The 115,722-nt window shown below is 37.3% G+C and overlaps 5 protein-coding genes across 7 annotated transcripts in view; 2 read left to right on the top strand and 3 right to left on the bottom strand.

Moving 5' to 3' along the window:
- Nucleotides 1-7,436: 7,436 nt before the first annotated feature.
- LOC136261805 (uncharacterized) lies at nt 7,437-66,832 on the bottom strand. 2 transcript variants are annotated; one of them, XM_066055869.1, is made up of 9 exons: nt 66,673-66,832; nt 47,743-47,820; nt 47,486-47,691; nt 39,477-40,030; nt 35,704-35,759; nt 33,067-33,174; nt 32,863-33,008; nt 32,665-32,789; nt 7,798-7,958 (listed from the first exon to the last, which is right to left on the bottom strand). In XM_066055869.1, exons 2-9 carry the CDS (start codon nt 47,804-47,806, stop codon nt 7,934-7,936), a joined length of 1,284 nt encoding a protein of 427 aa, XP_065911941.1. In that variant the 5' UTR covers nt 47,807-47,820; nt 66,673-66,832; the 3' UTR covers nt 7,798-7,933. The 2 variants fall into 2 exon arrangements, with proteins under 2 accessions (XP_065911940.1, XP_065911941.1); XM_066055868.1 differs by having other exon boundaries at nt 7,437-7,958; nt 32,665-33,008.
- Nucleotides 66,833-76,477: 9,645 nt separating this feature from the next.
- On the top strand, nt 76,478-77,475 carry LOC136260663 (uncharacterized). The gene is made up of 3 exons (XM_066054487.1): nt 76,478-76,725; nt 76,858-77,082; nt 77,141-77,475. The coding sequence occupies exons 1-3, from the start codon at nt 76,549-76,551 to the stop codon at nt 77,324-77,326; spliced, it is 588 nt and encodes a 195-aa protein (XP_065910559.1). The 5' UTR covers nt 76,478-76,548; the 3' UTR covers nt 77,327-77,475.
- A 3,586-nt stretch (nt 77,476-81,061) lies between these two features.
- Nucleotides 81,062-99,440, bottom strand: LOC136261718 (seven transmembrane domain-containing tyrosine-protein kinase 1-like). Its single transcript, XM_066055764.1, has 2 exons — nt 99,279-99,440; nt 81,062-82,285 (listed from the first exon to the last, which is right to left on the bottom strand). Exons 1-2 carry the CDS (start codon nt 99,289-99,291, stop codon nt 81,477-81,479), a joined length of 822 nt encoding a protein of 273 aa, XP_065911836.1. The 5' UTR covers nt 99,292-99,440; the 3' UTR covers nt 81,062-81,476.
- Nucleotides 99,441-99,484: 44 nt separating this feature from the next.
- On the top strand, nt 99,485-106,693 carry LOC136260558 (uncharacterized). Of its 2 annotated transcripts, XR_010703608.1 has the most exons (7): nt 99,485-100,041; nt 103,353-103,921; nt 104,043-104,098; nt 104,421-104,528; nt 104,694-104,833; nt 104,908-105,034; nt 105,994-106,135. XR_010703608.1 is itself a non-coding variant. In XM_066054347.1 (6 exons), exons 1-6 carry the CDS (start codon nt 99,703-99,705, stop codon nt 106,414-106,416), a joined length of 1,836 nt encoding a protein of 611 aa, XP_065910419.1. In that variant the 5' UTR covers nt 99,485-99,702; the 3' UTR covers nt 106,417-106,693. The 2 variants fall into 2 exon arrangements, 1 of the variants encoding a protein (XP_065910419.1); XM_066054347.1 differs by having other exon boundaries at nt 104,694-105,034; nt 105,994-106,693.
- An 8,755-nt stretch (nt 106,694-115,448) lies between these two features.
- Nucleotides 115,449-115,722, bottom strand: part of LOC136261848 (uncharacterized) — an 11,264-nt gene continuing 10,990 nt past the window's right edge. The window contains exon 4 of the mRNA XM_066055927.1: nt 115,449-115,722. This exon is cut by the window's right edge and continues 388 nt beyond it. Within this exon, the coding sequence (XP_065911999.1) occupies nt 115,691-115,722 (32 nt within the window). The 3' untranslated portion in view covers nt 115,449-115,690.

Here is a 115,722-nt window from a genome sequence, read left to right as displayed (position 1 = left end):
ATAGCTACACGTACAGTTACCTATAGTTTGTTGATTATTTATGTCTTAATGGTCTTGTTATTGCTATAACTAACAGCTATGATGTGGCTATGTAGAAAGAGAAATAGCAACACTCTACAAAGACAAAAGACATCCAAAGACCTATCAGCTATGCAATAAATTGTGACAAAGCTATATTTAGGGAATTTCATCAGCACTTGAGTCATAGCAACCATACATGTTCTGTATCATGAACCACAGTATAGTGGTTCATAACAGAGGTTGCCTATGTATTTCCGAAATCCTAATAGAGCACTCCACTAAACACCATCTTAGAAATTTCTTCTAATCTCAAAAGAAGCCTTAGAAGTAAATTTGGAAGAAGTTTAGGTCCACTAGCAAAGGTGAAGTCTAAAGGAACTGATAAAAGCACTTTTAAATAAACTGAAATCTGAAATTTTGAGCCATTTTGTTCATCTTATTTTTTTCCACAGGGCTATATAGAGCAAAATGTGAGCACATTTTTTGAGGATAAAAATTACATAACTTTCCTTCCTATGTCTTTCTTCATGTCCATGCCCTATTTTTAAATAATGTTAACATCCATTTTCAATCAAATTTGCTTCTTGTAAGTTCACTTTGCTACTGATCTTCTAGCTGACATAGTCTCTGTAATAGGAACCAGTGTGTTATTATGTGTTAATAAGTATCTAATCTATTCACATTAACATGTTCATTTGGAAACCTTACGTCATTACCTATATTTTAACCACAGTATACACTGTATTAAGTTCATACCAGAGTAGCAATGGTGTTGTATACCACTGCATATTTGACTTACTGTGATCACCTAGCTGCACAATGTCAGACGCCATACTACTGACTACAGAATGTCACTACTGCTGACCACAGCATGCTATACTGTGCCTATAGTTGGATATATCAAAGCTGTATAGGACAAATGCATTCAATAGTAAGGAAACAATATACATTGGTGTTTGTTAACACTGATAATTTTAAATAACTATACTTAACATCTAATGTACATGATACTGACTTGATAAACATACATGTTTTGTAAAATCAAGCACCTTTTATTATCATGTTAGCTATCCATAAATGGATTTATAAAAAATAAACAAACTAGTGTAAAAAATTTTTTTTTAATTCAATATAAAAAATTAAGACATGGGAATGGAAATCGCTGAAAGAAGTAAAGAAACAAGAATCAAACGAACTAGCATGCTAAACACACAGAGATCTCTATTCATACTCAATGGATATGGTGTAAAAACAGTTTTCACAAATCAGGTCAGCTCAGCTAAGTACTGAGACTGTTTCTGAATTTGAGTCAAAAGAGAGATCTCTGTGTGCTTAACATGCTGGCTTGTTTGACTCTTGTTTCTTTATTATACTTTTTCAGCAATCCCTATTCCCATGTTTTAATTTTTACACTAGTATGTTATAATCATACAGAGATCTGAAATCTTGTGAATGTAACAGTAACTATGTCTTAGGTATAATGCCTTTAATATCTCAATCTAGTGGCTATATAGGCGACATACAACATGTTGTGAATTTAACAACTGCATGTAGCTATTGTAACGCATGTGTAGTCTGGTTGATTGTATTTCCAGTTTGGTATATTACAGTTATGTACATAAAATAAAAATAAACAAATGTGTGAATTCTTACCATTGAGATTGTCTATTTATTGCTTGGCCGGCTGTTTGCTGTGCTGCCTATAAACAAGACCAGATAAATTTCTGAATCTTTAAAAACAGCAGTGACATGTCTTTGGTAACTAGCACAGCTTGATTCATACACAAATACTGACTGTATATATTCCGTCAATGTTTAGGTGTTGGAACTAATAGTCCAAATATTCTATATACCTTGGCTCAAACAAAAACAGACCACAGCCCCCGATAGTGAATAACATTAGAGTCATTTATAGATTTGAGGTTCATTTTGTCTTGTTATAGGGAGTTTTTAAAAATAGCTGTTCCAATACTGAATAAAGACGGGGTTAGAATATGTAGTATTGGAACACTATTTTTGCTGTGCTAGCTCCCTGAACTTTCTTCCTCTTAAAATTAGACAGCAATGTGTTTAGTTAGTAAATATCTAATCTAAAACAGCTAAGCTGTAAAAAAGAGTGCGGCCCCCAAAAAGGCTAGGGTGAAAAAAGATGTGAAATCCAAGGTGGCGGCCAAGAAATGGCTGCGATGGTAGGTTAATGGTAAAAATTTTAATAACGACAATTCAGGTGAATTTTTGTGCCACTTGCTTGGCACAAAATTCACCTGAATTGTCGTTATTAAAATTTTTACCATTAACCTACATGTACCATCACAGCCATTTCTTGGCCGCCACCTTGGATTTCACATCTTTTTTCACCATAGCCTTTTTGGGGGCCTCACTCTTTTTTTACAGCTTAGCTGTTTTGGATTAGATTTCATTTCCTTTTGTATTTGTATACCCCAAAACCGGCCATATGCCGGCTTTGAGGTTTTTTAGCCAGTCTTTTTTTCTTTACCACAGGAAGAAGAAAAGATGAAACAGATGCTGAATACTTTAAATATTTCTGATTTCATCAGTAAATGTACATTATTTTTATATATGTATATAATACATATATTTATTACAGAACTCTCCATGGTGGTTTCTTTGTAACTGAACACTCTACAAGGTAACTTCTTCTAACTGATCTCTCTACAGGGTGAATTGTTTGTAGCTGAACTCTCTACAAGGTAACTTCTTCCAGATGATGTCTCTACAAGGTCACTAGTTTGTAGCTGAACTCTCTACATGGTGGTTTCTTTGTAACTGAACTCCCTACAAGGTGACTTCTTCTAGCTGATCTTTCTATAGGGTGATTTGTTTGTAGCTGAACTCTCCACAGGTGAGTTGTTTGCAGCTGAACTCTCTACATGATGGTTTCTTTGTAGCTGAACTCTCTACAAGATAACTTCTTCTAGCTGATCTCTCTACAGGGTGATTTGTTTGTAGCTGAACTCTCTATATGATGGTTTCTTTGTAGCTGAACTCCCTACAAGGTGATTTCTTCTATAACTGATCTTTCTACAGAGTGATTTGTTTGTAGCTGAACTATGTACATGGTGGTTTCTTTGTAGCTGAACTCTCTACAAGGTAACTTCTTCTAGCTGATCTCTCTACAAGGTGATTTGTTTGTAGCTGAATTCTGTATGGGTGATTTGTTTGCAGCTGAGCTCTTTACAAATGGTTTCTTTGTATCTGAACTGTCTACAAGGTAACTTCTTCTAGCTGATGTATTACAGTGTCAGTAGCTTGTAGCTGAATTCTCTACATGGTGGTTTCTTTGTAACTGAGCTCTCTACAAGGTGGCTTCTTCTAGCTGATCTTTCTACATGGTGGTTTCTTTGTAACTTATTAATATATAATAACTCTCTACAAGGTGGCTTCTTCTAGCTGATCTTTCTACTTGGTGGTTTCTTTGTAAATGAACTCTCTACAAAGTGATTTCTTCTAGCTGATCTTTCTACAGGGTGATTTGTTTGTAGCTGAACTCTCTACAGGTGATTTGTTTTCAGCTGAACTCTCTACATGATGGTTTCTTTGTAGTCGAACACTCTACAAGGTAACTTCTTCTAGCTGATCTCTCTACAGGCTGGGGCGATTTGTTTGTAGTTGAACTCTCTACATGGTGGTTTCTTTGTAGCTGAACTCTACAAGGTGATTTCTTCTAGCTGAACTATCTCTTTCCGTAGTTGAACTCCCTACAATTAAGAAAACTTCTTCTAGCTGGTCTCTCTACAGGGTGAATTGTTTGTAGCTGAACTCTCTACAGGGTGATTTGTTTGTAGCTGATCTCTATACAGGTTACTTGTTTCTAACTGATCTCTTGCATTCTCTTCAGGGTGACTGCTCTATTAGGATGACTGCTCTATTAGAGTATCTCGATCTCGCACTTGCTACACCAAGTTGGATTTCGTGTTATAACTCCGTGGCTTTAAGTTTGATTCTTCTACACCATTGAAGAGCCTTTCTAAGGTGATTACTCCATCTGTACAGCGAATTTCAAAGCATTACCCCAAGCGGTTTATCTGGTAGGCGTGGCAAGTAGTCGTTTTTTATTAGCTAATCTCGATTGCATAATTGTTACACACTGTTGGTTTTTTCGTTGTATCTTCCTGGTTTTAAGTTCGATTTCTTTCAAACCACAAAAGGTTTGAGGTTCAATAGTTAACCTATTCACCCACCGATTTTCAGCTTCTTCCCATACGCGGTTTACCCTATAGGCGTGACAACATATTGGTGTTATTTGTCGTTAATAATCGCTCATAGCTCTTTGCCTGTTTATCATATTCCAGCCAAAGTTGATACCGAGATGCACCTTTATCTCCCCCTTCTGTGTGCAAACTTTCAAGGCAATTGGATATTGCGTTCGCGTTTTATAGCGGTTTTTGTAAGTGTGCGAAAAGAGGAAGAAAAAAAAACGAAGAAACTAAGCCAATTTTTGAAGTTGCATATCTCGGGAACGCTTGAAGCGATTTCGCTCAAATTTGGAATGTGGAGTACTGAAGTTGGAGTGAATGTGCACAGCAAAAATCTTCTTGTTTTATCAAGGCAGCACAGAGTTACGGAGGTTCGAAAATTTCGTTTTCTTTCTTCCTGTCAATATACTCACGGGTGTTGCGCGCCGGCTTCTTGGGCCGCACGACACACTACCGTGTGTCTTGATTCCTCATGTAGTGATATTATGGTGGCTGATAGATTGTGACTAAACAGACAAATGCATTTGTATATCAATAATAGTCTGATCTGGCACAGTGGCGGATCCAGGATGGGGCATTTGGGGCAAATGCCCCCCCCCCCCCCCCCCCTTCAAGAAATTGCATGCAAGATCGAGATACTCTAATAGAGCAGTCAATTACTCTAATAAAGCAGTCACAATGTTCATGAGGCAGTGTAGCTTACCTATGAAGCTACAAATAGGATTTTATTTTACATAACAGACGTGATATAGTTGGTAAGGATAACTAGCTATTATTGTTGTGACCTTTTTTTTTTTTTTTTGGTCTTCAACTGGTTTTCAGCAAGTTTTTTTGGTCTTCAACTGTTTTTCAGAAAGGTGCCCCCCCTCTTTCGAAACTCTGGATCCGCCCCTGTGGCATATGTAAGTAGTTGCATAACCATGCATTGGGTTTATATGTAAGTAGCCATGGATGCATGCACGTTCTGTGAATTAGAACATTGCTAGCTATGTGCGTTCCTGCATGTACCACTATATTGAAGTTTCAAGCAGACCATTTTCAATAACAAAAAAAAAATTATTACTATTATGCATGCCTTTATTAATGCCAGTTATTAAACTTTATACCAAGCTTAGTCAGTCAGCACGGTATGCATGTTAATTTTTACATCACAGGTGGTCACCAAGCAATGGCTGTAATGATGTTAATTTTAGTAAATTAAGTACTGCAAAATGATGTTCTGACAGACACATTTTATAGCTCAGTAATTCCCTTGACACTCATAGATAATGGAGATTCTAGCCATGATATGAGGGTACATACTATTTATACCCTGAACTTGTATCACCTTGTCACCAAAAAATTGATGTAGCAGGTGCAGCTACTGGCCATGGATTATCAAACAATGTAAAATGTATGACAATACATGACGTTTTTCATAATAGAGCAAGTGAAATTACAGTAAAGTCAAAATACCTTTTATGTGTAATGATAATAGTTTTACAGTCAATTTGTGTTCACATCGGTCACCCCTTGTTCTTCCTTGTTTCATGTGCCATCTAACATTTAGTAGCACTGTGAAGCCATTTAAATCTTGGAACCATCCCCTTTGATGGGAGCTAGCAATGGCGGATCCAGGATGGGGAATGTGGGGCAAATGCCCCCCCCCCTCACCTTGTGGAGGAGCCAGCCATACTTCTGATTGAAATAGTTAGCTAGCTACTAAACTTTGTCAGGCCAAGATCAGTTTATAAACTCATGAAAATAAGCACATTTTACTAGCATTTATTACAAATTCACTTGAAACCAAAGCGAACCAAAGTCAAAATAGCTCACCCAGAACCTTCGTACGTACTAAGCGCCTCTAAAAATAATTATCGTGTTGCTGTTGTATAAGACATTCACTTTTAATGACTTCACAACCATCTGAAAAGGCCAAAATGGCAAAAACAACAGTGAGACACTAGTAAGAGGTGACTATTTGCTACTTCAAAAATACAGCACTGAACTACAGAATCTGGTTCTCTCCAACCATCTACAACTTGGCCTGTTTGTGCCCCTCCCCTTGCCAGCTCCTGGATCCGCCCCTGGCTAGGACAAGTGAGTCATGAAGCTTTGAAGTACCTCATGTTTTTATATGGGAAATTCAGGGTGCAAACCATGAAAAAATTCTTGTTCCAGTACAAAAAAACCATTAGGAGTGAACACATGTTACAGTACTATTCTCGCAGAGACTCAGGTGAATGCAAACCAACTATAAAACAGCACTACCAGATATGAAAGTTGAATTCACAACTGACCAGGATACTATCAAAAAATATTAGCAATCTGTTGGTATGTGGAATTGTGGATGTACATGCAGGGGCGGATCCAGGGGGGGCTTTGGGGGCTGAAGCCCCCCCCCCCCTTCACATTTAGGCTTTACTTGATCAATATGCTGAGTATTATAATGAAATTTTGTCTTAGCATAATTATATGATCACTAATAATACAAATACTCATAAAACCACCTCATAAACATCTTTCCAAGGTATTATCAGTGGATTTATGCTAAAGTTTATGCAACAAGGACCCGGATCAGCATTGGAGGTATACAAGATCGAGATACTCTAATAGAGCAGTCAGCTAACTACTCTAATAGAACATTCACTGGAAACATGTAGTTGGTTCTGTTATGGAATTTTTCCAATCTCCCTGCACCTATACATACAATGATCAGTACATTGGTTTGTTTAAAGGGCTTTATTCTTCCACTTGTGTAGTTAATATATGGCAATACTTAATTCAGGTACACAATTTCCATTGAAAATGCTCTCAGATTCAATCTTGTATTGTTCGAATTTCAAAATTTTCCATGTTCAACATTATTATTCTAACATGCACCTATTCAGTGTTGTGCAATTGTGAGAGGGGTGCATCATGTACTTGGTTGTCTGTACCTACCCAAACTTTTCCATTAGCAAAATGCTTTAGAGAGCCATACCTATAATCTAAAGGCAGTATATGAAATATCTACAGGCAGAAAATATTATAAATTTTATGTGGAAATGTCTCCAAATTGCAGTATTTTAGCATCTATTTTTCAAAAATTTCCTGGGTGGGCATGCCCCCAGACCCCCCTAGTTCCAGCATGCTTTGCACGCCTCTACCCAAGAGATTAGTACCTTGAGTTAGCCCCCCCCCCCCCCCTTTTATAAATCCTAGATCCGCCCCTGTACATGTACACATTGTCAAAAATTACAGGAATGTATTTCTACTACAAAACAGAATGCATAATACAAATATTGTGTAAACCTAGCCGCTAAAACTACAAAACTACATAAAGTCAATGTACATGATATCAGGCAGTATTCACAGCCACAGTTGTGCATTCTTATTACAAACCGTTTGAGCTAAGATATCTACTGACTTTGTCTTTTAACTTTTTTACATCTTTGTACTGCAGCACAAAGAGTAAATTGACCATATTAATCAAAGCAATGAAAAATGCTGATTCAACTGTTCTCTATATTCATCACACTCAGGTTGGTCACCACCAGCAACACACAAGGCAACTCTTGTTACACTATCAATTTTAGTGTTAATGCCACGTAAAGTAACTGCTAAAGCTACTAATATTAAAAGATTTGTAGCAAGATAAAATAAAGAAGCAATCATCAATTTAGCTTCTGGAGTGGAATACTTTGCACATAATGTGGAAGATTTTGATGTCTTTTTCATCCGACTTGCAGTATTATAATTCTACAGAAAAATAAAGACAGTACACATATATTGTAATTAATCAATATACAGTATATATACATGTACACACATACACATAATAATAGTATGCTAGCAGCAGCAGTATATCTTACCTATCATGCATGACAAATTAACCCCTTTCAGTTTGAAAACTTATGTACTGACAAATATAAGTCATGTTAACTGCTTATGTATGGGTCATTCCATACCAAATCAACAAAAAAAAATCCGGACCCCTTTTGATTTTCGTGAAATTTGGCACAAACATGGACCTTTTCAAGAAACTTTCTCACACCAAAATCTGGCTCATTTCATAGGTCTCCCTTTAAGTTATGACCACTTAAAGTTTATGCTGAAAATTTTGTATTGCTTACATGTCTTCAATAAAATGGCCATAACTTTGTTTGTGATTGACGTAGAAACATCTGGTTTAGAGTTTTGAAATGCTTATTAAATTCTCTTTCAGTTGATGTATAATGTTTTATAATTGCTCAAAGGAAAAGGTCAAACCACAAAAATGTAGCCTTTTTCTTTGATCTTAATTTTCTAAAATATATATTCTTTAATTAAATTAATTTTTGGTTTACATGTTGCTCTAATACTTACCATTCATCACAGTGAGTTTAAAGTTGGGACCAATAGTAGATCATGAGTTATAAGTGTTAATGTGTAGCCTTGTAATCACTGCTGTTTGTATGGTTCAAATACGCTAAGATGCAATACCAATTGCAAGTAACTTTATATAATAGTACGTCACAATTATTTTATACATTGTTGGTTTGTAAATAAAGTTAATTTGTTTATGTTTTGTAAGAAAACCCATTAAAAGCTTGTAATTAAATACATATACTCAAGTAATTTACCCCTTATCAAGCTTGTATATATTGTTTCTGATTATGACACCAAGTCTATTGTATAGTAGTGAAATATTGAACTTGATGACATTTTCACTAGCTACAGTAACTGCTACTGCTACTGTTAGCATTTAATGCTGATTGTTGATATGCAAGTACGTATTTTGATACACAAATGTAGCTATAGTGGAAACTGTCTAAGCCAGTAAGGCCAATTTTTTTTGGCCTTAATAATGTAGGTGGCTATTTATATAGTTTGATGTGAACAAATCTCTTACTTGAACAATTTAAAGTTGGCCCTTAATAGAAAGGTGGCCTTTCATTACAGGTGGCTGCTAAGACAAGTTCCACTGTAATTTGAAACACTTACAAATAAAACAATGTTATGTAGCTGCATTCACACAGGCATGAATGTTTCAATATTGTAATCTACTAGAGCTTTTCTAACAAGTAGTAATGAACGACTGATGTAGTATTAACAGTCTTTTCAACTTATACCTTCAAAAATTCAATTGTGTACTGATATCAATGTATCAAGTTTCCGTGTGAATGATTGTAGAGACTGTCATGCAATATGCACCAGTTTCAGTCTCAACTTTTACTATAACACTTTGATTTAACTTTGAAGTTAGTTGCCTTGACCCTTTCTTTAATCGATTGTTGGTATATTTCACTTAAAGCTATAGATATGCATCAGTGTGTAATTGCTGTAGTGAACCTTTGTACAATGTAATTTCTATGGAACATTTCTATGATTCTATGATTCTCAATTATAGAATCAAATTATGAGCTACATTGCTATTTTTATCATGATACAGTTGATGTATGGAGTTAAAGCCAGTTACCTTAGGGCCAAAATTTATGGGCCTTAATGTGCAGGTAGCTGCTTAATACATTTGCATAAGTGTACAGTAACAATTTAAAATTGGCCTTATTGGAGTGGTGGCCTTTCTATACAGGTGGCCACTTTCCACTCTATTCCATCAAATTTTTAATTTGACGAGTAAGACAATGCATAGTGGTTTTAGAAGTGTACATTTTTCCAGCAAAGGCATTATTTATAGGTTCAAACATATAAAGGTGGCCTTTAAGTGGCCATGCAGTAGTAGGCATTCACTTTCAGAGTATGATTAAGAGTGATATACAGTGTAACATATCTTAGCAGCTACCTTAAAGGCCACCATTTTATAAAGGCCAACTTAAAATAGAATATTTCTACTCTAATGCAACTATACGAAGCAGCTATCTAGGTATTAAGACCAAGAAGCTTTGGATATCACTAAGACATGACATTTCGATTCCACTTTACATGTACATATGTATGAATAACTGTGTCGTTTGCATCCATTATACACGCATATAAGATTGGAAACTATCATCCTAATCTGTGGCCGAATATTATTGTACAGTAAGTAAAATTGAAAGAATACATTGGAATATCATTAGTTATACAGTAAATCCCTTATAAATATAGCTACCTCTATAATAAGACCACCTCTATTTTATAGGAGGACACTGAACTTACAGCAAAAACATAATCAGTGATTCTTTTATTAGGCAGCCTTATTATTGCTCCAACTTTCTTAGCTTTAAAAGTGGCTCTGTTAGTATGGTTTCAGTGTAGTGAGCCCTTGTCAATACAAACCCTAACTATTTTAATGCATAAAATGATTTTTGACATACTAATATAAGGTAACTTGCAATTGGTATTGGAAATTACACTGAAAAATACCATACAAACAGCAGTGATTACAAGGCTACACATTAACACTTATAACTCATGATCTACTATTGGTCCCAACTTTAAACTCACAGTGGTGAATGATGGGTATTAGAGTAACATGTAAACCAAAAATAAATTTAATCAAAGAATATATATTTTTGAAAATTTAGATCAAAGGAAAAAGCTACATTTTTGTGGTTTGACCTTTTCCTTTGAGCAATTATAAAACATCATATATCACCTGAAAGTGAATTTAATAAGGATTTCAAAAATCTAAACCAGATGTTTCTACATCAATCACAAACAAAGTTATGGTCATTTTATTGAAAATGTGTAAGCAAAATAAAATTTTCAGCAGAAACTTTAAGTGGTCATAACTTAAAGGGAGACCTATGAAATGAGCCAGATTTTGGTGTGAGAAAGTTTCTTGAAAGGGGCCACGTTTGTGCCAAATTTCATGAAAATTGAAAGGGGTCCGGATTTTTTTTTGTTGATTTGGTATGGAATGACCCGTATGTATATATACATATTATAGTTAGGCCTGCATCAAATATGCCAACATAATAAAAAGCATGCACAATAGGCTGGAGTACTATGCCAACATAATGCTAGCATAATAGGTGGGTATTTCAAATTATGGAGCTTTATTCCATGAAAATAAATTGATACTCTCTAATAGAACAGTCAGTTGAAACTGAAATAGAGCACTCACTTCAAATGCACTGTAATAGCTATCTCTTTAGATCGACACACTCCAATAGAACAGTCACTTTGTAGTGAAATACTCTAATAGAGCATTCACTAATTAAAATCTTCCAAGATAATTGTAAGAAATGTTGCTAATCTAAGAGCATAATGAGAATACTGAAGAGCATAATAGATGAAATTTTTGGGATGTTTGACCCAGGTCTATTTATAGTATATTAAAATAATTGGACATAACAAGTTAGAATGCCTGTTCTATCATATAACGATCATAAGTCTTATCCCATTGTTGGAACAGCGTACCAGTCTATCCATGACTCCATCAGAAGGTGCCATTACAAGTAATAGTTGTAACACACCCATAAGGTTTGTATCTGATTTATTAACATGATTCCCGAGGGCTACATCCCTTGGGCATCATGTTTACAATCGTGTCGATCAACAATTATATTGTTATTTGTTAATATATGATAGTGTCATATTTACAAATCAGATAAAAACAGAATGGATGTGCTACTGTATAACTACTGTTTTATGGTATGAGGCGTGGTAAAATGAAAGGCGCAACTTTCAAGAAGAAAGAATGCTAAAGCTCTGGCTAAGGCTATAGAGCAGACACTGGCTATAAGTGAGAACTGTGTCCAAGGTATGATGTTACTGTCTTGGTGGTTCACTAATACAATGGTAATTTGTTTCATATAAACCAGCATGTAGTGTATTATGTTTTTCGAAGGGTGTGACACTGTTCATGATTTGAAATATCCGAAACCACCTGATTTGTAATTTGAAACTTGATTTGAAGATTACTATAGGTGACCGAATTTTGGAAAACCGTCGATATATGCACAAGAGTACTTTTGTAATAAAACGCATTTAAAAACTATGGGTAACAAGTTGATGTTGTGCTACTTCTAAAAACCAGGCGCCATGCAGCTGGCTAACTCATCTGGAATTAACCATAGACAGTATATACTACTATGAATTAACCAACTATGTATTACTACTTTACAATAGGGTAGTTTTGGGTTGTGCAATAATATTATTAGCTAATTCTCGTATTTCGTAATTCATGAAATATTCGTAATTCGTTCAATTACGTTGCTATGCACTGCTAAGGAAGACAAACCGCTTTTACCAACATATTACGCTCAAAACTATCTTCTAAACTGTTTTATAGTGTGGCTAACGTGTTTTTTCCCAAAAATTCTCTCGACAAAGCCTCAAAGTTGCTCTTCATTTTCGTTCGCGTACGTAAGGGATACGCCCCCTTTCAACTCTAAGCGATAGGCTATTCCTGGTAGTGTACGAGGCCTGCACCGTTGTTTTTCAGTTGCTAAATGCCTGAAAACCTCACGGGGAAGGTAGTCTGAGGAAAGTCACCACACCCGTATTTCAGTCCGCCGAAAAGAAACCACCTCAGAGCAAAGTTCATCTGTGCAGAAGTTTAATACAGACTTCATTTCACTTTTACTTCTTACGTAAAAGCTGCTTTTACCTATATTAAACGATTTTGCTCACGTGGGTGCGTACGGACAAACATAGATAGGTAGATAGGTACACACACACACACTTTTGCGAAAACAACTGATTTCAGTAAACCAGGCGCACGCCCACAGCCGCCGAAGGCCGGCTATGGGCGTGCGCCTGGTTTAAAAAATGCAAGCTCCAGAAAAAAAATTACGCAAGTTATTATCGCCTCACTGGTGGGCGAATTAAGCTTCCAATGGATAAATCCTGGGCATCATCGTGTTCGCCTGTTCATAGGGAGTGCAAAAATCTTTGTTTCAATCTCCACACACAAAAGGATTTCAAAGTTACAGAGCTTTGTTTACGTTGCAGTGACGAAAGATCAGAATTTACTGTGACCGACGATCGTTTTTCAGTGAATTTGCCTTCCTTCTCGAACACAGAAGCATGCCTGGGGAAAAACTATACCTTGGTGGATGCACAAATTCATGGCGAACACAATGAGCGAAGTTTCAATTCCGTACGCCATTGTATCAGTAAGTTATGATGGTTTATGTAAGCGCCAGTAGATTCTTTTCTCGATAGCTTCTGTACATATCAATTTATTTGCTCGTCCGGCTTTCTAGTGCTGTATTTCCAACGCTACTTAACTTAGGAAGCTGAAACTTAGCTAGTCCATTCCTCTGTCCCTGTAGAAAACAAAGAACAAATAAAATGCATTTTGAAAATTGTGCGGATATCGACGGTTTTCTAAAATTAGGTCACATAGTGTGATTGGTGAGGTTATTGCTGGGTCCTGAAGACAATAATTCAAAATTAACACTGGTCTTGTGTCGTTGTGAGCTTGTATTGCTTAGTAAAGTTTTTGCATTTCAGGGATGACAGCAATTAGCAATGGATGGCTATTTTTCAGCTGTATATATATATATTTAACACACAGTTAGACTGGTTTTCTTCTAATTATTTGTGTGAGCAAAATTTGCTTGTGATTTATTGATTTGTGATTGCTAGCTGATAGATGATATACATAAATATATTCAATGCAGGGCATACCGAGGGGGGTTTCCAGGGGTTTCAGGAAACCCCTTTGGATTTTAAGAAATTGAAACTTCAGGTTTCCAGAATCTGGAATCTATCATGGAACAGGACACATTTTAAACTTTTATCTTAGTTAAATAATAGTTTCTAACATGATAACAACACTTATAGCATTGTTTTGAATTATGATTTTGGTGAAAAGATCGAGATACTCCAATAGAGCATAACAGTCACTTTGCTGTAGTGGAAACCCCTTTTCAAATTCCTACATACGCCCCTGCAATGATAGTTGTTCCACACTATATATACAGTTCACACTCCATGCATCTCTCAACATTATAGACTAAACAATCAACAAGCACAAACATGCAGGCATCACAGACTAAACACTTGGCAGCAGAACCTCTCAATGTTGCTCCTAGATGCTAGTATGATTGCTATCCCTTCACAGTCGTCTTTTTACACGGCTGCACGGATTAGAAGGCTTGGTCCTCTAACTGCTTTCATCTCTTTCTCCACTCTGCTCCTGATTTTCCTGCGATCTGACAAGATCCAGCAAGCCTTCTATCCAGTTGCCATGTGTCTTTGTCCCATACCCGGTCTCTATGCCAGGGGGAAATCTCACTCCAGGATTAACAGCTACAGCACTTGTCTGGTCTTGCTGGATGCCTTCAGTGACTGTGCTCAAATTTATTGGTGGTCAACAACTAAGCTCCTAGCTGTCATGGAAACCTCTGTTCATATCTTGGTAACACTTTCGGGATGGGGTACCCCATTACAGCGCAAGGGCTGGAACCCTAGACCACATGGCTCTTCCTTATACTGTTTATATTGGTGCATTCCAAATACACTGCATTCATGTGTACAACTACACGTTATACACAACTAGTCCACAGCTCTGTTACATATTATAGTATATAGTCTTTCTTAGCTTAATGCATTGGCAAATGTTTTTCTTCCTTTTCTTCCTTCTCTTTTTATTCTTTCACGAGTACATTTCATATCCTTTGGAACTTGTTAGTACATTTGCCCCAGTTTCTCTTGTACTTATTGCAGCTCTCTTTTTGGGAAATGATGCAACATACTGCACCAAAAACTTTGATGAGGAGATGTAAGGGTTGCACTAGAGGGAGTTGCACTAGATGATGGCGGTGTTGATGTATTACTAACTACAGGTGTTACATCGTCAGAGCTATGGGAGCAATCTATTGATCATGCAGCAGTGGTCAATGGAATGGCCAACAATATAAGAGTTGGAGGAGTGACTTCAGTTACAGTTGGATGCATAATTGATATTGGGTAGTCAACAGAGTTACAGAATGGTCAACAACATAGGTTGGAGTCAAACCAGTCAGTTCTCATTGGCTGAAGGTCAGTATTCTCACATTCAGATGAAGTTGAATCCATGGTATTCATATCTACAGGTTAAAAAAAATCATTGACTTAATTCTTGACATGGCTTTGTTGGATGGTTCACTTTAAGCCGCACTAAGTATCTAGGATCAGACCAGGTACATCATATCCCTTCTCATACCTTCTGGCAAAGAGAAACTCCTCTTCAGGAGTAAATTCACTGTGACTACTGCTGCTGGCATTGGATAATCACACTGCAATGTACTTGGTCCACTGGATTGGAAATCACTGTTTGCATTGCATGGGTCACAGCTTTAGGATTGAAGGGGCATACCCCCTTCCAGGATTTTTTTAATGTAGCAATGACAAGCCTCTTTCCAACTGGTATTAAAGGCTCAAAGACTGCAGTATCCAAAGGCTGCATTTTGTGTGTAGTGTGAGGTACCAGAGTAAAAACGATGACATCATTTTCTCGTACCATGGTGCATGATGATGTCCATATCATAGTGTGAGCAGTGACCATCTAAAAGTAATAACAATGGTCGTGCTGATCCAGTTAGGCCTGAGCCTAATATGCTCAAAATTTTACCTATTATTCTTTCCAGAATTTCCCTAAATTTTCTCCTATTATTCTTTTTTTATTCTTTTATCTAGCCTATTATTCCATAATAATTACTGCTCACTTAGTTTCTGTAGCTATAGTCACTTAATTCTCAAGATGCTGATATAAGTAATTTTGTCAGAATTAATAATAGCTAGCCATAAATGAAGCATTCCACATTACACATAATGGTTATAGCCATTACAGCAGACCTAAAATAGCTATTGGGAGTGTAACAAAAGAGTTTTCAATTATCAGTGTATTAAAACTGTAGCTATAACTACATGCTAAGTTTAGTGGATAATGATATCAATATGTTTGTTGAAAGGCTTAAAGGAGATACACTGGTATAAGAGTACAAGTTTCAGAATTGCAGATAATCATGCAGTTAAATCCCTGATGCTGTCTATGAAACGATCTGACTGCTCTATTAGAGTATTTGAGCGTTCTATTAGAGTATATCGATCTTTTAGAGGTTTTTCAGCTCCTTTCAGCCAGCACTCGTATAATAATGCCATCTGTCTATCATTCTTAGTAGTTTAGTACTTTCTTCTAGCTAATCAAGAATAGGCACGCCCCTTAATTCCACTGATTATTCTCGTGAACGTCCGATAATTCTAACATTATTCCTGTAACCATCCTATTATTCCGGAATTATTCTCACGAAATTGGTGACCTATTATTCTCACAATTATGCCGGCATATTAGGCGCAGGCCTAGATCCAGTATGCCATAAAAAATGATGAAAAAACCATTCTTTGAACAGTATCATGTCAATCTAGCTGTTGCTGCTTAAACCATATGTAGTACCAGGGACTTCATCTCTTGTCCAGTCTACACTTAATTTTTTTTGCATCAAATATGACAAGTACACAGAAAAATTCGGAATTTTCAACTAGAGTAGTGACCAAAGCACATCGATAAAAAGTACTGAAACAAGCTGGAGTAGTGCATGATATTAAATCACAGTAAAACAATAAGAAGTGTTATATCCCTACTGGGCTTTTCCATTATGGTATCTTGAGCACAGTAGGGATATAACACTTCTTATTGTTTTACTTTTAATATCATGCACTACTCCAGCTTATTTCAGTACTTTTTATTGATGTGCTTTGGTTCCTACTCTAGTTGAAAATTCCAAACTTTTCTGTGTACTTGTTTGTTAACTTTTTTTGAAAATATTATTATGACTGTGGTGAACCCACGCATACCACTTCTGAATTTACGCCACGTGCCCCAGCTATATCAATAATCGTCTGAAAAACAAAGTATCCATTACGCTTCATTGTCAGCTATGTTCAACCTGTTACACAGCATTTTGAATCAAGAACTGTTTGAAAAACACCTCTACAATCCACGCATACCGAAAGAAAGAAATGGAGCTGCGTGCCCCAGTTATATCAATTATTGTCTGAAAAGTGAAGCATCCATTATGCTTTGTTGTTGGCTATGTTCAACCCATTACACAACAGTATGAATCAAGAACTGTTCGAAAAGCACTTCTGCAATCAAAACAGCCACTATTAAAAATACGGACGATTTCCATTATTAAGGGAAGCCATCACGTGCTATCACCAAATTGATACTTTTTGCTGTCAGCAAAGATGAATACGACACAAAGGAGGACACCGGTAAGTCCATGAAGAATGCACTGTACGCACTGCGGTATGCCAAAATGCACCTCTCAAGCTGAAGCGATGTCAAACAGTGAAAAAATCAAGCCCATAGCCTTAGCCATTTTTGAGTTACATTTGTCTGAAGGCATCAGCTACAGTCAGTTACTCAGTCAGTCAGTAGAAAATTCTGTTAAATAAATTATTTTTTAAATTCCGTAGCAACTTGTTGAAAGTGTTTCGGGTCAGTCTGAAAGCTTTTTTGGGCTTAGTTTTACCTAACCAATACAGCCTCATCATCATCTGGAAAATTGAGGCTGTTTTTTTGATGATGTTATTTCATGGGCCACGCCTACTCCTTTGTGGTCCACTACTATCGTAGTGTATGATAAATGGTGACATACATTGACCAGTGGCTTTTACACAGACAACAACTGTCACTTGTGATTTGTTTCCAGATGTGCAGTATCGTACCTTACATTGTCCTTTTTTAGCTATCACTAAAAGCTCCAAGGATGCACTGGATTCATTTACATTATATAAAGTGATGCCTAGCTGCTAACTACAAATTCTTTTAAGTGATGCAAGTGTTTATTCCTTTGAGAGAATACTTAGCCTAGCTATACTAATATACTAGCTATTTAAAAAAATAAAAATTTCAAAAGGAAGTAGGGGTTGATATACTCGCTACAAAAAGTAAGGAAATAAGCTCAAAAATGTTACAGCTGAAACGAGAAATAATCCAGCAGTAAAAGTAAGGAAACAAGATTAGACGACTACTTGCTAAAATGAGACACACTTTAATGCCTAGTTTTGGCTAGCATCTTGAAATGAAACCATCATATTAGCCAAAAGTAGGGATTAAAGTGTGTCTCATTTTAGTCGTCTAATCTTGTTTCCTTACTTTTTACTGCTGGATCATTTCTCATTTCAGCTGTAACATTTTTGAGCTTGTTTCCTTACTTTTTGTAGCATGTATATCAACCCCTACTTCCTTTCGAAATTTAAAATTTTTTTAAATAGCTAGTTTGTTTACTTTTTTGTCTAGCTAACTAGCTATATTATACTATTTTGGTTTTCCACATAGTATAAATATCACTTGAAGTAGCTATCTTTTACCTTCGTACGCAATAAGCGCCTCTAAAATAATTATTGTCTTGTCTTCTAAAGCTATTACAGCAACTGTTTAAGGCTTCAGCTGCATTTCTAATGGCCTAAATGTTGATGATTTTAGAGTAAAATATCGCTGGAGAGTCCGCCATTATAAGAGTGGAACCCTCGCTTTTAGAAGTCTGGATCCCGAAGTAGATCCGCCTCTCAAAGACATTATTAGCTAGCTACCTCGCAAAAAGACGACTACTCAGCGTTAACAAATTCTAGAGACAACTCTTTGGGTACTACACCCATTCGAAACTATTAAGAGCCGCAATTATTAATTACCGTACGCAAGGAAATTTTGACGTCAAAAAATTTTGACGAATTTGACGAATCAGTTTAATTCGTCAAATTTAAATTTGTCAAATATTTATAAGCGCCCTTAAAAGTACAGGTTTTGCCTACAATTTCTTGATTTTTGTCAACATTTTATTCGTCAAATCTGCTGAAGTCTGAATTCATCAAATTTTTTTGACGTTAAAATTCCTTGTGTACGGTATCCTTCGAGAAGAACAAAGAAGCGGATGAATGATGAAAGCAAGCAGCATGGTGCAGTGGACAGAACGTAATCGGAACAACTGATTCGTGAATCCAACGTCATTACCTTCACTGTCTGAAATTTCTGGAGCCGTACACCTAGCGCTACTGGGTCTTATGCACTTGTCAATTTCATGCCCCCCCCCCCCCCCCCTGGTGTGGGGTGTGGGGGAATACAGGGGATTTGACAAATCGTGGTGTCAAATTCCCCACTAGTGGGGCAAAATCGGCTGTCAAATCCCCACTATGTCCCACCCCCTAGTAGGGGATTTGACAACTCAAGGTTGACTAAGCGCCGCATATTTTATGCATGCAACTAGTATTTAAATAAACCTGGTATACACCTGTAGCTAGTAAAATTATAGTGAGTGTGATTTTATTGTTTAGAAGAATGCAACTATACCGAAAATCAGTCAGTGGATTGGACAACTGTCAATTGCCCCAGAAGTGGGGACAAGAAGCAATGTCAAATCCCCACCTGGGGTGTGGGGATGCCCGGGGGTGGGGCATGAAACTGACAAGTGCATTACAGCAGGCAGGCTGGCAGATGAAAGAAATGATTTTAAAATTCACTGTACATCGAAACATTCAACTTTTTGCTTCGTTTACCCAAAGTACAGCATCATTATAACAGTACTAATGCATTCCAGGTGGTTTTTCGGGTAAAATTTATTGCAAGGCCATTTTTTAAGGTGCGAAAATACAGAAACCATATGATTTCTACCAACTCCTACTATACAGTACTATCGTACTGTATGATTAGAGTCTATGCTAAACTCACACCGATTATGTAATTACTACTTGAAGCACATCAATATAGAATCAAAGGGACTAATACTTCGTAGTGTTCGCACTACCTCAGCATCAAAGGCATTTATAGTCAGAGATATATTATGATATCACCCTGTGGTCAGGGCAATATGTGAAATATCATCCTGTGGTTTTCTTCATATATATAATTTATAAATATGTAAAGCTGAAAACCATTATGCCACTTACTCACCGATCTCAGTGTGAATCGACACAATCACTGCTGATAATGAAGCACTCATCATCCAGCTACTCTAAAATTATTATCATGAGCTTCCATTTGTTCTCTACAGTGTGTAGAAGTCCAAGCTTGAGCTACATTCCTTTGAAAATTACAGCACAAACTGTTCAAGTGGTAGAACGCCTGACAAGCATGTAGGAGGTAATGGGTTTGGATCCACATGTTGGCACATTTTTTCTTTCTAAACAGGACTTTTTTCTGCACATCTTTTTAAAACTCAATTTTTAGCTCATAGTATCTTGGCATGCAAAGCACGTATCAACGTGGGATTTTAGCAAAATCAAATGTTCATCATCAAGTAACTCAAGTTATAGCTAATCAATATGTGCTTTTTTTGTACTTTATAGGGCAATGAAGGCACTTGTGTAGGAAAGAATCACTGAAAAGTTGAGTTAAATTCCTGTCAAAACCACAGATAGACAACTGTGACGATTTGTGCACCTTCCTTAACCCCAAGTCAATCTGGGTTCGCTACCTGCCTAGGTTATAACTTTTCTTTCACTTTTGCCTTTGATACACCTTTTTGTTCTACACTGTATGTACATGACCACCATTTTACGCCACAGCAACAAGGAATGTGTCTTTTGTAGTTCCGATGAGTGTCTGCCTTCTGTGCTTTGCCATTTCTTTTATCTTATCTGTTCCATGCATTTTTTCATTCACAAACTCTTATGCTCACAGATTTTCAGAACTACAGTAGTGTATATACAAAGACTGCCTTACTTCATAGAGACTTTTGTGGTATGAGAGGCGAATTGCCAACATATTTGTCCATCTGTGTGTTTGTCCAGTGTCTAGGTAAGAGCTTCTTTCACTTAATCTGTATGACACTTTGTTCAGATTTACCTCATTGCTGCTGTAGAAAATAAGAAATTTGCATGATTGGGCAGGCACTACTGAGCATCTGAAAAATGAGATACTGTAGTTTACACCAAAGAACTGTGTCTGCAATTAGCACAACTATTTCACTAATCCTGCTTACATCCTTTCACTATAGATCTGCTTAAATAATCACACATTACCTTAAAGTCATATAGGACATTCAATGATGATATTTAAACACCTGGGGTTTTGCATGGTAAGAGATAAAACTGTGCATCACTACAACATTAAAACTGAAGTGCATAGCATAAGGCAAATTGTGTGCCTTTGCTTGCCGCCATTACTATAATTGCAAATTGTGATGGCTTTAAATTTTGCTCAAGTTCATTTCTTTTTGTTGATAGTAAGATATTTCTCTTTGTTGACAGTAAGGTAAAACTGTGCTATATGTACACCACCTGTCACGTAGGTATTATATACAATTGCTTTAGCTTGCATGTAGTTCAACTAACCTTGTATGCTCATCATTGTACTTAAAAGTTGACATATGGATCATGTACTTTAAAGCACCATGCTACACAGCAATCATAGGGTACTAATACTTGGTTCTCAATGTATTATTAGTTCTCCTGCATGTGAAGCAGGCACCAATGCTTTTTAAGGCACTGGTAGAGAAGACTCATTGAATAATTGAGCTACATTCCTGTCAAAACCACAGATGAACAACTTTGGTGTTCTGCATCATTAATGTTAGTACAATTGCAGGATGACTTCATGCTCTTAAAAACATAGCTACAAGGGCAGTGCTGGTATTTAATGCTTGGTCTCTGTGTCCTGGCATTAAAATGTCTAATGTAGAGATGGTCCTGCATGTAGGGTAAGTACCAATGCTAGCATATATATGTAAGAATTAAAGCACTGCCACAAGTGCTGTACGTCAAATATGACACGGAAAGAGGGGATGAGAGACAAATATAGCATGAGACAAAGCCAAGAGTACTTGAGGTATTTGCAAGATACACGAAACAATTAAAAACTCACAGAGAAGTTATGAAATCAATTATCTTTGGTAGAATAGGCATTGTACTCTTGTTGTACTTGCATTATTTTTGTTCTGGACTTGGATAAGTGTATTCCATATTCTTAATAGCCAAAGTTTTTGCTTGTGGTACTTGATAAGCATATTTCCATTATATCCCTAGGACTCATCCATTTATGTCAACAAAATGCTAACCACAAGCAACTATCATCAAAGTCTTCAAGTCTATAAAATCAATCTGGTTGGGCTGACTGGTCAGGCAGTGGAGTGTGGGCTATTAGCCTAGACTGACTGATGGCCAGAACAGGTGATTGTTTTCTCAACGGCTATTAGCCTACATATAGATCCGGGAACACTAGTGTGTTATGTACAGTTCTTTAACTACTTGATATAGAATATCAAAAGTACTTAATATACAACTAGTGTAATCTCTCAATTATTGGCACATGAATCGTAACTTACGGCAGGAACGTCGCACAAATTAAAACTTTATAGCGTCAGACATGTTTAAAGCGCCTCTACAAAATAGTCTGGTTACAAGCGCAGGCCTTAATCTGACAGACGTGTAAGTACTGACAAGCGATTTTCAATTATCAGCATGCGTACTCTATTATCGGCACTCCATTATCGGCACTCCATTATGATTCATGCTTCAACTTCCGCAATTAACTGCCTGCTTACTAACCTTACAAGCCTAAAAAAAATTCCCAAAAAATCCCCCATACTTTGCCAACCACACCCATTAATTACTGAAAAAACAGCAGCTATAAAACGTTTTACATTGGAGTTACATTTTTTTTTCAAATAACACCTCCATCTATAACAAAATAAAAAGTTACAATAGTATACTGTCATGTGACATGGAGTCTATAATACAACAGTAACATCTAATATGGAATCTACAACACAGCAATATAACACAGTAAGGACAAAACAGTTCCCTTCCAGATTTGTCCATAACTATTTTGGAATACCAGTATTCATGTACCCATATTTTGCAAACACATTGCACTCAAAGAAATTTATGTGGTTCTCTTCATCAATTTGAGAAACACGCTCAACACTGATTATCAGGATCAGTAGTGTCAGAAATCTGGTCTATGTGGTTTTCTTCATAATCCAAAAACATACATAACACTAGGGTCAGTAGTGCCAACAGTTCATCATTTATGGTGTCGTCTTGTACTGAACAGGTCGAAGGATGTAATAACACAACACGGGAAACTAAACCTTCATAAAATGATCACTGTCATCATCTCCTTCCGTACATTACCTCTTGTTGCTAATGGCGCTAGCAACACTGTTAATTTATCTACTTTACTTAATTGTTTCTCCCTCAGCTACCCTTCTTGCTGCTTTGACACTTTTTGGGTCTCACAACTTTCTGTTCTCAGTTTAACAGCTTCCTTCCTTTCTTTCCTACTGTTCTCTTTCTTCTCTTCAAGTTTGAAAGGTGCATTCTTCACTTGTAAGTATTTGAGCACCAGTAGCATGTGCACAAGCTCAGAGCTGTTGCCAGGTAGGGACATATTGTACTGACTAATGTACGAGTGTTAATTCACCCTTGTGGTCAGCACTCTGAAGTAACACCAGGTACACTTCCACCAGTTGTTGAAACACCTAGAGATGACTGAAGTGGTTCTCTATAGCACTGGAAGTGTCAGATGTCTCACCTTCAGTGGCTTGCAAATCATTTGAACTTGCTTTCTACACTGATCACACCCTGCCTTAGCAGTCTGAGTATACACTAAAAGTTCTACCATTCAGTATGTGATAAACATGGCTTAGACCAGGATTAGCAACTTGAACAACCTGCCCCTCGTTCTATCTTGTGGTGTCTAAAAACATTGTACTGTTTTAGTGCCACTTGCCACACTTTTTCCCGCCCTTAACAACATCACTGTCCACTGCTTTTGCTTCTTCGGGGCGTTGCTTGATGTTAAACTGCTGGAAGTGTGAATGCGGTCTTCCCCTTCTCTGTCCTTTTCTAGATCCGTTCTAGGCACACTTTTGCTTCGTGGAATCTCAGAACAGTGCTCACTAGTGCCCCCAACACTGGACCGGTACTGGTCTATATCAACCAAACAAAACAAACAGTAAACATTTTCTACAGCTAGTAAGACAGTTTTCAACTTGAATTAAGTTCACCACCTGTTTAAGAGATGCCGTAAATTATTGAAGTACTATACGTAATCTAGTGCCGATAATTGAAAATATATATGCCGATAATTGAGTGCTGCCGATAATTGGGAGATTCCATCATTTCACTTCTCCCCTTTATGTGTTGAGACCCTGGGTACTTGGGGATCATGTGCACGCTCATTACTGAGGCGGACAGGTTCCCGGGTGATGGAACAGTCTGGTGATAATAGGGCCACCCAATTTTTGATTCAGAAGGTTGCCATTGATGTTCAACGTGGCAATGCTGCTTCTGTAATGGCAACAATACCATCATCCCAGGACTGGGAAGAGTTTGCCTCTATGCACACTGTTTAAGTGTTTATTTATATTATCATTGTCAAAACAAAAAAAAAAATTGGGAGATTACGCTACTGTTGCATTCTGTATAGCTAAACAGTTTTTTTACCCATGCAAGGTTCTATTATCAAGACACTGATGCAATAGTGTGTTGTGTGGCTAAGTACAGCCAGTGCAGGCATGCATGTATTTTACAGGAACCAAGAAAATGTCGCTTTCACATGTCTATGGCTCTATAGTTCCTGAACGAAAATTATTCAAGTTTCTTGTGAAAACTCGAGTGGAGGGGAGCATCCTCTGTTCCAACATTGAGCTGAATCTGTCCAGCCATTGCTGAGATATAATCTTTTGAAGGAACCCATCCGCTATTAAAACTTGGAATTCCTTACCCCAACACATGATCAAGTCACATGGTAGTGTGTCATGCGGCCAAGAAATACGGCGACCCCACCGTGATCAAGACACACGGTAGTGTGTCGTGTGGTCAAGTACTGTGTGTCATGCAGCCAAGAAAGCTGGCGACCACACCGTGAGTATATTTACAGGAAGAAAGAAAACAGCTTTTTCATGCGTGCATATATAGCTCCATGGTCCCTTCTCCAAAGCACGCCATTTTTGCATTATAGCTGTCCCCCAAGTAGGGTACTCAACACAGAAAATTTGATTAAATTCGCAACAGCCATTTGCGAGATATGGGCATTCAAAATTTCATTTTAATCTCTTCGTTTTTTCTTCTTATGCCGTATAGGGAGCTTCGATTTATTTTTGCACACTTTGCAAAAATTGCTATAAAATGCAAATGTGTAACTCGATTGCCTCGATCTTTGGCACAAATGAACAGCGTGTAACGGTGGATTCATGTACCAAGTTTGTTGTGAATCTGAGTAATATTCAAGGAGTTATGAGCATTTATTCACGTAAAAAAAGATCTAACTTCTGTCACGGCTACAGGATAAACCAAGTATAGAAATAACTTGAAAATTGGTGTGTAGATAGGCTGATCATCGTAGCAGTACCTTTTGTACAGCGACAAAGTTATAAAGCAAAAACTAAGCAAGTGTAAAATCACGGGATCGAGATACTCTAATAAAGCAGTCACCACGGGGTAATAAATGTGTGCAAAAATGTTGAAAAAAAAACTTACCAAAGTTCGAACCAGGGACCTCCATTCCTAACACCTGCATCCTTAACCACTGAACCACTGCTACCTTAGCTGATAACCTCACTTAATTTCTGCTTTATAAATGAAATTTCTAGTTGAAATCTGCTTATAATCAAATGTTTGTCATTTCATAGATCTACCAATAGAAGTACTAGATTGTTCTAGAACATCCTATGTATGTTCTATTAGAAGTCCTCAAAAAAATGTGCACTCTATTAGAGTATTACATTAATATTATCAAATATTGAATTAAATCATGGAATGAAATACATTTATAAGTCTGATCATCATTGTATCCACATAGAAAAGAAGAAATGTGAGTAAAAACAAACCTCAAAGTCAGGTTTTGGGGCTTTATGAAGTACAAAAAGATGTGAAATCCACACAAAAACAGCCAAGCTGTGAAAAAAGGTGCGGCCTTAAAAAGCCTGGGTGAAAAAGGTTGTGAAATCAAAGGTGGCTGCTAAGAAATGGCTGCAATGATGTTAATGCTAAAAAAATTTAATAATGGCTGTGTGCATTGTTACAATTTATTAGCATTAACGTCATTGCAGCCATTTCTTGGCCACTACCTTTGATTTCACAACCTTTTTCACCCAGGCTTTTTAAGGCCGCACCTTTTTTCACAGCTTGGCTGTTTTAGTGTGGATAGACTTAACAGAGATTGAACAATTCAAGCTGGTCTAGAGACTGTGTAACTAAGAATGATATAATTGTACTATTGTTTTGTTGTTTTTTTCTTTTTTTTGCACCAAACTCTTTTTGAGGTCTGCACAATATAATAAATCATGAAAAGGTGGTGTCATTTTTTCATCAATTTTTCCTTTAAACACAACTTGGAACAAATGCTATATATAACTTACACTTGCTTCAGTCGATTTACTTCAAATTTAAGGAGATTGATTTGTTGTCAAGGCTGAATGGTTACAAGAAACATGGTAGAAAAAAGTTTATAGATAGATTACCCATCATAAGGCAACACAAATTCACCTGAATTACACTGTATCTATCAATTTTCCACTATCATCCATCTCTTTGCTACCACTTTATTTCACAACTTTTACTTTTTTTACCCTGGCCTTTTTTTGTGAACTGCACCCTTTTATACAGCTTGGCTGTTTTCGTATAGCTACATAATATACCATAATTTGCTTTATTTTTGTGCAAAAAAATTCATGATAAAACTTTTCATGTAAAAAATATATTTGTATGATTTACGTAAATAACTGCTCTATTAGAGTATCTCAATCTTTTGCAACAAAATTAATTTTCGTATAAGAGATTTGTATATAATTTTTGCATACAAAAACGACTTTACAATGACAAAAAAAATTACAGTTGCTATATATAGCAATCTTGGTTGGATTAATGTATTGAATAAGAAAATCCCTGAAGGTACATATCTCAGTAATGGCTGGGCAGATTCAAACTCAAATTTGGTATAGTTGGTTCCCTACCCTGAAGGAGTTTCTACAGCACATTTTCAATTTAGGCATTTTTGCATCACAGATGCATGAAAATAGCATTTTTTGGTTTCTATATAGTACACATACACATGTGCCCTCACTGGCTGTACATGGCCAACACAACACACTATTGTATGCTTTGATCAGGCCACTTTTAATTATGATCAAGTACATTACTAACAAGCAAAGCAGCTACAGTATGTGTTAGTTGAATTCATTTCAACTATGCGCTGTCAGTTGCAAGACTGTTCCATGACTTTTTCACACACTATTATTGTTTACCTTGTGTTGAAGGTGACTCTCTATAACACTTAAAGAATTGTATTGTTCATCTGTACAGGAAATATAGCACTCAGAGAGTAGTCTTGAGATGACATAATTTATAGCACTATATACCACTTTAGCGTGAGTGTTCAAAGGTGCCGCTCGGTGTTTAACTCGCACATTTCCCGGGCAATATCATGGGAAAGCGGTTTGCCAATGACTTTGATACCCAGCCAGTTCAAAGAATCGATGCGCTTTGACTCGTTATATTGAGCGACATAGAGCTTTATATTGTGGGACTCGGTTTTGTAGAGGTTGCTAAGCTTAGTACATAGGCTAAGATAGAGTAGTTGGTTGTTACTAAAGGATAATGAAGGCACAAAATAATTGTTTGGATGATTGTGAGTGTCACGATTGTGAGTGTCACGATTGTGAGTGTCACCATCTTGGATCACGTGCACGTTCACGTGATCCAAGATGGTTGCGAGGTTCATTGCCTCTTCATTGAACTACTTTTTCAAAGGACTCTGGCCTGTTTTATGGACGTTTTGTCTTGTGATATTGTTGTCATATGATGTGGAGTTAAATCCTGGACCTGTGCGTTATCCATGCTCGGTATGTTACAAGCCTGTTCGTGTTAACCAGCGGGCTTTACAGTGTGATGTTTGTGCCTACTGGTGCCATTGTGTTTGTTGTGGCGTGGATGCTCGATCTTATAAAGTTTTACAGAATACTAAGACTTTTAATTGGACTTGTCCAAAGTGTATTGCTGATGCTTTACCGTTTCATGACTGTTCGGTGCTGAGCTCTTCTTTTACTAGTGATGTATCTGAAATTGCTGACAACAGCAGCTTTGTTGAGTTACCCTTATCTTCGCCTGCTGGGCTGAGAATAGCCAATTTGAATTGTCGCAGTTTGTTGTCAGTCGCTGATGAAGTGTTTGATCTTTTAACTCAAAATCATATTGATATATTTGCCGTGACTGAAACATGGCTGGACTCTTGTATTGGTGATTGTGAGATCTTTCCTTACTCTTCAGGTATTAGTATTGTTCGTAGAGACAGGAATCGTCATGGTGGAGGAGTCGCTTTTCTTCTTTCACCTAGAGTTAAATTTGTTGTGAGAGATGAATTATCTGATGGTCAAATTGAGTCGGTTTGGTTGGAACTTTTCCCTGGAACTAAAAGGAACATGCTGATCTGTTGTGTATATCGTCCTCCATCCCAACATGCTTTTTTCGATAAGTTTTTATCTGAGTGTGAGGCAGCTCAAATGCATTGTCCTCGGCTGTCAGTACTTGGTGATGTTAATGTTGATCTCTTGAAGTCGTCTTGTTCACTGACTAAATTGTTCTTGTCCATCATGAAACAGCTACAACTTACTGATCTTGTGTGTGTGCCAACTAGAGTTACCATTAACAGTTCTTCACAGATTGATGTTCTTCTCACTACTGATGTACATTGTTTTGATGCTACAAGGGTATATCCTTTTAGTGGCAGCGATCATTGTTTGATTGTTAGTCACTTTTATTCCAGGGGGTTTCGTGCTGACTCTCCATCTCACCGGATTATTTCTGTTAGAAACTATCAAAAGCTTGATAAAGATAAGTTAGATGAAATTTTTATGTGTGATGATATCTGGGATGATGTCTTATCGAAGTTTGACAATCTCTCTGACTGTTTGGAATGTTTCAATTTAATTATTAATGGGTTGCTATATAAACTGGTACCTCTTAAGAATTTGAGAGTTCGTCAGCGGGATTGCCCTTGGCTATCGAATGCTTCTCTTACTAAGGCGCGTCGTCTGCGTGATATTGCTCATAGAAAAGCCTTGAAATCTGGCTCTCTGTCGGACTGGTCATCATATAAATCTCTTCGTAATAGAGTGAATTCCATGCTGCGGTCTGCCAAGGCTAAATATTTTGAAAATCTATCATCTTCACTTAAGAGTACTCCTACCAAGTTTTGGAGACATTTTCGATCATTGTCAAGGAGCTGCAAGCCTTCAAATGGTATACAACTTTCTGTTTCTGCAGATGTGTTCAATGAGTACTTTCTTTCAATTCCACACAAAACAATTGCTAACGTGACTGGTAGTGTGCCAGCTTGTGAGTTTCTAGAAAATTTCTGGAGAATAAGTCTGTGCCTCAGATGCGGTTCTCTTGTGTTGATGTTGGGACGGTGTCATCTGTTGTTACTAACCTAAATGTTCATAAAGCTACTGGAGCTGATGGGGTCTCTGCTCGGTTTGTTAAAGCTTCTCCTTTTATGGTGAGGGTGATTACTGTGTTGATTAATCGATGTATTGAAAGCTCCACTGTTCCCAATCAGTGGAAGCAGGCTATTGTGACCCCAGTGCCTAAGGTGAAGCACTGTACTAGTATGTCTCACTTTCGTCCAATTTCTGTGTTGCCTACTTTATCTAAGATACTTGAGCGTATCCTGTATGATCAAATGGTTTCACATCTGAACAAGTACAATCTACTGACACCTCATCAGTCAGGATTTCGTTCTGGTTATTCCACTCATGATGTGCTGCTGTATGTAACAGATAAATGGATTAGGGCTATTGATAGAGGTGAATACACTGGAGCTGTGTTTTTGGATCTGGCTAAGGCCTTTGATACTGTTGATCATGCGATTCTGTGCTCTAAGTTGCAGTGTTATGGTTTTCACGGAGCTTCTTATGCCCTGTTATGTGACTATCTGTTAAATCGACAACAATGTCTGGTGTTTAATGGTAACACATCAGACTGGGGCACTGTTACAATTGGTGTGCCCCAAGGATCTGTTTTAGGTCCATTGCTTTTTGCTTTATACATCAATGATTTGCCATCTGTCGTTGATTACTCTACTATGGACCTGTACGCTGATGATGCTGAGTTACATTATAGCCATTCAGACTTGGGTGTTGTGGAAGCACAAGTTCAATCTGATTTGGACAAGGTAGCTCGGTGGATCAGTAGTTCTCATTTATGTCTTAATGTTGTGAAGTCAACTGCCATGCTTATTGGAAGTCGGCAAAGAATTTCGGGCAAAAGTTTTAATGTCTCAATTGGGGGTATGGCTTTAAGCCAAGTTGACTCTGTTCGATATTTGGGTGTTATAATTGATCCCACATTATCGTGGTCCTTACATATCACTAATATAGCCTCTAGAGCTAGATCAAGACTCTCATCAATCTTTCGGTATGGAACTTTGACACCTGCAGTGCTATGTTTGCTTTATTCAGCTTTTGTCCTACCATTGTTTGATTACTGTGATGTTGTGTGGTGCCCCACCACCGCTAAGTTTACTGCACTGATTGAAAGAACTCACTCTAAGTTTATGAAAAAATTGCCAGCATTGTACCAGAGCAAGTTTTCCTTTACTTTGGTGGAACGTCGTAAGTTTCATACAGCTATACAGATCTTTAAATCTATTCACCAGAAGCTACCTTCGTATCTCCACAATATATTTCACTATTCCAGAGATATCACAGGTCATATTGGTCGAAACATTAATAGACTCTTTGTTCCTAGAGTAAACAACAATTATGGGAAAAGAAGTTTTTATTACAGGGGAGCTATGATATGGAACAGTTTACCATCAACTGTTACTGAAGCAACCAACTTATCTAAATTTGTACGGTTATATCATGATAAATTTAGTTGATTGTATCTGTGTAGTTTTGTGTACTGTTCTTTGTATACCCTTTTGTGTTGTATGTTTATGTATGTATGTATGTATGTATGTATGTATATATGTATTTGTGTATGTATGTATGTATGCTTGTTTCGCAGGGCTCCACTGAAAATCAGTGTTTTTCACTGAGTGGAATCCCTGTTTAAATATTACAATTACAATTACAATTACAATTGTGGATGCGTATTTCTACCCACCGCGTATCAGCCTTTGAACAGAACATGGAACAGCAAAGCTACTACTGCTACGTTGAAATAGGTTAGTAACTTACAGTTCTAAGTACTTAACTTAATATAATAACTTACTTACTGTCCCAATAGCGAAGTTAGTTGGCTTAACTTAGTACAAAAATGATAACAATATAAACTCCATCCCACAATCGCAAGTTTTCTAACATTGCGTGTTGAAGCATAGTAACGTATTAATGATGTTTTAACATATGGACAACGTTTTGATGGCTATTAGCCCACGCTATTAAAACCACAATCGATATTCAGATGCTACTGTATAAAACAAATGGGATGAGTCCTCGTTAGTTCTTTCACCTATTAGGTGAGTACGCCAGTGATATATATCACTTGTACCATGGCTGCTTGGGATTTTGCTGACATATACACCCACAGCCCTCGGGCTTTGGGTGTATATATCAGCAAAATCCCTTGCAGCCATGGTATAACTATTACATATTTCATCACCCACTCTTTTACATGCTATATTTTGCATATATCACTCCAGGGGTGGATCCAAGAGGGGGGGGCTTTGGGGGCTGAAGCCCCCCCCTTCATATTTAGGCTTTACTTGATCAATATGCTGAGTATTATAATGAAATTTTGTCTTAGCATAATTATATGATCACTAATAATACAAATACTCATAAAACCACCTTATAAACATCTTTCCAAGGTATCATCAGTGGATTTATGTTAAAGTTTATGCAACAAGGACCCGGATCAGCATTGGAGGTGTACAAGATCGAGATACTCTAATAGAGCAGTCAGCTAACTACTCTAATAGAACATTCACTGGAAACATGTAGTTGGTTCTGTTATGGAACTTTCCAAATTTGCCTGCACCTATACATGCAATGAAGTGCATTGGTCTGTTTAAAGGGCTTCATTCATCTACTTGTGTAGTTAATATATATGGCAATACTTAATTCAGGTACACAATTTCCATTGAAAATGCTGCCAGATTCAATCTTGTATTGTTCAAATTTCAAAATTTTCCACTTTCAACATTATTATTCTAACATGCGCCTATTCAGTGTTGTGCAATTGTGAGAGGGGTGCATCATGTACTTGGTTGTCTGTACCTACCCAAACTTTTCCATTAGCAAAATGCTTCAGAGAGCCATTCCTATAATCTAAAGGCAGTATATAAAATATCTACAGGCAGAAAATATTATGAATTTTATGTGGAAATGTCTCCAAATTGCAGTATTTTAGCATCTATTTTTCAAAATTTTCCTGAGGGGGGCATGCTCCCAGACCCCCCTAGTTCCAGCATGCTTTGAATGCTGGGAAGTGTGTTTTGCACGCCTCTACCCAAGAGATTAGTACCTTGAGTTAGCCCTCCCCTTTTATAAATCCTAGATCCGCCCCTGCACTCACAGCAATTCTTTAATTACATAATTATGGTAAATGACAAAGTCAGTTCCAACACAAAATAACTTAGTAAAAAAGTCATGAAACATACCTTATGCAGGATCCACAAAGATGCCAATAATATACACAGACCAAATGTTGATGCGAGGGCATATGGTAATGTGAAGGTATAAAACAGCACAGCAGTATCTGAAACATTGCAAGTTGGCGGAAATCCTGTAAAGGAATATCCTGAAGTACTGAGGATGGCAATACTTGGTACAAATCCACATGCTATTACTACCACTACTTCCGTCAAGTGGGAGAACCTCCAAATACAGTCAGATTTCATTAGTTGCTGTGCTCTGAATGGGAAAGCTAAACTGAAAAATAAATGACAAAGATGACATAGCCAAAATCCAAGAAAGATTAGCCCTCCAGTGTGTATAACAGCTCCTGGAATAAGAACCACCATTATTATGTTACAAAGCAATGTGAACATATACTGACATACCTTGAATTTTACAAAATGCTGTGGGGTTAGCACTTGCCACAACTAGGCTAGGATGAGAGCACAGTAAACTATCAGTTCCAATTATGTATGGTGCCACTACAAAGTATGCTGTAGACAGCAAGAAAGAAATGTTGCATTTGCATAGTTGCATTATATAACCATGCATCCAACCTAGCTACCATATAGTAAAAACCTTTGGCAGTAAAGGCGAATAGGGATTCGATCACCAAAGTTTTTCCACCAATTTTTTATAGCAATCACATGAGTAGATATAGCGAGAAACATTGCATCTTTGCTGCAATATTTTAAACTACTAGCTACCAAGAGATATGAAAGATGGCACAGTTCATGATCATCACCACATGACAAATGCTTTGGTATATCTGGCAATGAGCATGGGTTCACTGTACCGGAGTGCGAGGTTCACTGTAAAATTCAACATTGCCCTCAACATTCATTACATCAGCAAATGGCACACTTGCACGTGGTACTTTCATGTAGAAATAGCTTACTTACATGCTCCTTACATTCTATCATTCATTCAATCAGATAATGCATACATTAATAAAGGTAGAGTCCTCATTCGCCAAATGCCAATTTTTCAATAGAGGGTATTTGCCGAACTTTTTTACCACCAAAGTTTTTTACTATACAGTACAGTATACACACAACACACACATTGGCTATTCAGTAATGTTTTTTTGGAACTGCTAAAGAAGTAGCATACACTTGTAGCTGTTCACTTTTAAAGTTCAACTTTCAAATACTTTAGATGCTTACAATATTCAACCTCAGTGTGTACAATTACAGGAGAACTGCTGAACTATTGATGGATACCACAATATTTGACCAGTTAATAGCCATGGCTCATATATGGGGGCATAATAACTGTCCCAAGATAGTAGCCACTCCACAGCCTAGAATTATTGTCATAAGAGCTGTCCTCGGATAGTAGTTGCAGCCGCAGGGTTTTCCTTGCTGAAAATTAGGCCAACAATTGTAAAGTCCTTGTTTCTCATCCTAGTCAGACAAAAAATACCATGCAGGCAGCTGGCTATTATTTATTACATTGTTTAAAATTATTATTTAATAACAAGGGTATTAAAGGGAGCCCATTAACTCCAAATTGCATTTTCTCTTGAATTCAGGAGAGCTAGATTCAAGGTTAGTTGTAACTTGAAAGATTTTACTAGATTAAAACCTCTAGAAGGTTATGCACCTATCAATGTCATTCCCCACCTACTCCAGGTCGGACAGCAGGTAGAAATTTGTAGGGGATTCGTCACCCAAACTCGTCCCCAGGGTAGGGGAATTTGCAACATGAATAGTCATACTTGGCCATATTGTTAGTGATTCCCGGGATAAATACTACGAATTAGTAGGGGATTTGTAACTCTGAAGTTGTCCCCAGGGGTTTGTCATCTAGCATTTGCAAATCCCCACCTCTGCCCGACTTGGAGTAGGTGGGGCTTGACATTGATAGGTGTATTAGATTTAAGTGTTGTAGTGTTTCCTGAGCAGCCAAAAGGCATTTACGTATAGAGCTGCTGGGTTTTCCATGCTTGTGGTGACACATGCTAGCTAGCTAGTACTGTACTTACTAGCCTGACTATGTACCATCAACTTTAACAGTACTATAGTACGTTCGCGTTGAGCTGAATCCTCAAAAACATTTAATAACTCATGGATGCAATAACACACGATCTTGAAATTTGGCTCATTTGCAGTACTGCTTGATCCACTAAAAATATTTCAAAATCTTGTTGTTCAAATGTTTGACATAATATTTACGACCAATCTAAATTTTCATAATACATTTCCTATGGAGAAGCCATATAAGTACAGTGTCCATTAGAGCCCTTTCCTGAACTTGTAATGGAGCCAAACCGTACGTGTCTGTTGTTGACACCTTTGCTGTTACCAATAATCATCTGGTTGGCAGAGATGTTAACTCTGTTGAGAAAAAATCCACTTTTAATTTTTAGCTGTTTTTCAGGGTTCAGCTCAACATGAACATACTATAGTATGAATTTTCCGAATGTTCGCACATTAATAGCAAATTGAGAATGGGACTCGTGTTGATGCGCATCTCAAGTTTACCAATGGCTACTTGAAGAGATTCACTTCTAGTAGCCATGCACTAAATAACATCAGAAACTCACATCAGAGTCCACCTATCCAATAACCTATAGTCTTCATCCCAATGACACGACCACACAACTGAACTCCCTGCCAGTATTAATATTTAGGTCACGTAACTATCAAATGCAATAATAAATTTGCATGCGGCTCTAAAACTACCATGCGGGTGACAGGAAACAAGGAATCTACAATTAGTGGCCTTATAGTAGTCACAGCTATTAATTGGAGTAATATGGTACATGGAATTAGGTGCAAAATGTCCTCTTGTTATTGTAATAATAAGTATTAACATATAATTAACCTTTATAACTACATGAACCATAATGCAATAGCTGTGTAAATCACTTAAGGAAAATAACACATACACACAATAAGTATAATAATTATAATTATTATGTCCAGACATTTACAGTTGTGTCCAAACATGGTTAGTCAGTCAAATGCCTCATAACACATTTCTACTTATCCACAGTAGTTCCTACAAACAAAACTTACAAATAATCTGAAATATAATTGTGTAGTACACCACAAATATTAATGGATGGTTGAACCTACAGGGCAATCATTAGTATGACTACACACACACACACACACACACACACACACACACGCACACACACACACACACACACACACACACTTATATATGTAACTAATGGCAGCAAGAGTGAAGTAACTAGAAATTTTATATACATACATATGTGCATCTGTTAAATAAATCAAGTTACAGCAAAGTACAGTAATATACACAAACCTACCTATATAATTCAAACAGTATAGTAGTACTTTTTAAGTAGGGATCCCCCAAAACTGATACGTACTGCCTAAAATTCCATCTTTAAAAATCATCTTAGAAACATCTTACACCATGAAAATCACCTTTATAGAATAATATTAGTCCATCTAACATCAAATACAGTATTAAAAACAAGAAAACACCTAACAAGCTGAAAAATCACCAAAACTCAAATTTTTCTCTACCTACCTGCCACCCTGTCTAACCACAGTCACAAGGCTGGAGGCCAAACGAAGCAGTGCACGGCCACCATTTTACACCAAACTCACCAGTGGCATGTGCCTTTTAGGGTTCTGACGAGTGTGTTCTCTCTGTGCCTTGTATTTATATTTTTATTTTATTAAGGCTTTACAGCACAAGAGTTGAAGGTCTCTGGGAGACCTGGTCCTACAGCCTGTTTAAAGTTGTCTTTCCTTTTATTCTGTTCTTCGTTGCAATGAAACCATATTGAGGTGTTAATATTCCCTATGACCACTTTCCTTGAGCAGCATATTTAGACTGGTGTGGCAAACTTACTTAAGTGCTTACACTCGGTAGATACCACACCTATTAATGCAATCTTGGTTTAATAATAACTATCGAGCACCAAGACCACACCTCATAACAATCTACTCGATCATGATGACACACCTTTTTCAGGATGATAATTAAACACCTTCATTACACAATGTCATGTTGCGAGTTGTTAGCAAATTCCAATTGCGTTGTTGACAGTAAGCAATATGACGTGGCATGATGAATGTTAACCAAGTGTTTAATTATCACCCTGAAGCACAGGGTGTCAGAATTCATGTCAAAACAACTTCGCTATTTGAACTACTGTATAGCCTAAGTATTTCAAGGGAGGAAAGTTTCGCTGATTTCACAGTTTTAAGGGTTATCAGTGAAAATTTTATCCTTGAAATATTTAGACCTCCATTTAGTCTAATACATTTTGGGAGTGCTTGCAAATCCTCAAAAATTTTATTTTTACAACATTGCTCAACTCCAAAAAAATTACCCTTTGAAATATTTAGGCTAACCCTACCAGACCCACTCGCAGCTAGGTGCTTATCTTATCAATCAATCAATAAGCACTTCCCGAAGAGTAGGGTCTGGCCATGCGAGACTAAGCTAGCAAGTGCGTGACCGAGATACTCTAATAGTACAGTCACCCCACCAGAGCATTCGGTATCGTTAGTAAGTTATGTCACCCAGCAGAGAGTTCAGCTACAACAAATCACCCTGTGGAGTATTCAGCTACAAAAATCCACCCTGTAGAGAATCCAGCTACAAACAAATCACCCTGTGGAGAGTTCAGCTACAAAAAGCTATCCTGTAGAGAATCCAGCTACAAACAAATCACCCTGTGGTGAGTTCAGCTACAAACTGTGGTGAGTTCAGCTACAAACAAATCACCCTGTGGAAAGTTCAGCTATAAAAAGAAATCACCCTGTAGAGAATTCAGCTACAAACAAATCACACTGTGCCACTGTGTAGAGAGTTCAGCTATTATAAGTCACCTTGAAGAAAGTTCAGTTACACACAATTCATCTTGTAAAGAGTTCAGCTTCACCCTATAAAGAGTCTAGCTATACATTAGAAATCAAAGAGAGTTCAGTTACAAACAAGTTACCTAACTTAAAATTTTGAATTATGATGTCATCATTATGACATCATCATCATTGTGACATCATCACCATGACTTCACCATGCACAACATTTATCAAATACTTCATTATGTTGATATCACAGACTAAATTATGTAATTGAGTTTTAAAAATATGATTTACAGTAAAATACATCAAAAATTGCTTGGATTTTACTTGAACCACTTACATATATTCCCAGTGAAGCCACACTTCAAAGCGTTTACTGGAACAATATGATAGTTATAATAGAGTACGATAGTACTGTATAGTAGGGACCACAAAGGTGTGGACGTGGCCCATGAAAATACCTCACCCAAAAACCAGCCTCACTTTTCCCAGATGATGATGAAGTAGCATTGGTTAGCCCAAACAAGCCCTCAGATCGACCCGAAATGCTTTCAACAAGTTGTTATAGAATTATACATAACAGAATTTTCTACTGACTGACCGAGTAACTAACTGACTGGTTCCTTCAGACAAGCATAACTCGATAATGGCTATTGCTACAGGCTTGATTTTTTCACTATTTGACATCGCTTTGGCCTAAGAGGTGCCTTTTGGCATACCGCAGCTAGTATGTACAATGCATTCTTCATGGACTTACCAGTGTTCTCCTTTGTGTCCCATTCATCTGTGCTGACAGGGAAAAGTGTCAATTTGGCAGTAGCATGTGATGGCTTTCCTTTGTAATGGAAATTGTCCATTTTCCAACTAGAGTAGGGACCATACCACATTGATAAAAAGTACTGAAACAAGCTGGAGCAGTGCACGATACTAAAACACAGTAAAACAACTAGAAGTGTTATATGTCTACTGTGCACTTCCATTATAATGGTACCTTGAGCACAGTAGGGATATAACACTTCTTATTGTTTTACTGTGATTTAATATCATGCACTACTCTAGCTTGTTTCAATACTTTTTACCGATGTGCTATGGTCCCTACTCTAGTTGAAAATTCCAAATTTTTTGTGTACTTGTACAACTACCATATTCTCTAGTAAGGCGTTAAACACCCAATGTGCAATGTTGAAAAATGTACTGTCAAGCATGATGTGTTCATGCAAGCTGAATATGAAGCCATATACATCAAAGTACTGACAGACTTTTACTTGGACATAATATAAGCCAGTTCTATCCCACTGAAGTCATGCATCAAAGTAGACAACTGGGAGTATATAGTGGTTAAACCCCAGTACATATATGGAAATACACATTAAGTTAAAAGAAGTGCAATAAAAGCAAATTGAAGCCATACACACCATAAAATTTACACATCCAGCAAAATTTGAAGCCATACACACTATAAAACTACATTTTCAGCAAAAAATTGAAGCCATATCATTACAAAAACTGCATATTCAACAAAAATTAAGCCATACACAACTGACATGCTTATTAATACATTGTTATGAACTTGACTACTTCAAAGTGTGCTAGTTAAACCCCACCTGCACTCGTAGGATATCTAGTTATCAACACCTCTGCTTCGCCTCTGGTTGATAACAATGATATCCTGATATCCTACTGGTGGTGGGATTTAACTATAACTTATATCACAACACTCGTAGAATATCTTACAGTTATTAACACTTGTTCTTGGTTTCACCTTGGACCTAAGATGCTGCAATATAACTATAACATAACTATATATAGAGCATACATTTCAGCAACAACCCGTGTGTGAAATATGCACACTCATTGAAACTCTATATCCTAATTATGAAACCATGCATGCAATCACTTGCTCTTCATGCAATCACTTGCTCTTTCTGTACACTAGCTGAAATGAACCTTGTTGGTTTGTTCTAACTATAACATACATTTAAATTTGAACTTACATTTTCTTTCTGTGATAAATACAAGCAAATAAAGTGGCAATTCCACTGATGATAGCAATGCTATGGAATATGATATTTAGTACTCTGTAAACAGTAGTAGCTGCTTCAGTAAATGAGGAAACTTCAGCACATAATGGTTGACAGATGGACCCACACAACACTCCATAACCATCAGGACATGGTAAAATTGGAGCTCTTGAAAGTGAAATGCTTTCAGCATCATTCAAACTACTACAGTTTAACAATGACAGGTTAAAGAATGTCTCTACTAATCTCCACTCAGAGGCACAGCTACTGTCTCTAACTTGCATACACTCTGTATCCAGACTAATGTTAACGATATCATCATCATTTATAGCATTGCAGAAGAGGGAAACAACAGTTTCACTACATGGACTGTTCGCTGTGAAAAGGCTGAGGTCATATACTGGTTGTAAGAGATGAAATACTGGTGAAGTATTGTTGATACAATCATTACAATGTCCAAGTGTAATGCAGATTTCAAGCAATGATACACTGGGTGCAGCAGATTGAAATACCTCTACATTGCTAAGCTGAAGAAATATTGTACTTAATTAATTAAAGAATCATAATAATTGTATGACGCACATACATTACACAAACTAGTATGATAGTTCTGCACAGCAGGTCACAAAGGCCCAACCAAACAATATATATCAACAACTGAAACCAGTCTCACAAGTGCCTTGGCTTTATTAGTTGGGTACAATCAAGCTTATAGACCTGTCTTTAAAAAGGTCTGAAAGTTATATTTTATATAAATATATATATATATATATATTATGGTATTGTCTATCCATGCAAAACACAGCTTGGCTGTATAAAGTGCACATGCACATGAAAGTAAAAGTAACTGGCAACTGAAACAGTTGAGTGGCCAAGAATGAATGAATGTTAACACAACTAATCATACAGTATGATAGTACTGTATATTAAGGATCATGGAGGTTTGTACTTTCTCACAAAAAACAATATTGACCAGAAACTGGCAACCTCATTGCACCTTGGTTAGGTACATAGAATCAAGCCAAAAAGTGTTTTCAGAGCAGCCAAAAATGCTTTTGATAAGCTGCTATGAAAATATATTTATTTAATAGCTATTCTACTGGCTAACTACCGTATAGCTGGAAATTTTTGAGAGATGAAACTTTGCGAGTAATGATAATAATAATGTTATACATTAAAATAGTAAACAAACCAAGGAAAATTAGGAATTTTAAGTTTGATTAGAAATAAAAGTAGTAAAACAAGGGAGGTCACCTACACCTGAAATATACTTGTGGACATTTATGTAATCCCTAATCCCATGGGATTAAATGTTCACTTGATAGTATATCTTCAGGTGTAGGAAACAAAGGTAAATGTCAACTAGTATAATTTATCTTCAGGTGTAGGCGGCCTCCTGCATTTTACTACTTTTGTTCCTTTGATCCCTAATAGAGTTTAAAATTCCTAATTTTCTACAGACAATGCCCTGATTCCCTCACCACAGGGTAATATACTGAAACATTCTTTTGATCTACCCATGCTAAGTGTTACATTACTCATGTATAATACATGGATGGGGTCTATTAGTACGCACTCAGATTTCATTATGCCAGCACCTTACAAAGAACACATAAAGGTGATTGGCTCATTGTACTGTATAATTATTTTGCTTGGAAAAACTTGAGAGAAAACGTAGTATACTTTCATAGTGTGTTTATATGAAAAGTTATGTTGTGCTCAGGCAGTAATACAGTTTTTTTCAAAGTTATAGTAGGATTAGGAGTTTGTGAATCATTAGCTACTACACATACAGGTTTAGAAATATAGATAGAAATATTGTATACTGTATGACTTCATAATGAAGAAGATAAACTTACCTGCAAAGATAACAAGTACAAGCAAAAATTAGAAACCTTAAGTTTGATTTGGAATCATAGCAAAACAGTATTGAAACAAGGAAAGTTGCCTACACCTGCAGATATATTACTGGACATTCAATCCCCAATTCAGTCATGGGTTTAGACTAATTAAGTATATCTCCAGGTGTAGGCGACCTCCCTAGTTTAGCTGGCTAATCAAACTTAAAATTCTATTTATCCTTGCACTTGTTTGTGTCCTTTTTTCTAACATTGTTATGACTCGTGAATCTATGCATACAGTATCAAAAGAAAGAAATGGCACCGGACTCATGTGAACATGTACCCAACTATCAATTACCTGCTCAAAAGTGAAGTGGAGTCAGGACATTATGTTTCGTTTCAGCTATATTCAGCTCATTACCATGACTTAATTGTCAATGGATGACTACTACCAAGAGTTCATAATATTAGAAGAGGGAGAGTATCAAACGCTCAATATACCCTGTACAAACACATTGCTACAAGTTCACCTTTTGATGAAATCAATGCCTCTCCTAGTATGGAAAGGCAATGATTGGTGTTTAGTACAACTCTGCTGGTAAGAGAGAACTGCTGATAGGTGTTGAATATGGTGAAGCCTCTATTCTGCAGAACAAAGTGAGGTGTTGATATTGTACTACTGGCAGTGCGTTTGATAAATGCATCTCAGTTAGATACTCTCTCTTACTACTATATTATGAACTCTTGCTACTACTTGATAAAAATTGTCTGTATATTTTCCATAGTGGCTAGATGCACGTCTTAAAGTGTTCTTCATTTGTAATGCTGTGTGATGAGCTGAACATAGCTGAAATGAAACATAATGTCCACTTCAGCCAGTAATTAATACCCCCAAAAACACCTTTGCTGTAAAAAAGGTGCGTCCAAGAAACTACAAGTATTTGTAACTCCATGTAAAACAGATAAGCTGTAGAAAAACACTCCATGAAATTAATGGGTAACTGAAAGAGCTGATATCTAGAGCGGCAAGAATCAATAATGTTACTACAACCTACTATGATTACCAAAGAACACCTTGGCTGTAAAAATAGACAAATAAAAGTAACTGGCAACCAAAACAGCTGATATCTGAAGCGGCCAAGAATAAAAGTAAAGTTGATACAACTTACTACAATTATTAACTTGCAACATTGAATCTTAATCATTCAACTGTGTTCTATACATTCACCCTTGCTACATCCTAAATTGAGTCTTTGTAACTCTAATTGGCTGGTAATTTGGCCACCTTAAATTAATTCTTTGTAACTCTAATTGGCTGGTAATTTGGCCGCCTATTGAGTAAAGAAAAAAAGGCATCTAAATTACCAGCCAATTAGAGTTACAAAGAATTAATTTAAGGTGGCCAAATTACCAGCCAATTAGAGTTACAAAGAATTAATTTAGGATGTAGCAAGGGTGAATGTATAGAACACAGTTGAATGATTAAGATTCAATGTTGCAAGTTAATAACTGTAGTAAGTTGTATCAACTTTACTTCTATTCTTGGCCACTTCAGATATCAGCTGTTTTGGTTGCCAGTTACTTTTATTTGTCTGTTTTACAGCCAAGGTATTCTTTGGTAATCATAGTCAGTTGTAGTAACATTATTGATTCTTGGCCGCTCTAGATATCAGCTCTTTCAGTTACCCATTAATTTCATGGAGTGTTTTTCTACAGCTCATCTGTTTTACATGGGGTTACAGATACTTGTAGTTTCTTGGACACACCTTTTTTTTACAGCAAAGGTGTTTTTGGGGGGGGGGGGGGGGGGGGTATAACTAATTTTTCTCAGTTATATAATTTACAGACCCAATGTTCAAGCCATGGCCGGGGAGGGGGTGTATGATGAATTCTGCCTTGTAGAGGTGTTGCAACCAAACACAAATCTACTGATAGGTGGTGAGCATATAACATACATTCCTATAGTAGCTGTTAATTTTTTATTAGGACAAGGGCCAGTGGAAATTACTGGTCATGCCAAGCAATAATGGCTACAGTCAGAGTTATCAAAGATGTGTGTAAAGCACTGATTTGCAAAGCATGCTTTCTAGGTGATCTTGGGGAATGCCACCATCTTGAAATAGCAACTCTGAGATTGCATCTGGGATCTGGGAGTGTTTTCAGACAGAGATGTAAATATTCAGCTATATTGTTCAATGATTGTTCTGAGAGGACTGAATACTACTAAATATTTTTTTATATTGTAACTGGATTTCAATGGAGTGGCGAAGCATACTTTAACTGATTTGAAACTAAGATACGTACACCGATTGAAGAATTCGAATGGATATTAAAGAATTGCGAGAATACTGATGTACTCAGCTCTTCGTGGAGGTTCAGTAATGAAAAGAGGAGTGGAGGTTCAGTAACGAAACGAGGAGTGGAGGTTCAGTAACGAAAGGAGTGAAAAAATGACAAAGTGCCACATCTATTCATGCTGATTAACCATGTGTATGCGATTGGTTTTTAGACTGTCAGACGTCTGCACTGACTAGTGCAAATTCACTGAGACCAAGCTGGAAACTTCTGTGATGGTACCAACTTGAGTAGCAGCAAATGCCAATATTATCCCACTTGAAATTATCTCATGGATGGATTGTCAACAAGGTGTACTCGTACAGACCAAACAGCTTTCAGTATTGTCACTGTAGTGCCAATTTAGAAGTCCCAGTCTCCCAGAACTGTAGGTGGAAAAAGTAAGGTAATGTACATGATGCTTGTACAAAAAAATACTCTTTCACATTGCATACTGGTCTTTATGTACAGTGAAACCTGTCTAATCAGGACACCGTGTAGTAAGGTCACTAACAGGCCAACTTGTGAATCTTCAAACGTATTACCTCAAGGGTGTGATGAATTTTCAGATCCCCAAATCTGTCATTTGTGTAAAAAGTGACAGATTTTTAGCTGTATTGTATTTAATGCCCTGTAAATTTTACAGGTACAGGGTACTTGGTCATAGCATGTGGTTCTCTCACTAGCAGTGGTACATATGTAACTGGGCAACTAAGATCAAGGTTCAGGGGAGTAAGTTTATATAGACAGAGGAAATATATAATTTGTGTGTGCTCTTTAGTTCAAGTGTACATGGACGATGAGGCCTGGTAAGATCTTGGCATTATATCTCAGTTGATTATAATCTTCTGAATTTCCAGGATGAGGCGTACAGTTGTGATGGGACTAACTATCCCATTTTATTGTCAGAATTTTATTGTTAATGTCACAAACAATTAATGTGATATATTTTGTTATGTAACATGTGTATTAATTAAATGACATGCATGATGAAAGCCACAATGGGAGTGACTACTTGCTGTTAGGGTGGGTAATGCTATGTAACAAGCTGGTTTGAGCACCACCAGAACACACAAGTTATTTTAATACACCATGTGTGGTGTGGCAACAAGAATTATGCTTTGAACACCTTCTCTAGTGACGCTATGTTCTTGACGCTTTCACACTTATTTATAAGACATCTGCCAATTATCAATGCACACATGAGGCATGGCACTAAATGGAGTTTTAAAGATTTCTGCTTAAAACACCTTCCCTAGGGAACTTACGGTTCTACACCCTTTTACAACTTGTTTATCAGACATTAGGGCTTGTGTTCACATTGTGTCTTTAAAAGTTATTATAGGGATTAGAGGTTTGATCGAAGAAAATGCGCATATGAACAAACCAGGATTAGATAGTGTCAGTGCTAGATGGACTGTACAAACATGGGTAAGTTGACTGGTATAAGGTGACGCTAGGTGTAACACAAGGTTGAGAAATAAAGTGAAATATGTCTAAATACGCATTTTAATACCGGTCACAAGAAAACTACAGTACTACTACGAAAAAAAATTTTTTATTATGTAATGCAATACAAACCTATTGAGAGATTTTGTGTAATCCAGGGCTAACATTGCAAAACCGGCCCTACACATAAATAACTCCGCGCGTCTTTTAATTGGGTGTGCGCTTTGTAGTTTCTTGGCCGCATGCCTCACTACCGTGAGTCTTGATTTGGGCACATGCAAAGTATAGATTTAATTTGAGGATGTGCTATAAACATCTGGATGAGCTTGACATAGGGCAAATTTTACCAAAATTGCACAACTTGCCCAATTAACTACTTAAAATGGAAGTCATTACAAAAGACAACTGTAAAACCCAGAAAGTATAACTAGCAACAAGGTTGTTGTTGTTGTTAGGAGTTCTGGTTCATATTATTAGGCTGGGGTGTGGTTACTAGCTGCCTAAGCTTTACCAGTCTATAGAAGGGTAAGGAGTTTAGCTAACACTGTTAATACCACTGCACAAGACTGATGTCAAGTGTTCCAATCACAATAATGGTGTAAATCATGTGAGTGTGAGATTGATTTGCCTATAAAGTGCCTTTTAATTTTACTTTACAGCTCCTGATGGCAGTAACCTTACTGTTAGCTATACTTTATGGACCTTATTGTTGTTTAATGCTGAGATTCTATTGTTAAGCAGTTGAGTGAGCGTGTTATGTGGTCAAGGTGTGATTTTACCCTATTTTAGGTTCACCTAGATGTTTAGCCATCTTAAAAGTTATTATACTTTATATGTGGCTTCTTTGTTGATGGATGACTACTCCTGTGATGTATGGAAGTTTAGGCTGCTGTTCATCTGGCATCTGTAGACAAACCCCTGTTTCTGGCATGGAGCCAAAAGTATACTAAAAATTAATGATACGGTGACAGAAAACCTACTTCACCAATCAAACTACCACTATGTTTAGGCGAAGGTTTGCTCACATTCACAGAGGAAGGTTGAACTCTAGTGTTGTGAGTAATGATCAAGAGTTTCAGCTGATTATCTCAGATTTTGGAGGTTATTTTGATTGATTTCTACGCTATGAAGGTAAAGGAATTTGCAGCTGTATTCAAGCAAGCGTTGGTCCAACATGTAACAGCAGTTAGTATATTGGTAACCCTATCAATGGGAGGCAATTAATAAAATCATTACATGGCCTACCTCTTCTAAAGTTCTAATCATACAGTATGATAGTACTGTATAGTAGGGACCACAAAGGAGTAGGCGTGGCCCACGAAATAACATCACCCAAAAACCAGTCTCAATTTTCCCAGTCAATGATAAGGCAGTGTTGGTTAGGTAAAACTTAAAACTAAGCCCAAACAAGCTTTCAGATTGACCCAAAACACTTTCAACAAGTTGCTACAGAATTGTTTTTTAATATTAAATGGAATTTTCTACTGACTGACTGAGTAACTGACTGAATGATGCCTTCAGACAAGTGTAACTTTATAACTTCTAAGGCTACGGGCTTGATTTTTTCACTGTTCAACATCGCTTCAGCCAGAGAGGTGCCTTTTGGCATACCGCAGTACATACAATGCATTCTTCATGGACTTACCAGTGTTCCCCTTTGTGCCCATCCATCTTTGCTGACAGCAAATAGTGTTCATTTGGCATTAGCACATGATGGCTTCCTTTGAAACAGAAATCATCCATAATTTTCATAGTGACTATTTTGATTGCAGAGGTGCTTTTCGGATCATACTGCTGTGTAATGGGTTGAACATAGCTGACAATGAAGCGTAATCACTTTTCAGATGATAATTGATAGTACGGCGCCATTTCAGATGCGGCTGGTATGCGTGGGCTCACCAATTATAATAATTATTTACAGAAAAAGTTAACAAACAAGTACACAAAAAAATTTGGAATTTTCAAGTACCATAACACATCGATAAAAAGTACTGAAACAAGCTGGAGTAGTGCACGGTATTAAATCGCAGTAAAACAATAAGAAGCGTTATATATCCCTACTGTGCATTTTTATTATGGCATCTTGAGCACAGTAGAGGTATAACACTTCTTATTGTTCTACTGTGATTTAATATCGTGCACTGCTCCAGCTTGTTTCAGTACTTTTTATCAATGTACTATGGTCCCTACTCTAGTTGAAAATTCCAAATTTTTTGCGTACTTGTAATAATAATAATGTGTCATTTTCAGGTATTAGATCCAGTTATTAATCCCGTAACAGCTGAAGAATATATTAACCATAATGCAACATCAATGTACATGCATGTGCGTGGGAAATCACACCAATATTGAACTTACAGTGCAAGTTCCGAAGTCAATATTGGAAAGTAGAGGAGAATCTGCTGTAGATGGAGGTGCAGTGTAATAAAGTATGGTAGGAATCTGTAATATGATTATACCAAGAATCATCAGTACAATGACCAAGGTACATGAAACAGTAAGGTTATCCTTTGGTAAACACTTCAGTAGACCAGCCATTTTCTTCTTTTGATGAGTGGTGTTACCTTTATCAGATTTTGATTCTAATTTCATCAAGCATATATTATTAGACAAACCGTTTGGACAATCAGCAGTATTGAGATCATCAGTGGTCCGGCTCTCATTGTCTGTCATTTCCATTACTATTAGTCTCTCTGTACAAGTGATTGAAAGCTCAACACTACTAGCTATACTAATGCTGGTATACATATACACAACAAGGTTTGAGTGTTACCAATAATACACTATCATACACATAATAGGTTGATAAAGTCATCAAGTACAATACTGGTGTAAGATGTACATATTTGTGCATTGAACAATGGAGGATTTTGCACATGTTGCATTTAACAGATCGAGATATTGTAACGAAACAGTCACAAAATGCAGGGTAAGAGGTAAGATTTAGTTGTGTGGGGAAATGCAACCGAAGATAGATATACTCTAATAGAACAGTCGTTACATTTTGATATGTATGTCGTGTAGCATTACATTTACAGTGTATTTGACAACATGCCATTTACAATGTGTTATTGGCTGTAGAGGAAATTGTTGATATGAAGAAGTAGAAGAAAATAGTATTTGTAATACATCAGGAGTGGATCTAGAAAAGGGTGCTAAACTGGAGAGAAACATAGGTAGCTAGCTGTATTTTCAAGGAGGATACAAAGGTTTCTACTAGTATCTGTGGTCTCAGGGGCATGTCCTCTACTCCCCAGGAATCTCTAAGATTGATCTGAAAGAGTAACAATGTCATTTTGCTTTTCAATAGTGCTACATATTAAGGATCATGGAGGTTTACACTCTCTCTCACAAAATAATGCCCACCAGAAACCAGCCTCACAATACCTTCTTGTTACCTTGGCAAATATAGCCAAGTCAATATGATTAGAAATTCTTCCAATAGGTTGTTACAAAATTCAGTAGAATATTTCTGCTAACTGGATAACTGATGTCTTTAGACGAAACTTTACTCATGTAAGCCATGTTAGACATAACTTCAGCCTTTAGAATACCACAATACATGCATTAGACATGTCTTTGTCCTCCATTGTGTCCCAATTTCTTTTCAATGACAGTGCAAGATGTAAATTTGCAGTAGCATGTAATGGCATCGATCCCTGTATTTGTAACAGGATCAGTATAGTGACTGGTTTTTTTACAGAGGCACTTCTACTGTTTTTCATAATGGATTGAACATAGCTGACATATGTATAGCATAACAGCCACTACACTTTTTCAGTAGTTGATAGTTGGGGCACAAAAACGTCAAGCATGGCACCATTCTTTCTTTTGATGTAGTATATGCAAGGGATCACCATTCAGTCATAATTATGTTAAACACACAAGTACATGGAAAAATAAGATCACAGAAATAAAAGTAGTAAAACAAAGAAGAAGCAACCTTGCCATTAAGCTGGAAAGAAGCTACAATAACACCAATATTTAAAAAAGGTGACAGGAAGCTCCCAAACAATTATCGCCCTATTAGTCTAACTGCCATCTTCTGCAGACTTTTAGAAGCCATCATCAGGGACAAGATAATGTCATATTTTGCATCTAATAATTTCTTTAGTAATGAACAGTTTGGGTTTAGAAACAAAAGATCCTGTGAAGCCCAATTGTTGACAATTATGAAACATTGGAGTAGAGTTATTGAAGATGGTACAAGTATTGATGTAATCTATTAGATTTTCAAAAAGCATTTAACAAGGTGCCACACAGACGTTTAATGACTAAATTGAAAGCTTATGGGATTCAAGGTAATGTGCTTAATTGGTTAGAAATTTTTTTGTCAAACAGAAAACAGAGAGTCTCAGTTCGTGGATCTTATTCTGACTGGACTGATGTAATTAGTGGCGTCCCACAAGGTAGTGTTTTAGGACCTACCCTTTTCATCATATATGTTAATGACTTGCCAGATGCTTTACTAAGTTTCTCAGGTCTGTTTGCTGATGATACCAAATTATATCGTCCTATCACCTCACCTGTTGATACTGATCTGTTGCAACAGGATTTAAACTTTGTGCTTGAGTGGTGTGGTACTTGGTTGTCATTTCTAAACTTCCCTAAGTGTAAGCATATGAGTATTGGCCCAAAAGCTACATCCAGGCAGTATTACTTTTACATAAACAATGATGCACACCCTATTAGTACTGTTCAAGAGGAGAAAGATTTGGGTGTCACATTTGATGAAAACTTACATTTCAAGACGCACATTAATCAAATAATACACAAAGCCAACAATGTGTTAGGCACCATTAAACGAAACTTTAATTCCAGAGATCCTGTTGTAATACAATTACTTTACACCACACTTGTAAGACCAATTCTAGAATATGCCTCTACCATATGGAATCCTCATCATTTGGGAAACATCCGTGAGCTGGAAAATATTCAAAGAAGAGCCACGAAGTTGATACCTACCCTTCAAAACTTACCCTATTCTGACAGACTACAAAGCCTCAATTTACCTAGTTTATCTTACCGTCGAAATCATATGGACTTAATTATGACATATAAAATTTTGAATGGAGCAGTATTAGTAGATAAAAAATATTTTTTTACAATGAACACCAATTACAGTACTAGATCTAATGGATTTAAGATTTATAAGAAATTTAATAAGACTTCAACACGACGCTTTGCCTTTTCACAGAGAATAATCAATAACTGGAATTCCTTACCCTATGAAATTGCCACTTCACCCAATGTACTAAGTTTTAAGACTAATTTAGATCATTTTTTGTATAATCAACATTTTTCATTTGTATAATTTAATTGAGATTGGTTTTATAAGACTCTGTCTTCTTTTTGACCAATTATACATAATAATAATAATAATAAAAAGGAGGTTGCCTATGCTCGTAGAAAATAATAGAAATACTGGTGAGGACTTGATGCGCACTAGTATATCTGCAGGCATAGGTGACCTCCCTTGTTTCACTACTTCTATATATATAACAAATTTAAGGAAAAATTTAAAATTTTAAGTTCGATTAGGTATCATAGAAAAAAAAAGTAGGGAAACAAGGGAGGTCACCTACACCTGCAGATATACTAGTGAACATTTAATCCCTAATTCAGTCTATACCCCAAGACCAAGACTGAATTAGGGATTAAATGTTCACTAGTATATCTGCAGGTGTAGGTGACCTCCCTTGTTTCCCCACTTTTTTTTCTTTGATACCTAATCGAACTTAAAATTTTAACTTTTCCTTAAACTTGTTTGTTTACTTTTTTTGTAACATCATTATGATTGGTGAACTCACGCATACCGCATCAAAAGAAAAAATGGCACCAGAATAAATGTTTTCATCTGAATGCACACCCCAGCTATGAATACTGCTTAGAAAGTGCAGTGGCCATTACGCTTCGCATTCAGCTATGTTCGGCCTGTTACACAGTGCTACAGATGAAAAACAGTAGAAGATGTTCCTCTGCAACAATCCCAGACACCACGAAATATGATGATTCGCGCGCCCTCAACTATCAATTATTGTCTCGAAAGTGCAGTGGCCATTACGCTTCACTTTCAGCTATGTTCAACCCATTACACAGCGTTACAAGCAAAGAACAGTGTTAGAATCGTCTATGCAATCAGTCCAGTCACCACGGAAAATATGGACGATTCCCGTTTACAAACATACTGTAGGGAAGCCACGCATCATGTTATCATGGATCGACACCTTGGGTTGTCAGCGAAAAGAAATGGGACACAAAGGAGGACAAAGGTAAGTCCATGATGCGTGCATAGTACGTACTGCGGTATACCAAAAGGCACATCTCGGTATGAAGCGACGTTGAACAGTGAAAAATCAAGCCCATAGCCTTAGCCGTTATCAAGTTACACTTGCCTGAAGGCATCAGGCAGGCAGGCAGGCAGGCAGGCAGGCAGGCAGGCAGGCAGGCAGGCAGGCAGGCAGGCAGGCAGGCAGGCAGGCAGGCAGGCAGGCAGGCAGGCAGGCAGGCAGGCAGGCAGGCAGGCAGGCAGGCAGGCAGGCAGGCAGGCAGGCAGGCAGGCAGGCAGTAGAAAATTCCATTGAATAAGTTTTTTTTAAATTTTGTAGCAATTTATTGGAAGCCTTTAGGATCATACTTAAGGCACTTTTGGGCTTGGTTATACCTAACCAATACTGCCAAGGTGCCAGGATGGAGTTGTGAAGCTGGTTTTTGGATAACTATGTAGGCTAGGAAAACCCAAATCTCCATAATCCCTAATATACAGTACTACTGTACTGTATGATACCTGTAATCATAGTAATCAAAATTAAACAGAACCAACCTATAACAAACCATGGCTAATTCAAATTGATGTAAAACTTTTGTATAACTCACAGGTGTTGGTCACAGTACAAATAGACACTAGAAGATCTGCTGGACCTTAAGCTGATGCAAGTCCTCCATTAGCTGTTCTGTAATTGCTATCCCACTAGGGACCTGTAAGAAGGCTTGCCCTTTTCTGCGTCCCAGTTCTTTTTGCTGGCAATAATTATATACAAGGTGTTGATTTGCAATAGTATGATATAGCTTCCTTAAGGCTAACTATCATGCTTATTGTCTGTATTTCCACAGCAACTGGATTAATTACAGAGACACTTAGCTATTGTACTGTTCTTCATTTGTAATGCTGTGTAATGGGAGGAACATAAGTGGAAACGAAGTGCAACTTTTCAGTAATTGATTGGATGCAAAATTAAATTTATGTGAAGCCGTTCTTTACTTTGATACGGTATACGTCAGTTTAGTAGCAGAGTCATAACTTTATATATTAATATAATTAAATATGTTATTAAACAAACAAGTAGAAGGAAAATTAAGAATTTTAAATTGGATTAGGGATCAAAGAAAAATAAGGGAATAGCTAATGAAAGAAGAGAGACTGCCTATACCTGCAGGGCAGACATACTAGGACCTTGTATTTCAGTCTATAAACCATGACTGAACCATACCTGTGTATCTTAGTGCACTGTATTGTAACAGAAATTTATGTAGTTATTTTGTAAAAACGTTCCAAATCGCACATTAGAAGTTACGAGAGATAAACGGTTTTAAAGAATTCAAGTCAACATAACTTGCCAAGCATAGCAAGCACGTATATGAAATTTACACAGGAGATGCATCAATCTATTACCTTTCAGGCCCTTTCAGTACTTGTAGCTGCTTATAGAGTTTCCTGCCAAATTAGACAGAAAATCTGAACAAGAGATAGGATTCAAAATGGAGGCAGACCATGCTTGAAGTCCAGACATGAGATTACAGGGCTGCGCTGGCTTTTAGTAGCTGATATGCAGCAAAAAAAATCAAAGAAAAATCATTTAGCCAACATTATCAGGCAAGCCACTGTGTCTTGCCAAGCCAGGGCTTCACAAGGCCTGAAACTGCCTTTTGAGCTCTCATTACCACCCAGAAAGACGTCTGTTATCCACCTAATACAGTGGAACCTCAGTTATCCAGACCCCACTTATCCAGATTCTCAGCTAACCAAACTATAAAAATGACTGCTCTATTAGGGTAGTTGAAAATACAGATATTTTCAAATTTTTTCTTTATGCTATTTTATACACAGTTTCGGAGATATGGACTTTTCAAAACCACCCTTGATTCCAAGGTGTTTGGATAACTGAGGTTTCACTGTATGCTAGCACTATGCTGGCATAGCACTCCAGCCTATTATGCTGGCATATTTGACGAAAGCCTACTCCCCAGTCTAAAACAAGATGTCACACCAGTGGCGGATCCAAGGGTGGCACAGGGGGGTGCATGCCCCCTCCCCCCATTTATACAAGATCAAAGTACTCTAATAGAGCAGTCAGCCAAATACTCTAATAGATCAGTCACTACACATACACTATTGAGAATCCTACATAGTTGTTGAGTATAAAAAATAGCATGATATCCCATGCATGGGCAGGCATGCTTAGCCTGATAAGAATATTTTGCAAATGAAATGCACGTGGTCTTGTGTATTCCATTCTTTATTATTATTATTATTATTATTATTATTATTATTATTAGCACTTTACAGTGACCAGCACTGAAGGTCTGACAGCAACATGTACTGCAGCCTTAGAATTACCTAACCTAATTTCAGGAACTTAGACCTAATGACTTGACTTACTGACTGACCGATAAGGTGTAACAGAAAAGGGGCCAAAGTAAGGAAACAAATCCCTTGCAGCTATCAGCTTTAGCTAGCTGAACTATATTGATTGATTTTTATTTACCCTCACAATAATCTGCAGGCCGTTCTTCCCTACTGGAGCACACATACATACAGGGGTACAATAGCAACATAAACAATACAATATTTTAAAAACACATAAACTTAAACTAAGGCTTTAAGATAGAAATCCATTGCAGAGGATGCAAAAAAATTATAATTAAAATTTACTGGAATAGTGGGTTGACTAACTATATATAACGAAGTGCGATTGCATCACAAAAGTCACCCTTATGAAGAGCAAAATCATGGCACTCCAATAGCAGGATGGACAGCCAGAGGATGCACCTTTCTCACTTGCGAGTTTCAAAGATAGCTGGTTGAGTAAAAAAGATGAAAAATTGTTGGAAAGATTCTGATGTTTGATAGATAAAGCCTCTTGCTTGATGAGAGTATGTGGCTGTTGAAAAATAGAACATGCAGTCAAAGGATGATAGCTGGTTTAAGATGGCTGAGGCCAAATAAGACATGATGGAAACTGAGTTATCTTGAGCAGATATACAAAGAAATGCCAAGACTTCCAAGCTGAATTGGCAAAGCTAACATTGCCATTGGGAGGATGGAGGCAGAGCTTGAGCAATAAAAATAATTGAATAGCCCCTTTAAGTGTTGCCAAAAAAGAGACAGATCATGCACAGTCCTTGTTAAAAGGTCCAACGGGATGATAAACCATGAATCATGGCAGAGTATGCAGCATGGTTCTAGGCAAATTGGAAAGTTCAGGACATCATCCCCCCACAGAGACACTTTGTCTTGAAATAAAACTGGATATAAATTCAGGAGAACGCAGAGGAGCTCCAAGATAGGGACAACCTTCAGTGGGGAGGTACCAGCAAATAAATGACACACAGCATCATAGCAATCTTCTTTTAACAGCCAACCAAGACTTTGATGCATTTACTAAATACCCAAAACCAGATCCCAAGGCAGACAGTCGCTTCCACCGAGCCAGCAAATCAACAAGAGACCCAGCAGCAGCATCATCATTAGCAAGTCAAACTTGAGTTGCTATACCATCCAACCTTTGTATAAGAGGAACAGTGTGGACATATATAGCCATTGGATCACCCTGAGTGGTTCTCTCTTCTGATAGCAAACATTCACAATCAATAAAGAAGAAACATCCTTATACACATTGGTAAGAGTAACAACAAGAGGGGGCAGATATAATGTGGGTTATGCAATGAAGCATGTGGACTCAAGGAATTGAAGGCATCAACACATAGCACACCCTGAGTAGTAGAAGAATGGAAAAGGCTATGCATGACTTGAAACTGTTGCTTCACATCCAGCTTCATGACCTGCACAAAGTAGAAGATATCCCACTGCCTCAAAAATGTCAGTCTTCACCATAGCTTTAAAATGATAATGACGGATCATCTCACCTATCCCAATGAGACGAACACCTCAAATCAATGTAGTCCACTTACTGTAGAAAGTAGTATGATTTATATATTTGTGCATAAACCACTCTACATTGATCTTTTTAGTCCTGAAACATATGAAAATTAGCTTCTGGGGGGCTGTGCTCCCCCCCCCCCCCCCCCCCCCCCCGACCCCTTGCTCCATATACCTACTACCTGGATATTCCGTTGCACATTTCCATTTGTCAATCCCTTATTCATTCAAATACAACGCTTTTCAAATAAATAAAAATAAAAGTGTTTGCCTTCACAAACTGTGGACAGATAAGTAAATGTTGTGTTGACGGAATCATTGCCATTACTGATGCGGCATTGCCATGTTGAACATAAATAGCAATGTTCTGAATCAAAAATTGGGTGGCCCTATTATCACCAGATTGCTCCATTACCCAAGAACCTATCTGCCGCACTAATTAACGAACACATGTTCACCAAGCACTCAGGGTCTCAACACAAAGAAAGGAGAAGTAAAAAGAAGAAGTAGTTAAAGAACACTTTCTTATCTTTGCTGACTCTGCAGAGTTTGTCAGCCAGGTGGCACCACTTGCAGAAGTAGACAAATTAGATGGAGCAAGAGTGTCTGAACAGGTAAAGTCCCAGAGCAACCCCACCACCAAGAAATCAAAGACATCCATCTGGCCTCTTACCACCATCTTGACAGACACTGAGAACAAGATATATCGTTTCATTCACTGGGAATACGGCCTTCACTACGACTGCAAGACAAACTGTTAGTACCAAAAACATCATGTGTTGCTAAGATAATCTTCTTGAAACAACTGCAATCAGTGCAACACCCCTACAGGCTGCAACTACCCCACCTGCTGAAGCCTCCTCAACAAAATCACATGATCCAGAGAATCAAATACTTTCCTTAACTCAAGGAAAGCAGACCTGTATTCAATAAATCATTATCCACCCTCAAGCTTGATAAATTTGTAAGAATTTTCTTCATCATTATTGCCTGTATACTAGAGAAGTCATACAACAACAAATTTGTGGGATTTCACTGGTATTTCTTGGATATTGTAGTATTATACATTTTAACAAAGGTGTTACACAGGTTTTCTTTGTTCTTGCAACAGTGTTCCTGAAGCGAACCACACACGCATACGAGTTAGCAAATGTAAAGGGAAAATATGGGGTCTGATTCAACTACCAGTCGAAGATATGGTTGCTGAATCATAATTGGACAGCAACCTTCACCATTACCTTGATTTTGCACCAGATGCCATATTATTTGTCCTGTAGTCACGTACACGTGTTAGCACTTAAGCATGTGTGGAAATGCCTTAGGTAACATTGTTGCAAGACAGCGGTTGTGATCTTGCCACTTTTAATACACATGCGTATACTTTTAAGCTGTTGCGATTGAGTTCAAGCCATCCAAGGCTAAAAATTTTTGGTGTAGAATCATTATAACAGAATTGTACATCATTGAAAGGCTACATCCTAGTGTTCAAACAGCTCACATGGCTGTTTTAAATCCATGCATGTGTATTTGAAAATGTAAAGATTATAAGAAAACGCTGGAACAAAGACAACCAGTGTACAGAGGTTTTTAGGTTGGTTGTCCATGACCACGTTGCACAAAAGTATGTGCAATGAATGGCCAACAGTGTTGGGCAAGTTACTTTGTAAAAGTAACTAGTTACATATTACATATTACTTGCAACTGAACTATTTAGTTACAGTTACATATTACCCATAAAATAAAGTAACTGTAATAATATTACATATTATATTACTTTGTGTCCACAGCCTTAAGCTGCCATGTGTGAAACTACCAACTTATCACGTGACATGATTGCATTGTTGGACAATATGCAAATCTTGGTTATAAGTAAGAAGCTGGTGAATAAGCTTCATTCAGTAGACCTCGTTACTTCGTTGTGGCTAGGCGTTACTAACGAGACTAGTAACTTCGTTACTTGTAGTAATAATATTACGTAATATTAGACTGGTTACAGTGACTATATTACTTATGTAACGCGTTACATTTGTAAGTTAAATAACTTGCATTATATTACCTGTTTTTATAGCGTATTTCTTTATATTCCTTTGTTACCACAAAAGTAATAATATTACATAACACATTACATAAGTAACGCATTACTCCCAACACTGATGGCCAATGGCATTTGAGCAGCGAATTTGAATTCAACAATGAGTAAATTTATTCACATGATGGCTTGGCTATTTACTGCACATGTGCTACATAGTTACAGACAACCAAGAACTTTAACAGTAGCACAGTATCATTTTACTTTAACAGAATTGCAAAACTCTACAACTACTTACCAGCTATAAATATCTCATTAACTACCAACATAATCAAGCACCGAATAACCGTTTAATTTGGAACTACTTTTCTAACAATTTCAACTCCAAAAGAACCTGCACATTTCACATTCTATGTCCATGTTATTAATGTTTAAAGAACCCATTTCCACATACTTTAATCATTTATTATCTTTTTTCACTCATGGATGTCAGCACTAGTTGCTGGCATGCCTTCAGTATACACACCAATAATTTAATTGTACATGCATACTGTAAAGCCACAATAAATAAATGGAAGTGGTTACTGAACCAAAAGGTTTTTTTGTGGATAACAGACAGTTATCCATCTTCACGAGTATCAAACAACTAGTTGTATGTTAGGGTTGGTATTCCCCGAGTATTCAACTTTAGGGCACGTGTCTAGTAGTTGCCCCAATTATTTGACTTTAGGACACACATCCAGTGGTTTCCCTGAGTATTCAACTTTAGGGCACATGAAAAGTAGTACTAGTGTTAGGGTTAGGGTAGGGTTCAGCTTAGGTTTCTTCTTCACCTTTATGTTACATTCTTCTTACTATATACAGCCTACTTCTTGAGTTACACTTGAAGAGAAAATGAATAGCTAGCAGCAGTAGCACAGTAGCTAGCACACTGGCCTTACATACTGGTAGTCCACGGTTTGAGTCCTGGATCAGTTTTGTGTGTGTTTTTAGTAACCCTTTTTGTCTGTCGGTTCAATAGCCACTGGGCAGTACAGCCTTTTGAACCGACTTTCAGTTCAGCGTCCACTGCCTAAATAAACTGATAAATAAAAAACCAGCCTGAAAACCTCTGTAATTGGCTTCTACTGTAATTTTCCAGTTCATTGTCAGAAATAAACTCCACACATGCTCATCAGCAATGTTGCACGTGATGCAAATATTTTCTATACATCATAGCAGATGAAAGGATAAATGGTTCACTATCTTTAATTAACTGAATATTAATACTGGTACTTTTATTCGCTAAATTAGGGTCTGCAATCTGAAAAATCTACTTTTACAAATCAATTCCCCTACCATTGTGGGATGTTCATTGTAGTATTCCATTGTTAGACCCACCATGAAACCGGAGGCATGTTTGTTGACTTCACAGAAGTATCAATTTTGGTGTTTCGCGAGACTGATACAAATTTTTTTTTTAATTTGTGTGTGCTCCTTGCAAAGGACTTGCTACTTAGCTAGATATTATCTAGAGTTATTGTAGTTAAAAAGTACATGCAGTAATAAGCAAATTATTCACTGGGTTCCTGGCACAGGGTTGCTTCTTTCAAAAATTTGGAAACGAACAAGGGGTCCGCAACTCCCTTGAAATCTCATACAGCCCTCTTTGAAATCTTGTTGAAATCTCTCATTTTGAAATCTGAAATCTCTGAAAATGGTTGTAAAGTTCCATATTTATTATTATTTTTTAAAATTTATTTATTTATTGATTTGCAAAACCCTTCGGGGTAACACACTAATGTACAATTACATTATTAAAGTAAATAAGTACGACCTAAATGTGTCTGTGTCAATCTCAGGATAGGGTAAAAAATTCCATTCAGTTTGGGGAAAAAAGGAGTTTCGATAAATTTCTGTTCTTGATTGGTAGTGAGAAAATTTTAATTGATGGTTAGCTCTAGTGTTTGGAAAGGATGTAGACGGCAAGAAGTGGTGCGGAACAATAAGTAGACTATTTACTAATTTGAATAAAAAGATTAATCTATTATTTTGCATCGATCTTGTAGAGTTTGCCAATTTAACAGATGTAGGATATTTCCTGTATACTTCGGTATTTGTAGCATCAAGTATAGTACAGCCAGCATCCCCACAAGTTTGCAGAGAACTTGAGAAGAGGGCTTATGAGTCACGCATCTGTGAAGTGGAACACAGTATTTTTACCCCATTAGTGTTCTCTGCAACCAGAGGTATAGGTCATGAGGCCACGATATTTTACAAGAGATTGGCTAGCCTGTTGTCCGAAAAATGGAAGGAGCCTTATGCTTCTTCAGTGTTGGGATGGATTAGGTGTCGTTTATCATTTTGCTTGTTTCAATCAGCTATACAATGTATCAGAGGGGCCCGGTATTCTCAAGGCCATTACATCAAGTGTGCTCAGATGGACCTGATCCAATCAGAAACTCAATTCTTAATCTAGTGTTGTAATCTGTTTGCTCTGTACCTTGTGTTTGTGCTGATATTACAATTTTTGTTTCTGTGAAAAAAAAACTTGAGAAAGAATTCCGCCTATTTCCATATACTACGTATCACGTGATGCTATTATTCCGGATATCTAAGATTTCAAATGTTCTGAAATCTTGAAATCTGGCATGATTGCTTGAAATCTTTAAAAAATCACAAAGATTTGAAATCTTGTACAGGATTTTTTGGAGTTGTGGAACCCTTGGAAACAAAACACAAATTTTCAATTTCAAACTGCGCTACCAGCCAAGACAAGAAAAGTCAACTCTTCCTCATAGTGATGTGATAAGGTTGGATGCATAGTCTGTCTATACTGTAAATCTTGTAAGGATCTGGGACTTCTCAACATCTGGGTGAAAAGCATCAAATTTTCTTGCATCATTTCAAGGGATTCTCTCAATGGTGCCGAAGTCCTTTCCAGTACTTCTGATACCACACTGATCACCTAATTTTGTTTAGAATGATGATAAATGATGGTACAAAACGTTTAATAGTAGTAGCAGTTGGTGTTTTGGTGATTTCACATGATGAAGTAGCTATACCAGCAGCTCATCAGAGCTCCACCCAGCTCAAATCAAAAATGAAAGATTATGTGCTTTTTTCGGTTTGTTTTGGGATATTTTGCAGGATTTAGGGTAATCTAGTAAAGATTTGAAGGTGCTGTGGAGCGTGAGAGGTGAAATACAATTCTTGGATGATTTAGCTGCCTCCCATGGAGCATCGCTTAGAATTAGGTGTGGAAGCTGTAGATGAAATAATAATTGACAAATGCTGCTATGCACCAAACATCCAGAGACATCTTTTGCCACAGCTTAAGTAACGATTGTTGTGGCTACAGAAGTGCTGGAAATGGTTAGAAAGCGCGATGCAATTTTCTAATGCTGCAGAAAATTTTGACACTTGTCACCCAGATGGTGAGAAGCCTCAGATCTTTTCCAAACTAACACCATAGCACCCAACCATATTGAAATACTATGAGGATAAGTTGGCTTCCCTTGCCCTAGGTGGAAGGGCAGTTTGAAATCAAAAATTTGTATTTCTTTGTCTGTTTTTTTTTTCAAAGAAAGCAACCCTGTGCCAGGCACCCAGCAAATCATTTGCTTATTCCTGTGCGCACTTTTTAACTACAACAACTATGGATATGATTTGGCTAAGTAGCAAGTTTTATCCAGTCCTTTGTGTGGAGCACAAAATCTAAAAAATAAATTTTGAATCTTGCAAAATACTGAAAACGATATTTCTCTGAAGACAACAATCATGTCTCCGGTTTCATGGTGGATCTAGCAATGGGATACTACAATGAACATTCCACAATGGTAGGAGAATCGATTTGTAAAAGTTGATTTCGGATTGCGGACCCTAGCTAAATACTCAGGAGAAGATTTGAATTTTACTGCACATGCACGAGAGTGAGTTTTTTATTTGACAATGAACCGAAAAACTACGGTACAGAGGTTTTCAGGTTGGTACACTGCTGATTGTACAAATTTCCTAAACATTATGCTGGAGACACATGTGTGCATGCGCACAACATATTTACAAACATTTCGTTTTACAGAACATCATTACTTACTCATTTACTATGCAAAACCTCACATACACACCTGTAGAGTATAAAAAGCACAGATAAAAAGGTTGCTGATGTATGGGACCATGCGCCATGCAATTTTATAAGGTTTTTTTGCAATCAGCAGTGCTTCGAACCCATGTAGCTATAGCGTTGCGGGTATAAGTTTCTCCATATGGGGTATATTATCTATGGTTGCTCAAAGTTCACATATGCAATTCGCTAAGAGAAGCCATTTAAATAGCTGTTAAACCACAATTCCATAGAGTGCCTGTGATTCCTATGTTCCATAATTTAACCAGTAATTCATTGTGTGGCACACTATCAAAGGCCTAAAGTCAATGTAGATGGTGTCTATTTCTTCCCTTGAAGTGATTAGCTGATGAAAGTAGATGAGAAGTTGTTGCTGAGTTGAAGTGTTACTTTGAAAACTAAATTGATGCAGAGTGATGGAGAGAGCTATTGTATCAGTCTATCACTTTGTCATAAACTAATCTTTCTAGCAATTTTCTTTAGAGATGACACAAAGGAGTGAAATTGGTTGATAGTTGGCAACAGAAGTTTTGTCTCCATATTTGAATGCAGGAATTATTTTGTGTGTGTTCCATTCAGAGGGCAAGTTCCACTACATAAGCTGGTTGTAAAAAGGTAGAGGATGGGTAAAGCAAGGGCAAAAGCACAGTTCTTTAAGATGACAGGTGCGATGTTGTCAATCCCTCTAGCCTTGTTCAGATTGGGGTTGTTGAGAGCATCTATCACTTCTTGCTCTGTGAAGTAAATCGAGTCCAGGTCATTTACAGGAACAGTTAGTTGAGTTGTATTTAAGTGCATTCATCGTTCGCCCTGCCTCTAGCTGCTTAGCAGCACTACATGACTCCAGCTTATATTCATTGTCATGAATTTGTATTTTCCCTCTCCACACAAACCTCAAAGGGGGGATACTAGCTAGTTTTGTTAATTTAATAAGGCTTAGAAATTAAATGGTGTCATATTGTCTACCCACAATTTGTAAACATGCATACCTCATGTTGACCAGATGTGCTGTGCCTCTAACTACTCATGCATGTACAAGATAACTTATCTTTCTAATAGTCTACCTTAGTCCTTTCCATAATTATAATCTTTTCCAAAACTTGTCCATGCACCTTCTGCAATTTGGTACAGTGTATATTATTATGCTGCGCTTTGTGATGTTGTGCTTTGCTTTATGGTTCATTTTGTAATTGTTTCAGTAATTTTGTATATAGCATTTGTTTGTCTCAGTATGTAACTATTCTGTATACTCTGTAATGGAAGAACGGCCTTGGCTTAATTCCAGCAGTTATACCCATGCAAGGTATTTATTTATCAGTTTCCGTACTTTTGCACCGGCTCATTTCATAAAATATATTGGTGGGCATGAATATAAATAAAGAATTGAAGGTATCCGATAATATACCTACCACCAAAAATTATAAGGTTCAACTTCTTCTGTGTTAAAGATATCGAAACCATTTTTGGCCAATGATATAACTAATAAACACAGGTATAAATCTGTAAAAAAGGGCATTGTTTACTGGTAGTAGAAATCAATGTTCAAAAAATGGATAACATGTTCAAATATTTCATTAATCGGACCGCGTACTCATATACTTAGTCTATAGCTATTACCTGTGGCTCTCACACCCTCTTATGCACTATATATACCTTAGGATGTATATTCTTGCAAAGAAGGTAGCTATAATTGCTGCTTAGTGCTGCTTTGTAGTACAATAACCTAAGCTAATGGGTTTTCATGAAGAGAGCGCAGGAGCTGTTTGACATCATATGAACAAACTACCTCCAGGAATAATATTAATTTAAATCCTGCACTTTTCATACTGTCTGTCATTGTTATTAATGTTCAGCTCTTCCAGTTTCAGTTAATTCCACACATTTATAACACAATTAACTCTAATCAATGCAGGAGCAGATCTAGGATTTCCCTGGCAGGGGGGTGCGCGCCTTAAGTGGTGTTCACTTTTAGTGGAGACAAAATGTGGTAACTGGTTGATAGCTAGTAATGCAGTGTGAGAAGCGCACTCAGCATGCTTTGTCTAGGGGCTGGGTTTGGGGGCATGCCCTCATAAACAAATTTAGCTTTCTGATTGAATTTGGCATTAACATTGACTGAATTAACCTTATTGAATAAGCATTAAGAGTCACTTTTACTAAGTGAAATCATTATTTTCTAGAAGTGGTAACTATAAAGAGAAATTTATTTAATAATACTTTACAAAATTAATGGTTTGAGTTCAAAGTTGAAGTTCATGAGTAGTTGCTCTTTAATGATGGATGTTCTATCATAGCAGTTGATCGTCCTATTGGAGTACTTTTTAAAAATGTTTAGCAGCTTTTTAAAGCAGTTTTACTCTTTTGATCCCCTCTAGAAGAGATTAGCTCTTCTCTCCATGTTTTCATTGCCCATGTATATGCTTTAGATACAACTGCACCTGACGATGAGTGTACTGTAGTTTCTACTATCTTTTTAGTTATAGCACATAGTGATATTTTGGAGGGGGGAGAAGATGCTTCAGCCCCACATACATCCCCCCTCCCCCACCCTTGCAATGATTTGTAATTCACTCATGCACATACTGTATGTAGCTATTAGTCTTGCGTGGCCAGACTGCATGTATTGGGTGGGGAAAAAAGGGTCTGGTGCAACTCCAATAGCTGTTTACTTCTGAGCCGTCCCCAGTGTCTAGGGATGCTAATTGAATAACAATGGTCACAAAGGAGGTACCAATAACGTCAGTAAGTAAACTCGAGATCTGTTTATCCTTTAAATGAATCTTAATTTGCTCCGATGTCTTTTTTATAGCCTCTTGAAAGTTCATCCTCATCGTGTAACAAGACTCACAACCGGAGCAGGAGTGTAGGAATACTTCATTGTTTTACTGACGTCATGGCACCTCCTTTGTGATCAATGTTATTCAATTAGTGTCCCCAGAGTCTGGGGACGGCTCAGAAGTAAAGCTATTGGAGTTGCACCAGACCCTTTTTTCCCACCCAATACACGGAAAAAGTGGTCTGGCCACACAAGACTATGTAGCTATAACTGCATAAGTAGCTATTAATTTAGCTAATTGTTTTTTAGGCTACAGGGCCGGGACAGATGAATTTATATCAGTTATATAGCAGAATTTATATAGCAGAATATTATATAGCAGAATTTCTACAAAATGAATTTATAGCTATAGCATTAGCTATAATATTATGTAGCAGTATAGCCATGCAACCTAAAACCTATACACCCACCTCCTCTTCCCTCCCTCCCCCAACCAAAGCCAACCGAATACTTGGCATGATCAAAAAATCCAAATATCTTGACTTGGGTATGTTGTTTAAGTTGTTTACCACACTAGTTCGACCCATCTTTGAATACAGTAATGCCATTTGGAGACCACCATTTACCCTTGATCAGAGAAAGGTTGAAAAGGTACAATGTAGAGCTACCCATCTCCTCCCATCATTACATGACGAATCCTATACTGAGAGGCTGTCACTACTATCCTTACCATCACTGTTGTATAGACGCCAGAGGGGTGATTTAATGTTTCTATACAGAAATCTTAACTACTACTTCAGCTCTGACTTTACTAATCTATACACCTACTCCACTACTATACTACCATCAGGGAGCACCAGTTTAATTGTTTAAGCAACATTCAAGATTATTATGCAGATCACATTACTTTATGAACAGAGTGATTAATGATTGGCCAAACATTTTATACCTACCTCTGTTGTAGAAAGTACTGACTTCAATTAACACTTTTAAATCACTGTTAGATAATTATTTAGCTATTAGATTTTAGATTTATTTTTGTATAATGTTAATGCATTGATCGGGTATACAGACTTTGCCTTTATACCCATATTTAATCACTATTAACTTCAAACCCTGGATCCGCCTTTCTTGGTACATGATATCACTTCATTCTGCGTGGGTTACTGTCAGAAATTTACGAAATGAAGTTAGCTAACTCAATACCCCACAGCTACGCATTTTTATAATTTGCTGTGCCGTACGAAGTACCCAGCATTTCCTGGCTAACTCGAATCACTCACAGTTTGGTACACTGTGTGCTTGTTGCTAATTGGTTTTGTTGCATCATATAAGTTATGAACCCTAAATTAATAGTCATGTCCATTAGCTACCTTACGTATAATCATAGCTACAGTTAGGCATTCCAGTATCCGAGATTTTTTAATAAAAAAAAATTCTCCGAATATTCCCCAATAAAACCCTGGCACAAAATAACAACTCATGTTTAACTTGGGATTACTCCATCGTCCAAGCTCCAATGAGGATGAAAATCGCTGTGGGGTTTATCCACACACTGATCATCATGAAAATCTTAGTTTTATCATGTGCATTACATATAAGTAAGTTTTGTGTTGTTTTGTAATCTTTTCAAGCCATGCAATGTATGTAGAATATTTTAAAACTTTTAAAAACGTACTGTTGGGTCGAAGGTAGTCATTGGTGCTTACTTTAAAGTGCGTAGTTACTTCACTTGGGTTAGCAATTTTCAGCTCCAGAGCAATTTTCTGATGGCTGTGTCATCAGCTCAAAAGCATAAACCACTTCAAAGTTGGCATAACAATGTCATAATTGAAACCACAACTCCACCTTAAGTATTGTTGCATCATTGTGGCACCTCCACTTTAGTTGTTTACCTCTACAAGTTGTTAACTTGATGTTTTTACTTACTTGAGACAGCCACTTGCCTATGGGTATACACCATTGTATTGAGAAGTGTGCAGTAGGTGACGGAAACATATTTGCTCACCACAAAGCATACAAAGGTCATTGAGATCCGATATGATCTGAAGTTACTTTCATTACAAGTACAAACTTGCAGCTAGAAGCAACTGTAGTTTCAAGATAGTCCAGATTGCTAGGTGGCTTCCTGATGCAATTGTGCCATTTTCCCCTTTAAAATGTATGGGGAGCCCTGGAGAAAAAATGTACATTTTTTTTCAGTTTTTAGGCACTGTGCATGCCAAAGTAGCTAATTTCAACCCAACAAACTATATATTTCTGAGATCAGCAATCAATACTCTATCTATTGAGCATATAAAAAGCCCATTATCCAAAAATCGGACTGGAATGCCTACTACACAGTCATGTTCAAGTTACCAGCCTGAACTCAAGTAGCTAGCTACTGAGCTGGGCTATGCCGGACCAGCTAGCACTCCATGTAATACATGTATGTATTAGCTCTAATATCTATGATGCCATTAGTTATACATGTACATACCGTCTGATCACGGAAATCCGATTCACAGTTAACTAGTCCGCTAGATTAGTCAGTTATATAGTGTCCGGCGTCACAAACTTTCTATTCAGTTAAGCGAGGAATCGTAGCCATACAGTTGGAAGAATTAATAGCCGCTATAGACTAGTAGCCAACGAGTATACTAGCTAAACTTGACAGATATACTGATTGCGAGGGAGTGCATGCTATATATATATACGTATAGCTGAGTCCATTCTACCACAATTTACATAACATAACCCGGGACATAACCATTAACCAAGCCAAACATAATCTGGCGCGGCCTGCAGGAAGCCAACATAGTCTGGCGCGACCGACCCTTCGCTTGCAGATTCGACCCTTCTGCAAGCGAAGGGTCGGTCGCGCCAGACTATATTGGCTTCCTGCAGAATACAGAAAGCCTTCCTACAAGCGAAGGGGCGTCCACGCAAGACTAGCCATGGGGTGCCATTTGTCTCAAAACCCCAAAATTTCCTTAAAGAAAAAAAATATTATCATCGATATTTACTAAACAACGACGGCATTTGCTATAAACGTCGACGATGTTTAGCAACCATACATGCATCAAAGCGTAAAATATGCTGCAAACCTCGCGTTTTAATTTTCTACGAGTCCTTGTACTATATTATAGGCGCTTATTTTGTACAAGAATAATTCGATTCTCTTGCTGATAGTTTTTTTTCTTTATAATTGACTACACGGAATTTCAAAAGGTTGCACATGACTGTAGCTAATGACAGATGCCTTTACCTTCTCCAAGAGACCTGCGCATAACCACTCCAAATAAATTCTCTGTTTCCCGTCCTGGACCGCTCAGGCATAGTTGCATGCGGGCGGGCGGGCGGTTATTCCATTAAAAAAATTAGCAGCTTTTCAAGCCATTTACTAATTGCCTGGCACAACCATAAAAGCTGCATGCTTAATAGCTTGTACCTTCCTTTAAGTTACAAAAATAACACAAATGTAAATTTATTTATTTATTTGTGATGCACAGAACTCCCGCAGAACTCAAACATGAGTGTAGCTATGTGTGCATAGCTACCGTATAGCCGGAAATTTACGAAACTTTCGCGAATTTCGCGTGTGATGATAGTCTAGCTTCGTGAAAATATAATCGTGAAATGTTTCGGTTTACACACATAGCTATCACCCGCTTTCTAGACTTTCGTGAATTTAAAAACGTGCTATTTTGCACGGTTTCGCGAAAGTTTCATCCCTCGAAAATTTCCCACTATACGGTATATAAATTGGACAAATTGTTTGTAAACTCATGTAAACTAGAAGAATTAACTGGTAGAGAGTTCCATTCACGTATAGAGGCTAGTAGAAATGAGTGATGATATGAGTTTACCCTTGCTTGAAGTTGGTCCTTAGTTGATGACCACGAGTTATTGATCCAGATGGGTGCAGATATGAGTTAAAATTAACTTCCACTATCTTATGAATAATTTTATAGAACATAATAAGTCTTGACTGAGTCCTTCTATCTTCCAGAGAGTTCCACTTTAGATTATTCAGCATTGATGTCACACTTGAATAGGTTGAAAAGTCATTACATACAAATCGAACAACTTCACGCTGTACTCCTTCCAAGACAGTTTTATCACAGTTTGTGTACAGGGACCATATTACAGACGCATATTCTACTATTGGCCTAACTAACGCTAGGTAAGCTTTTGATTTCACTGATATTGAACATTGCCTTAAATTTCTTTGAAGAAAACCTCGAACTGAATGTGCTTTGTTCACAACATTAGCAATGTGCTTACTCCAGCTTAGATTATTAGTAATAGTGACTACAAGATATTTGCAGGAACTAACCTTGTTAATAGTACAGCCATCAATGTGATAGTCAGATAAGATAGGTGAATGTTTATTCGCTAAAGTTAAATGCTCGCATTTTGATAAGTTAAAAGTCATTAGCCATTTGTGCCGACTTGATAGCACTGCTGGCACATGAGCTGACACTGTAACAATGGCTATTACTGAGCCTGTATAGAATGCACTGAGCCTGTATAGAATGCAAAAATAATCGGAAATAATGGAAGAATACAGAATAATGGAATATTTGGAGCTGACAGTAACCAGATGTGGGCGGTGTACAGGAAAACGGAATTTTATTTGGATTGGTCTAAAGCCTAAATGAATAATATTAAAAATCACATACCAGTAATATAATTCTCAGCTTGTTTCATTATATAGCTAGTCAGGGAATATTAGCAAATTAGTGTATTTAGCAAATCTGGGAATAAATTCCTACTAACAATTTTTTTTACCACTGTGTTTGTAAAGGTGTCCACTAACACTCCTCAAAAGATTTAAACACAACTCCCCTAGGAGAATTTGTGACAGCTGCTGGAAGTTGGACTACCCATGACCTTGTTTGGGAATGGTTTATACATCACATCGTGTGGTTTGAGAGGTCATACTTTGTATACATTGCAAGCATCATTGTATACATTGCATGCTTAATTTTATTATTATTTTTATTATTATTAGAATTTTACGGTGACCAGCATATATTTGTTAAGGACTAGTTTAACAATGTCTAATGCCTCAGGAGTCCATGTCTGGGTCTTCTCTGGATTATCCATCATCAATGCAATTCTTGCATGCAATGCCTTTGCAATTTCCACATGCTAAGATGCACTTGTCGTCATTCTTCTTGCAGCTGCACCATTAATTGCTACAATCTCTTTTACAATTGCAGCTATTGAACTTTAGGGGCTTCTCAGGTGCCACAGAGTCTAATGTTGGAACTGGCTCATAACCATTACTCCCTACTGTCCATCCATATAGCCACTGGAGTACAAAGACATGCTCTGCAACAGCACCCAGTTCCAGGTTATTAGAGAAGCGCAGAGAGAAATAATCAATGTTGTATAGCTGCGTGCACCTTCTGTGTTTCTGGTTTGATTAGCCCAGCTGCTGCCTTTCGTGAGAATATGCTGTACAGAGTCGAATGTAGCTAAAACAGTACCTGGTGCAGAATAAATGTACTGGAAAATTGAAATACTGCAGCTGCTTGTGATCACCGCATCCTTACTAGTCTGTACATCAAGGAAGATGCCCATGTGTTGTTCATCAGTGTCCCCCACACTGTCAAATAGAGTGGTTTTCCCATGGCCAGCAATGGCAGAAACAGTATCACAACCAGTGAAGGAATGACAAAAGAGTAGGTAGCATCTCTGTCTTTCAAACAGAGATTCTTACTAGATCCTCCTGACATAGCAACAACCCTTCAATGTGGTAAAGTAGAGTGGCTGATTGGTGCATGAGCTGTGGTGTACCAGCACATCAGCATCTTCTGAAAATAATAGTCCTAATAGGAAATGTTGGAGAATAACAACACAGCAACTTCACTGACCTCACGGAGTCATCCTTAGCAGCAGCCAGTGTGCATAGGTACTTTCACAATTGAAGTGTTAACATCATTATCACACAGCTCTGCAGTAATCTGATGTTTTGGAATGCTGAAGAAAGGAGATGGATGATTTCACTCTTGTTATGAGTGTTCTCTAGGAACTTTTCTCTTGGTGTCAAATGTATATATCATAATTATTTGGTCAAATCTATACGTCACAACAGAAGCTCTTTGTATACCAGATGTGGTCATGATTTTCTGGTGAGCTGCTGCAGCTGTAGCCATCAAACACCACAGTGATCTTCTGAGAGTACCTGCCAAGATACTATATGTAACTCAGGTATGCCAAGTATGGCCTTCACCATGTAGAGAAGCCATCCACCATCACACTGGAGCAAGTTGAGGTCAAGTGGGTCAGTGAACACCTTCAGGCTAGTGTTTGAAAAATTGCTTTGTTTGCCTTGTTCATTAATAATATTATTTTTTATGATCTTTGTTACTCAACAAGAACAACAGCAGAGGAGCCAGTTCATACTTTAAGCTTGTCTCAACAGTTATAATATTATGGCTATAATTATCAGTCAGTTGAAGAACTTAGGTGATTGAACTTCACAACCATGGTTGAGGTTATACTGACTGTGTTCTTCTGCATCTCCCTCCCTACGTACTTTAGCCATTCTCTCAGTGCTGAATCCATCATTTGCAGTACTTGTGAATCCTGTTGAGATGACACAAGCAACTGTCTGTCTCAATCATGGTCAAAGGATCATTCTCCTCAAGCCATGTGAGAACAAGTGTAATTGCTTCAGCATCATGCTTTACTCATGTTTTGGCCAAATCTTTGTTGATTGAACAATGTTTCTTGACGTGCCTATCTACAAACCCAGGACTGGAATGTTGTTACAGAGCATGTCTTTGGACCCCAGGCCAGTGGCTATGTCCATTAGGGATTAATGATTATGAGCCAGTTCCAACGTTAGACCCTATTGCACCTAGCCTGAGAAGCTTCTAAAGTTCCAATAGCTGTAATTTTAAAGGAGATTGTAGCGATCAACGGTGCAGCTGCAAGAAAATGATGACAGGTACTAGGTAGGGACCCGCCGATTATGCTGGCATAATTTTGAGCATAATAGGTACCTAAAAGCATTGAGCATAATGCCAGCATAATAGGTTAAATATTTTTACGATAGTATAAATTCTTGCTGGAAAATGACAATTGCAAAATAAGATCGATATACTCTAATAGAGTAATCAGTAACTCTAATAGAACAATCATCAAACTGACTGTTCTATTAGAGTATATCGATCTTTTCTCTTACATGCAGCAAGAATTTATTATTTGTGTTCCGGCCACTCATTTTTTTCTTTCTATACAGTGTTAAACTAATAGCAAAGTATATGAACTAAGACATGAACATTGAGCATAATCGAGCATAAGGCCACTCCAAATAAATTCTCTGTTTCCCGTCCACCGCCCGCATCTAGTTACTGCCAGCTCTAAATATTCCATTATTCCGTATTCTTCCATTATTTTCCGGTTATTCTTGCATACTGAGAGGCTCACATGTCAGTAGTGCTATCGAGTTGGCACAAACTTTACGTTTGTACTATTTTTGCAACTTGACAAGGAAGGAACAAGCTTAAACATGCTTTTATGCAGCTTTTTATGGTTGTGCCAGGCAAATAATGGCTTGAAAAGCTGCCAATCTTATAATGAAATAATGGAAATGGACCGCCCGCCCGCATGCAAATATACTTTAGTCCAGGACGGGAAACAGAGAATTTATTTGGAGTGGCCTAATAGGTAAATATTGAGCATTAATTTAAGCATAATAGGTGAATTTTTGAGCAGTGCAGCATAGCATAATAGTAAAATTATGAGCATAATCGGCGGGTCCCTAGTGTGTGTGTGTGTGTGTGTGTGTGTGTGTGTGTGTGTGTGTGTGTGTGTGTGTGTATGTGTGTGTGTGTGTGTGTGTGTGTGTGTATGTGTGTGTGTGTGTGCATGTGTATGTGCTACAGCCTCCTACTGTGAAGTCACTATATAGTACTGCATCAGAAGGATTTACTACACTGATTTTTAGCACCTAGGTATATAGTGCACAGATATCTCATGGGTATAGACATAACCTTTTTGCCAAAGGCCTTTTAGTTTAGAAAGACATGCACACACTACACAAAATTATGGGTCAATATAATAATAAAGCTGCTACACAGAAGTGTGTTGCCCTATTGTGGCCTGTAGTTAACACACAGCGTTTATCAGTAAAATTAGCTTCCTGTATCTGCAAGAAGGTTATTTATTTATTTATTATTGCTTTATGGCAAGTATGCCAAGGGTCTGCAAGCAACTGGTGTTTGCAGCCCGAAACACAAATAGTAACTATTAATTAACAAGTTAGTTAAAGTGTCTGAAAGTTTGATGTTGGTGGGAGATCATGACATTTGCTGCGTGGACAAAGAAAATGGTAGGTCAGTGATTGTCATCGTCAAAGTGATCCACAAAATGATTCCACATAAATTTCTTCAGTTTAGCCTTGATAGTTGTAATAGATAAATTGGTGTTAATTACAGGAAGAGCATTCCACAAACGAGGAAGATGATGAAAATAAGAGTTTCTATTTCAGTTGTTGGTGTGGAGATGATGTTTGAGTTTTTTGTGTGTAGAGGATTTGGTGTGTCCCTGAATAAACATAATGTATCTGTTGATGTCAAAGTTTCTTGTAGGCGACTTGAGTGACTTGATTGCAAACAAAACATCCTGGATCTCAAAGCTATACATTAATGTTAAAAGATGGAGTTTTAATAGCCTGGATTTATAACTGATATTATAATTACTCAAGATGTGTTTGGTTGTTCGACGTTGAATACGCTCAAAAGATAAGATGTCCTTGATTAGGTTATGCAGAAAGCTGGTGCATGAAGTAGCTATAGAATCAAAAGCTGCTATGCTGAATGTAGAAACGATTCCCAGACCAGGTGATGAGTTGATCCACAGACAGCTGTTCTTATATAGCTGCATTAAGCGTGCCTTGTTTGGGTACAAGTCAATTGCTGTACATATATTATATTATTGTGTATTACATCTGCGGACTACTCTCTGTGAAAATCTAAATTTTCTGGTGTTCATATAACTCTAGTGCTTACTTTATTAGAATAGTAATTGAATGGACATCCACTCAGCTACTTAACTTTTTACCATCATATATAATATGTTTTGCCAGTGATGTTTGTTTGCCTTATCAAGTTCTACTTCCTAAAGCAGATATGTTTACCACTGTAGCCCAATTTCCTTATACTATATGTGGGGATCTGCAGTGATCCTAATTCTTTGTTACATTAGCCATCACTTTGCATCTTTATTATTATGTATCACACAAAATGTCTTTGCCTTAATTGGAAATGAAGCCTAACAGGTGATTTTATGTGACTTCTTGTACATGATATTCACAGTCATGTGACACATCCTAAAGTGAAATTGTCTGCTTTCCTTAGGAAGTTTCTTACCCGTTTCCTGAATAATTTGTCATACATAGATAAAACTATGCATGGATGTATATGGATGCAGTATTTACAAATTGCTTCCTAAGTCATAGTAGTATAGATAAGCATGAGTACTATGCTTGCTTGGCTATATGGTAATTTGAACAGTTCTATAAATGGCTTATCATAAGAAGGTTCCACCAGTGTTTATACTAAGAATGGTCTGTTGTTCTCTATATATATATTAGAGTACTGCAAAAATATTAATAAATAGTCAAATAGAATAATACCACCAAACATACAAAGAGTCACACGATCAAGATACTCTCACCATATCACATATCTTCCTTTGACAGAGAATAATGCAGAATGGCCACCAGTAGCATCACTAGGGGCTCAGCACATGTAATTATTGTGTTGTTGATGATGGTCCTGCATGGCCATTCCCAATACATATTGTGTTGATATTATGAGCACTACAGTTTAGGTGTTAATTTACACTGCAAGTTTTACACCGCAAGTGATATAACATCCTGTTTAGGTGTTAATTTACACCGCAAGAACATCCTGTTTAGATGATTGCTAATGCTGTTGAGGTAGTAAGTATAATATATGTTGTAGATATGAATACAATTATGACAACAAGGGGTTCAGTAAGGAATTGAGATCATGGCTGTAATGAGTCTTGCATAACAATAGCCCCTGAGATCACTAATAAAAAAAATTACAGAATCTGGAAAGGACTAATGCCTCTTCTCTACTATCAGTTGTTCCTCAGCTATCAGTGCTTAATACACTTGCCAATCTAGTGAACCTATAGCTACACCTGCTATTTTCAGCCGGAATGACATGCACAACTTTCAATTTCCTTACTTTGGCAAATTCTACTTGGCAAAAACAATTTTTGAAGCCAGTACCCATTGAATGATCAAAGTTCAGTTGTTTTGATTACACAACTTCGGGTGGAGATTGGCAAATTCATGCATGCACATAGTTAAGGATTCGGTCATGAATTGCCTATGAAGTACTGTGGCAAAGTTTTGCAGTTCCTAGCTGAAAAAAACTTCACCTAAATTTCATTTTTAAAATGCCAAGGAACCTTAATTTTGTGCTGTGATGTGTTGCTGTATAGCCACAATAATTTCTGATATTAATTGCACAACTACGTAAGCACAGTGCTTAGATTGATAGAAATTGTTTTGTCACAAAGAAGAGAACACTGGAACAAGAGTTAGTACGAGCCATGATGCATGGATTAAAATAAATGGCATATATTGAATCTGAGGCTTATATAAATGTTGAATTACTAATTGAGAGCACATAGATATGATCTACCTGCTCTGTTATGGAGCATTGTTTGAGACAAAAAATATCATACCTTTCTTGTTTCCTCATCTTTTTAATGCTTCATGGTATTTATTGCTGTTATTATTGCTGTGTTTGCCGTACTGTGGTGTAACTGCCATTGGAATAACCGAGGCAGTTTCATTGAAGAGGAATTAGTGTTGTAATAGAACAATAGGTCAAGGTATTTTAATAGAACAATGATTATAGCCAGATCAGTCACATTAACTTAATGTGTTCTGCTGTCTTTTCTGACTATAATTATTCTTGTTATCTTGCATTTATGCCCATATTTCAAGTTGGTATATGTTAATGTATTGATAACCATTTTTAATTCTCTTATGCTCAGTAATATTATATGCATGTACTTAAATAAAGAACATGTATAATGTTGCAATACATTGTGAATTCAGTCTTAACAGTTCAGTTACATATGTAAAGAAACAAATCTATGCAAGTGGGTAATTCAAGTTATGGCATGTAATTGTTCTATCATTAAAGGCCATTGTCATGTATGTATATGGTGTAACGTTGATACAGTAGTATCCTGTATGATGTTACATATGTCTGGTGAAGTCACAAGTAGTATTGACATACGTAAGAGCTGTATAGTCATGCAGTGTTGTTGGTTAGTGAAGGTTCAACAGTGTGCATAATTCATTCAGCTGGAAATGTCATAACTATTGTAGTTATTGTACTGCGGCTGGTATAAGGGATGAGTAGAGCAGTTGTAGCATCCAAGTCTGTGGATGTAGCTGACTATTAAACAAAACTGTTTGGGTTCAGTGACATGTTATCAGTAGCATATGATGACCCAACTGATGTACTATGGAATGAATGTTATTATGATAATGGAAATCCACTATCATGCAAGCTGCCTGATTTTTTTTGAATAAAGATTTATTAATTATTACTATTTCTCTATAGGAATCAATGACACAACTCTATTAATAGTACAATAGACTCCATGTACGTAGCTATATGGTCCTAATGTAGCATCTTGCAAAATGACACAAACAAGTTACAAAACAATCTATAGCATTTCAGTTCATGTCAAGGTTATTTGTGATCTTTGCAAAAAGACAAATCTGCCTTCTGTTTTACAAGTTGAAAAGTGAACTTCAGTTGTTGTTGACATCGCCTTATACATTTAACATGCTGACTATATCATCCCATCTATCAGAACTAATGTCTAAGGTTACCAAGCATCATCATATTTTGGAATAATCTTCCTGAGTGACTGGCCAAGATGAGCTTTGCATGTATGTAGCTATATTCTGGAAATGTGTATAAATCAACACACTTTATGAATATAATAGATTTATATACACAGCTTGCACTATAATATCATTGAACAGCTAGCAGCCTACATAGTTTGGCTGGAAATATACCTTCTAACAAAACAAACACCTTGAAGCCAGATATTCAAAAATTTTGGTTTAATACAGCAGCTAGCTGGCATTGTCACTGTGTGCTGCATTATCATCCCCGAAGCTAAGTATATGGTTTCTTTGTATAAACAGCAGGAAATCATCTCACACAAATTTCATATGATGTAGGGCTTCCATCCTGTAAGGCAGGATATAAAAAGACAAATTCAAACTCCCAGTTCACAATCAAGAAATTTTCCTGCAGTATAGAAGTTATATAAATCTGTATAAGAAGATATGAAAACTCAGTTGCTGTTAACAGTTGGTGTGATCTACTCACTCACAGCTTCACTGGCACTACGAAGTGAAGCAGTTACCAAGAAAACAAACTGTACAGTTGTAGGTAGCACTGCAAAGCAAGAAATTCAAAAGTTTTACTGTACAGTTGTTAAACTCTATGATGAGATTCTAATGGTAAGGATTGACATGTATACATATGTAACTATTTTTTCCATGTGCATGTGCATACGTACATATGTATATCCTTACTGTTTCTGTAACTGCCAGTTTACTAACTAGCATGTTTTGTTCATCCTATACATATAGATAAAACTAGATGCCGTCAAACCAGTGTTATCAGATAGAGATTTCAACAAACATTCAGTTGGTATAATGTTAGAACAATTTACAGCTACCTGTAAGATCCACACCAGGGTAATGATGTACAAATATCAACTAGAACAATACATACCAATGGAGGACTCTGATGATCATTTATATACTATAACTACTTCCTTACAAGAGACAGCTAACCTTCTAGAAATAATCGAGGTAATGATACACCTTGTAATAACATGTAGCTGTAATTCAGTGGTATACTTATTTATAGGAAGCTACCTCAGGACTAGCTTGTGTAGAGTTTACTCCAGAACAATACCAGATGATATACACTTTACTTCATGATGGTCAACCACTACTAACATCTCTTATACAACAAGTCAAGAAGTGGACACAAGCTGAAGATTACTGTAGTAATTATGGCTACCCAGTACCACACAATGAGAACTGTATATAGGATTGTTTTCAAATATACTCACAACAAATAGCATATGCTATTAACATGTACACAGGCTATACAAAGGCAATAAGACAATATTTTAAGGATGTTTTTACAAGATCTAGCTAATTGTTTTGTTACAGGCATATTAAAGTTGTTTACTGAAACACCTATATAATCATCTGGGGTTGCAGGGAATATATTTATGACATAGCTTTTGCCATATATACAATATCACAAGAATTATATCATATCCTTTACAAAGATGACATAAGAAAAGATAAATATGTTGTTACACAAATGTACAAAGCTGGAAAAATGCAGTCTGTATATGGAGGGAATATAACTTGCTGACATCGCTCCACAAAACTAAACCCCTGAAGCAGTCACACACTCAACACAGTCTTTATGATTGTATACGTGCATATATATGAAACAACATAATGCTCTATGTGACATGTAAAACAGTGAGGACATAGTTTATGGGTTAATAAAGTGCCAAGATTATTATTTTACCATCAAGTAGATATGTATATGCATCCACTGTGGACAATTCAAGCTATAATCCTGTTACAAAGCTGTTACAATAATTTTACCACATAAGGTATTATATTTTAGATCGTTGTTCTCTGAATGTTTATATAACTGTGAAGTCATGCATGGGTTGGTGATGGACATATATGATAACATTTATTTGACAATTATATATAGTCATGTAGTATCGTGTACATACATAATTCATTAATTCAGCTGGAAAAGCCTATATAACGAATAAGTTCGCAGTTTGTATAAAATCGTGTGAACATTACTGTTGTAGGTTGGTAGCTATTTTACTACTGGTAGTGATATCAGAGATTAGTTATGCAGTTGCCAGTACATCTGCAGATAACATGTCATAGAAGATACTTTTTTGAGTCTAGCCATTTCAGTGACATAATGATACACTATGGAATAAATGCAAAGCACTATAGCTACATAACTTACATTCCAAAAAGGGATCTGTTACTAACGCACAGCTACCAAGGCTAAAGAATGACATTGTCAAGAAGAAAGCAGAGAAAAGTATGTAATATGTAGGGACCCGCCGATTATGCTGGCATAATAATGAGCATAATAGGTGCCTGAAAGCATTGAGCATAATGCTAGCATAATAGGCAGAAAACTTGTGCACTGCTATAAATTCTTCCTTATCAAAATACATAACCAACAAAAAGATCGATATACTCTAATAGAACAGTCAGTAACTCTAATAAAATTATCAGGTAGCTGACTGTTCTATTAGAGTATATCGATCTTTTCTGTGACATGCATTTTGACAAGCAAGGATTTAAAGTCTGTGCTTCAAACACTTACTGCTTTTCCATAAAATGCAAAGTTATTAGAAATACATGGGAACTGAGGTAAAAATATTGAGCATAATTTGAGCATAATAGGTAAATATTGAGCATTAATTTAAGCATAATAGGTAAATTTTTGAGCAGTGCAGCATAGCATAATAGGTAAAATAATGAGCATAATCGGCGGGTCCCTAGTACTAGGTGCATTCCAGCATGTGGAAACTGCAAAGGCATTACATGCAAGGATGATTAAGAGACTCAGACCTGGATTTGGATTGGTTGATTTGCTGTTATAGTACACCTGGGCCATATTGCGTGTTTTGTGAGGTCATACATGTACTTTGTATGCATTACAAGCATCAAACCACTCTTTTCTTCTCTTTTCTTTTATCCTTTGTTCTGTAGGTTCTGTTGTTTTAGTTCTGTACGCAGGTGTAGGTATAGATGAAACCCTTTTAAAAGCTTAGAGTTACAGTGTGGTGGATGGGTGTGCAATTAAGGCCAGCTCTTCTGTCCTTTAAAAATTAGCATCAAACCACACCTTGATGAAATTGATGAAGAAAACCACACCCGCTCATTATTATTATTAATTGGTGTGAAATTATTTTATAACTTGACAATGTGTATTTCTTAAAGACAAGCTATGTCTAATGCGGGTAGACGAACTTCTAGCAGCTGTCATGGGTTCTCCTAGGGGAGTTGTGTTTAAATCTTTTGAGGAATTGTTTTACAAACATAATGGTAAAAAAAATTCTTGGTAAAGAATTTATACACAGATTATGTTAAAATTCCCTGCAGGGGCGGATCTAGAGGAGGGGCTATGGGGCTGAGCCCCCTTCACTTTATACTGTATAATCAATATGCTGAGGGTTATAATGAGCTTTTATCTTAGCATACTGTAGTTATGTTATAATGATGACTAATAGAACAAATACTTATTAGAACCCACCTTATATAATTATAACCATTTTTCCAGGTATTGTCACTGAATTTGTGTTATATTAAAGGTTATCCAACAAGGGCTCCAGATCACTGGGTTCAGCATTGGAGGTGTACAAGATCGAAATACTCTAATAGAGCAGTTACCTAACTACATTCAGGCTTCAGTAGATGATTCATATAAATTCCATATCTTAAAGATGTGTCTATATATACAATAAAGTGCATTGGTATATTTAAAAGACCTTCTACATACAATAAAGTGCATTGGTCTATTTAAAAGGCCTTCATTATACTGATTCATCTACTTAATTGCATATGGCAATACTTAATTCAAGTATACACATGCCACTGAAAATACTCTCACATTCCAGTTTCAATTACATTTTTATTCTAACATGCACCAGTTGTCGTGCAATTTTGTGAGAGGGAGTGGGTTGTTTGAACCTACCCAAACATTTTCATTGGCAAGTGCTGCAGAGCTATACCTAATCTAAAGAGCAGTACATAAATTGACACACTGTAGCCAATTATGGAGACCTTACATCTCTATCCTGGAAAGAGTTCAAAGGAGGGCAACAAAGTATATAATTAAATGACTATCACTCACCCTACAAAACTAGACTAATACAACTCGATTTACCCCCTTCAATGTACCAATAAGAATTGAGTGATTTACGTTTTTTCATAAAATCCTACAAAACTCCCTATCCCCATTTAGACATTAACAACTACATAATCAATGAAAGCATCAGTATCCACCAGATCATCATCATTATCAGGCAAGTTAGTCCATCATATTTCCACAACTAATTCAAATCATCATATTTATTTTTACCAACTACGTATACCAAGATTATGGAACTCTCTACCCTAGATTGACCTTAATCTACCTTATATTATAGTTACGTATATGACAATAAAAATGCAACTCACCCAATTTTTATGGCATCACTTTTTAAACAAGTTTATCTCTAATAAGACTTGTACATGCTGTCCCTGTACTAACAACACACACACCACTCTTTTTTACTCTATATCTATAATATTATGTAACTAAGTAGTATTTTTAATTAGGTAGTTAAGTATTTGTAATTAGCTACTGGCAATTCGTGCCTTTAGCTATCAGCCACCCTACTCCCAATCACCATTGTCAGTCTTGTAATCAACTATATTTGTACATGTATGGTGTGGTTGTAAAACTAATAAATATTTATAGGCAAATTTATATTGTGTGGAAATGTCTCTAAATTGCAGCATCTATTTCTCAAAAATGTCCTGGGGGATGTCCCAGACCTCAGCATGCATGAGAGATTAATACTTTGAGTTACCCCCTACCCTTGTCCCTGTATAGCTAGGGTGTAGAGTCAGTATACTAGTAAGATGAAATAACAACATAACTAATAAAAAAATATTATTGAATAGCTAACTGACTACCTAGCTATAGAGTTACATACTTTAGTTTAAATCACTAACAAGTATAGAAAATTGATTTGCAGCATGTTTAACATTACTGTACTACTCCATAAAAAAATTTAAGTACACCTTAAAATGATTATTGTTACACTTCGAATACACTGTCACATCATAAAATAATTTTAGTCTCACCATAAAATAACAAGTAAAATCAGTTACTTGACACCGTATTAGATCATAATGTTTACACTATTTTCTGAATGATTAGTAGAGCCTCACGCATTGTAGGTCTGTAATCTGATTTCTGGTTGGTACAACTGCAGACCAGCTGATAATAACGTTGAAATTGCTGTTCTACACGATCTCTTAGGGTATAAATGTTCCGGTAAGGATGAGTTGAAGTGAGAACCTCAAGGACAAGAATGCCAAAACTGTACACATCCATCTTTGGAGAGTGGAAATTGGGGTTAGCAACTTCAGGAGCAGCATAGAGGACCTGGAGTGGTTGTCTGTTGCTGTATTTTTGCAGTACCAAAGTCTCCTAGTTTGAGTAGCCACTTATCATTGGAGATAGCCCTCAACAGCACATTGGCACTGCTAACATCACGATGAATTACTGGACTATTTGGCAGACCGTGTAAGTAACATAGTGCCTGGGCAACATTGCAAAGGATTTGAGGTTTTTGGTAAACACTGATACGATTCTGACTGTAGGCATCTCTCAAATTGGTATCCATGAGTTCCATTAAGATCACCGGTTTACCATCCAGTGTAGCCCCCAAAAATGTGACGATGTTTTTATGCTGACAAATAACAGCTGTCACCATCTCTCGCCAAAACAGCTCTCTAGTTTGTGGAGAATCTATCACATCATGCAGACACTTGGCAGCAACAGTGTTGCCTCGAAATGTAGCTTTGTGGACAGTAGCCCAAGAACCTCTGCCAATCTCCTCCCCAATTATAAACTGATAATGTGAAACAACCCACTGGTGCATCCTACTGGAGGTCAGCGTACAACTTGCATTAGGCAGATGCTGTTCAATGAAGGATACGTGGTCTTGTAAGTGACAAGTTTTTGCTAGAACGTGTTCTGTTTTGTGTGCAACATCCTGTATTTGGCCTCCAAATGTCTCAATCTCCCTTTGCATTTTGCCAATTGTCGTATGGATATTGGCTAACTGGTCATCGTGGTCATCTTGGTCAGTCTGATGCTTTAAGTCTGTAAGAAGTTGAGTCGTCGTAGTAGGATTTCTTCTTAATGGCACCTCATCTTCCTTTTGGTATGCTGTTAATTATAACAGACACACAGAGTTTAATACAAACATAGGGTTGCATATGTAATACAATATACGTTGGTGCCTATATCAGATCTGAGGCATTGAAGAGTCAGCCTATAATAGCTATGTAGATATTTTAAAATGATTCTGAAATGAAGTAGGGATCCAAGTGATAAAAAATAGATAGCAATACATACAGCATTACACTTGTGACTGTTCTGTTATGGTAACTGCTGAATTAGAGCACCTCTAAAGTAATAAGGATATAAATTATGGTCATCGCGTTTGAGAGTAAATAGATTCTTAAGAGCTCAAATGCTATTAATCAACTGAGATTGTTAATGGGCGTGGTCTTGAACCTATTGTGAAGTTACAGGTGTACAGTACAATTTTTACAGTAGCGTAAACACTTTAATTTGTGGCATCTAAATATGCTGCTTAAGGAAATTGTTAATATGGGAAAATTAACACCTGGATATGGTTTTGCTGTACAATGACCAGCCTTATTGAAGATATAAAAGGAAAGACAAGATGCATAGGGCAGGCAGGCAAGCTTCATACATTATTCGACTGACTGCTCTATTAGAGTATGTCAATCTTGTATAATTTGTTTGCATTGTTTGGAAAGGGTGGGGGCATGTGCCCTCTGTTCCCCCCTGGATGTCACTGTAACTCCTCCCCCTTGAATCCACCACTGACTCCATAATGCATTGCACGAGGAACTACGTGCAAAACAGTTTGCATATGAAAGACATAATGCAATGTTCAGGATGATGCTAGCAGGTTGATTATACTATATAGGTCACTGATGTCACAGTGTCATCAACTTCTCTTCAGGACTCGGATTTTGTGGAGGACTGTGCAATTTGGTCAAGACATTGATTTTGTACTTGTTACTACTCACAGCAGACTGGGAAGCTGATGATAGAGATTTCATTGAGGGGACCAGTTGCATCAGAGTGGATCACCTGCAGCAAGTTTATATAGTTTGGCCGGACTACTTGAGGCACAGTTGTTAGTCAGGCTGGAACACTTGTGGTGGGGGACCACTTGCAGCATGACAGAAGATTGATTCACTCATGTCAGCAATGTTAAATAGCCTTGATTGGTCCACACTGAAACAGAGGCATAAAGTAAATCGATTATCCCTTTTTCACAAAATTGTTCACCACCAGTACAAATACCAAATTATTTCTTGCCACAATCCACCAACACCAGACAATATCACCCACTTACATTTATACTGCCAGCAGCTAATACCTCCAATTACCAATAGAGTTATTTTTACAGAACTGTTATGGAACAAACTACCCCCCTCGTCTAGCTGAATTATCAGAATTAACAGCATGAATATAAGCTAAATTGTATACATGGTTGATTAATTGCCTATTTAGTTAGAATGATATAGTATTAACTGCATGGGTGCCTGGTTTTTAGAAGTAGCATAACATCAACTTGTTTCCCCTACAAAAATGGCGGACGTATATATCAGAGTAGTGATTGTTTTATTAGAGCATTTTGAATGTATGACTGTGCAGTTGTGATAGTGAGTGTATAAATATTCCATATTCTGCAAGCATGGCGTTCAATGGTAGAGGATTTTACACTGTAATGGGTTGGCCTTGGTGTAAGATTTTTGGCAGATCATTAGTATCTTATTGTATATAATAAGAGTATATAGTGATTACATGCATGTTTCATTAGAACATTTGTACCTTTTAGATACAGTATGCCAGTGGACAGCCCTCTTCACACTGAATATGCTCCAAATATCTTTTCTCACAAACCTGTCCCCTTAAAAGCACTGAAACAAAAGCAAGACCATTTAAAAAGAGCTATGAAGAGAAGCCAATTGAAAGTTGATAAACAAGCTGCTATAATAAGTCTAGACAATTGAAAGCTGACAAACTAGCTGCTAAGTTGAAAGAGAGTGCTGTTTAGTGCTGCCACGATATATCGATAGTATTGATATATCAAGGTGGTGATATGGCCAATCAGCTACATCAATGTATTCATGATAATTATAGTATAATGATGTGGGGGAGGCCAGACATATGTTATGTGTTGATGGTTTAGTGGTGGACACATGCCAACTCTAAAGTAAACTGTGAGGTTTTAAGGTTGTATGAAGTACCAGCCACTAATTTCAACTGTATAACACTTTTACTGTGTACATCCACCTTAAATTTAAACTTACGATGAGGAGTATGCACTGTATATGTTTGTCTTGCAAATGTTACAGTTAGTTCTACATCATGATATACATTCACAACGTGATATAAACCTTGGTGATATATGATATAGAGTTTTTCGCTTAGTGATGTCTAGCACGTGTACTAGTAGTATTGAAATGCAGTGTGATTTAGATGAAGAATTTGAATGTAATACAGATGAAGTAGAAATGCAAGCATCCGCTCACTCTCAGACTGAAGACGATACAACTGAAAGTTCCATTCAAACACCACCTAAAATCCATTTTGCAGATAAAGCAACTTAAACTGATTTACCACTATTCAGTATTAGTGATATTAAAGGAGACAACAACAAAACTAAGTTTTACACAGGATTACCATCTTGGAAAGTTGTTTGCATGTGTTTTCTCTTTTATACACCTTCACACCAAGACAAAATGGCAACACAAAACTTATTCTCAAAGATGAATTTCTATTGGTAATGATGAGACTCCAGTTAGGCTTGTTTTTTGAACCACTTTAATATTGCCATGTTAACAGCTACTTCAATTTTCTCTGATTGGATCAATCTCACGGCTGTCCATCTGAAGTTTCTCATCAAGTGGCCTCCTCAGGAGATAATAGAATCCAAAATGCCACAGCTATTTAAAGAAACTTAACCTGGTGCTCTTTGTATAATCGATTGTTCCGAGATATTCATTGAAAGACCACTTTCATTTCAAGCACGAGCCAAAACATATTCAAACTATAAAAAACACGATACAGTTAAATTTCCATATGCTGTGACTCTTGCCGGAACAATTTCGTATGCGTCAGACGTGTGGGGAGAATGTGTTTTAGACAAGTTCTTAACACAGCAGAGTGGATTTTTGAAACTTATAGATCCAGGTGACACCATACTTGCTGACAGAGGATTTGATATAGGTGATGATGTTTGACTGCATGGAACTAGGCTGATAATTCCAGCATTCACAAAAGGTAAAATGCAATTTTCACAGCAGGAGGTGGAAGTCCCATTTATGTAGAAAGAGTTGTCGGGGAAATGAAAAATAAGCACACGATACTTCAAGACACCATACCTATGAACTATTTAAAACACAAAGCAGATACAGAATTAGCCAATGTAAATAAAATATTAATAACATGTGCAGCTCTCACCAATTTGTCATCATCTGTCGTATCAACATTTAGAAAATGATATGTATAGAATGCTTTGATGTTTCAATTAATTTGAAGTTAATTATTTACTAAGAAACTTGACCACAAGTCTCTTAGCAGTAAGAGACTTGTGGTTACCAAACAAACAAACAATCACATGTGACTACAAATTCACTAGCCAAAACAAAAAGTTCAAAGTGAGTCAGTAACCTAGGCAAGTAGTAGTTAAAGTTTATAGTTATGTTACTTGCATTACCAAAGTCCATTTTGGGAACCATCACAGGTTGAGCAAGCACTGTACCACTAGACACTTTGGCATCAGTATCAGTATCCATTTTAGGTTGACCAGACACAGTATCACTAGGATTAAGAGACACTTTGTCTTCAGTTTCACTATCCTCCATTTTTGTGTTCTTATTCATCAGTCCTTGATTAAGAACATTAGAAGACAACTCCTTCAGCTTGTCAGAAGATCTTTTGTATACCCGGACACCTCCTGCTGATCTATGGCCCGTCCTCACCATTATAGTGGCTTCATCTACCTGTGCTTCATATAACCGTGTAGTAGTAGTAGTAGTAGTAGCACACAGAGAATGATTGGTAAAATATCCAGGAATTCCTGCTGTTTTATAAGCTTAGGAACAACTTGTGCTAATTTTCAGTGGCCTAATGGGGCTTTCTTAAACCAACACTTTCCTACAGGATTTTGTAAAGGAGCAAGGTAAAAGGCACCATCGGGTCGATCTCTGGGACAATGTGAGTTGTACAGCTTGTAAAGTCGTACAGCTTGTAAAGTTGTACCAAGCATCTTTTAGGATTTTCTTTGTTCACATGGTGTATCACTTCCTTTGAAACACACTTACGATTATGCAAGCCAGCTTGGTTAGTCTTGGAAATATCTTCTTTATAATGCAGATATGGAGAGCACTCAGGTCGATTTACCAGCTTGATTTGTGATGGGTTATGACATAACCTTCTGTGCTCTTCACCGGACCTTAGTACACAACAAAACCCTATCATGTACACTGATGTATTAGATAAAACTTCCGGTGTATGGTCACCAAGCAAGCCATTTTCCCACAACATCACTTCCATTTCAATAGTTATAACATTAGCTTTCTTCTTATCTACATAATTTCCTGTAGCATTAAGTCATTTAAGTTCACCATCGAGAACTGCTCAAACTTCTGCAAACTCAAATTGTTCAAATATATTTACATCTTGGCCAGCTTCCTGCAAAGCTCTCTGTACAGCACAACATGCCTGGTACAAACTGTCAGGACTGTAATAGCTCCCATTAGATTTGTGCACTTCTAATATAAACCTCTGAAGCCAAAACACAACATCTGTTATTTTCATTTTAGTTATGTCACTGTGCAATTGGCGGCCAGTTTCAGCAGGTAAGATATTTTCTGCATGGCATACAGACTACTGTCGCCAAAGGTTTAGTGCCCAACTTGTATTTCCTTGCGTTTTTTTAGGCACACGGGATTGCTTTACACTTTTAACATCCATCGGAGAAAAGGGTACTCCAAACCAGCCTGTTGAACACGCTGAGCTGCAACTATCAAGTTCTTGTAGTTCTATTACGTCGCCTTCATCAAGTCGTGAAGATACCCTCGCCACAAACTGCTGCTGCTGAGATGCTTCAAATTGTTGCGATGCTTCTAATAACAACCTATCATGTTCTCCGTCTTCAATCTTCATAATAGCTTCTTCAGTACCTGTCGCTCTTTCTACGAGTACTGGTCCTTCAACATAATCTTCAAAGTTAGCACTCTCCACCACAGACGGATCAAACTTAAACCCAGAAAGCGCTCTCTGGAGCACAGCGGGACTAACTACGGGTCGTTTTCGCTCCATTTTCTAAAACATTAAGACACTCCAACCAGCACCTTCGAAGTATAAATGCCTCGGAGTCGGTGTTAGAACGACACAATAAAAACCTCGGCTCCGCCTCAGTTTTGATTGCATCATTTTAACACCTCCTCCTCAGACGTTTATACTTCAAAGATGCTAGTTTGGAGCATCTTACTATAACTCACTGTACAGTTGCTATGTACATGTATCATACATATGTACGTATACAATATTATTCATTAATGGCAACACTTTTACATTGTTCACTACAGTACCAGTTTCCATATGTTTACATGTTAATTGGACACACTTAAAATGAAACCACTCACCAAAGGGGAATGTATTATTGTCACAGGCAATCATTTTACCAAATTCACTGTGCTAGTAGACAGAATTAGTAAAGTAGAATGTTATATGCATGTATCCTAGAGTAAAACCGTTGTTTAGTGGCCACCTCTTAAAGACCACCTTTTTACAAAGACCCACCTCTGAACAAAGACCACATTGTAATTAGATTCTAAAGATAGTTGAGGCATATTTGATGATAGACCACTTCGTGGTCACCTTTTATAAAGACTACGTCTTTACATAGTAATATTCAAACATGTATTTCATGACTCATACAAAGGGGTCACCCATATTTTTGTCCACACATCACTCAAGTCATCTACCATCATCGCTTAGTTTGTACCAGAATGGGACTCATAATAATGCAAGTGATATGTAGCTAGTCACTACAACCTATACTGTTTCAATAAGAAAGAGGTCTCATAAGGAGATGATGACCATAAGAACCTAGCTTATTCTAGCTGACCTAAATAGCTGTTTTGATAAAGTCATGAAATAGATGTTTCTTTGACCTATATAGATGTTTCTCTCCTTGATGTTTCCCTCAGCATATTTCACAGATTCAAGCTTAAAAGTAACTCTATAAAATGTTCTTCACTTCATCGTTAATAACACTGCCAGGAATGGATGACTTTCATAATAACAAAAGTTGCCTCTAGCAACCTGAATTTTACAATATTTGTAGGGGTAAATGTCTATAGTAACATCTCTAAATTTTAAAAGAATAGCATATACACGGTACCGCCCAATCGCAACATCGCACTCGCCCGAACACACAACTTTGCTTGAGATTTTTTACTAATTAATGGACGTGGCATTTGTTTCGCTTGTGAGACAATGTGGCAGCTGTTTCATTCACAAGAATTGCAAGCGAAATAGTTGCCACACCACATAATCAGCGATTTTTAAAACCTCGAGCAAAGTTGTGTGTGCGAGCAAGTGTGACGTTGCACTTGGGTGGTACCGTAGGTCATGAGATACAACGTTTTAAAAGTTTGTCATTTTTCCCAGAGGAGGTTGGTCACGTGTCATCATTCATCTCGTGATCTCAAAGGAACGGTTCTTCACACCTCTTAATACTCTAAAGGACGGATTGTATATCCATACCAGAGCGTCCCAGTGATATTACAAGCCTTCTCAGTACAATGCGCTGCTTTCCTAGCTGTTAAACAAGCCTTAACACATAGAACAATGCTTGGTTGCATAATTTCGCATCATATGATTATGACGCGTGACCAACCTCCTCTGCGTTTTTCCATACATTGTCTACATATGAGAGGGGGCAACAGTTGCCCCTGCTGGGAAATCACATAAATTATGTGTGGGAAAACAACAAATTCAATTAATGTCATTTCTCAATTTAACATCATTTGTAGGTGTGAATCTCACAATTAGCCTCTCCAAATTTTAAAACGACAGAGTATATACGTAGATCACGATCAGATACGACATTTTGAAATTTGTAGTTTTCCATGCATTATCCATGTGATTGCTCAGAAGGGGCAACTGTTATCTCCTCCCACAGATAATGTATGGGAAATCTGCAAACTTTAAAATGTCACATCTCATGACCTATATAAGCTATCCTATTAAAAATTGAAGACGTTACTTTTGACATTCACACCTACAAAAAATGTAAAATTCAGGTTGCTAGGGGCAATGGTTTAAAATTCCTTATTATAAAATTCATCTATTGTTGAAAATAATGACTGCACTAGACGTTTATGTGAGACCCAGCATTTATTTTTGTTATGATGCTATATATCCTGGCGACTAAATGGGACCAGGTGCTTATACGAGACTGTGACCTGCCATAACTCAAGGCAATATGATATATTACTATTACTGATTTTAAAAAGCGATCTGGGCGGGCACTAGTCTATGCCCAGACCCACCCACCCCTCCCCCCCTCCCATCACTAAGTGGTTGGTTTTTTTTTCATCTTCCGTCACAAGCTTACCAGTAACTGACATGCATCCCAAATCACTTTTTGTACGCTACTTGCAAGTGCACACAACATTCAACTCGTTTGTGAATCGTGGTAATAATACAATGATTTCTTGCGTGTTACAAGCAATGAATAAAACGATGTGCTAAAAAAGGGTACGCCTGAATCCCCAGGGATTCCCCCCGTATAGACACTATGCCTTCACCAAACAAAAATGTTAGATACACAATTCTATATTTAGCCTACACTACTCTTGTGATAGTGCATTTTTCGAACCTAAAAGACAAGTGACCCACTCAAAAGTGACTTTAATAGAGTGGCAACTAAAGTGATATGCGATGACACTGCAAACCTACTGCCTATGAGGTGATAAAGTGTTAAATGGACCAACTTTATGTTCCAAAGTTAATCATACTGGATCTTCATACAGTGCAGTGGCATGCCAGTTTAAACTTTTTAAGCCTAGAGCTAGACTCCTTGCTAGATATAACGTTTTCTCTATTCGCATAATTGATCAATGGAATGCTCTACCCCCTGAAGTGATTAACTCTCAATCAATTTCTGAATTCAAGAGGAAGCTTGACCTATTTTGGTCAGAAACTGGACATGGACACAATTAAAGGCCAATGGCCTACCAATGTATTTAATTTGTGTTGATTTTTGTCCATTAAATATAATAATCCATCCCAAAAACACCTTCACTGTAAAAAAAAGGCGCGTCCAATAAACTACCAGTACCTGTAACCCTATGTAAAAAACAGCTCAGTAAAGTAACTGGTAACTTAAAGAGCTGATATCTGGAGCAGCCAAGAATACAACTAATACAATTACTAAAGTTTTAATCCATGCAACAACACCTGGCTGTAAAGCAGATGCATGTACAATTATACATGAAAGTAAAAGTAACTGGCAACTGAAACAACTCATATCTGAAGCAGCAAGAAAGAATGTTCATTATTATACAACTAATTCAAAATTTAAACATTGAACCTTTAACATTCAGCTGTGTTCTATTTTCACTCTTGCTGCATCCTTAAGTAATTTCTTTTAATTCTATAATTGGCTGGTAATTTGGTCACCTTTTTTGTTCTATTAAATATACTGACTATTAAAAAAGGCGCATAAATTACCAGCCAATTAAAGAATTAAAAGAAATTACTTACATGGTAAATGCTTCAGACACCTTATGCTCAAAAGTAAACTTCCAAGTGTCTAATTAGTTCACAGTTGCTATACACACAGCGACATATTATCACAGCGGCATATTATCAAGAGTCCTTAATAAGAGTACATTACTGACTCTTAATTGTTATTATCATAATATTATAACCATTGTTTTGTACTCAGTCTGTGATCACAGCTTCAGGATTGGAGCAGCAGAGAAAGGAATGGGGCACTCAATCATCAAGACTCGGGGAGATGGAATAGTATTGCCATGGACAATGCTGGTACTAACCCCTCAAGGGTGTCACAGTGCAGTATAGATGCAACCAGTGTATAAGACCAGAGCCTCGACCATCACCTTTTGACTGAATTTTTATACTTGATGAAGCAATTAAAACTAAAAAGTTGTAGTACTTATACTTTCCTCAGGAAGCACACTCCCAGACTCCCTGCCTGTTCAGCAGAATAATAGGATAGAGCCTTACTACCACTTTCACTTTTACTCTGCAGGTGCTCCAGATGTATCAGCAACATAATAATACAATAACTGTAGTTAATGCTAGTTAATACCCCTACGCAGAGCTATAGGGGTGCAATACTATCAGTAGTTCTTCTCGCAGTTCTTTGCCCGGCCATCACCAACTGCTGTCAAAACATTAGTCTTCTCCCCCAGACCCTTCCTCAAACGCGCTTATCACACAAAAATAACTTAATTAGTTTAGCAGTGCACAAATAATTCTTGACAGCTTATACTATTAAAGTACACGTACCGCATTGTTGAACCATGGCATACCACCAGAATCCAGCGACAACTATCACGTGATCTATTTAGGGGAATCTCGAGGAAAGTCCCTGATCACCTCAAGCGGACACATGTGATACGCGGTTTTAAATTGAATTCCATGTCTTCAAGAAACTCGCCCTTTGTGAGAAACTACAATGCTTGAGCAACGCTTAAAGAAGTAGGAGTCTAGAATACTGAGGTACTCAATGATTATATGCCGGTATTGGAGGCTAACGAAATGAGGAGTGAAGTTTACCCCAGTGTATAAAGTGCCATATCGCCCGCAATCGCCACAAACTGATTAACTGTGAGGGTTTTTGGGTCGGTTTTTGGACCTGTGCAGAGCTGACAACTTTTATTGCTACTAAGACTAAGTAGCAGCAAATGCTGGTATTACCTCATGGTGAGATTGTCGACAAGGTGTACAGACCAACTGCCACCTGCCAATTACATCAGCAGAAGTCCAGGAACTTTGGCTGCAGGTTGAAGAAGTAACTAGCGAATGTAATGTGAATAATATTTGTATATACTCATTCACACTGCATACTGGTCTAAATGACTAAATAGATGTACAGTGAAACCTGTCTAATCAGGTCTCTGTGTAGTCTTTTAAATCCCCAAATGTGTCGTTTGTGTTAAATTCCCACCTTTCAGTTTTTACAGGTAATCTGGTCATAGCATGTGGTTCACCCACTAGCAGTAGCAGTTGGATATGGTCATGGTACATGACATAACTTGTGACCAGGCAGAAGCTGAGTGTGATGAATTTCAGGTCAGTTTATATATAGAGGAATTGTACCAGCTATTGTGTTCTTTTTGTAGTTCTCAGTTGTCAAGTATACATGGACTGTAGTGACATATCAAGGGTGCTGTAAATTTTCCAGGTCAGTCTACATACTAAGGAGTGTACAGTTTATTATCTCAGGTATGTTTTCTGAATTTCCAGGATCAGGTGTACATACTGTTGTGGTGCGACCAAACTTTAATACCCCGGTCAGATTACATGTGGTGCATAGTGATATTTTGCAGTACCCAAGTTTTAGGAATATTGTAAATAATACCCACTTGTTGGTTTTCGTAGGCCATCTGGTTGTAGCAGTTCAGCCAGTAGCAGTTGAATGTGGTCTTGCATAACTTGGAACCATACAGGAACTCAGATCAAAGAGAGTGTCATAAATTCAAGTTAGTTAACATACAGAGGAATTATCTGGACACCTATTATCCAGACACCTCTATTATTCAGACACCTCTATTATCCAGATACCTTCATTTCAAAAACCTCTATTATCTGGGCACCTCCATTGTCTGCACAGCCTAAATTATTTATGTGTCTTGTAGTTTATTGACCATAATGAAGTTTGCAGTTGAAAGCTGTTTGATGGCTTGTTTATTCTACTAATGATAACTACCACTTGGTTGCTAGGTGATAATGCATTTTTACAGCTAGGGGAGGGACCATGAATGCTCTGTAGTGACTTTAATTCTGCACACTAAACTGCACAGCACTAACTGATAGTAATAAGATTACTTCGCTTTAGTAGTTTAAGACATTTCTGATACAGTAGTATGTACCAGACTGCCCAGATAAGAGAGGTTCCATTGTACTCAGATTGTAGGTACATTGTATTTGATGCCTACTTGTCACTCTGTAGTTAAGCCATGAGGATCCACCAGCCTGGCATATTAATTTTTTGTACATTCTCTTTTACTTCAGTGCCTGCTTGTTAGGGAATTGGTCTCTTGTGTCGTCAGATATCAACCAAGTTCATTTGGTGCTGGAGGTTAACGAAAGTGATTAGATCAAGGATTAGATCAATATCGACACACACTTATTCACGGTGTCAATGCAATGGGTATTTTAGACGTATGTGTGAGCAGTGCCAATTCACCGAGACCCATCAGGTGAACTTCTAGTAGCTCAAATTCCAGTATTATCTCATGGCAGGATTGTTGACAAGGTGTACAAACCGAACACCAAATAACCGTGGCTCTGTTATCATTTGTGATCTCAGATATTTCCAGATTACACTGACGTTGTGGTGGGACCAAAGTAATATCAAGGTCAACAGTGAGATTCATCCAGCTTGGTAAGATCTTAGCATTATTGTTTATGATCTCTTGATTTTCCAGGATGAGACATGCAGTTATGATGGAAATAAACTAATTCATAGGTTAATTACTACGTCACTATCGCATTTTTATAGTCAGAATTTTATTGTTAATATCACAAACAATTAATGTGATGTATTTGGGGCGAGCCTGAGCGAGCCCCACTCAGATCGGTAGGCAATGTTGGTTGTACGAGCATCGCGTGTCCAGAAATTTACTTTACAAACGCGGAAAGCCCAACACTGGGTGGTCAAATGGTGGTTGTACGAGCGTTGCGTGTCCAAAAATTTACTTTACAAACACGGAAAGCCCAACACTGGGTGGTCAAATGGTGGTTGTACGAGCGTTGCGTGTCCAAAAATTTACTTTACAAACACGGAAAGCCCCACACTGGGTGGTCAAATGGTGGTTGTACAAGCATCGCGTGTCCAAAAATTTACTTTACAACAAACACGGAAAGCCCCTCACTGGGTGGTCAAATGGTGGTTGTACGAGCGTCCCGTGTCCAAAAATTTACTTTACAAACACGGAAAGTCACAGCAAGTAGTTTCACGTGTTGTTAATGAGCAGCTGCACAACGTGCTGCATTATGGCCAGCAACGACGACACCACTAGACAAGATAGACTAAGGAGGAGAAGGGAAAGGGACCAATTAAGAAGAGAGATGGAGACTGCTGAAGAAAGAGATGCAAGGTTTAGGCCAATGAAACTTGATTAGCAGTTTCGCATCATCACCCGCATGCTTTTGATACACCCGCATGGGATTTCATTATTGGAATTTCAGATTGAAATACTCTAATAGAGCAGTCACTTTTACTCTAATCAAGCAATCAGCTATACTCTAATGGAAAAATCATTTGCTATATGGATTAGTAATGAACTTTAGCTATTTAATGCAAGAGTAATCAATGTAGATCTCACTCTTTTTGGCAGAAATCTTCATGTTTGGGATGTGTGTTGTGCTTTTGGAAAATAATGAATAATGAATAATAACCGCCCGCCCTCATCAAATTTTCAAAAATCTGAGCGAGAAACTGGTAATTAAGTTTCATTGGCCTTAGCCATATAAACGGGGGAACTAATTAGCTACACGTTAGTGAAATTTTATATTTCGTTGTATATAGATTGGCCAGACGTAGAGATTATGACAGACGTAGACGTGCTGCTATGAGGCCAGAGCAACAACAGCAGCAGAGGGAAAGGCGTCAAACTTCAAGTCAACAGGATAGCAGTGTAGAAAGGAATGATGCACTCCGCAGGAGAAGGGAGAATTACAGAGTAAGGCGTGCAACGGAAACAGATGAAGAAAGACAAACAAGGTGTGCAAATAATGCAAACAGTTTGGCATTTTGTACACCATAGTAATTGACTTATGTCAATTCTATATAATTTTAGGTTAGCTATGCGTATAGAGAATATGAAACTAGACGACGTCTAGATGCATCGATGATCCATGGCAGAGATATACAAGAAGGTCTCCTGGCGGATGCTGCCCAGTCATCTCCACCAATAGATATTCGCTTTACAGTTGACAATCCTGACATAATTCACAGAGTGCAGGAATTCCATAGAAGTTTTGCGACACTACAGAATATATTGTGTAATGTCTGCTTAGAGCGATTCCCCACCATCACAACCAATACTATACCAACAGAAATATGTCACCGCTGCAATATTGATAAAGAAACACCAAAATTGTTTTCTGTAGAAAATAACATGGATCCAGGTCCAGTACCACATGAACTATCTGTTAGTTCCATTAATGTTGTAAAAGCACATTTCCACCTCATGGTGTTAAATACAGTCTTTGCCAGTGCAGCACTTCCACAAAATTAATTTACCTTTTAGTAGTAATATAGAACTGTTGATAGGTGTTGATAGTAGTAAGATGTGACGTGTTTATACAGTAGAAGTCATCTTTTAATGACACACATTTCTGTACATAGACACTTTTCTAGACTGGTTACTTTATACCTAGAGTTTATAATGTGGTTAATACAGAATGTCTGTGTGTAGGGTTTGACTCAATGCAAAGAAATGTTGATTTCTCCGATAATTCCAATCATGTCCATCTATCGCCTTCCTTATGGACAATATGGCTATAGTGGACATATACTCAATCTTCCACAAGACGTTACGTCATTTGTTAACAGTTTACCTAGGTCTCCAGCAACACTCAATGTAATTGTTGTTAGAAGAGATGGAGTGAATGAAACTCACAGAGACTTTAGAGTATGAAGGGCAGTTGTACTTAGAGCTTTGCATTGGCTTATTGCAAACAACAGGTATTATAATGATGTAACAATTGACACTAACACATTAGAAATGCTACCAATTGATGGTCACCTAACTAACTTTTCATCAGTAAATCTATCTTCAAATGATGAGTCAGAAGTTTCATCAGATAATGATGATCAAGTGTGGATCTTGTTTGGATTTCAAGTTTTTGCAGCTATTTCATTGATATAAAAGTATCACACTTCACTTTTCAGTGCTGATCACTATAAAGCTTCAATATATCAGCTCAGGCTCGCCCCCACATGCTTTAGCATCAGTCTAGTTTGTTATGTAACATGTATATTAAGTGACAAGCATGATGAAAGCCACAATGGGAGTGGTTAGGGTGGGTAATGCTATGTAGCTAACAAGCTGGCTTGAGCTCTATTAGTGTTGTTCCAGTTCTCAGTACTGGAACTAAAATAATTCCAGTTTCTGCCCTTTTTATTCCAGTTCCAGTTCTAGAACTAGAGCTGGAACTGGAACAATAATTTTGCTTTTCTTAAGACTGGAACTGGAACTAGAACTATAATTTTACTTTCTTCAAGACTGGAACTAGAACTAGAACTATAAAGAAATTTTATCAAGTACTGGAACTAATACTGGAACTGGAATTGGTTATAACCATACAGCTTTTGCCAATGAGATTTTATGTTCTTATAAGACCAGAATTTATCTGCAGACAAAAGCACTTAATGTAGTATATAACTTCATAAAAGATGTATGTATTACAACCATGTATCAGCGTTGAAACCGGGTCGGGTCATCTGGGTCATCCAGGTCACATTTTCTCCGGGTCATCCGGGTCTGACCCGGTTTACAATTTATCCAGGTCTGACCCGGATTGGATCACGTGAGAAACGAAATTGTTCGTTTGATGACGTGGAAACTTATAAACGCTATCGCGTAGCTCTTTCGTGAGCCACGCCCACTTACCGCATTATCAACATACGCTCAGCCACGCTCATTTGTTAGTAAGTGTAGTATGTAGCACGAAATTGAGGGTATCTATGGTGAGGAATAGCTATTGTCAGTAGGTGAAGACTTTTTTTTTTTTTTTTTTGGTTTTCAACCTACAGCTAGCCTGAAGTTGCAATATTTACTCAACACGAATCGAACGCTCAAAATGTAGACTCGTTCGCTCGCTCGAGACTACCCGAAACACGTCTCGGTTTTAATTAATCCGAGTCAATCCGGGTCAAATCCGGGTCAGTGGGTCATCCGGGTCAGCAGTAGTGACCCGGTTTCAACGTTGCCATGTATACATCAATGTGCTAAAAACTGCTTGAAACAACTGACTAGCTATAATATTAGAACAGAATGCAAAATGCTGGCTCAGTCACATGTTATGTCTGGTTCAGTGTTTGATAATTACATGTAGCTACAAGTCTTTTAGTACCACCGTATAGAGTGTTAGGGTTATAGTTGTTAGTGTAATAATGCTGATAACTACTATACAGCATTGGCTACATACTATACAGTATTAGCTACATATATGAAACAAGTAAACCTGTAGCATATTAGCTTATATAACTTAATAGTGAGTCTCCATATTTCATTATGGGCTTTTGGTAATACTTAAGTTAAAATAAGTGTTGTTCTAGAATATCAAGTAAATGTCATGGCTCCTGAACTGGAACTAGAACTGTAATTCTAAAAATTATGGTTCCAGAACTGGAACTAGAACCGTAATTCTAAAGATCATGGTTTCAGAACTGGAACTAGAACTGTAATTCTAAAGGTCATGGTTCCAGAACTAGAACTAGAACTGTAATTTTAAAGATTATGGTTCCAAAACTGGAACTAGAACTGTAATAACTAGCTGATACTGGAACAACACTAAGCTCTATCAGAAGCTTGACAAGCAGACAAGTCACAAATGTTAAGCAAGTTCAATACACCATGTGTGGTGTGACACAAGAAACATGCTTGAAACACCTTCTCTAGTGGCTATATGTTCTTCAAGCTTTCACACCTTATTTATAAGACATCTGCCAATTATCAACTCTCGCATGAGGCGTGGCACTAAATGGAGTTTTCTGCTTAAAATGCCTTCCCTAGGGAACTTACGGTTCTGCACGCTTTCACAACTTGTTTATCAGACAATAGGGCTTGTGTCCACATCGTGTCTTTAAAAGTTATTGTAGGGATTAGAGGTTTGATTGAAGAAAATACGCGTATGGACAAACCAGAATTAGATGATGTCAGTGCTATACGGACTGTACAAACACGGCTATGTTGACTGGTATAACGTGACGGCAAGTATAACATAAGGTAGAGAAATAAAGTGTAAATACACCTATTTTTATATATTTTTGTGAGGTTGCAAGACAATAATGACGATGATGACTACTCCTAAGGATTTTTTTACACGTAACACAATACAAATCTATTGAGAGATGTTGCATAATCCAGGGCTAATATTGCAAAACCGTGCCTACACGTAAATAACTCACAGTAGTGGCTGCGCGTCTTTTAATTGGGCGTGCATATCGTAGTTTCTTGGCCGCGCGACTCACTACCGTGAGTCTTGATAATAATAATTTTTTCTTACTTTGTCAGTCAGTCAGACGATCTGTCACAAGCTTACAAATTCTGCTAACAGGAGAGGTGTAGAGCTGGGATTTCGTGCCAATACATGGTGTTTGAATTTCGCCGGCTGAAATGAGCGAGCGCATCATACTATGCCAGTGTGCTAGGACTGCAGCACAGACTGTGGCACTGTATTTGTACTAAAATATTCACAGTATAGTTCTACTGGATTGTGGGCGAATTTGTTGGAGTACATTTGTGGCACGTGCGATGATGCTCGACGAAAATATTTCCATGGATAAGTGATAACTGATAGCAATCAGTAATGAAGTAGTTTTGTAGCTAGTTACATAAGCTGTAATAATACAATACTGTATGTTGGCTAGCCCATCATTGGGTCATTAGCCTTTTGTGCAATTATGAACAATGTTGAGTGTTTTGTGGGGATGCCTACCCCCACCACCACCACCTTCTGGCTAGCTACGCCCCTGGAGACCGCTTTTTATCTTTTCTCCAGCGGGAAAAAAGGGCATAGGGTCTCTCAGTACTAGTCTCGCGTGGCCAGACCACTTTTTTTCTTAGTACAATTGGAATATCTCAGTACTCAGTACAATTGGGATATGACTCACAGAAGTTGGTCATCGCTGTCCTTGTCTCTTGTTTTGCCTTAGTCCTGCCATCTATACATCTGATTTCAAGTAGGCACTTCTCCACTAAAAAAATGCTGGCATCAAATCGTCTTGTCAAAGTAGCTGATCTGCCCGAGGATCTACCGGCGCTTATCGAGTAAGTTCTCTCGCAACAGGCGCTTAGTTACACGTGACTTAACATCAAGCGGAGAACATAACACCGACTAGTCTGGGGATCTTCCCTTTGCTGTCACGTCATGATTTCCTGACAGCGAGACTAAACGAGAAGAGCCGGTATTTAATCCATGCCCAATGATTCAAAAACATTCGTGTTGAGTATTGGACCACTTTATTTCTTTGGGCTCAGTAAGTACATAAAGAGAGACTTTTTTTTATATGCTAGACTAGTTTGGGCAAGAAAGAAATGGAGATTTCAATCGGATTAGAGCAGCTGCGCACCGCATCATCATCGGACTCGAGCAGTTCGGAAGGATCGTCACCCCGCTTATCACCAAAAAATCTCATCAAGAAATCCACACTCGCTCTGATCAGAAAGATGTCAAATTTTGACCTCACTGAAGAAACAGACTATGTCAATCCCATTACCTTACTGAAAGTCCATCAAGTTGTCATCTTGATATGTTCAATATTGTTGATGATACTTTTATTGCAGATACCAACCATCTTGTATTATGCCAACTCTCCATCATCTCCTTCAGTTGGCAGCATAGCAGGATTTGATATCAATTTCAAAACTTGTACTGTAAGTAATAAAATACTAGCCATTAGGTACAGTGTGTTACCATTTCATTTTTATCATAATTTCGCTCATACGATTAGGAGCTGTGTTCCTAGGATTAGGAGCAACACTCCTAGGATTAGGAAAACCACCCCCTAGAATTAGGAACAATGCCCTTATGATTAGGAAGAAGCGTGAGGATTAGGAGAATGTTTAAAACATTAGGTTAGGGTATGGGTTAAATATAATATAGTAATTTACATTTGTAACGTTTTTGGCAGCTCAGGGTGGAGGTCTGTGGTTCAAAAACTCATTGTTACAAATTTATTTTTCGTTTTTTTATACCTTTTGGTATGTGTCATGTTTATAATGGTAACATACTGTACCTAACGGCTTTTGTAATAAACTGGCAGTGATTAGCTACTGTATGTTCTTGTGGATGCTAATGAACGTGTCTCTAGGCCACATAAACTTTCTTGTCCCTGCCTGCATCGTTGTTTTTCTTGCCGCCTAAAAGTGCCACTGGTGGCTGAATGTAGTATCTACCTAATAAAAATCTCACTGCCTTTATGTAAGAGGATTAGAAACTAATATTATGAACATACCTCAATAGTATCAAATGGTTTAGCCAGGGTGTACTATTATTCCATTCAGTAAGCCAAGGTGACACTAGCAACATACACAAATAACACTATCATTATCAAAAACTGTGTAGTGTGCCCATAGAGATTGTGCAGAAACCACAAATCATGTCCTGGATTCATGTTTCCACAAGATTATCGAGCACATTACAATATTTTTTCAGTATAGTGCTACACAATTCATGCCATGATAACGTGCTGCTGTGTAGCTTGATTTGGGTGTGAACAGCACGTGACATACGAAGTACTTGAATTTCTTTCAGCCTGCAATACCTCACCTCCATTTATACCATTCACACAACAATAGCTGATATATTGCCTTCAAGGCATGTTTTTGGTTTTGTAAACATTTTAGTAAAGATCCGTTCAGTAGCGTACAATTCTCTTAGGTGTCATTTTTACCTAGAATTAGTACTGGTTTCCAATTCACAGGGCTATGATCCCGCCAGATCTAGTTGCTATCAGCATACGTTTTTACCTGTGAAAGAGGCTTATTGTGTAAAATATACTGCACACTTGTGTAACTCGAATTGCTGTTTCATTGAGAAATTAGAGAAATTCCATTCCATGTGTTCTTATTACAGTTATGAATACTTTTTCTTGTGAAGAATGCCTTTGTCATAGTCTAAGCCACTACACTATAATGACTCTAATTGTCAAGTACTGTGTGAATACTACTACATTATGGGCATAGGTGATGTCTTTATGATTGTCTCTTTATTTTTGGCACATTAAATGATTTATAATGTTTGGGGCTAAGATATTGGTATAATTATCGTAACATAGTGGGTGGGTGGCTTGCTAGCTACTGGCTACCATGCTGTATATAGCACTTAACCATTTAGTAGTCTACAACATTATTGTGGCATTGAGAGTTTTGCCACATTGCCAAAGAAGGCATGTTACTAAGTAACACATGATCATGATCTCAAACATTTACCAGATATGCAGCTATCATTACACTCAGGTTGATGATGTCACCAATTGTTGTTGTAACTCAGCACTTTCTGAGTAATTATAGAAAGCCAAAAAGATTTCAACCCTCATGAAGTTGAAGGAGAATCAGACCTCACTCTAAGGCAATTGTACAATTACCACTAGTTATGTCTTTTAGCTTGCTACTAGTAGTTGCAAAAAGTGTGTGATTAGACAGCAATGATAGGTTAGACCCTACGTGTAGAGGCATTTTTACTTCAATCAGCAAGCTATGAACAAAAGCACAATGTAATTGGTCTACAAGAATTACTACTGTATAACTTCTGTATTTGCTGTGCTTACAGTTGTTGTTTTAATCAAATTTACAATACAGGAGTGTGCAGGTAGATATGCTGACACTTAATAATGGTTAGATTAGTATTTTTATTACTTACCTAGTTGTGCTTTAACCAACACGCAAGTATGTAGGCTGATACTTTACTTTATAGTGGCAACCCTACTCCTTAGGGTGATTATGAGAAGTAGTAAAAAGTCATGCTATGTATAGGTGTTGTCAATAGAAATTGAATGTGTAGAGGAAGTAGTACAGCTTTGATCTAATAATCAGTAAGACTTCTTTCAGTCAAGTAATGGTGTTTTCTTTTCTTTTTTTGTTTCACTGTACTGTTAAACCTGTACATGTGACAGCAGCCAGCTATCTGGTAGTTTATTAATACTATTATAACTAAGCTGTACATACATTCACTGCTACAAGTATCGATGGCTCTATAACTGTATCGATAATAATACGTTCTACTACTCACAACACATGGTTCCATACCAGCTGGGTTTACTGGCGGTCACTTACGTATCATCACTCATAGGGATTCTGTTATCCATGTATGCACACAGCTTGCATTGAGCTGGTACTGCCCAAAATCCAGGTGGCACATGCTTTGTGAAGACTATTTTCATTGGGAGGGTGACAAGAATTTTCTAAGCTATTAGACTGTACACATGCAAAGGGCTTGTGATAGCCCTCAGGCATCAAGTGATTAAAGTATTGTATTTACTTGGTTTCTTAGTTCTAAAAATCAATTTGGTGGCTGGTGGCGACTATTCAAATTTAACCACCACTCGATGCTGGAAAATGATGTTGAAATATCCATTGTGGCACCATACAAGTGTGACTACTGTTGAAGGTGCAGCGTTTAACTGAGTAAATATGGTAGTTTGTAATGGTTGTATATGCAAATTACATATTCATTATTTACCTTGCTGAAAAGAATTGCCTTTGAACACGGTATAGCTAGCTAGCAGAAGTGAAATGGTGGAATGTTGTGTATATTCAGATTCTTTGCTACCATCTGATATGCTATTAACTAGCTGATCTGATAAATGTAAAGCGATCATGCTTAGCTTAGTAGCCCGGCAAGCCCAGTGACAAGCTTACAATATAAAGCTCTTTGCAAGTGGGCGTTTGCTGTGCTGAAGTGCTATTAATAGAATTAACTGTCTCAACTAAACTCCCTCAGTGGTGCATGCAACCACTGACTATAGTTTTAAAAAAATCAACACCAAAAAAATTTTTACAGCAGAGTTTCCTATTTTACAGTAATCCGTTTTTAAGTAGGCATTTGAACTGTGCAGGACATTTATATCGTGTGTTACTGATATCAAATTAGAAATCAAAATAGTGTCATCCATTTAACGTAGCTACTATATGCCGTGGACTAAGTGATATTTATAGGTACATGCATCTGCATGTGTATTTTACAGGCTAACACTGGATCTGTGTCACTACCTAGCACCTCACTTGGTGAAGTTTGCCCAGAAGTTCCACCTTTAACTACACAGGATGAAGCATTCTATCAACTCTGTTTGAATCAATCACAGTCATTAGTACAATCAGTACTTGCCATAAATACAGCATTAAACAATGACCAGTGTAATTCTTCAGCAGTTCCATTTTTCTGTAATGCCACATATTCATTGTGTGGTGATGACACTTATATGATGGACATTAGTGTAGAATGTGTACAAGTTCGTGATAATGATTGTGCTATTGAATGGAGAGTACTGGAGAACTTCCTTGGTGTCCCAATCCCAGATTGTGGGAGTTTTTCTGAGGATGGTAACTTGAGTTTTACTAAAGCCCCTCCACTCAATTGCTCAGACCAGTTTGATGTTTTCTGTGATTCAATGTGTCTACCAGTGTGTTCAGAATTTTCCCAAATATCCCATGATGCTGCGGTCACTTCTAATGCCTTAACGATCCTGTTTGAAGTTATTGGCTTAATTGGTGGAGTGATTACACTGATTGCTTGTGTTTTCAACCGTAAAACAATGTAAGTATTAAAGTGTTGTCCTGAGTAAATACCACCATGGACTATGTGACTAACATGTTGATGTGTGTGTGTGTGTGTCAGGTCACTGTTCTGTACATGTTGGTATTTCCTTACCCTGCAGGTTTCAGTTCCCTCAGATATATGTTGTCTACAACAATGTAATTGTGATTTTGATTTGTAAGTTTAGTCTTTGTGTGGAGTTGTTTGTTACTAAGGTTGAATAATATGTACATGCCAACTTTGAATTCATTGCCCAACAAAACGTATTCACGTGTCCTATAGTACATCTGTATGTAATTGTTCACAAAACAGGTGGCCTCTGACCCCTTTTGTAAACATAACATTTAGATTGTGTAACAACCACCTGTAGAATTGATGTTCAATTGCCAAGAATTTCCTATGAACTGGCTGACATGTATACTGTAGCTACCTATACTACAATTCTACAGTACACAGCTACATATTCTGTATAATGGTGTTCATGTTATGTTTTGTGTAGTGATATTTCAAATTCTTCCATTGTTAACTGATTATTCGACATTCCTTTGCTCTGATCACAACTTGATTGTGGCACTTAAATCTCCAACAAGATATTGCCAAGCCCAAGGTCAGTGAAGTGGATTTTTAATACACATGCCCCTCTCTCTGTTATTGGTTTTGCAATACATCAGGGTATATTATGAAGTCACTTGTTGATGGTGGGTGGTATATCCTTTTCCTAGTGCTTCCCACATTCTTGAGTGATTTACTTAATGTTCTATTGTGTACATAGGATTTATCCTACATGCTGGAATTCTGTACTTCTTTGGATTATGGCTATTTCATTTGGCCCATCTCCTTTTTGCACTGGCCTATCCAATCAAGGCCAAACGATTCATGGAGGAACACTCTAAAGTTTCTCATATAGTGGAGGTGATCATTGTATTGATACTAGGCTCCTTGCCTGGTGCTGTTATTGTTGGAACTTCAGAATACCAAATCAATAGATTTCCACCAGATTTGTGTGTTGCTACTGAACCAAGTGTCTTCTTTCATACATTTGCTCTACCGATTGCCATTGGTGCTTCAATTGGATTATGTATGTTGTTTACAACATTCTGGGTTTTACGTCGAGTAAGTTATCTTTGTAATACATAGCTATTAGGCGATATACCAGTATTGTTAGTAATCTGTGATATTTATGTCATACCGGTTTTGATACCGCCATACCGTCTGGGCACTATGGGCTCCCTGTGGGCTTGATTTAGAAGGTAACCAGACATGTGACAATGTTTGTAGGTAGGTGCTGATGTAGTCAGCTAACCAAACTATGTAAACAAGTTTGTTTGTGGTAATTTGTACCTGAGGTTTGCTGAGCTACCATGGGTATTTGGTTCTTTTGTTGAGGTAAACAGCAGTTACTTTAATACCAATGGCTTTTACATCAATACTGCGATATTTAGTAATACCGTGATACTTTTTATGGAAGGTATACCGTTTGCTATTTTTCAATACCACCCAGCACTAATAGCTATGTAAAATATTGTTGTATGCGACTCACTTGGGTAGTACAAGGGATGTTATTATATTTGTCATATGGGAGCTTGCTGTTGGTACATGAATGTACTCTATCACTTTTAGAAAATATTTGATGTCTTTTTGGAGATAGCAAATGTTGTATTTGTGGGCCAAGCGTCTCACCTCTAGAGTTATACAGCTGTTGTAACTTTAATACCATGAACCTTGCACTAAGCAGTGCACTCTTGACCTTTATATCAAGTTGGTGTGAAACAGTATAGCTATTAACTTCTCTACCTTATAGTTCACTCAACTCACAAAGTCCAAAACAATTGTGCGTACTTCTATGAATACATAGGAGATTACTTTATAGCAGTGGAATCACACAAAATTGTGTGCAGTTGATTCTTCTGTAATGTAGTGATTACGAACTTCTAAATTTCTCTCCACTAGACCATGCATAATGGGACTGTCTTCAGCACATAGTACATCACTTGTTCGTAGCTCTGTTCTCTGTAATGTGTAGTTTAGCATATCTGAAATAGTGTGTATTATTCATGTATTCGTTGGTATAGAATCACCAATTGAAGACAGCTAGATCAGAGGAAGAATCTGCACACAAATCTAATCTTGTGGTGACAGTACTTAAAGTTATCTTCTCTGGATTTTCAACTCCTGAGACAAAACTGTTTGCCCTGTTTTGGTACTACATATTAGTTGTTGTGATTCTGTTGACACACTTCACTGTACTCTTGCAAACGGCAGACTCCGTCGTTGAACATCTAGGCAACTATTTCAGTTGCTCCATTGCTGGCTACAAACCGGAATGTGAAGTTCATAGAAAGAAACTAGAAGATGCATCTCGCTCAACCTACTTCTTAGATTTATGTGCCACAATGCTACTATGCTCTATCACTTTGAGCAACTTAACCTATGTTCTACAATACTATGACATTAAGAAGTTTTTTAGAAGATTTTGCATGTCTAATTCAAAGTAATAAGTAATAATGTACTTTATACATCAGTCAATCAAACATATGTACGATTACAAATTAAACTACATAGTTTTATGAATTCGTTATTACTTTTTATTATATATATATATATTTTTTAATTTTATACCATATCTTCACATATTTAAATATATATACTTGTATATAATTTTGAATTATCTGAGCCATGTCATTACAGTTGTTTTGAATGTGTATAGGTGATTGTGTATTTCTTATCAGCACACTATAGTACATAGTGTGATATTAAATATGTATGATTAGATTGGAGCCCATTTGCAACGTAATAGCTAGGGTGTGGTCACTGGAGTAGTTTAGTGCTGCTGCAATAATATGGATAGTATTGATATAACAAGGTAGTGATATAGCCAATGAGTTATATCAATGTATTCATGATGATGTGAGGGAAGCCAGACATAATAATGGTATTCAGCATTTAATTAAGTTATGTGTTGATGGCTTAGTGGTGGACACATGCCAACCCAAAAGTAAACTGAGGTTTAAGGTTTGTATGAGGTGACAGCCACTAGTCTTATAATTATAGTATATTACTTGTGGTATACATCCATCTTAAATTTTAACTTATATTACAATGAGGATTATGGGCGTCTGGATATGGTGGAATGGAACGGTACTTTGGTAATTTCAATTGGTGTTCACCTCTTTATAAAGACCATTAATTTTACTGTAATGTTTAAATTGCTGCTATCTTGTTGTTTTAGAGTATATCCCATGGGATGGTCTTATTGATCAGTTGTGTGCCACATGCCTGTGATAACTGTAATACAGCAATACCCCCATGCAGAAATAACGTGGCTGTACAAAAATGACATGTCCATGAAACTATGACATAGCTGTATTCCTAATTAATTCTCAGTAACTCTAATTGGCTAGTAATTTAGCCGCCTTTTTTCTCCTCTATACAATTACAGTAGATCTACAGGGAAATAATTAGGAATGCAGTCAGACTGCACAAGTCAATGATAAAGGACCAATAATGATATATAGATTGTTGTAAAGTTTAGTAGCATTCATTTCTTGGCTTCACTAGATATCAGCTCTTTTAGTTGCCAGTTGCTTTTAGTTTTGTGGACACATCCTTTTTTGTATAGCCAAGCTGTTTCGTATGGGATAGCCATTACTGTATTACATCATAAATCAGATATCTTACTCTGGCTTTGCTATAGACATACATGTGGAGCACAATTCATCGATAGGACTGTCTTCTAGGAATACACTCTAAAACAACAATTTAGACATTAAAGTAAAATGGTCTTTGTAAAGAGGTGCTCTTTGTTAGAAGGTGGTCTCTACAAAGAGGTGACCACTAATTGAAATTACCTAAGTACTATTCCATTCCAGTCCACCTTTCCATTCCACTGAATCCAGACGTCCGAGGATTATGTACATGTTTGCCTTGCAAATGTTACAGTTAGTCTCGGCACAAAATTCACCTGAATTGTCGTTATTAAAATTTTTACCATTAACCTACCATCACAGCCATTTCTTGGCCACCACCTTAGATTTCACATCTTTTTTCACCATAGCCTTTCTCAGGGCTGCACTATTTTTTTACAGATTGGCTGTTTTGGATTAGATTTCACTTCTTTTTGTATTTGTATACCCCAAAGCCGGCCTATGGCCGGCTTTAGGACTTTTTAACCTGTCATTTTTTCTTTACTACAGGAAGAAGAAAAGATGAAGCAGGGTGATTTCTCTGTAGCTGACCTCTCTGCAAGGTGATCCTTCTAGCTGATCTCTCTACCGGATGACTTGTTTGTAGCTGAACTCTCTACAGGGTGATTTGTTTGTAGCTGAACTCTCTACAGGGCGATTTGTTTGCAGCTAAATTGCTGAACTCTCTACAATGTAACTTCTTCTAGCTGAACTCTCTACAGGTGGCTTGTTTCTAGCTGAACTCTCTACAGGGTGACTTGTTTGTAGCTGAACTCTCTACAGGGTGATTTGTTTGTAGCTGAACTCTCTACAAGGTAACTTCTTCTAGCTGATCTTTCTACAGGGTGATTTGTTTGTAGCTGAATTCTCTATAGGTGAATTGTTTGCAGCTGAACTCCTTTACATGGTGGTTTCTTTGTAGCTGAACTCTCTATAAAGTGACTTCTTCTAGCTGATCTATCTACAGGACTTGTTTCTAACTGAACTCTCTACAGTGTGATCTGTTCATAGCAGAACTTTTTACTGGGTGATTTGTTTGCAGCTAAACTCTTTGCATGATTGTTTCTTTGTAACTGAACTCTCTACAAGATAACTTCTTCTGGCTGATCTCTCTACAGGGCAATTTGTTTGTAGCTACAGGGTGATTTATTTGAGCTGAACTCTCTACATGACGGCTTCTTTGTAGCTGAACTCTCTATTAGGTACCTTCTTCTAGCTGATCTGACTACAGGGTGACTTGTTTGTAGCTGAATTCCCTACAGAATAACTTACAATGTAATATAACTGAATAAATCATAAATGCAGCTGAATGCTTTATTAGGGTGACTGTTCTATTAGAGTATCTCGATCTCGCATTTGCTGCACGTAGCCTTTCGAATCATAACTCAGTGATTTGTAATCCGATTCTTCTGTACTACTGCAAGGACTTTCTATGATGATTATTCCAGCTACATACTGATTTTCAGCTCGTTGCTCCAAGCGGTTTTCCTGGTAGATACGAAAACTAATAGTTTTTTTATTCATAAAAATCGATCGCATAATTTTGACACAGGTTGGGTTTCGTGTCATATCTCCATGGTCTTTATCCCGATTTCTTTCAAACCACAAAAAGGCACTCCTACGATGGTTACTCCATATACATATCAATGTTCAATTTATTCCTCCAAGGGGTTTACCCTGTAGGCGTGACAGACCTTCGACCTTATTTTACGCAAATAATCGGTAATAACTCCGTGAATGTTCATCGGATTCCTACCAAAGTTGGTACGAAGATCCGCCGTAATGCGCCCTTTAAGTGTGCCAAATTTCAGCCCAATCCGAGCATGCATTCGTGTTTTATGGCGAAATTTGCGAAGTGTGCGAAATAAGAAGATGAAGGAAAGAAAACGAAGAAATTAAAACGAAAGTTTGTTCGCTCGTATCTCGGAAATGGCTGGAGCGATTTTCTTCAAATTTAGTATGTTGACTCCCCTAACTGGGCGGCACGTCTCTAGCAATTTTGGTTCCAATCGGATAAGGGATCACAGAGCTACATAGGTGTGAAAATTGCGTTTTCTTTCTTCCTGTTAATATACTCACGGTGTGGCGCTCCGACTTCTTGGGTCGCGCGACACACTACCGTGTGTCTTGATATCGTGATATGTGACATAAACCTTGGTGATAATGATATAGGGTTTTTCTATATCGTGGCAGCACTAGACTGGAGTGGTTTTATAGTTACATTGTTTTCACATGGACACCCATAAGTGGGTTGAGTAACTAACCCATTTTTCAAACCAGTTATTTCTAGCTGTTCACAAGCAATCATCACGTGATAGTATTCATTGAGTGGTAATTGTCTCTACACACAAACCTCAACTTTATACTTAGCAGACCTGAGGTCAACCTTTGTAGAGTTGAACCCACTTGTATAATACTTCGAGGTTTAGCCTGGAGCCTGGTATGTGCGTGTTATCCTAGGTTGAATGTGGGTTCCACCTGGTATAAAGTGACCAATTAAAAAGTGTGTTATTTGTGACTGTAGCTACTGTACTTGAAATGAGACATACCGATGGCAGAACCAAAGACATCTAACACAAGACGGGGAGACACAGCAAGGGTTAACTGTTGTGAGCCAGTCTTGTACATGCAACTGAACAAGTAGCCAGACTGCCAGACTACTTTTTCTTCTTCCCGTCCCAGTATAATGGGGACATTGGAAACAGTGGAAATTGAAAACTGAAACTGAAAACTGAAACTGAAAAACTGAAACGGAAAAACTGAAACTGAAAAACTAAAATTGGTCAAAACTTCATTATTAACAGGTACCTCTTAACAAAGACCACCTCTATAATAAGACCGCCTCTATAATAAGACTGCCTCTAAAATAAGACCACCTCATTATAGTAGTTATGTCAAGAAATATAGCTAAGGTGTACTCATAATGTAATAAAGTATCAATCAATCAGACAGTACTTAAAAGTTGAAATGACAGCTGCAGGGTTGTACAAAAGGATATACTATCTTATCATGCCAACACCTAAAGTCCATGGTCATGTCACAAATGAAAATGGAGCAATTGCATGCATAATTGAATTTGATAATGGATTTCTCATGAATATTATTGTGCATGATCAGGGCCGCCCAGAGAAATTAAGGGGCCCAGGGCAAAGAGTTAAAGTGGGGCCCTTCACCCAAGTTGTAAGGTGAAGACCAAAAAAAAAAAAAAAAAAAAAAAAAAAAAAAAAAAAAAAAAAAAGGTCACAACCTGCTAGCAATGACAATAACTACCCATCACCAACCATATCTCCTTATCTATAAGCTTGCTACACTGCTCCTCTAAAGAATACTGTGACTGCTCTATTAGAGTATTTAGATCTGACTGCTCTATTAGAGTATATCGATCTTTTAAACAGGTATTCAGGGGGCCCTTCATGTGGCCTCCTGGGGCCCCTTTCAGGCTGGGGCCCGGGGCAAAATGCCCCAGTTGCCCCCCCCCTGTGGGCGGCCCTGTGCATGATTTTTGGAGTTGCATAGTTACAAAATCAACATTAATGATTCTTGACTTTGTGTCTTAATAATTGTTAGGCACACGTAATAAGCATCCTCGAAGATTTAAAAACCTGAGGTGACATCAGTAATTACTGAGGCGCAGGTAATTATTGACAGGTTTTTAAATCCTTGAAGACACCTATCACGAGTGTCTAACTATTACCAAGACACAAAGTCCAAGATCATTAATTTAACTATGCAACTCTTAAATCATGCACAATTCATGAGAAATCCATTATCAAATCCAGTATCAGCAGAGTAATTGTGCATGCAATTACCCCATTTTCATTGTGACATGACCATGGACTTTAGGTCTTGGCATGATAAGATAGTATATCCTTATGTACAACCCTGCAGCTGTCGTTTTAACTTTTAAGTACTGTCTGATTGATTGATACTTTATTACATTATGAGTACACCTAATGGCCTTTTTGTTGGACCTACTTGACATGACTACTACAATGAAGTGGTCTTATTAGAGGCGATCTTATTATACAGGTGGCCTTATTACAGAGGTGGTCTTTATTAAGAGGTACCTGTTAATATGAAGTTTTGACCAATTTTAGTTTTTCAGTTTCAGTTTTCAATTTCCACTGTTTCCAATGTCCCATAATGATGCAAAAAAAGAAAAAGTTGTCTGGATAGCTAGTTCTGTTTAAAGGTGCTTAGCACTTCACTTCCCAATCAGAAAAAATTACTATGAACTTAGCTAGTTGAGAATACAAGTCTACAGACTATTTTTCCAGTATGCTATAGCTATGATAGTTAAAAAATAAGGCAATAAATTAGCTACATACTCAGTTTGCTCTTAGATGATAATATCATTGGTTGAGAGATTGTTCCAGAATTCAGTATGTGGGGGATATCCATCACACTTATGGCTTGGGGATTTAATTTATAAGAATAAGTTAGGACCACATTAACACTGCTACTGTATAAAAGCTTACAATAAAAATGCTGTCAATGCACATGCATTCATCAAGTTGCATACTAGTAATGACACACATGGCTCTATGTCAGATAAACATAACTATATGTGTATGACTTGCAATTGGTCATAACCCTTTTACCAATAACATTTTATCTTGGCAACATAATTGGACCCCTCTGCAGAACTAAACCATAGTGTTTGCTGCACTGTACCAGTATTACATTGCTTGTAGCTGAATTCAGTGACATAGTTTGTTGCTTGCTACTAGTATTAAACCACAGTATAATTATAGTGTCGTGATCTACTTAGAGTTGATCATTTCAATAATGTCGCTGAATTCAGCACTGGGGGAACATCAGCAAAGCAAAGCAAATATCTGACACTTTGACATCTTTAGCAAGTAGACATTAATTTGTTTGGCACTTCTTGATATTTAGGAGAGTTTGTAATACAGTACAATAACAAAGGTCCCTTGTGAACATAGCACTACACACTCAGCAAACACATAATGAATGGCAGCAGAAAGGTTAAACATGCACCTTGCAGCATTTGAATAATCTTTTATGCTTCTTCCACCCTTTAGCTTATTAAGCTGGGGTCAAACATTTTCAACCCACCAAATCAAGTAATGTACCTCTGACAACACCTATAGGGTTACCATACTACACATGTGTGTATAGTCCTTCCGGATGGCCCCCTTAAACCATCTTCATGTAAATCAATCCCCCCTTAAACCATCTTCATGTAAATCAAAGTCCATGGACACTGAGTAGCAGGGTACTAGTAGCTACCAAAGTAGTACAGTAGAATCTCGATTATCCGAGCAGTATAAGTTACTGCTCTATTAAAGTATTTCGTCATTAGGTGAACGTTCTATTAGAGTAAGTGTATATTCTTTGAACAGAACTCTATAAATAAATGGGTTACATTTATCCAAATAAATTCACTTTAATATCTGAACACTTTAAGATAGAACTGGCACACAGGCATTCAGATAATGGAGATCTAGTAAGTGGTCACCCTACCTAATACACCGGAGATTTGGTGCAAATATGTCACATCGTATCTATATATGTAGTGCAAAACTATTTTTGATATTCACACCTGAGAGGTATAATTAAGGTTACGGTATAGTCACGGGCAATCATTCAAAATTTTGAATGCCTATCGATATTTTTTGAGAAGCCCATGAAACCAGTCTAGCAGTGTGAAAAGTTTTAAATGAAGGTGAAGCCCTTCATATTTAATGTTTTTATGTAGCTACAGTGTAGTTTGAGGCAGGTGGAACACTACAATTTGTTGTAGTAACACAAGTAAGCCAGCCCGTACATCGCTCAGCTCCAGCTGTCACTACCTTGTTTTTCCGCCGCCAAATACAGCAAAAGCTGTAGGCTCTATTGGCTTTTCTGGGGCATAGTGATACTGTATATTAAATTTGTTAGGTCCTGTGGAAGCGTTTTTGGCATGTTTCTCCCCAGTGACCGGATACAAGCCTTCAAAGAGCTTGTTTCACCCGAAAAAACTACTAAAAGTTCAATAAAACGTCTATACTACCAGTAACTTAAAAATCGCTTCCACAGGACCTAGATATTATAGTTGTTTAGCCACTCGTGTTGAAATTATTAGGATTCAGTAATCTGTTAGTCTGGTTTTTGGCGGCGCGTTTTTATAAAACATCGCTCTATTGTAGACCACACACCCAAGAACAGTCGTTGTTCTGTAGTAAAAACAAACAAGCACAATTAGTTGTATTGCTAACACAACACAGTTGTTGAAGGTTTTGTAATTTGTTCCGCCCACGCATTTAAAACTATTCCGTAACCTTAAGATATATGAAATGACCATGGGCATGCTACTGGCACTGTGTATTATTCTACAGAAAAATGTATTGTCTATAATTATATTCTGCTCATCTATAGATACCCTAATACAGCAGTCACCTTAAAACAATAAATGTAACATTAAAAATTATACTGTGATAAATTACTGAACCATATTAAATTTTTAATGGATCTAAAATTTTCTGGAGGAGGGGGGTGGCATACTTCACACACCATTATTATAGGTGGCCCAACATTCTTAACTGCCTCAAGCCCACTAAATTCTCAGTGTGCTCTGAATTCTGGACATACTGTGGATATTCAAGAGCATCTCATCAATCATTTGCAGTTTTGTTTCAAGGAGTGGTGAGCTTTATTTGCTTATGCTGGTGAAGAGCCCTATGTAAACCTAGACCCTGCACAACATGCAAGTAGAAGGTATATTTGACTAGGAGTTTGAATTGATCAAATCTGGCAGTAGGGGTCTTGGGGCACACGCTGTAGCCTCTTAGTATTAAGGGTGTTTGAAAATTTCATAGAATAAATGTTTTAGTTGCAGTAGTCAAGTACATACTATACTGAAATTACAACTTATATTATTTTTAGCTATTTTCAGAATGGTTTTCAAAAGTACCAATAAAGAATTACATAATATATAGACACAACTTCAAGGAGCTGATATGGCAGGATGTGTGACAAAATGACGAGATATCAATGCGCACATGTCAAGAAGATGTTTATTTCTAGCTCACATTTTCTCTTTATATAAAATTTTAATAAAATTGTTTCGGATGTTCTATTAAAGCATTTTGACTGTAGCAGCTTCTAATCTTTGTTCTTAAATAAATTTTACCATTAATACACTGTTAAAATGAAGAGTAACCACAACTCTCAAGGAGTTCCCAGTGTAGGGAGGATTTAACACCCCTGGAGAGTAACCATTACTCCAAAGGAGTAACTGGGGAGTAACACATGCTCTGAAGGTGGTGTCACTTACTCTTCAGAGTAATGGTTATTCTCTTCAGAGTGTTGGTTACTCTCCATGAGGTGTTAAATCCTTACTACACTGGGAACTCTCAGAGTGGTGGTTACTCTTTATTTTTAACAGTGTACTTAGAACAAATTTGCCATGCCCTTCTCTTTCTATCTCTTCATTGTTACAGTAACACAATTTATAAGCCCAAGATGCAATTATATCCAGTGTATAGCTTCTACTATCTTCCTAGTTAGTACATAGTGAAATATTTGAAGAGGTTTGTGCTTCTTATTAATCTGCCATTGCCATTTAATCTTCAGATACTCTAGCTGCACGCACAGTCATTATTTTATCACATGCCACCATAAAGTCTAAGGGTGTGAAATTTTCAGTGCAAAAAAAAATTTAGGGGATTGCTACAGTAGATTAATATTTTTTTTGGAAAAATGTGTTGACTAACATACATGATACATGCAAGTTTACTAGCATTGCAAATTTGTGATCTTGCTCAACCTCTTTCTCATGAAATACTTATAATCTATGCAGCTCTTCTGTGCTCCATTTGATCTCTACCTATGTACTGCAATATCTTGATTGTGAATTCTTTGTGCACAAAGTACATACAAAAAGGGGGGAATGCGGTGTAAAGTTGTTACAACAATTCTGTTCTTACAAAAAAATTATCTTAGACATTAATTTGTGTTTCTAAACTTTCAATTATCCTCCACCTAATTGATATTGCTACTCTGACAGTTTAAATGCAGTAAAATATTAAATTGATTACTTTAGAATACAAAAAACCTAAATATATATGCGATAAATCTTTCTTCAGTGTACAGTAAAAAATTTCAACAAAAACT

Source organism: Dysidea avara, chromosome 7 (assembly GCF_963678975.1).
Source record: "Dysidea avara chromosome 7, odDysAvar1.4, whole genome shotgun sequence".
Classification (NCBI taxonomy): domain Eukaryota; kingdom Metazoa; phylum Porifera; class Demospongiae; order Dictyoceratida; family Dysideidae; genus Dysidea; species Dysidea avara.
This window is presented reverse-complemented; position numbering and strand designations above follow the sequence as displayed.

Excerpts from the sequence above, each read along its gene's own strand:
- LOC136260663 (XM_066054487.1), top strand. The coding sequence starts at position 76,549 with ATGAAAACTCAGTTGCTGTTAACAGTTGGTGTGATCTACTCACTCACA. Across the intron at positions 76,726-76,857 it reads TCTATGATGAGATTCTAATG|ATAAAACTAGATGCCGTCAA; the intron begins GTAAGGATTGAC and ends CTATACATATAG. Across the intron at positions 77,083-77,140 it reads ACCTTCTAGAAATAATCGAG|GAAGCTACCTCAGGACTAGC; the intron begins GTAATGATACAC and ends ACTTATTTATAG.
- LOC136261805 (XM_066055868.1), bottom strand. The coding sequence starts at position 47,806 with ATGGAAATGACAGACAATGAGAGCCGGACCACTGATGATCTCAATACT. Across the intron at positions 35,760-39,476 it reads ATTTATCACAGAAAGAAAAT|GTTCAACCATCCATTAATAT; the intron begins GTAAGTTCAAAT and ends ATTGCCCTGTAG. Across the intron at positions 33,009-33,066 it reads AGCATTTTGTAAAATTCAAG|GAGCTGTTATACACACTGGA; the intron begins GTATGTCAGTAT and ends TTCTTATTCCAG.
- LOC136260558 (XM_066054347.1), top strand. The coding sequence starts at position 99,703 with ATGGAGATTTCAATCGGATTAGAGCAGCTGCGCACCGCATCATCATCG. Across the intron at positions 100,042-103,352 it reads TCAATTTCAAAACTTGTACT|GCTAACACTGGATCTGTGTC; the intron begins GTAAGTAATAAA and ends TGTATTTTACAG. Across the intron at positions 104,529-104,693 it reads AAGATATTGCCAAGCCCAAG|GATTTATCCTACATGCTGGA; the intron begins GTCAGTGAAGTG and ends TTGTGTACATAG.